At 48.8% G+C, this 142011-nt stretch overlaps 2 protein-coding genes and 2 long non-coding RNA genes across 8 annotated transcripts; 2 read left to right on the forward strand and 2 right to left on the reverse strand.

The window, feature by feature from the left end:
- The first annotated feature begins 1749 nt into the window (after nucleotides 1-1749).
- On the forward strand, nucleotides 1750-45947 carry STPG1 (sperm tail PG-rich repeat containing 1). Of its 2 annotated transcripts, XM_036089029.1 has the most exons (9): nucleotides 1750-1835; nucleotides 4296-4436; nucleotides 12055-12173; nucleotides 21653-21754; nucleotides 25991-26161; nucleotides 30510-30618; nucleotides 34547-34712; nucleotides 42441-42631; nucleotides 44839-45947. In XM_036089029.1, exons 2-9 carry the CDS (start codon nucleotides 4364-4366, stop codon nucleotides 44913-44915), a joined length of 1008 nt encoding a protein of 335 aa, XP_035944922.1. In that variant the 5' UTR covers nucleotides 1750-1835; nucleotides 4296-4363; the 3' UTR covers nucleotides 44916-45947. The 2 variants fall into 2 exon arrangements, with proteins under 2 accessions (XP_035944922.1, XP_035944925.1); XM_036089032.1 differs by lacking the exon at nucleotides 25991-26161.
- A 4095-nt stretch (nucleotides 45948-50042) lies between these two features.
- Nucleotides 50043-83422, reverse strand: GRHL3 (grainyhead like transcription factor 3). Of its 3 annotated transcripts, none has more exons than XM_036088998.2 (16): nucleotides 83293-83422; nucleotides 71464-71650; nucleotides 68384-68445; nucleotides 66650-66995; nucleotides 66320-66393; nucleotides 65703-65856; nucleotides 65382-65493; nucleotides 63872-63966; nucleotides 61570-61728; nucleotides 60914-60992; nucleotides 60658-60791; nucleotides 58961-58995; nucleotides 57733-57821; nucleotides 56559-56644; nucleotides 55025-55079; nucleotides 50043-50993 (listed from the first exon to the last, which is right to left on the reverse strand). In XM_036088998.2, coding segments are annotated over exons 1-16 (1686 nt in total). In that variant the 5' UTR covers nucleotides 83310-83422; the 3' UTR covers nucleotides 50043-50991. The 3 variants fall into 3 exon arrangements, with proteins under 3 accessions (XP_035944891.1, XP_035944889.1, XP_077929758.1); XM_036088996.2 differs by having other exon boundaries at nucleotides 55015-55079; XM_078073632.1 differs by lacking the exons at nucleotides 68384-68445; nucleotides 71464-71650; nucleotides 83293-83422 and adding an exon at nucleotides 68171-68359 and having other exon boundaries at nucleotides 55015-55079.
- LOC118533621 (uncharacterized) lies at nucleotides 80910-96862 on the forward strand. 2 transcript variants are annotated; one of them, XR_013448341.1, is made up of 5 exons: nucleotides 80910-81142; nucleotides 83324-83472; nucleotides 84525-84594; nucleotides 85208-85357; nucleotides 94845-96862. It is a non-coding gene; the product is annotated as an uncharacterized LOC118533621 (long non-coding RNA). The 2 variants fall into 2 exon arrangements; XR_004916309.2 differs by lacking the exon at nucleotides 85208-85357.
- Nucleotides 96863-118299: 21437 nt separating this feature from the next.
- On the reverse strand, nucleotides 118300-130680 carry LOC144381781 (uncharacterized). Its single transcript, XR_013447600.1, has 3 exons — nucleotides 130519-130680; nucleotides 123229-123396; nucleotides 118300-118490 (listed from the first exon to the last, which is right to left on the reverse strand). It is a non-coding gene; the product is annotated as an uncharacterized LOC144381781 (long non-coding RNA).
- Between the last annotated feature and the right edge of the window lie 11331 nt (nucleotides 130681-142011).

The following is a 142011-nucleotide window of genomic DNA, read 5'->3' on the forward strand; positions in this document are numbered from 1 at the left end:
TTATAGTCAGGTGAGTTAAATCCTTACAGAATGTAGCTCCCAAAGGAAAGAGTTGTATTATGACTACATCAGTGTGCATTATGGCTAGAATATATCTACCCCTAGTATTCATTCATTACACAGATATTATTGAGCAACTACTATGTGCCAGGAAACAGACTGCGGATTTAGTGAGGATTCTATTCTATTGGGGAGACCATATACAAAGAAGTACATATAAAATGTGATTTTGGGTAGTAAAAAGTGCATTGAGAAACATAAGGCAGGGTCAGGGGTAGAGAGAGAGGGGTGGTGCTCCTTAAGAGAGAGTGGCTAAGGAAGACATCCCTAAGACAGTTTGAGGAGAGACCCAGATGAATTTGATGACAGGGCCAAAAGATGATACCCAGCATGGGGAAGGAAAGAATTCCCATTCTACAAGGAGGTATTGCAGATGCTGAAAAGGTCCCATGTCTTTAGGTGGTGGGATATGACAGCTGCCTTCAAATACTTGAAGAATAGTCATATACAACCGTGGCTTTCAAACTTTTTGATGTGACCCATGGTAAGAAATGCATTTTATATTGTGGCCCAGCACATACACACATGACAAAAATTTCACAAAAGACTGTAGGCTGTGACCTGCATTTTGAAAATCACCATTGTGGAAGAGGAGTGAGATTTACTCCAGGCTGATTCCAAGGGGTGGAATTAGGATGAGTGAAAGGGGAAAAAAATGAATCAGCTTTGGTACAGGCAGGAACTTTCTAGTAATTGGAACTACCCACCAGTGAATTGCCTCAGGAATTTTCAAACTGAGTTCTGGGGAAGCCCAGCATTCTGTGAAAATTCGACAGCCTCAGATATTTGCTTTATATTTTGAAAACACTATGCAATAGCCTAGTTTTTTTTTTTAAGATTTTATTTATTTATTTGACAGAGAGAGATACAGTGAGAGAGGGAACACAGGCAGAGGTAGTGGGAGAGGGAGAAGCAGGCTTCCTGCTGAGCAGGGAGCCCGATGTGGGGCTCGATCCCAGGACCCTGAGATCATGACCTGAGCCGAAGGCAGACGCTTAACGACTGAGCCACCCAGGCGCCCCTGCAATAGCCTAGTTTTAAAAAACCAACCATATCCACTCAGGGCTGCCAAATGTCAAAATTGAGCATGTTAACGTTTAGTGTATGCTGCCTTAGAGGGTATGATAGTGGTTAAGAGTGAGCAGAAGTCAGGCTTCCTGGGTTCAAAGCCTGATTCCACCTCCTACTTCTGCTGTGACCTTGAGCAAGTCACCTAACTCTTCCCTCTAAACTTCAGTTTTCTTATCTATAAAATGAGGATAATACCTCACTGGATTGTTATAAGGACACCATGAAGTATTCTATACAAGGTATTTAAGACTGTAAGTGTTCAATAAATGATAGCTATTATTTTAAGCTGTTACTACATTATTCCTGTGCACGTGTTAAAACCTAATATTCATAAAAGCCTACCATGGACCAGGCAGCAGCATCTACTTCATTATATGGATCATTGTATTTAATCCATAAGCACCTTGAGAAGAAAGTACTGTTGTTATCATTCTCAGTTGATGGAGGGGGCAGTGGGCTCAAAAGATGAAATAACTCATCTAGAATCAGAACTAGGAAGTGGCAGAGCATAACCTTGAACCCAGGGATACTCTTGATTACCGTACAGGTGCTCACCTGGGAGTTGCTTGGACATATGCCATTGATAAGGAAGGTGGTATATCTTCATTACTCTTTTTCGACACAAGGAACTTCGCCAGTAGGGCACATCTGGGCAGTGCTCCGTTCACACCTGGGCTGCACCTGCTCTCATCCTGGCTTCACAGGTGTGCATACCAACACTGGAAAGCATTATCAGTGGTGTTGTCTTTAGGTGGTAGGGTTGTGGATTGTTTCAGAAAGTCTTTTTAATTTCTTATCTTTTCTAAAAATTGAAGGGGCGCCTGGGTGGCTCAGTTGGTTAAGTGACTGCCTTCGACTCAGATCATGATCCTGGAGTCCCGGGATCGAGTCCCACATCAGGCTCCCTGCTCAGCGGGGAGTCAGCTTCTCCCTCTGACTCTCCCCCTCTCATGTGCTCGCTCTCTTTCTCATTCTCTCTCTCTCAAATAAATAAACAAAATCTTTAAAAAAAATTGATAAGGTGCCCATATCACCATTGTAATAGGAAGCTTACATTTTTTCTAATCACTTGTAGTTCTAACATATTAGTGCATTTTAATTTATTATTTATTTATTTATTTTTAAGATTTTATTTATTTTTTAACAGAGAGAGAGACAGCAAGAGAGGGAACACAAGCAGGGAGAGTGGGAGAGGGAGAAGCAGGCTTCCCCCTGAGCAAGGAGCCCGATGTGGGACTCGATCCCAGAACCCTGGGATCATGACCTGAGCCGAAGGCCGACGCTCAACGACTGAGCCACCCAGGCGCCCTCATTTATTTATTTTTTAATTAAACTTTTTGTTTGAGTGTAGTTGATAAACAATGTTACATTAGTTTCAGGCATATAACACAGTGATTCGCCAAGTTTGAACATTAAGCTGTGCTCACCTCATTAGTGCGTTTTTAAAATAAGAGCTTTATTGTAGCTAGGGAAGTAGATGGTAGAAGTACTAAGTACTTAGTAGAAGTACTAAGACAACGACACAGCACTGTAGGGTGGTAAGGGAATGGTGGTTGCTTTTATAGATCCTAAAAGACATTTTTATACTAGAGCGGCCATGTTGCTGTGAGCATTATTGATTTCTGGTGCTTTGAATCTCTTAGCCTCTTGGAGTGTGTTGCCAATAACTCTCGTAAATATTAAAATTTCAGTATAGAGTGTTATACAGAGAAGCTTGAGCATTGCCACTGTGAGAGAGTCAAGTGAGGAACAAACACTGAAGGTGAAAAGGATTGGTAGAGCACGCCATCATTCATTCAGTCCTTCCTTTGTCAATAAATGGCGTGAGTGCCTGAGGAAAAAAAGATGGGTGAAATAGAACTCATCTGTCCATGAAAGATTTTTTTTTTTTTAAAGATTTTGTTTATTTATTTGAGAGAGAGATGAGATAGAGAGAGAGAGCATGAGAAGGGGGAGGGTCAGAGGGAGAAGCAGACTCCCTGCTGAGCAGGGAGCCCGATGCGGGACTCGATCCAGGGACTCCAGGATCATGACCTGAGCCGAAGGCAGTGGCTTAACCAACTGAGCCACCCAGGCGTCCCTGTCCATGAAAGATTAACTGCTATGGAAACTGAATCCTGCTCCTGCTGTTAACAACTAAAACCCAGACTCTCATGAAGCAACTGGTTTTAGACATAAGATAGCTTGGTTTGGCGTTTCCTCAGAAAGGAAAAACAAGGCGAGCCCTGCAGTTACCCGAGCTTCCTGCTGGGGGCAGTTTCCAGGCCACCGTTCAGGGAGAGGGGACCCAAACAAAGCCCAGCTTTCTGGGTTGGGGAGATAGAAATCAGAGTTCAGGGAGCCCAGAGAGGTTGGCAGGCGAGAATTCTACCACTGAACCACCCATGTGCCCAGAGAGGTTGGAATCTATGGGGGAGAACGCCACAGAGGAGGGACCTGCACAGATAAAGTTCAGGAATAGGAAGAAGGTTCTCCTCAAGTATTTGACTGACTGGTGATGACCATGACAGTGAGATACTACCATTCAACCACTAGAATGCCTAAAATGAATAAAACTTATCAAACAAGTGTTGGTCAGGATGTATAGCAATTGGAACAACCTACCGCTACACATATCGATGTGGAAGAATCTTAAAAGCTTTGTGTGAAAAAAAGACAGTCACAGAACGGTACATACTGTATGATTACATATATATGACGTTCTAGAAAAGGCAACTGTTGGGACAGAAAGCAAAGCAGTGGTTGCTAGATGCCACGGTTGGGAGGGTATTGAAGGTGAAGAAACAGAGGAAACCCTTTGGGATGATGGGTGTATTTGTGTGTGAATTGTGACGGTATTTGACACAATTGTAAACATTCGCCAAAACTTAAAATTGTACACTTAGAACCAATGAATTATATTGTATGTCAATTATCTTGATAAGGATACATTTCTAAAAATCAAGCCTTCGGTAGCTCTGTAAGCAACATCAACAATGAACCCTTACAGGATTCCTATTACAGGCAGCGCAATATGCTTGGAAGTTAGGGTTGTAGCACTAGGTAAATCTCCGCCTCTACCCAGACGATTGCTCAGTCTGTTCTGCAGATGGAACAGACCCCAATCAACATAGTTAACGAGAATGTGAAATGATCCCTACAAATGCTGTATTTTGCTGTTCCAGGTACTTAGAAGAACATGTAATAGAGTTTTTCATCAAACAAATGGAACATATCACAGAACTTTGCTAAGATGGACAACTCGACACACAAAGACCAACACCCTGACAAAAAATATTCCAGCCATGCCAACAAATTACAGAAAGGTCTTGTGAATTTATTAACAGATATCTTTGAGGGGAGGAGAGAACTCTTTTTTTTTTTTTTTAAAGATTTTATTTATTTATTTGAAAAGAGAGACACAGCGAGAGAGGGAACACAAGCAGGGGGAGTGGGAGAGGGAGAAGCAGGCTTCCTTTGGAGCAGGGAGCCCGATGCGGGGCTCGATCCCAGGACCCTGGGATCATGACCTGAGCCGAAGGCAGACGCTTAACGACTGAGCCACCCAGGCGCCCCGAGAACTCTTTTTTTTTTTTTTTTTAAGATTTTACTTATTTATTTGAGAGAGAGAAAGAACATGAGTGGGGGGGAGGGGCAGAGAGAGAGGGAGAAGCAGGCTCCCCGCTGAGCAGGAAGCAGGACTTGGGGCTCCATCCCAGGACCCTGAGATCATGACCTGAGCCGAAGGCAGACGCTTTAACTGATTGAGCCACCCAGGCGTCCTGAGAACTCTTGACATATGTCCTTTTTGGCACATAAGAACACATTTTAGAGGAATATTGTAAATTCTGCATCATACCCACAAGGCCATCCTTAAGACATACCAGATAGATTGCTTTGGTGGCTCCTCACTGCTTCTTGGGTGATGACTGGGAAGAAACTGTGAAAAGAAAGGATGAGGAGGGAAGTAGGAGGAAGTCTATTCCCCACACTTGTTATTTCTAGGTATCTGGTAAAAATCTCAGTCCTCACACTTAGATGTGTAAAGAGATCTTACTTTCTCGATTCCTAAAATTAATGCAAGCCCCCCACGCTGCTGGGTTGGTGGCAAGTTGAACTCCACCCATTATGGGTACAAATCCTATGTCCTCCTTGTTTCAAGTTTTGGATCTTTCTCAGTAGAAAAAGGTGGTGTGATGGCTGCGTGGGGGAGGGGAAGGAGCACTAGGGTCATTGCTCATCCATCCACACGGGGGAGAGCTCCACTGTCCCAGCCCACAGGCTCCCTTTGGTTTTGTTGGTATGTGCTAATTCTGGACCACACCTGGGGTTTCGGAATCCTTGCTGGGGCTGGAAACCTCATTCCAAGATCCTTACTCCACCACTTTTTCTTTCTTTTGGGGTATTTCCCCCTCTCTGGTGCACTTCTAGAGTCCCTGCTACTCTCCAACCCAGAGCCAGACCTTTCTTTCTTCCTCCCATCCTTCGATTTTGTGCTCTTTTTCTTTAATACTTTTAAAAATTGAAGCATTCAGAAAAAGTACACAAATCATACTTATACAGCTTAATCAATATTCACAATGAAAATACAACCGATAGAATCACTCTCTCAGACCAAGAAAATAGAATCGCAGCAGTATCCCAAAAGCCCTGTCTTGTCACTACCCCTTCTCGGTGAAAGTAAATACTACAGCTATCCTGACTTCTAATATCATTAATTACTTTAGCCTGTTGAACTTTTTTAAAAAAAGATTTATTTATTTATTTTAGAGAGACAGAGACAGAGCGCACCTACACGGTGGGGAGGGAGGGGCAGAGGGAGAGAGAATCCCAAGCCCATTCCCCATTGAGCTTAGAGCCCGTGGGGGTGGGGGTGAGCTTGATCTCATGACCCTGAGATCATGATCTGAGCCTAAATCAAAAGCCAGATGCTTAACCCACTGAGCCACGCAGGAGCCCCTACTCTGTTTTTGAACTTTAGATAAATTGGAATCATACAATATGAAGTTTTTTCTCTCAGCCTTTTTTCATTCACGTTTGAGAGATTTAACTTCATGTTTCATATATCAGTTAATAGTTCGTTTTTGTTGCTATTAAGTTTTTCTCTGTTTGAATACAGCGCCATTTATTTATCCATTCTACTACTGAAGGACATTTGGGTTGTTTCCAGTTTGGGGCCACTATGAATAAAAGTTCTTCTAACTAGGCTCGTACATGTTTTGGGGACATACATGTAATGTATGTATGTCATCAATACCTCAGAGTAGAATCGATGGGTCCTAGGATGTGTTTATGATCAGCTTGGTGGATACCGCCATTTTTCCAAAGTACTTTTGCCAATTTTACTTCTTTACAAGCAACGTATGAGAATTCCAGTTGTCCCACATCATCACTGGTATCTTTTGCACATAATGGTTTTAATTTGCATTGCTCTTTGATCAGTGAGATTGAGCAATTTTTCATATGTTGGTTGACCTTTAGAATATTCTCTTTGGAGGAGTGATTGTTCAAGTTTTTTGCCCTTAATTTTATTGGATTTTTCTTATTTTTTTTTTAAAGATTTTATTTATTTGACAGAGAGAGAGACAGCGAGAGAGGGAACACAAGCAGGGGGAGTGGGAGAGGGAGAAGCAGGCTTCCTGCTGAGCAGGGAGCCCGATGAGGGGCTTGATCCCAGGACCCCGGGACCATGACCTGAGCCGAAGGCAGACGCTTAATGACTGAGCCACCCAGGCGCCCCAAGAGTTCTTTAAACCATTCTAGAAATGAGTCAATTTGTCAGCTACAGGGAGAGTAAATACTTTCTTTCAGTCTGTGACTTTCCTTTCCATTCTTAATGGTGTGCTAAGCAACAGAAGGTATTAATTTTAATATAGCCCAATTTATCCATCCTTTCCTTTTTAGTGTATGTCTGTCCTATTTGAGAAATCTTTGCCTAGCCCCAAATAATTTCTTCTAGAAACTGCATTATTTTACCTTTCATGTCTAGACCTACAATCTGGTTGGAATTGTTTCTGTGTATGGAACAAGGTGGATGTGCAAATTTGGTGTTTTCAGGATCTGTATCCAAGTGACCCAGCACCATTTATTGAAAGGCCATTCTTTTTCTACTACTCTGCAGATCTGCCTTTGTCATAAATCAAGTGTCCATGTATATGCAAGGCTACTTCTGGATTCTTTATTCAGCTCAAATACTTCACTTTTTTTTTTTTCAAATACTACACTGTCTTAATTACTATAACTTTATTTTTTTTAATATTTTATTTATTTATTTGAGAGAGAGAACGAGAGAGAGAGAGCATGAGAGGGGGGAGGGTCAGAGGGAGAAGCAGACTCCCTGCTGAGCAGGGACACCGATGTGGGACTTGATCCCGGGACTCCAGGATCATGACCTGAGCCGAAGGCAGTTGCTTAACCAACTGAGGCACCCAGGCGCCCCTAATTACTGTAACTTTATAACAAGCCTTGAATCTAGTAGCATAAATCTTTCAGCTTTGTACCTTATCTTGATGATTCTTGGCCCCATTGCATTTCCATATAAATTTTAGAATCAACTCATTAATGTCCTAAAGATAAAAATCCTTACTGTCATTTTGGCTTGGATTGCATTGATTCTAGCAATCAATTTAGGGATAATTTACATCTCTACAATATTGAGTTCTCCCATCCATGTGCATTTCTTTTATTTAAATCTTAATTTTTCTCAAAAATGTTTTACAGATCTCTATGTAAAGATCATGTGTATCTTCTTTATGTCTGTCTGGGCATTTGATTTTTATGCTGTTATAAATGGTAATATTTTAATTTCCTTTTCTAATTGTATCCTAATATAGAAATAAAACAAATTGACTTTTGTATATTGACCTTGATTCTAGTGACCTTACTAAATTCAGTGATTACCCCTCATAGGTTGTTGATAGATTCTCCTCAAATTTTTCCATGTATAATCTTGTCATCTGTAGATAATGACAGCTTTATTTCTTCCTTTCTGATCCATACATTTTTATTTATTTTTCTTGACTCTTGTACTGGTTGGAGTCCTTTGGGACAGTATTGAGAAGAAGAGCGACAACAGTCTCCTGGTTTATCTATCTCAGGAGAAAGCTTTTAATGTTTCACTATTCAGTATTGTGTTTGCTATAGGCTTTTTAGCATAGATAGCTTTTAGGATAGATTAAGGAAATTTGCTTCTATTCCTAGTTGGCTAGGTTTTTTTTTTTTATCCTAAAAAGACATTAGATTTTATGAAATGCTTTCTGTATCTACTCAACAGATACTTCACCAAAAAAAGATATGCAGATGGGAAATAGCATATGAAGAGATGCTCAGCATCATTAGTCATTAGGAAATTACAAATGGAAACCACAATGGGATACTACTACACAGCCCACGGGATGGCTGAAATGAAGAAGCCTGCCATTGTTGATGAGGATGAGAAGGAATAGTAACTCTCATACACTAATAGTGGAGACGTATGAAGGCACAACTTCGGGAAAGAGTTTAGTAGTTTCTTTAAAAGTTAAACATTTGAGGGCACCTGGGTGGCTCAGTCGGTTAAGCGTCTGCCTTTGGCTCAGGTCCCAAGTCCTGCGTCGGGCTTCCTACTCACTGGGGAGCCTGCTTCTCCCTCTGCTGCTCCCCTTGCTTGTGCACGCTCTCTCTCTCTCAAATAAATAAAATCTTAAAAAAAAACAAAAAAGTTAAACATTTGATCCAGCCATCCCACTCCTGAGTATTTACCCCAAGAGAAATGCAAATGTATGTCCACTCAGAAGACTTGTATTGGAATGTAAATAACAGCTTTTATTTGTAATATCCCCAAACTGGCAACAACTCAAATTTCCATCAGCAGTGGATTAATGATTGTCACATTTCTATACAATGAAATACTACTCAGCAATAAAATCAATGAAGCATTGGTACTTCAACAACATGGATGAACCTCAAAATAATTATGCTGAATGAAAGAAACCAGACAAAAAAGAATACATGCTACATGATTCCATTCTGCATCTACTGAGATGATCATATGGTTTCTCTTTTTCAGTTGATCAATATAGTGAATGACATTGACTTTCAAACGTTAACCTATCTTTGCATTACTGAGATAAACTCCACTTGGTCATGATGTATTATTTTTTTATATATTGTTAGATTTAATTTACTAAAATTTTTCTAAGAATTTCTGCATGTGTGTTTATGAGGGTTATTGATCTGTAGTGGTTCCTCCCACGTCCACCGTGATTCTGTCTCATTTTGGTATTAGGGTGATGCTGGCCTCCTGGAATGGACTGGGAAATGTCTTATCCTCTTCAGTCTTCTGGGATAGATTATAAAAAATTGATAGGTAGAGTGTTCTATAAATGTCAGTTAGGTCAAGTTAGGTAACAGTATTGTTCAAGTCATATATCTTTTTTTAAATTTTAAGTAATCTCTACACCCAACTCGGGGCTCAAACTCACAGCCCCAAGGTCAAGAGTTGCATGCTCTGCTGACTGAGCTAGCCAGGCGCCCTCAAGTCTTTTGTATCTTTACTGATCTTCTATCTACTTATTTAAATTATTGAGGGAGGAACTTTTAAATCTGACTATAATTGTGGAGTATTCTATTTCTTCTTGTAGTACTGTCAGTTTTTACTTCATGTATTTTGTATTTCTTGTTATTGGGTGTATCAGCTTTTAGGCTTGTTATATTCTCTTGAAGAATTGACCCCTATCTGATTATGAAATGACCCTCTTTATTGCAGGTAATATTTTTTACTCTGAAATCTGCTTTGCCTGATATTAATATCTAGCTTTCTTCTGATTAGTGTTAACATAGTGTATCTTTTCCCATTCTTTTATTTTTAACCTATTTCTGGGATTTTATTTAAAGTATATACATATATATATATTTTAAGATTTTATTTATTTTATTTTTTTAAGATTTTATTTATTAATTTGACAGAGACAGAGATAGTGAGAGCAGGAACACAAGCAGGGGGGAGTGGGAGAGGGAGAAGCAGGCTTCCGGCTGAGCAGGGAGCCTGATGTGGGACTTGATCCCAGGACCCTGGGATCATGACCTGAGCCAAAGGCTTAATGACTAAGCCACCCAGGCACCCAAGATTTTATTTATTTTAGAGAGAGAGAGAGCGTGCGAGCGGGGGAAGGAGCAGAGGGGGAGGGACAAGCAGACTCTGCACTGAGTGCGGAGCCTGATGCTGGGCTTGACCCCAGGACCCTGAGATCATGACCTGAGCCAAAATCAAGAGTCAGACCCTTAACCAACTGAGCCACCCAGACGCCCCTAAAGTATATTTCTTGTAGGCAGCATATAGTTAGGTCTTTCTTTCTTATCCCTTTTGACCATCTGTCTTTTGATTGGGATTTTTTTTTGAAATTTAATGTGAATATTGGTGTGTAGGTTTAAGTTTACCATCTTGCAGTTTGTTTGCTATTTGTCCCATCTGTTCCATTTTTACTTTTTCTGTCATCTTTTGCATTGAGTATTTTTTTTTGGTTTCTATTTTCTATTTTTTGTTTTTATTTCTATTTTATCCCCTTTGTTGGCGCCTGGCTTGCTTAGTCGGTGGAGCCTGCAACTCTTAATCTCGGGGTTGTGAGTTTGAGCCCCATGTTGGGTGTAGAGATTACTCTAAAAAAATAAAATCTTTAAAAAAAAAAAGAGTAACTTTTTGCGGTGTTTTCTTAGTGGCTGCTTTAGAGCAAAGAGTTGGCAAACTTCGGCCTTTGGCCGAATCTCACCTGCTGCCTGTTTTTATAAATTAAATTTTGGTTTTGATTGATTGTTTATCTTCTCATTATGAATTGCATTTTTTCATCTTTGCGTGCCTATCAATTCTTACTTGAACACCATATATTTTTCATGTTATTTGTTGGGTGCTGGATCCTTTTGTAGTCCTGCAAATTCTTGTACTTTTTTTTCTGCAGTTAAGTTACTTGGAAACAGGTGCATTTTTTCAAGTCTGGCTGTTAAGTGTTATTAGCTGGAACCCGGGCAGCAGCATTTAGTCTAGGGGTAATTTTGCTCTATTTGTGAGGTAAAACTCTCTGCATACTCTATGTTCTAGGAATTATAAAGCTTTCCATTCTGATTCGTGGGAATAGGGGCTATTCCTGTACCTGTGTTCAGGTGTTATTGTTCACTTAATTCTTTCGGTTGATTTTTTCCCCAACCTTGGGTAGTGTTGTCATGTGCGTATCCGGATCAATACTTAGGAAACTACTTGAGGGGAACCCCGTGCAGGTCTCCAGAACTCTTTCTCTGTGTTACTCTCTTCTCTGGTTCTTGGCTTTGTGAACTCGAGAACACTGGTCTTTCTGGGCTTCCCGATTCATTCATTCCTCAACTCAAGAGGACTGCCTGGGTTCCTCCTTCCTGGGCTGTGGCCTGGAAACTTCTCCAGGCCGTAAGCTGGGGGCCGTCTTACTGCTGACCCATTTGCTTCCCATTTCTCACGGATCCCCATCCTTTGTTGCTTGATGTCCAGTGCCCGGAAAACCATTGTTTCATATATTTTGTCCATGTTTAACTTCTATTTCCACAGCTAGGAGGGCAAATCCAGTCCCATTTTGGTTGGAAATGAAAGTTCAATTATCCAGAGTGGTTTTTTAAAAATCTTATTTTTCTGGTTGTCTTCCTCAAGAGGGTTGCTTTTCTGCAGGTGGCTTCCCTCCACTTGTGCTCTCTGGCTCTAACTCTCTGTCAAATAAATAAATAAAATCTTAAAAAAAAAAAAACTTTAAGGGGTGCCTGGCTGGCTCAGTTGGTGGAGCATGAGACTCTTGATCTTGGGGTTGTGAGTTCAAGCCCCGGGTTGTGTGTGGCGATTAGTTAAAAATAAAGTCTTGAAAAAATAACAAAATAAAACTTTAAAGTGCTCTTTGTTTGCTACATTTGTCAGTTCTCTGGGCTAATTTTTATTTTGTTTTTGTTGTGTAGGTTTTACTGCTGCATATCCAACACAATCCTCCATCCCTTTTAAAAGCCAGACCTCAACAATTCCGGAATCAGAGAAAAAGGGATTCAATAGTCAAGCGAAGAGATTTTATTATAAAAAGGTAATGACATCATCTTAGAGACTCTTAGTCTGGGTTTGAGCCTCGGGGGACAGGCGCACCAGTTGGGCTGGTGCAGTTGCCCCTATGACCAGTAGAGGGCAGTGTCACCCAAGGAGCCACAGCCTCCTCTCGAATCCCGTGCTCTGAATTATAAGAATGAGTTGGGGAGGTATTAGATTCAGGGAGAACAACAGTGTCTGGACTTCCGGTGCCACACTGAACCCCCAAAAAAGTTTTAAGAAGAAATGTATTTTGAAATTTCTTAGAAAAATATAAAATTCAAAAATTGCAGGTGTATGAAGTAAAAGGTAAAAATTCTTTTCTCTCCCCTCTCCTCCAGCTTCACTCCTTCTGACAGGAGAGGAAATAACGAGGTTTTCTTCAAATAACATACTAGTAAAAATAAAAGAGTCAAATAAATTTAAAATTACCTTTGTGATGAAGGCCCCCCTCTTTTTAAAAACTTCCTTTAACAGTGTATTATTACTGTTCCTGTTTTTCCTCCATCCTCACCCTCTTCCCCACATATTTCTATGTCCCTTTTCCTCTTTGATCTGGAAAATTCTGCTTGGCTCCTGGTCCTCAGGCAGCTTGGGATTTCATTGGCTAAAGGCCCAAGGGTCTAACCTTCTCCTCTTTCACCAGCAGGGGGCTGAAGCACCTCACAGACGTCCATAGAATCTTTAAAATTCTTCATTCCTTCATTCATTTAACCAAGATCTTTAGAATAACATTTTTTTGAAGGAGTCATCATCTTCAGCTACCTTTTGCTGCATTCTGATAATGTTTTTGATCTCATAACCTTGCCAAGATGGCGGAGCGGGAAGGAGATGTAGATTTTGAAGGCAAGTGAGTCAGGAAGGACTTGCTCAGCAAGCCCCTTTGCCCCTAGGCCTGTTCCTGCTTTGTAAACAAGAACGCTGAACGAGAGAATGTTTAAGTTCCTTTTACTTCTAACATTTTAGGATTCTAAGAGAGCAAATAATAAAGAATATAGTATGTGTATATGCCCACGTGCACACACGCGCACACACACACTTTTAATTACTTGACAGTTTTTCCCAAAAATGATAAATAAGGTATTTGCTCAGGAGTTTTCTCTCTTCTCCCTCTAGTTTCTGTGTGTTTTAACTGTCCCTCTGTCTGTCTGTCTGTCTCTTCTGTTTGGTGTCTCATTTGTCAAGCCAGTGATAATACATTTTCCATCTCTGGAACACTGGCAATTCCAATAAAAATAATAGCAGCCACCATTTACTGATGCCTTCTGTGTGTGCAGTCATTTTTAGACCATATCTCTAATCCTCAGAACAATGCTGAAAGGAAGGGTTTATTATCTTAATTTAATAGGAGAGGAAATGGAGGCTTAGGAAAGTTAAATGACCCACCCAAGGTCATGCAGCACAGGGCTTGGTACATAAGAGGCCCTACATAAATATTTGCTGAATCAACATGCAAAGAATTAGACCTCAAACCCAGGTCTAGCTCACTCCAAAGCCTCGTGTTCTTTCCACACACTACCACACCCCCTTTTGTGGCCTGTGAAGCCACACATTTCATTTATGAAAGTCAGCACGTATGTTTCTGAATAGACCTTAGCAAAACAGCCCAAGCTCAAGAGAGGGAAAGATGGCAAGCAATGAGCATAGGCACCATCCTACATGATCTAGTTCTGAAGACTCAAATCCAGAAACAGAATGGGCCGGTGTTTCGAGGTAGCTTTCCAGCTACTACTGCTCTTCAGAAAAGTTTCTGCTGAGGGAACCAAGGTGGCAGCCGGCAAAGCTACGGGCAGCCATCAAATATAGAAAAAAATCGTTCAGAAATTCGATTCGCACTTTCCAAATGGAGCCACGTTGGTTTGACAATGTGGAAACTTTAAGTACTTGAAAGCCTTCTGTAAATAAGTATGTAAATAATTTTGTGGCAAGAGCATGGGATCCGTAAATCAGGTTCCCTGCGTTCTGCCCCCTTAAAGAGGTCTGTGCCTTTAGACGGGTCACTTGGCTTTTCTTTTTTTTTTTTTTAAGATTTTATTTATTTATTTGACAGAGAGAGACAGAGCGAGAGAGGGAACACAAGCAGGGGGAGTGGGAGAGGGAGAAGCAGGCTTTCCGCCGAGCAGGGAGCCCGATGTGGGGCTCGATCCCAGGACCCTGGGATCATGACCTGAGCCGAAGGCTGACGCTTAACGACTGAGCCACGCAGGCGCCCCATCACTTGGCTTTTCTGAGCTTCAGTTTCCTCATCTGAAACATAAGGAAGATTTGAGCTATATAATTTGTTTAGGTTCTTGAAGCTATAAAAGGAGAAAAAAAATGTTCTCGTCCCATGCTCATTATTCTCATTTTTCTTGAGGGAAGCGGACATTGAGAAGTTAAAGATGTTGTTTAACATCACCCAATAATTTAGTGAGGGAGGCAATACAAATTAAAAACAGATTTTAAAACTCTGGTGTTTCACCACCCTTCTTAGAACATTAATCGTCCACACCCTGTGCCTGAGCTCATAATTTGGTTGTATCCTCATATTAGTTCTGTGACCCATTTAACATCTTTTTTTTTTTTTTTTTAATTTTTTTTTTAAGATTTTATTTATTTATTTGACAGAGACAGACACAGCGAGAGAGGGAACACAAGCAGGGGGAGTGGGAGAGGGAGAAGCAGGCTTCCCGTGGAGCAGGGGAGCCCGATGCGGGGCTCGATCCCAGGACCCTGGGATCATGACCTGAGCCGAAGGCAGACGCCCAACGACTGAGCCACCCAGGCGCCCCCCATTTAACATCTTTAACACAGAGAATCGGTGTCTTGGAAAATGTGCACTTACCTTATTGGTCTAACCTTGTGGGGAAACACTGCCCGGCTCACGTGCCCCATACAACCCTGAGTCCTGGGTACAAAGAATCCTTCACAGAGCTCGGCATCTTGACTGGCAGTTTGCGCTGCTAGAAATGAAGTCTGATGTGCTGGTGACTCCGTGTGCATGAAGAGACATGCCTCATCTGGGACAGAACAGAGCCCAGGAGCCCGATGGACATTTTCTTCCTCCACCGCCCTGTTTCAATTCCTCTCTGGATGGCGGTCACTGCTTTCCAAGCCATGTAACACTAATAACGTCTTCGCATCATTTTAAGAGCAAGGATGTTATAATAGTTAGGCCCTTGCCGGGGATTACCGTTCCATGATTCTAAACCTGACTTATCCCTTCCAGGCTCAAATGAATGAATGCTGGTAGCATAGGGCACTGCATTCTCTAGATGGGCACAGCTTAAAAATACATGTTAATTTTATATGTAGCTTGAGAGTAAATCCACCTTTCCAAATGGTAAGCAGGCCCATGTTTAATTTGTGATGAAATAAAATTAATACTGTTTCACTCACTAACTTGACAAGGCACTGAACCAGGGATATTTTACACGTCAAGGAGATTTAAGTGAAAGGAAGTTCAGTTTGCAGGGGCCACCATGTTCAAGGGGATAATTAGCCCAAGTGTGCACTCAGCTGCGTGTTTGACCCACAATAGGCTCTGCCTGACCTCTCTGCTCCGGAAGCCTGACTTCGCCCTGTGGGTCACCAGCACGCCTTCCTAAGGAGTCTGCAGTCCCTGTTCCTGGAAATAAACACTTGGCTGGCATTGACAGCATGCCAGGCACCCCTCGAAGACTTTTGCATTTATTAACTCATTTAATCCCCGTAATAACCCTGTGAGCTGAGTCTCATCATTATCTCCGCTTTTCACATCATGACCCAGAGACACAAAGAGGGTTGAGGGACTTGCACAGCCAGGGTCGGGCAGAGCCTGCCCGCCGCAGGCGGCAGCTCCTGGTTCCAGACACTGTTCCCCGCGTCTCCTGGGGACGGAAGCAGGGACACCCTCCTCTGTGCTCTGACAGCCACTCTCGTGCCCTCGGCCGCCTTCTGCTGGGCCTGATGGTAGTGGGTGTGCACGTCGGGACCCTCCATCCCATTCCTGGAACACGTGAGCTGCTAACAGGTCGTGCTTCATCCTCGCACCTTAGCCTGGGCTCTGGTCCGCCGTGGCCTTCTGTGTATGTTTGTTGAGTTGAGTTCTTGCCGATATGCCACTCAGGGGACTTCAAGGGGCTGCTAATAAGCTGACATCAGATTTGAGCAAGAGGAGGGCTCTGAAAAAGAGAAGCAGGTGTGCTCTCGGGGACAATACCCACAGTAACCAATGCTTCAAAAATGCGGGTTTGACTTCTCTTGTCTGTGTTTCCAGCCCAGCCCTCTGGGCCAGCTGTGGGCAAACAGCTGGTGCCCGTTTTCATCTGTCAGGTGGCCAGTGTCCCGCTGCCCTGGCTCCCCCAAACTTATCTGAGCAACGAAGAAACAATCTCTTCAAGAGACCTCATCCCGTTTTCCTGCTTGCTCCCTTCGGGCTCCCAGGGACCTTTCATTGCTGACATCCTCCCCCATCCTGAACAAAACAGTGGTGTTTTCTCATGTGGAGTATGCTCGCTGCCTCTCTCCCTTTTCAGCCGTGACCAGACGTGCGGAAACTTTGATGCCAGACAGAAATAGATGTGGGGTGAGGCAGGGAGGGAGAGAAGGCAAGAAGGGGAAGGGCGTCTTATAAGGGGCACATCTCAGAGTCAGAGACAGTTTGAACCAGAAGGGCCTCAGCGACCTGGAAGCCCCGGGCTCCGCAGAAGGGCCCTTTCTGTGACAGTGTCTCATGCTGAAGACCACTGGTGGGCCAGGTAAAGACTGCTCGAAGCTGCTGCCAACTCCAGCCCCCTTTCCCGGGCTCCCTGGTGGACAACAGGAATGTGGTCTGAACACCACAGATCTTGACGCCCCCATGCGCCTCCCTGCACGTTCACAGATGAGGGGCCTGAGGTCTGGGGAGGGGACGTGCCCTGGGGGCAGATGCCAGGTCTCCCACCGTGTAGTCCTCATCACTTTGGCCACGTCAACCTGAGTAAAAGCTTTCTGACTTCAATGAAGTCAACAGGGTCGATGGACACATTGTCCTGAGACCTTTAGACTAGAGGCATTTGTAAGAAGAAGTTGTTCCCTCAAGAGCCCTAAGTCCCTATGTGGTTTTACCGGTGGATTAACCACAGCACAAGCCTCTGCTTCCATCTCAGACATGTCCTCCTTCTGTTAGATACGTCTAAGCCCTTCAGCAGACCCCCAGTTGTCATTCATCTTGTGCACTCCTGAGAAATGCCAGCTCACCAGCCCCCAAAAGAAACCAAAGCAAGGTGGAATATCTTTGAAGAGTCAAAAGGCAGCTCTAGTGGGGTCTTTAGCCAATGATCCAAATGAGACTACATTTCCCAAGCCAAGAAACAGTTTGACAAACCATTGATTTGAGAGTATTAATTGGACAGAATTTCTGAAATCAGGACTAGAAAAGTCAGGCTATGTACCTGGCTCCAAGCCGGTGGACTCCAAGCTTCCTATAACCTATGGACATACCTGGGGGGAGGAGATACATGCCCTGCTCCCTGTTGCCTCCTCCTCATTACCTGTCTAACCTATACCAGGATCAAGTGAACGTAGACCTTTGTCCCACCCTTGGCACCTGCAGGGGCTGCCGTTTGGGATTCTAATCCTTCAAAAGGGCTCTCAAAGTGCATTTCAACCAAATGTCACCCAGCTGCATACTGGGTCGAGGGGTGGGAGCACATCAGCCAGTCCTCCCTTGGTCAGTCCCAGTCTCAAGGTCTTTAACCCCCATGGGAAGGTTTGGCTCCCTTGTGGGCAATGCCAAGAGTAGCAGCCACACACTGGCACTGTGTATCGATTCATTTAATCCTCACACGGTGGGGAAGGCCCGGGAGACAACAGTATGGCATCCACATCGTCCTCTGGGCACTGGGCAGGCAGGCTGTAGAGCTCAGTTAAATCGTTCTTTCCTCTTCTCCCTCCCCTCACCCATTTTTGCTTTGTTGGTTTATTTGGGTTTTGCCCTCTGGGGTGGTCTTGGCCAAGAAACCAAGGGTGGCTAAGTTCACCCCAGTTGCAATTACCTGGGTTCTTCTTCCTGGGATCTGCACTGAGAGGCCTAAACTCACCAAGTCACAAAAGGTTAGTCATCAGAACTGTTATCCAGAGGTGAAAGGTCTGGATTTTTATTGCCCTCCCAGCCAGCCATTCACCAGCCCGTCTAGCAGTCGCAGGAGAAGGCCTGAAGGCTCTGCAGTTGGAGGTTTCCCTCCGAGGAGCTTAGAAACCTACCTGCGTGTTGTGTGAAGGTAGTGGTGTGCTGGTAAACCAGCTCTCCCCTCCACAAAGGAAAGTTCTGATTTATAGGGTTTGTCAATTTCTGGGGTGTAAATACTCCCACCTTGCTTTCAAGCTACCACTAGCAAAATCTCTGACATTCTAACAGTCACCCTCTCAAGCTGCCATCCATGGGCCAGCTCTGACATACTGCTGCCTGGACATCTCTTCTCAGCAGGCAGCCTTCTCTCCCTCCAGGCTAAGAGGTGCCAGCCCTCTTCATATTTGGCCTGGACTCAAACCAATTTGCAACACAGCAGAATTAAAACGTGATCAAGGTCCAGTGGGGTTGCTGGATTTAGCAAATAAGAACACAGGACTTCTAGTTAATTTAGAATTTCAGATAAATGACAAACAACTATTTTAGTATAAGTATGTCCCAAATATTGCATGGGACATACTTACACTAAAATAGCTTTTCAAGGTTTATCTGAAATTCAAATTTACCTGGGCAGGCTGGGAGGGAGCAGCCTTGCACGCCTTGTATTTTATCGGGCAACTCTAGCTCCTCAGACACATGCAGGTGTCTGGAAAATGTGTGTGAGCTGATGGCCGTGTAGAGTGTGGGGGGGGACTAGAAGCCAGAGGTGCGCGTCTTCCTTGTTCACTGTTTAAACCTGGAAGAGTCATGCTGACGTGTCCTGCTTCAGCTCTTCCTTGATTTAGGGGCTCTTGCGAAGCTAAGAGGCACCCAAAGGCATTGAGTCCGATGTCTCTCATTTACAAATGAGGAAACTGAGGCCCAGCGATGTGACTTGCTCCAGGTCACTTAGCTAGTCGCAGCATTGAGACGAAAATTTCCTGATTCAAAACTCTGTGGGATTTTTTTCTTTTATCCTACACATTCTCATTTGAAAATCAGTTTGGTTTAATGGGTAAGAGTAGACTCTGTATGTTTGGTGGGGGTGGGAAAAATGGGTGAAGGGAATCAGAAGGCAGAAACTTCTAGTTATCAAATAAGTCAGGGGGATGTGACACACAGCATGGCGACCACAGTTAGTGATACTGGATTGCATTTTGGGAGTTGCTAAGAGAGTAGATCTTAAAAGTTCTCTTCAGAAGGCAAAAATGCTACAACTGTGTATGGTGACAGGTGTTAACTGGATTTACTGCGGTGATCACTTTCCAGCGTGTACAAATACCGAATCATGCAGTACACACAACACTAATATAATGTTATGTGTCAATTATATCTCAATTAAAAAAAAAAAAGAGTAGGCTTTGTACTAAGACCACCTGGGTTCAAATTCTGGCCCTGACAGTTACTAGCCATGGGACCTTGGGCTTTATCTTTTTTGGCCCTGTCTTCCCGTCTTTAAAATGGGGATTAAAGGGCGCCTGGGTGGCTCAGTCGGTTAAGTGTCTGCCTTCAGCTCAGGTCATGGTCTCAGGGTCCTGGGATTGAGCCCCACATCGGGCTCCTTGCTCAGTGGAGAGTCTCCTTCTCCCTCTGCTCCTCCCCCAGCTTGTGCTCTCTCTCTCTCAAATAAATAAATAAAATCTTTAAAAATAAATAAATAAAATAAAATGGGGATTAAGGGATGCCTGGGTGGCTCAGTGGGTTAGGCGTCTGCCTTTGGCTCAGGTCATGATCACTGGGTCCTGGGATCGAGCCCCGCATCCAGCTCCGCACTCAGCAGGAGGTCTGCTTCTCCCTCTCCCACTCGCTCCCCCTGCTTGTGCTCTCTTTCTGTCAAATAAAGTCCTTTAAAATTAATTAATTAATTAATTAATTAATTAAAATGGGGATTAAATGAGTTGCTGCATGTAAAATACTCAGAACAGTGCCTGGCACACAGTGAGCGGCCACTCCATAAATAAATGCTAGCCCCACAAATAGCCCCCTAGAAGAATCTCTTCTGGGTTTCCCTGCAGCTCCTTGAATCTGCTCCCACATGCCGATGTCTTCTGAACTTGGCCTAGGGCGCTGGTGCACCTGGTTCTGCCGCCCATCTCATGGTCTGCCCCATTCTCCCTGGTGATCAGCCCCCACTCTGTGCACCTGAGATCATCATCGCCTACAAAGTGGGAATTAGTGCCCTGGACCCACCTGCTTTGAGCAATGCTCAAAGGATCCACTGCATTTAAAATTCAGCACGGAGGAACCTGTTAATCTCACTGATGGCTCTATCCCCTATATTAAACCATAATCAGACACTGCTCAGGCCAGACTGGAAAGTCCTGGAAGGCCCTGGTGGCACCTTAGGCTTTCTTTCTGCCCTGAGGAAGGTAGTAGGGATGGTGGAGGCAGGATGAGCCTCAGGGGCAGAGGTTGGAGAGACTTGATAACACCCCCACTGCAGAGAGTTTGTGTTCATCATGTCCTTAGCACTGGATCCAGGTACTTGTGGCAGTGGGATATTGGGAAAATTCATCTCCACTGGCCTCAGTGTCTCCATCTGTAAAATGGGGACAGTAACCCCTTCCTCGTCGGAGGACTAAGTGAAGAAACCTTTGAAAAGCTCATGGCATCAAGCTGGCACCCAGTAAACTCTCAAGAGTGGAGCATCCTTGTCATTTCATGCCACTTGCTTGGCCAACTTCTGTCAACATATACCTCCCCTTGGTAACTAGCATGGGAAATGAGATGAAAGCTCAATTAACTGCAAAAGCAGAAATGAGCTTCGAAATCAAGCTGCTGTTTATTCCTATCATACCTGCATCATTTAGCATTTGAGCCTCACGAGCCTGCCTCTTTTTGTTTGAGAAGAATTAGACATGGTTTTGTTTGGCATGAAGGCTGTTTTTGTTTCATTTTGCTTTATAAACAGAAACCCTGATTTCTCTTCTGAAAGGTTGATGAGGAAGCTGAGTCAGGTGGGTGTGGTTAACGTGAAATCGGTCATCATTCCCTTACCTTGGGCTTGGCTTCCCCAATCAGCACACACTGACTTGCGTATCAGCCACACTGAGCATCCCATCTTGTGCTCATTTCTCTAATGGCATGAAAAAAACAACAGCATTCTTCTGGAATGCAGGACGACGTGGTGGAGTGAGCCAGGGCTTTGGGGGTCCCAGACCCAGGCTGGAATTCCAACCCCCAGCACTTGGTAACCGAGACAGTGAGCGGGCAGGCTAGGCAATGGTGGAGCCAGACTATCACCCATGAAGTGGTGGTGATGCCTAGCCTGGAGGATTACAGTGAGGCTGAGCATTAATGGATATAAAGTTTGCGGAAAAGCACGGTGGAAATGAATGTACCCCGATGACACCCCATTCTCTTCCTTTCAGGATAGCATCCCAGGTCCGGGGTTCTACAACGTCATTCACCAATCTCCAGTGTTCAACAGTGCCTCGTTGTCTACGAAAGGGACGTGCACTTTTCCCTCTATGGTGAGAAATCCTTCCTTGAGTAAGGCCACTAGCGGATCAGTCATTTCCTCCGTCCGTTGCATAAACATGTATTGGACAGCTGGTCCCTTCTCTCCAAAGGCCGTGGTTCTAATTAGGAGAGTAACTGCTGCCTCAGGTGTCATGCAGGTAAATTAGAGCCTGTGTCTTTAAGTAATTATCCCCCCACTGCTACACATTGGAGAAGAGAGGCTAGAGGGATATTTAGAACCTGATCACCCACATCAATTTTGTCATCATGGAGTGGACTAGGCAGATGTTTTCCTGAGATTTTTAGGCACCAGGGAAAAGCTCTTACCCTAATAGGATGTATTACACCACTTGGTCTAATTGGGTTATTCAAATTATTGAGAAATCTTCTAGGAGCAAAAATAAAGCAGACAACAGGCTGAAATGGAGTTATCTTCCTCCCCTCCCTACTTCCCTTCTTTGTAAGATGTGGGTCTTTATCTTTGTGGATGGCTCTAAGAATCAAGGAGCTATATGAAGTACCAATGTCCCTGACTAGACTTGGGCAAGGATTTTTTCTTTTGTTCTTAATTTGAGTATCTATAAATTGGCAAGAAGAAGAGATATGGCAAGGGAAAAGGGTCAAACTGGGATTAAGATTAGGAAAGTGAAAAAGAAAGCAAACCCAAACTAGCATCAACAAAACTCATATGCCCTCTGTCCCTTTAAAAATTATAATAATCTCTTGCAAAATTGTATTATAATGCCTGACACTGGAACTGATTTCAAAACAAAACAAAACACCACACAAAGGATCCATTTAAGACACGCTGAATGCAGCCACTTACTGGAATTTGACTTTGGCAGAGCTGACTTTGGAGCTAGCTCCCCGTCGGCGGAGACGTGGAAGTCACCCATGCCCCCAGTGAGCTCACAGAACAACCATGCCTCTGCCTTGTTTTCTGCCCCAAGCCCTGCAAATAAAGGGACCTGAAAGCAATCGGCAATAGAAGTGCCATCTCACGAAGTCTTGGCACAGGACACAAGACTTAAGACCTAAGCCTGACTCAGCAGAGGATTCTCGATGTGGCCTCAAGCACGTCACCCTTCTGTGTCCCAGTTACCTCATAAAAGTGGAGACTCCCTGGAGGCACTGGGCAAATCACAATGAGTGAAATGCTCTTTGAAACTGCAGAGTATTGTAAACACGTTAAATATTATGAGTGTTACCACCTGAGTCACAAACAAGATCTCCCGCACCTCCTAGGTTTTCTCTCTGAGAAATTCTTGGCCGTAGAGGGGCACTGCCCATTCCTGCTTGGTCCCAAAGAAGGGACAGAATGAGAGCGCACGATCAATTCCCTACTAGGCTTTGTGTGCAGTAACTTTCCAAACGATGAGGCTGGGCCATCTGGAGAAGAGGCTCAGGGGAAGGTCCGAGTATTACAGAATCTAATCAGGCCTGTCAGGTCCTTAAAAAATTCAGACCAAACCCAAAAGAAAACAGACATGGAGTTGTGCAGGCTTTCCCTCCCTGCTTTGATGGATGGGAATTTATAGACATTTAAGTTCCTATAACCAGCCTGCAGTGGCTGATGGAAATCTGTTAAGAGACCCCACATCTTACCTACTTCCTTTCTGCGCCAATGTGAATTTCATGCCTTCCCCGCCCCCCTTAGTGACTTTCACATTTGGCACCTCTTCCATTTCTGGATCTGTGGACTCTGAGGGTATGAAAAGTAGACCTCGTCAGAGAAAGATCTGCCCGACTGACACTGGTGTGGCCAGGAGGAGTGTGATTGTAGGTGAGGGTGAACAAAAAACTCTGTGGATCAATAAATTCTAAAAACTTCCTGATGACTGTTGGAACCCCTACACCCAGCCTTTGGAGAGGACCTGTCATCTCACTAAGTCCAAATAATTTAAAGAACTTCATTAATATATTCTAAATCTTTGCTCCAGGATTATTCATGAGGCTGACAGAAGGTTAAATTAGGCAGGTGGGAGGAGACTTTCATGGCCTTTCTCTATTTGCATGGTGACCGGAGTGGTTCTGGAAAAATTAGTAGGTGCTGGAGAGAGGTTCACAAATGCCAGCATGCAGCCAGATTGGAGCCCACAGGCCTGGCAATTAAAAGAAAGTCAAGGGGTGGGGAGGGTTGTGTGAGTCAGTGTTACTTCAGCTATATTCTGAGACAAATTCTATCACAATGCTTTATGAAACTTGGCTTCAAATGAACAATTAGAACGATTTTTTCCGCAAAAGTATGTTCATAGGTATTCTAGGCCAAAAAGATTTTATGATCTAGTTAAGTTTCAGGAAGGCTGGGTAAGTCAAGTTGGGTTTGTTTATGGTAGGACTTCTCAGGGTACTTAATATGATGGTGTGTATTATGAGTCTTCAACATGGGAACACACTATGAGGCTTCTCAAGTTTATTTGACTCTGGAGCTCTCTCCCTGCTGTCACCACGAACACTAACTTATCTTATAGAACTGGTATGCCAGGGAACACTTCGGGAAATAGTGCTTTAGAAAAACGTGCTTGCCTCATCTGTTGGGTGAGTCGGGATAGACATGCCACAAATGGGACCACCGGGGGTGGTGACCCTTCTTCTATGGAAGTGAAAAGGAAAGATCCCATTGGGCAGCGGAGAGAGAGGGTAGTGATTCTCCTTGAACTAGAACATCCCACAGTCATTCATCAGGGCTCCTCTGGTAAATGAAAACATGTATTACTTTCCTCCTTTTGACTTTTCCTCTTTAGAATGGGATATCTAATCTCTATCACACAGTGGGGGCTGACTGGTAATAATGTTGGTTCCACCCCTCAACTAGCAGACGAAGTCCAGTGTCTTCATCCGTAAAGTGGGGATAATCATAATATCCACTCCCGAGGTTTTTCAAGAGGATTAAACACAACAGCCCATGAAAAGCACTCAGTTAACTATTCCCCATAATGCAAAGGCAAAGAGCGTAGAGGGCTGGGGTGATCTTACTTCTGGGAACATCAATGAATCCTGATAATTAGGAGAAGGCTGACATGGGACTTGAACCCAGGTTAGACTCTGAACAGCTGAGACTCTGGACAAGAACGTGTTTGCTGCTGGGAGCACATCCACCCATATACCATCAGTGGTCCATAGACTAGATGTTGAGAACCATTACCACCAAGCACAGGGTGAGGAGTTGGTGGGGGTGAGGGTAATGCCTTCCCACAGTCTCACCTGCTTTCTGTGCTTGTGTAGTTATTGACCCCTATCCAGCTGAGGAAACCCAGGACAATGTTCTCAAGCTTTTAATCATAAAATAATGAGAATTTTTGTTTGTTTGTTTTATCAGACTCCAATACTTGCCATACTATCCTAGGGTAAAGCGATGTTATCACCTAGTTTCTATGGCTTTTGCCCCTTTTCATTTGGCAAACATTGATTCTGCTTGTTTGTTGTTTTTTTTTTTTTTAACTGAAAATAGTTTATTACGGCTTCCAGGAAGGAGTAGGATTGGTCCTACTGAAAGAGAAAAAAAAATTGTAGGGTTCTATGCAATCAGCAGTTAGGGGGCACCTGGGTGGCTAAGTTGGTTAAGTATCTGCCTTCGGCTCAGGTCATGATCTTGGGGTCCTGGGATTGAGCCCATGTCAGGCTCCCTGCTCAGCAGGGAACCTGCTTCTCCCTCTCCCTCTCCCCCTCCCCCTGCTCATGCTCTCTTTCTCTCTCTCTCAAATAAATAATCTAAAAAAAAAAAAGAAATCAGCAATTAGGTGGAAGGTAGGAAGCATGGGTGGACAGCAAGCCCCATCGACCCTTGTGCCTTTAAGACATTAGAAGCAAACTTATTATTTAAGCAATTCAGATTACTTAATCTTAGAAACAAGATGTGAAGTTTTACTCAGAAGGAAAGCCTTGGCTGGAGGAAGAAAGTCTAAAGCTTCCCATCATATAAATTACCCAACAGCTGATGAGTCAAGGGTAAGTGGCCTGAAACGGGATTGGGTGGCAATGCATTTATGGCAAAATTATTTTTGCCAAGTCCCAAATGTAAGATGAATAATTTGAGTTAGTTTATAGAAGTTAAAACAGGTCAGAACTTGTGTTCTCAAAGAGCAAATCCTCAAAGCCCGAGGTCAGTTTATCATTGTTACCTGCTGGAGTTTCAGCTTTCATACGATGCTTTCAGACCTCGCGCTGGGCACCATTCCTTTGACATCTGTCCTGTGGAGCCAAGAGATGATGTGAGGGCGCTGATGCCTTTGACTTTCTCCTTGCAGCGCGCCCGATTGGACACCATCATTTCTAAATACCCTGCGGCTAACGCATACACTATCCCATCACGTTTTGTCTCGAAGAAAGACTTCAGTAATTCCTGTTCGAGCATGTTCCAGTTGCCAAGCTTTGCAAAAGTCCTCAAATTTGAAACTCCTGCACCAAACCAGTACAATGTAAGAACGTTGCGTGCGCTTGTTAAATACATACTGAATGAATGCTTTCCTAAAATGAATGAAGGCGGGGGACGCTTTGGGGAAATAACATTCTAAGGCAATTGATAAACCAGTTAGCGTTTGTTGACTGCCCAGCAGGTAGAGGAGGCTGCGTGCAAGGCTTTATGGAGAATTTGCACAACCTGGACAAAAATGAGAGCAGCACAGAGGTCAGTGGGAAGCAGTGGGAAGACCCCGCCCTGGAAAATACTATAATCACTCCTACCACAGAACCTTTCTGGGACAGTATTCTCATCTGTAACAATTCTTATTTCCCACATTATCTGCAGTCGCTTTCCATTTACTTCTTAGGTTTTAATAGGGAAAATAAGCTTCCACATTTCCATATCAGAAACCGGGTTTTTCACAGTAATGCTCCGCCAATTGCAATCACTTTGTAGTCATGGAGGCAGGACGGTATGATTAATGGTTAAGAGATGAAGTCAGGTTCAAATGTCGACTCTGCCACTTTCTAACTGTGTGGCTCTGGGCATGTCCCTTCAGCTTTCAGGACTCAGGTTATTGATCTGCAAAATGGAGAAATGTGTCCACGTCATAGTGTTAACGCAAATGTTAAATTAGGTCATCTGAGCTGAGTGCTTAGCCCAGCCCCTGGAGGACAAGGACTCACCCTACAGGGTTATTATAAGAGCCAAACGAGACAGCACATGTGGAAACACTCTAAAATACGTAAGAAATGAATTGTATATAAGGTATTAATAGGATTATGACATATTGCAAGATATTTTGGTCTTAGAGTACTTCATTTTTAATTTCCTTTTTCTTTTATAATACTTATAAATAATATTTATTTTTCTGACTACAAAAACCCTGCCGATCTTCCGTGATTGATGCAATCAATTATAATGTGCTCAAAATGATGTATGTGCCTGCTAGGCTGGCACTGTCCAATAGAAATATAATGGGAGCAACATATATCATTTAAATTGGGCGCCTGGGTGGCTCCATCAGTTAAGCATCTGCCTTCTGCTCGGGTCATGATCCCAGGGTCCTGGGTTTGAGTTCTGCATCAGGCTCCCTGCTCGGCAGGGAGTCTGCTTCTCCCTCTGCCCTTCCCCCAGCTCACGCTCATTCTCTCTCTCTCTTTCGCAAAAATAAATAAATAAAATCTTCAAATCTTCCCAGTAGCCACATTTGAAAGTAAAAAGGAACAGGCGAAATCAATTTTAAGAATATACTTTATTTAACCCAGTATATTCAGGATCTAATTTCAATGTCTAATCAATATAAAAATTATTAATTATACTTTTTATTTATAATAATTATACACATAATTATAAATAAAAATAACTAATGTTTTACATTCTTTCCATCTATCTTTACAGTCCAGTGTGTATTTTATACTTTCAGCACATCTTAATTTGGATCAGCCATGTCCCCAGGGCTCGAGAGCCGGTGGCTACCAAATTAGACAGCACAACTCTAGGTAGTCTTCCCCCGGGATAATCAGAGCCTGAAAATAATAATGAGATGAAGATGAAGTACTATTGCAGGCCTATGTACTGTTCTAAGCATTATGTATTCATCTCATTTAATATTCACAAGAATCCATGAAGTGTGTTATCTCTTTTTTCAATTTACGGAAGAGAAAGCTGATGCTCAGGGAGGAAAAGGGATTTGCCCAAAGTTAGCCCGCTCAAAGGGACCGTTTGCATATCAGTGAGCGCAGATAGATGGCTGGGGTATATAGCTGGAGAGTGATCAGTCAGCCTGTCCCAGCCCTGCTGGGTCTCCCTTCATGGAATCTGTGGCTACTCTGTGCTAGACCAGTGATACAGCTTAGATTTCAGCAGGGAATGCATGACAAACTAGTAAACAGGCAAACAAAATAATTACAAACTGTGGCCAGCTTTGAGGCAGACAAATAGTTGGACCCTGAGAGACAGAATATGTGGAGAATATGGGGGGTTGGTAGCATCATGTACTTTAGACTGGGTGGTCAGAGAAGGCTCTGGGGCTGAGACCTAAGAATTGAAGGAAGAGCCAGAGTTGAGGGAACAGCATGTGCAAAGGTCCTGGGACAGCAAGCAGCTGAGCCTTGGGGAACTACAAGAAGGTAGCTGGAGTAGCATTAGCTAGGAGGAGAGAGAATAAGGGGAAGCCAGACAGATAGGCAGGGGCCAGTTCGTTCAGGCCCCTAAAGACCCTGGGAGGGATCTTTAATTTGGTTCTCTGCGGGAAGCCTTTGAGGGGGATGACATCATCTGATGTACTTTTTTAAAAAAACTCCCGCCAGCAGCCATATGGAGAATGGACCACCGTTTGGGTGAAGAGTGGACTTTGAAAAACCAGTTAGGAGGCTGTTATACTAACAGGAGAGAGGTCAAGACCTGGTCCAAGAAATTGATAATGTTCTTGGCCGTTGCACCTTTGCCATTCCTGAGAGAGGGAGTTAGTGTTTCAGGCATCTGCCTCCGCAACCCACTGTGTGCTCTCTCACCCAGCTTCGCATCTCCAGCGCCCCGCGCAGGTCCTGGTATGCGGTACACTTGCAGTAAATGCTCATGACGTTGAAGGAATTACCCCCGTCATATATCGTTGTTAATCTAGAAAAGACCGTTTCCCAAGTCAGGGCTCAGACCTTCTGCCAACGGATCAATTTTAAGTGCATGGTTTTTGTTGATTATAGTTTTAATGTGACTGTGAAAATAATTCATGCTCTTCATTAAATATATTCAAGTATTTTAGAAATCCATGAACTAGAAAAGCAGAATTCTCTTACAATTCTGCCCTCTAAAGCAAACCACCATCAAAAACAGGTGCAATTTCTTTCATGGTCTTTTCCTTCCCCATCCCTACCTCCAGTATTAGGATCATGCTGGCCACGGTACACGTGCATTTTCTACTCAGCTATATCTTGGATTTTTTTTTTCCCATGGTGACACAGTAAACCTGCTTCATTTTTTTTTTTTCCCAACCTGCCAGTGAAGCTAGCTGACTGTTTTCCTCGTCTAATGGTGAAATCTTCCGGTGACACACACTCAGAGTATACAAAAATGCTCCCTCTTTCAGTTGTTTTTCTGTCTGGATGAGGAATAAGGCTGAAATCGTGTTTTGTCTACAGGAGGCTTTTTTCAGACCTGGAGAACAATGGTTGAGTCAACTGGCAAGAAGCAGAAATGTGATAATCCTGTTAGCCACACCACAGGCGAGGTCTGTTAGGGCTTTTCTTTGCCTTTGCTTACCTCGATTCCCCCACCTCTCTATTCGAATCCTTTTTCTCCATACCATGTTATTACTTCCTCTCCGGCAACCTGGTTCCTGTCCCTCTGTCCAGTAATTAGCCTGCCCCATCTGATGTTTTTGTTTGCCCTCCCTGCATGCATTCTAGCCATTAGGACCCTGGGAAAAGCTAAATTCCTCCACCTTTGTAAACACAAAATCAAAATGCCATCTGCATTTCTTGAGAAACTTTTTTTTTTTTTTTTCACAAAGGAGTATCTCAGAAAAATCAAACCATCCTGGCCCTGGCAAATAGTTTCACTCATTCAGTAAATATTCCCAGTCACTACATTTACGATTTTTATTGCATCTTTATCTAATGAATACAGGGGACTGACGGCAAATTGGCATTTAAAATATTTATGATTCACATATAGCAGAGGAATGATCTCAGGGTTCTTTTTTTTTTCCCTCTCTCCTATTATTTTCAGAGTGCTGAACATGCTGTATATTGTGTGGATCAGTCAAAATTCTTAATTTCTGGTTGGTCCAGAAAAGTCGAGACAAGGGAGTGTTACAGATCTGATCGTAATCTTAAATTACCTGATGCCCTTGTGTGCCCCAAATCCTGCGTTCATAGGAGGGCTGTTTGAACAGTAAGGAATCAGGGTGGGGATATGTAGGACTCAGTGTCCTGAAAGGAATAAAAGTCATAGAAAAAATAAGGAAAACAATGCGCATTTGCGGTGTTACGGCCTTGAAAAAGACACTGTCCTATAGGCGATATCTCTTGACTGTTGTCACCCTCACTGCATCAGCTAGAGCAGGGCTTACCTGATCTGTTTTACAGCTGAGAAAACCCAAGTTCAGAGACACTGAACAACCTGTGCAGCAGCACGCCCCGTGTGTGGCAGACACGAGACCAGCCTGGCAGCCAGGTCTTCGGGCTCTCTTCCGGGCTCTGTCCTCTGTGCCATGGCGGGGCGGGGGGGGGTGACCAGACATCTGCTGGTGACCACAAACTCCTCAGCCACTCCAGCTGGGGTGATGGCAAAGGCACAGTCGGGGGGACCTTTTCCACTCTGTTCATTTTCTGAGGAATACCATGCTTGTGTTCTCCCCCCAGGCCTCTGTCTCTTACTGCAAGCAGAGAAACAACGTCTGTGCCCGAGCCGGGTTTATGTCCAAAACCCAGAGAGGATTTTTCACTATCACTGAAACAGGACCTGCCCCAGGTAAGCAGCCACCTTGCACCGGCCTTGACCCCAAGGGTTAACGTACCAGCTCTGCTCTGTGGGGCACCATTGCTTCATAGGGAGTCTCTTTGGAAGGAGTTTGGCTTTGGGTGGAGTGGGGATGTTGAACAGGTGCTGAACAAAAAGGAGAAAGCTCCGGGGAAGAAGGGCTGCTCTGGAAATGGCCCCAAAGCAGCCTCGTTGGCCTCCCTTTTCATGACCGGGCACATCTGCTCTGGGCTGCTAGATGGGGAAGTGGCTTCTCACCGCAGAAGTGTGCACATTCCCGTGCCCCAGGCGTCCTCACAGGCCCCCCCCCGGGGGGGGCACTCAATACACTGAGTGTCCAGACCCTTCCTTTCCTCCTGAGCCTAGAGGGGACTTCATCAACTAGTCCCCAAACACTGGAAAATGGCTCCGTTTACTGAGAGCCTACTCCGTGCTAAGTATTTTCCGTGCAGTCCTCACACATCTGTCTTCCTTGGCCTGTGCTCTCAGTCCTATGTCCGGTGAGGAGAGGGGGCTCAGAGAGGGGAAGTGACCTGCTCCGCGTCACACGGCGGACGGATGGCAGGCCTAAGCCCAGAGGGGTCTGACTGAGGAGACTATTGCCCCCATCAGCCCCCAGTGACTTCTGAGACCGCCCCAAGAGCTGGCCTGCAAGTGTTTTCCTCTCTGGGCTGGGAGAGGTGTTGCTCCGTCCTGTTCTCTCAGACCTGCTCCCCACTTCCAGCCTCAGCGAAAGGTTTCCAGAGAGGTCAGGGGAGGCCAGCACTGTCACTCTGGGAGCCCTCGTCAGAATAGACCTTCCCAGTGGGTCCTCCCCCCAGGGAGCCCTGAGGCCCGGAGCTGAGGGGAGGAACAGGGAGGGTTTGCCTGTGCAATCACACCTCTTGGAGGCGGGGTGTGGGTAAAATTGCAGCGGGGTGTGGGTAAAATTGATTTCACCAAATCCAGATTAAAGTTGAGAAGATCAGTCCAAAGCTGAATAACAAAACCAGCCCTAATTAGGAGGCTAAGTCCGGGCTAAAGCTCCCGTGGCTTACATCATCATAGGCAAAGCCCCACCTTGTTTCTTTATACAGAACAAAGCCCGCATCCCTGGAGTTTGGCCAGAGGCCCTGCCAGTGAACCCCGAGATGTGGGCACCTTCTCAGCCGGCCACATGCACCCACTCCTCCCGGGAGGGTCCTCAGGGGCCCCCAGCCCCTTGTAATGGAGCAGAGGGGGAGAGTGTGTGGGTACCAGGAAGTGTTAAAGTCCTACTGTGTGCCGGAGGCTTTACGTTTCTCATCGAATGATCTCTAGACCCTGTGGAGGGTTTGGCCAGCACGCAATCATTTTGCTCAGAAAGCGTGAGGTACTATTATTATTGATCCCCATTTTTCAGGCAAAAATGATACTTAGAAAGCAGGTAATTGGCCCAGGGTCCCATCGGTGGATTTGAGTCCGGGCCCATCCCACTTGACACCTGGTGCCTCAGACCCTCCCCACCCAAAACTTGCCTGGGGAACCTGCCCCTGCGTGATAAACAATCAGCTTGGACCTCTCGGAAATAACGGGTGGCTCCTTCTCCTCCTGCTGGGGGAAGACAGATGTGACTGGTGCCCCTGCAGGGTCCCTGTCCCAGCAGCTCCGAGGGCCCCTTCCTCAGGGGCTGAGGGCCAGGACTGGCCTACCTTCAACTCTGAGCAAAATGCTCACCTTCACACATTTGCTGGTTGGATTTTGTGAAGTTTATATTTGCTAAGCACATCACGAATGTCCTCCTCTGTATTTTTCCTTAAAAAAAAAAAAAAAGCTATTAGATTGGGGGAAACGCAGATGTTAAAGAGTCACTTGAAAAACGTGGGTTTCATGGGGCACCTGGGTGGCTCAGTTGGTTAAGTGACTGCCTTCAGCTCAGGTGATGATCCCAGGGTCCTGGGATCAAGCCCCACAATCAGGCTCCCTGTTTGGCGGGGGGCCTGCTTCTCCTTCTCCCACTCCCCCTACTTGTGTTCCCTCTCTCGCTGTGTCTCTCTCTCTCTATCGATTAAATAAATAAATAAAATCATTAAAAAAAAAAAAGAAAAACATGGGTTTCAGAATGGGAATTGCACTGTGAGATCAACACTGTGTAGTCTTCCAACCACACTCAGGAAAAGACGAGAAGGAAATAAACACTAGTGCTTACCCTTGGTTCTCTCTGGGCCGCAGGAACATGAGTGTCTTTCTCTCCTTGCTTCTGCTTTTCAGAATTTGATAATCAAGGGGTTGCTTTAACCTTTCTGTGGAAGGGGAAAAAATATATTTTGTATATATATATAAAATATACATATTTACACAGTCATGAGAGAAAAAGAAACAAAATATGAGAGAGTATACCAATATTATAAATATTGCTATACTGGACATTTGCCTTTTTTAAACTTAAGCATATATTGGGAACATCTTTTCATGTTATTAAGAAACCTCCTAAGAATATCATTTTTGAAACGGATGTATGGTATTCTATTGCATGGCGGTACTGTAAGTTAAGGACCAAATGGCCTCTTACTGGAAATGTAGGTTGTTTTAGGCAGCAAACATCCTTATAGCTCACAGCTTGGGTACAATCAAGATTATTTCCTTATATTAATTGCTTAAAGTGAGATTGCTAAGTCAAAAGTATGTAAAATATTTAAGTTTTTTTTTTTTTTTTTTATTGGTGACCAAACTGTTCTTCAGCAGAGAGGTAATTTCTCCTCCTGCTTCTATGAGGCACCTGTTTCTCCTCACCTTTGCCACCACTGGGTATGATCATTTAAATAGAATCTCGCTAATACGTTAACTTGCTAATGCGCCATATTGTTGTTTTCAGTACATTTGCAATGGAAGAGTACATTTTATTTAAAACGAAATCAATCTTACAATGTTTAGAAAACTTGAAATATTTTTCCCACCCACAATGCTACCACTTTTCTGGGCTCCCACCTATTTTTATTCAGGTGGATCCATTTGTCCCTAGATGTCATCATAGTATATAGGGACTTGTAGGCATTGTTTTCACTCACCTTTATTTTCAGAAACATGGCCATGCGGCTTTATGGTCTCCATATTTATCAGACCGGGCTGCTAGTCCCAGCACAGTGCCCCTGGTCTCGGACCTTCAGGCCACGTACCCCTTCTCACACTGCGGCTACTGCTGTTGTGTGCGTCTCTATGCTTAGAGCTTTTCCTGGATGTTGAATAATTTCCTTAATTTCTGAGTAATGGGAAGGCTGGGTCAGAGGATCTAGACATCCTCAAGACTATTGTTCAGTACTGCCTCTTTGCACTCCAAAAACACCTGCACCCATCGACAGGGCTCCTGACAATTTAGGGTTGACCCTACCTCCTCTTCCCCCAGCCCAGAACCCTCTCTTCCTCGTGAAGCTTTGTGCGCAGCCAAATTCATTTTATTCTCTCACGGTTTCTTGAAACAAGGCATGGTGGGAAAGCATGGACTTTGGAGACAGGTGGCCCTCGGTCCACATAGTAGGTGCTAAATAAATACTTGTGGATTGCATAATAGTTACTAAATGACTACTATGTGCCAGGAACTTCAGTATTACTCAACTATCCTAACCACCCTGTTGTTGGAAGAATTATTCTTACCTTATGGAGGAGGAAGCCGGGCTTAGTTCCAAATTAGATGAAATCTTTTTGGCAAATCTATTCAATATCTCCGAGTCTCCCTTTCCTCCTCTTTGGAATGGAGGTGACAATGACCCACCTAGCTGGGCTGCTGTGAGCATGTTTCCTAAAGGGTGAGTGTAATTTTCAGTTACTTCAGGCAGCCCTTCCATCAGACCATCGTGGAGTGATAGCCCCTTATAGTATTAAATGTATTCTTAGGTGTGAGGCATTGCTTTTCATTAACTTGAGAAGAGTTCCTTATTCTGTTTTAAAATGTCTTTCTTCTTAGGGCATTATAATATCAACGAATCCCTTGTGAAGCAGTCGCCAAAGGTATTAATGTCTTGTTTTAAATCAAAAACTGGACGTGGATTAAAACTGACATCAACAGGCCCGGGACCTGGTTACTACAACCCCAATGATCACACCAAGATTCTGAAAAAGACTCTTATCCCGTGAGTCCTGATTATTCTGATCTTTCTTTGGAAAGGAGGTTCTGGGGAAGGACCCAACATAAGCGGAAAAGAAAGGGGTGTCTCTGGTTGGCAGGACACAACTCCAGGTCACTCTCCGGGGGCCCTCGTTGACATAGTGGGTGCTCAATAAATACTTATTTAATGCATAATATTTATTGAGCAACTACTATGTGCCAGCAACTTAGTGTCTTACTCAACCATCGCAATGACCCTGTTGTAAGAATTATTATTCTTACTTCAGAGACTGGGAAGCTAGGCTGCAATGAGGCTGAGGATTTGCCTATGTGCACACAGCTAACTTGAAATGCCACTGGGAGTCAGGCTCAGGACTAGCTGGATCTTTCCACATCCCTCCTGATGATGTGCTTTCCTGGTGCTGACATTATTCTACTTTTATAACATAAAATCTTCACTGGGGTGGCAGGATATGGGGCTGTCATAGTTGTACTGATAGGTTGGAAGTCTAGACCGTGGAGTTGGTCGGACCTGCTGGATTTGAACTTCAGCTCTGCTGTTTTCATGCCGTGTGACCTAAGACACTGTACTAAGCCCTCTGAGCCTCCATGGTCTCATCTGTGAAGTAAAGTGGGGATAAATTCATGCCTCATAGTGTTGCTTTCAGATTTTATAGCATAGGTTTGGCATGGAGTAGGTCCAAATGGTGACGATATTAGCACAAATTTAAAAAGTGAAGCTGGGGATTTGTGTTAACATGATTAATACCCTATGCATTTAATACTACTTTCACCAAACAGATTCAAGAACTCACAGGGCTTATTTATTCCTCAGATGGTTCTAGAACTAGAACTAACTGTAAGGTCAGGCTGCCTGTCGCCATCTAAGACCTCACCCCAGTATAGTCCTCTCCAGGCAGGATTGGCCCCTGGGGGTCAGGCGGGTAGCCAGGCTCATACACACAGTGGGTCAGAAGTCCAGGCAACCGAGAGAGGCTGGCAACATCGAGCCTACTCTGACCTCCAGCGCAGGACAAGGAGACGGGATTGGGGAGAGGAGCAAGACAAGAACCTGCCGATCTGGAAAAGGGATTCAGAGCTCAGATGGAATCTACTGGGCAAGTCCCATCTGCCCTTTGGCTCTTGGGTTCTGCAGGTTGACCCCTCACAGGCTGCAGGGCTCAAAACTGGGGTAGGACGGTCTCCAGGAGCAGGCTCTCTCTGAACGTCGGGGTCCCCCGCCTCCAGGCGGGCTTAGGGCGTCACTGCACACCACCTTTCCCCTGCTTTGCCAGCAAATAGAGTGGGTAAGGGGACAGGCTTTGGAGCTAGCAGAACTGGGTGTGAGTCACAGCTCTGTCCCTTGCAGAGGCTTCTTCTCTCTGAGCCTCAGTTTCCATGTTAGTAAGTGGAGAGAAGAGTCTTATCTCATAGGGGTTCTGTGAGGGTTAGATGAGAATTTTATCATTATAGATGTTGCTATTCGGTATCCAAGGCATATGAGCAAATAGGGTACAGCTCCTCTTTGGCATAGCCACTCAGGCCCCTAGCTTGAATCTGGAAGCTCCTCGAGGAAGTAGTGAAAAGGAGAGTGGAGAACACTCAGTGTTGAGCTGCTTTCCCCAGAGAAGTGCCATTCGGCGTTTGCTAAAGTTTGGACAAGCGGTTTGAAATAATTCTCATTTTATGGCATTTGCACCTGTCAGTCAACAGGCTCTGTCGGTTTCTGGGTCTGTGCTGGAGGCTGTGGGGGTGCTCGGGTGAGCAGGGCACCATACATACCTTCAGCTGGGTTCCCCTGGGAATGACTCCAGAGCAAAGCGGAGGCACGTGCAACAAAATGCTGGATCATGTGGCCCCAAGGCTGTTGGCTACACAGATCCGGAGGGCAGTCTTTCTAGCTGGGTGCAGTGCAGGGGCGCTGGTGTGTCTGGGGGTGTCTGGGGATCGCTGGCTGTTTTGTGATGCTTTGTGAATGACAGATCTTTGGTTAACAAGTCTAGGAAGCACTGAATATGAACCCTCTGCCCCTGGGAGCACCACTGTGTGCATGGCCTAATTAAAGGCTATGAGATGTCCCGAAGTAAAGAAATTTATTAAACCCAGTGTCTGCTAAACTTGGGTTCCCCCTGATGAGAACATGGTGCCCTGGGCAGGACGTTTGTGTTAACTTCCCCCATGGTCTGGGGCTGCTCTCAGCACCTCCGTGGACCTTATTTCTTTATGTGTGAAAAGAGGGGGAGGTCTTTCCATTTCTGACACTCCAGGCCCCCGGGTTTGCTCACCATGTCATTCAGGAGCACATACTAGGGGCAGCGAACACGGAACCAGCCTGGACCCACAAAGAAGGCCCAAAATACATACATTTTTAATTGACATGGAAAGGATACAGCCGAGAAATCTGTAATTATACTCAAAAAACAAGAAGATAAAACTCAAGTGTGCTCTGGGGTAATCTAAACAAGCATCCATTGGTTTATGTTCAATGACGAAGAAATGAGTTAATATAAAGCAAAGATACAGCTAAATACCCTCTATTGAGGGAGTATCCAGATTCCAGTCTCTCAAATTGGAATTCTGTTTCCTCTCTTGTGTCCCGGAAGGGAAGAGAGGAACAGGAGTGGCAGGAGTGGGGCGGGGGGGGGGCACCTGCTGGGATCATCAGGCCCCTAAGAAAGTCTGCATTGTTTCTTCCCCATCTCTATGTAACTTCGTTTAGACTTTATCCACACCAAGTCTGAGCACTATTCGCTCTCCAGGGCTGCATGGGGCAGTGGCAGAGAACCTGAGAGTCATCACTGGGTTTCCTTGTGGCTAGTGCAAGCAGCCCAGGTTCCTTATTTGTCTTGAATTACAGTGCTTGGCTCCTTATTTTGGGGGAGGGTCCCAGCTTGCAAAAGTAACCTTTAGGCTCTGCTTTCTTGAGGATGCAGGAAGAATCGGGCGATACGAGTTGTCCCTAGAATGGCTGGTCCCATGTTACCCACCAACAAAAGTGAAGCCCAGGGAGTTGAGGGTTGGGTGATGTGCTTGGGAGGCCGGCAGGGGGCCAGGCATGGGCTTGTCTTGTCTCCGCTCTCCCCCCCTGGCCCCCAGAGCTGAGAATGAGCTACAGAGGCAATGTGGCCTAGGGGATGTGTATACGCACAGCCTCCGAGTCAGACCAGCACTGAACCGCCCTTCCCCACTCCCCAGCTCTGGAAGCCTGGGGGTGGGGAGGGGGCCCCTTAACTCCCAGGAATTCAAATTCAACTCTGCAAATTGTGAAACGAACACTTGGTAATGTGCTTGCGAGGATAACATAAGATAACCCCCAGAACTCACCAGGTCTGGCGCACGGTAAGCTTTCGATACACGCAACTTGTATTTTTATTGAGGTATGTGAGCGGGTCGTCTGTACTCACCTGCTGCTTCTTGAGTGGCCCCTGGAGGGCAGGTGCTGTGCTAAGGGCTGGCAGGATGTTCGGATGACCATGTCTGGGCTCCCTAGCTGAAGAACAGGGCACAGCTGTCTCCTTGCAGTGGCCACCTTCCGACGCAAAGCTAAGAGCATTTATCGGCTTACGGGGGGGCTTTCGAAGATAAGTGAGGTGTCCGCTTCAGGTCTTCAATACCGACACAGTGATGAGTCAGTGAATCAGGGTGAGTCAGGATAAGGGCTTTTTAGAGATCAAACTGGTCCCTCCCGGGTGCTGCCTTCCACGCACGCTCGCCAGCAGGGAGGAGAAACGCCCACTGACATCTTTCTAACCCTTGATCTTCTTCCTGGAGTTTCTAAGCCACTGGTTTTGCACAGACACGCTGTCCTGCCACAGCCAGAGCTGAAGAATCAAACCCTGTTGGCCCCGCGCCAATTTGGGTAATTATCATGACCCACCTAAAGTTCCCCTGGGATTTTCAATTAGATATGGGATGCTTCTTCCCAAGCGGCTGTAATCTGTCACCCTCTACCCTGTTAAACAGATGCTGCATTCCACCCCAGAGGCAACCGGCTGCCCTTTAATGATGAGAAAAAATTGCCCCTTTATCCCTCCCAACCCTGGGAATCCCCGAGGCAGAGTGAATCGGTGCCTGGGAGTGTCCCGAGGGTCTCGGATGCCTTCCCCGAGTGACCTGCTGAGTCCTCGGAGACATTCATTATTCTTGGGCGATTTGCAAACAGTTCACATTGGGAGCTGCAAACATACTTAATCCAGTTGTGGCCAACTCAGAGCCTTTGATAGATGTTTTCTTTCTACGGGGCAGGACCAGGTTGGCTTTTATAACTGAGCAATGAGGCTCATAAAAGCCCCGGTCACAATGCACTGAGGGCTGCCCTGGGTCTGATCCAGCATGACCTTTGTGATCTGCCCAGCCCCACCCCGCCGTGGAGGGAGCAGCCCCGAACGATGTTAAAACTGTCAGGTGGGGTTCAGATGTCTGGGCTCCCCGACTTGCTGAGACCCCTCCGCTTTTCTCTGCAGTTCAGCAAATGTCTTGGGGAATAGGGATGGGGCCTCAAAGATGAGTCAGATGCAGTCCCCTGCTTTAAAGAGCTAGGCACGTAAAGAGCGTTAGAAAACCTGTCATGTTCTGTACAGAGAAAAGAAGAAGGGCTAGAACGTATCGAGGGCCCAGCCACGCTGAGCTAAGAGCTTTCGTGGATGTCACCTAGCGTCACGCTCCCAGTTCCCCTGCAGGGCAGTACTGTTACATAGAGTACAGATGAAGGTGGTGGAGCAAGGAGTGGCATGCAGGTCCAGCTGACTCCAGGAGCCATGCTGCTCTGTGGAGCCCCAGGAAGGGCAATGGGGCAGGGGGAGGGCAGGGGCCACAGAAATTTCCCTGAAGGATGTGAGACGTGAAGACTGATCAGAGTTGGCAGGGAAAGGAGGTGATCCTGGTAGAAGGAAGAGCACAGGCAAAGGCAAGGTGTGGTCGAACAGTGCTGTGTTGGGGGTTTCCGGAAGGTCAAATGGGAGCAAGGGGCATGGGAGGTTAGGCTGGATGGAGAGGCCATAAATAGGAGCTATTCATTTAGCTTCTCATCGGGGTTTGTGAGGGTGGATGGTCAGAAACAGGTGGACATCCTAGAAGTCATGGGTGCATTGAGGGCTGAAGGCAGTCTAGGAGGCTCCGTAGTGTCTGCCTCCTTGTCCCAATTCCTGCCACATGCAGCTGCAGCTCATGCCTCGTCCATGCTCTTGCCCCTGCTGTTTCCTCTGTGGGAAATGCCCTTTTCTACCTGAAGAATTCCTGCTTACCTTGCTGGGCAAATGTTAGCTCTTCTAGGGTAGAGTTCTGGATTCACGTAATTGGAATCCCCCCACCCCCCCCACCCCACTCCCCAGTGCAGTGTTTTTACCTCTATTCTAATATTTCTTGCTTAAAAAAAATAATACAAGTAAAGCACCAATTAATCTTCATAAGAAACCTGGATGGAAAGTATTATTATCGCCCATTTCATAGATGAAGGAACGGAGCCTTAGGGAGGCTGAGACTTCTCTAAGGTCACACGGCTAGTGAGTGCGGATTCAAACCCAAGTTTGTGTGGGTGCAGAGCTTGTAGTTCCTTAATCACCAGCCACGACTGTCACTAGCAGGGGATTGTCAAGCCCTTGGGAGCATTCAGGGTCTGTGTCTTAGCACAGAACAGTCTGGACTCCCCAGAGTGCCTGGCACATGGCTGCACACGTGGCTGGTGTTCTTTAAAGATCCAGAGAGCCGAGCTGCCGGTGCTGAGCCTCTCCTGGGCACGTGGATGGGGTGGAGGGCAAGGAATCTTTCTAGGCCCTCCTGCCAAGAATCCTGATGAGACACTGGCCCAGCCTCCCGCAAACTGTCCCCAGTTAGGAGGGTAGACACCTCATGGCCTTCTCAAAGAATGGGGCCCGGGGGTGACCCAGACCCCTGGGGTGACCTCATGTCGTGGTTGGCTCATTCCGGCTCCAGCTTTTAGGACTCAAGCCTATCTCTCAGTGATGCCAGTCCCACACTCATCAAATTTCTGGGGGTGCTTTGAAGGGGTGACACAAGCCAGAACAAGGAAAAGCTTGCTTTCATTTCTAAGGGGAGAGGTGGTTGATTATACACTACAACCAGTTCTTCCATGTCAGCTGGAGGGCAAGAAAGAGGCATGGTTTCTTCTCCTTTTCCTGTGGGCACCTTTGTTCTAAATATAAGCATCCCAGCCAGCTGTCCGTTTGTCCTGAGATGTGAGCCTCAAGCAGATTGACGATGACTTTCAACAGCCTGGCAGTGGGAGTGGCCAGCTTGCCCCAGGGTGACTCTGTGCGAGGGGCCCCCTAGCCTCTTTCTGAGGCTCCATTGCTGCCCTGAGACCAAGCAGCGGGCTTGCAGGGTCATCCTAGTAACAACAGCTGCTTTTATTGAGCATTTACTGTGGGCTGGTGCAAAGCCAAGTGCCTTCTTTTCTCCACTCACCAAGTACCATACAGAGAGAGGGTGTTGTTGCTCCTTGCTGCAGGGAGAGAGAGGTCGAGGGACTCGTCTGAGGTCTCACAGCCAGTAAGTGGGATGACTGGAATTCAGATGCCGGTCTGCATGACTCGAAATCTCAAAGGTTCCCCTCGGCCGTGATGCCTTCCCCAAACTGCTAGGCCCTTGAGACTTGAGTTCTGGAGCTGGTATTACCACTCATTGGCTCGGTGACTTTGGGGGACTCGCTTCCTCTCTCTGGGCGCCAATTTCTTTAGCACAATGAGGAGGTTGGATAAGACATCCCTAGGCCCCCTCTAGCTCTCTGAGTTTAAAAATGCCCTCACTTCCAAAGGTGTTGGCCAAAGGGCAGCAGGGCACCAATGGCCAGGAATCCCGGTCCCCTCCTCTGTTTGGGTGGGTTGGCTGCCAGCTGGGGTGGGTCTCCTGTGGCTATTCGGTGCTGTAAGAACTTTCCCTTTCCTTTTGGTGAAAGACCTTAGACGAAGCCTCAGACGTGAGGTGGGAGTGGGCAGCCTTCAATTGCACGGCCGGGAGAGGAGTGGGATTCCCAGAACAATCCCAGAATTCCCTGGGCAACCAGGGGACCTCTTTGAACCATGGCCTGGTCATAGCTGGAAGGGACCTTAGAGGATATCATATCCAATCTCCTCATTCTGCAGATGGGGAGACTGAGGCCCAGAGTGAATTAGCGACAGAGCTCGGGCTCCAGCAGGGGTTCCATTGACCTTTCATGTAGTCTCTCAATGCCGGACGTAAGAGACTCCTTTTCCTGAAGGGCAGGGAGATAAACCCGGAAAGGAACAATTTCAGTGTAAATGGTAAGTGTGAGGCAGAGGGCTCTTGATTTCCAACCAAGTATTTTCCCACTCGCACATCCTGCCTTGCCAGGAAGACATTTAGTAGGATTCTGAAATGTCAATGCTGGCTAGGTCTCTTGATCTGGAGTGGCAGATCCCTAGAATTCAGGAGGCCTCGTGCCATTTCCTGACCAGTTCAGCAACGACATCTGTAAAGCGCCTACTGTGCTCTCGCTCTGTGCTGGGCCCCCCCGATGACTGCTGGAGGCGCGTCATCTCTTTGCAGCCTGACAACAAGCCTATGAGTTTAGTCCTGTGAATCCACCATCGTGCAGAAGGGGAAAGTGAGGTTCCGGGCCCCCTCCCCCGCACCGGCTCACAAGCAGCGGAGCCAGGCTCTGCCCAGGTCTCCTGGTGCCTGAGCAGTCCTCATGCAGACAACTCGGTACCGGCCAGGTCTCGGCTTGGTTGACAGACTGCTTGAGTGCTATCTTCACATATTGTCTTTTTTGAAGGAAAAACCCCATCCTGACCTTCTCGGCACAGCCTTTGCCCCTGCCCCCGAAGCCGCCCCTCCCAGGTCCTGGGCAGTACGAGATCGTGGACTACGCGGGGCCCCCCAGGCACTTCATCTCCTCTGCGTCCTTTGTGTCCAGCACCAGCCGGTGGACAGCGGCCCCGTCCCAGCCAGGCCTGCCGGGCCCAGGTCAGAGGAATGTTTTAAATGACTATAAAAACCAGATCTGGGATTGTTTGTCATTCCTGGGCCATCAGATGTCACTGATTTATAGGCTGTTTGCCAAACAGGTTACAGAGGTTAGGGTCGATCTGGGAGACTTTTAAGCTTGCACCTTTGGAGTATGAAAGGGGTTTTTTGTTTTTAGGTGGAAGGGCTCTTAGAGTTAATCCAGGCCAGGGATTTGTAACCAATGACCATGGATGTCCAAGAGGCTCAGAGATGGGCTCCAGAGGGGTCTGTGACCCTGAATTTGCCTGCAGACTTGGAGCACGAAGACACTAATTTTTGGAGAAAGGGGCCATAGCTTTTGTTAGATTGTCCAACAATTGCACGTTCTTAGAAATGTCTAGATCACTCTGGCCGAATCACTTGACAGCTGGGAAGGGCCCGGAGAGCAAGTTGTACGCTGAGCCACAGTGAGAGAGCTGCAGGCCAGAGCAGCAGGCTGTCTCCCCTCAGTGCCCTCCGTGCCCTCCGTGCCCTGTTGTCACGAGACACGCCAGGGACTCTTCCCTGGAGCAGCTCCTGGGAACGGTCTAGTTCTGCCTTTTTCCAGATGGCTGACACGGGGGGGGCCTGTCACCTTTGGGACCTACCTGGAAGCTAACAGCATGAGGGACCTACGCCAGCAGCTGGTCTCTGAACTCCTTGACCTCTCTGTAGCTCTCTTCGAGCCCCTTAGCTATGCCACCCCCTTATGTCGGCCAGAGCCGGTGGCATTGGGGACCGACAGGTGTGCTGGCAGGCAGATGGTGTGGGAGGAGGAAGGCAGAGCCGAGGGGGCTGCAGGTCTGCGTAATTCAGTCTTTCAGTGAACACTGGTGACGCTCCCACCCTGGGAAGACAGAGGTGACTTAGCTTGGTGCTTACCCCCAGAGGCGTCAGTCTGGTAGGGGAGACACCTTCCTCTCCACACATGCAGGTGAGTAAAATGTAAGGTGGACAGGACAGGGAAAGCCATCCGCAGAGCTTTGGAAATGTAGAAATGATAATCCAGTCAAGAAGACTGCAGAGGTTGGACCTGGGGGTCACTGGTCAGCCCAGGCAGAGCTCAGCTTGGCTGGGCAAAGGTACTAACACTCCATACACACGGTAGTCTCCAGGAGGCCCGGGACCCAGTCAGGATCCTTGTCTGAGCCTGTGTGACCCAGGCCTCTAGAAGCTTGTCCTGAGGGTCTTCTCCCTTCTGCACGTAGTGTGGGACACCTGGCGCCCACTTCCTGTTGCCATGATCTCCTGCGCCAAGGTGGGCTTCCCTGAGGGGTGGCCTGGGAGGAAGCCCCATGCAAACATCTGCCTTCTTGGCTTCCAGCGGGTCCAGATCAGTCTGGACTGCTTGGTGCTCTCATCGGCCTGGACCCTCATTAGCCAAATCATCATCAGTCTGAGAGTTTCCATTCACCCCCAGGTGGTCCTAGCACCTGGTCTCCTAGAGAGAATGTGCCTGCAGTTGTCATGGCTTTCGCTTTTCTGGAAATTTCTTTTTTTTTCCCTTTCTTTTTTTAAGTAGGCTCCATACCCAGTGTGGAGCTTGAACTCATGACCCGGAGATCAAGAGTCACAGGCTCGGGGCGCCTGGGTGGCTCAGTCGTTAAGCGTCTGCCTTCGGCTCAGGTCATGATCCCAGGGTCCTGGAATCGAGTTCCGCATAAGGCTCCTTGCTCAGCAGGAAGCCTGTTTCTCCCTCTCCCACTCCCCCTGCTTGTGTTCCCTCTCTCGCTGTCTCTCTGTCAAAAAAGAAATAAAATCTTTAAAAAAAAAAAAAAAAAGTCACAGGCTCTATCAACTGAGCCAGCCAGGCACCCCTTCCCTTCTGAAAATTTCTGAACTAAATGAAAACAAAACCCCACCAAGGTGACACCTTGCTTCTTTCGCAGTATTGCTTTACTCCATAGTTTTTTCAAATCTGATAGAAAACTCTTTTGTAAATTTTCTTCTGTTAAAGAAGTTACAGGGAGTTAAAGAAGGCTGAAAGCCAGAGTTCAAGTCCTGCCTCAGCCAGGCCAGTCCCCTCCCCTCTCTGCCTCCCCATGTGTAAGATACAGAGGCCGGGACAGGACTACCCCTGGTCGTGCCAGCTCTGATGTAGAATGACAGGGGCTTGAGTAACTGGCCTTTGCTCTCTTAATATTGTCTCTCTCTCTCTCTCTCTCTCCCTCTCTCTTGCCTCACAGCCACGTATAGGCCAGAATTCCCTGGAAAGCAGTCCTTTCTCTACAACGAGGACAACAAATGGATCCCAGTGCTGTAGGGACCTCACACAAGCTCAGGGAGAACCCTGGCCACCAGCTGCCCCACCCAGGTTCCCCAGGACGTTCATTCAGAGAATGCCCATTTCATGAGTGACAGATGACTCCCCGGGGGGCAGCTCTGCCCCCGTCCCCTCCGCCCCCGGCTGGTGTAGAGCTGGGCTCCTGCGTTTGTCCTTGTCTTGAGCTGCCCCCTGGAGATTGGACTCCAGTGGTTTCCTGAGCAGAAATGAGGAGTGGACAGAGCCTCCCTTGGTTACCTGGCCGTGCACCTGTCCATGCTGGCTTTCGCAGGCCTCCCCATGGATGTAGGGGGCTGCTGAAGCTCAGACTCCAGGGAGAAAGTGGCCAACAGCAGATTCCACATCTAGAAGCCTGATGCTGAGCCACGGCTCTGGGGTCCAGAGTGCACCTGCTGGGTGGACCACACAGGACCGCAGCACAGGCACACTCCCATCCTTCGGCCTTGACTTGCAGACTTCCCCTGGAGTCTCAGGAGCTGGGAAGGCCCAGAGGTGCACGTGACAGACATGAAGGGGTTGCCCGGGCCCTTGCCTCCAGCTCAGCCTTCGTATCTCATGTTTGGGAAGAGCATGGCAGCCAGTCACCGTGGTCACTTGTGTTCATTACCCGCCTTCAGGAGAGGCCACCACATCCACTTAGTGGCTCAGTATTGGGCAGCCCATGTGGGCAGGAGCCTGCCGGAGCCAGGGCCCTGGAAACTGCGATTCTGAGGGGCAGGGAGGCCACGCACCACTTGGCGCCTGCAGGTTCTTTCTTTCCCTGGGACTTCCTGTCCCCGGGCCTGGCCTCCATCTCCTCCCAGACCTCCTGCTCAAGTGCGACACAGTCTTTAGTGGATATTTTCTGGCCTGCCAAATCGGTTTCCTCCTGGCAAGAGGAAGAGATTCCCAAAGAACCAAGGGGAACTGGAACTGAGCACCCATCCCCTCCTTCCCCAAATACCGTTGTTCCCGTCTGCAAGTGCAGGGCTCTGGTGCAGCCCCCTTCCCGTGCCCCACATAGTCAAGACCTCTCACTCCCCGGGCCCTGCCTCTGATTTTTCTCTGTGACCAGAGAACGGCCTTCCTGTCAGAATGGCTGCTGACTGGCCCTCCCTTTGGGGAGGGGTGGGTGAGGAAGAGGGAGGGAGAAGGATAGAATACCATAGCCAATTAAACTGAATTCTTGCATCTCACAAGAGCTGGCCTTTTTGTGAACCCCAGATTCCCGCCAATGCCCGCTGTCTTGGGGTGCGTGGGAGGTGGCCTGGAGCACCCAGCAAAGCACCGTGCAAGGCTGGACCTCGGGGCAGGATGCTTTGTGTTCCCCTCCCGTCGGGTCCGTAGCTTCTCCTTGAAGGAAAAGAGTCAGATTCAAATTCCGGGGCTCAAGGTCAACACTTCCAGGGGCTGGGCAGGTAGTGCGTGGAGGAAAGTAGGTAAGGCCGGGATGGGGAGTGGGAGCTGAGGCCGCTCGTCCGAAGGGGCATCCAACACGGCTCCAGCTTAACTGTGGCCACATCCGCAGAGTTTCAACGGAATCTGGGAAGTCTTTAAAATGTGAAATCTCCTGATTGGAGATGTTGACAACCATCTTTCAACTTGAAATTTTTTGTTGGGGCTAAAGGAAACTTCTGCAGGCCATCCGTTGTCCCCTGGGGTGGTAGAAGTTCTGGAAGGACCCTTGCAAAGTTGGCAATTGATGCTGTACCTTTCTTTGACCCCAGACTTTTGACAATGGGGCCAGACCCCAACGCCTTGATTTTTAGGTCCCTCTGACCCTGGGGGACCTTCAGCAGGCGATTGGGCTGGACGCCGCCGGCCCTGGGGTCTCTGTGGGCAGAGGCTGGGAAATGTATAGGAAAATGAGCTGGACACATTATCATCATGCTGGGAACTCTCCTGCCCTTGGGCAGCCAGGCTGAGCACCAGCAGGTAAAGGCCATCTCTCCAGAGGAGCCCCCTCCACGTGGGGTCAGGAAAGAGGGGACTCTGGGAAAAAGAATGGCAGGGCTGCCCTTGGCCAGTCTGAATCTGGGTTCTATCAAAGACATGAGTGGAGCTGAGGCCCTGAGCTCGGAGGGTCTGTCTTGACCATGTCTAGCCTCTCTTAACGTGTCATGAGCTGTCTACAGCGCTGTCCAGCCCAGCGGTTCTCAGACCCTGGCCATACGTTAGGATCACCTTGGGAGCTGTTACAGAGACAGGCTGCCCAGGCCCCAACCCTTAGAGTTCTGATTTAATTAATCTGAGGGAGGGTCTGGGCCTTGGTATCTGTATTAAAGTTCCCAGCATGATGATAATGTGTCCAGTTAGGGTTAGGATACAATGATAGTTTATTAAAGTATTTTCCGAATTTTAATGTGCATGCAAATCACTTGGATAGCTTGTTATAAAAGGCAGATTCTGTAGATCTGGGATGGGGCCTGAGAGTCTGCATTTCATTTTCTTTTTTTTTTTTTTGAGATATAATTGACATAGAACATTGTACTAGTTTTTGGTGTAAGCATTTCTAGCGAGCTCTCAGGCGATGCTGATGCTGCTGGTCCATGGACCACACTTAGGGTAGCGAAGGTCTAATAAATACACTTAATTGCTCAACTCCATTTGGCTTCCATTTGCTCACTCGTCTGCTGTTCTCCTATTTATCCTCCTCCCTCCCTCCTCTTTCTTTCCCTCCCTCCCTTCCTTCTCTTCATTCCCTCACTCACTCATACCTCACGCCTGCTTTCCTCCTTCATCCCTTTCCCCCCTCACCGGCTACTTGTCTTCCAGGGGAAAGCCACCAGGCAGGGGATGCACTCTCCACCAGCTGACGGCCACCTTTCTAAAGTCACTCCTGTTTGGAAAGGAATTACTTTAACTCCTTTCCCCCTTTGACTCTTTGGAGTAAAAGACGGTCCTAAAATGGCAGCTGTCAGGCTCAGGAGGCACGCTTGGTCCCTGACTTCTCAGAGGGCAGGCCTCTCTGTGAGGCTCAAATGGCTTTTGTAGGCATTGACAGCCCTGGTCTCATCATGTGGTGGCTTTGCTGAGGAGAACCGAGCCCTCGTGGCTTTACTGCGGCTGCTGGATGGCGGGTGTGGGGCTGCCCGGCTCTCTTCCTGAGCCCTGCGGCAGGCTTTGCGCGGATACTGATTCCTTGTGTGTATTAATCCAGCCAGACCCTGGCAGATGACAAAGGCTTCAAGGCCTGTATAATTATGGCCTCTCTGCAGCAGTGGTTCTTGACCTTGACTGCACACTGTAATCACCAGGGTGCTTTAAAAAGTTTTGAGGTCTGGGTCCACCCCCAGAAATTCTGATTTAAATGCTCCAGGGCGGGGGCACCTGGCTGGCTCAGTCGGTAGAGCATGTGACACTTGATCTTGCGATCGTGAGTTCGAGCCCCACGTTGGGTGTAGAGTTTACTTAAAAACAAAATTTTATTTTTTTAATATTTTATTTATTTATTTCACAGAGAGAGAGAGACAGCGAGAGAGGGAACACAAGCAGGGGGAGCGGGAGAGGGAGAAGCAGGCTTCCTACGGAGCAGGGAGCCCGATGCGGGGCTCGATCCCAGGACCCTGGGATCATGACCTGAGCCGAAGGCAGACGCTTAACGACTGAGCCACCCAGGTGCCCCAAAACAAATAAAATTTTAAAAAATAGATAAAGAAATGCTCCAGGCCGTGGGGTCTGGGCAGTGGGCAAAGGGATAAAAGCTGCCCAGGTGATTCCAAGGGGGAAACCAAGCTGGAGAAGCACCATCTGCCGGCTTCCCAGCTGCTTCTGGCAGGAAGCTCAAGAAGGAAGGAAGTGAGCAGATGCCGAGCACCTCCGGTGCGCCTGGCCATGTGCCGACCCCCTGCACACACCCTGCCATCCCCCCCTCACGCGTTGTCCTGCGCTGACAGCTTGGGTGACGTCATAGCTGTCGTGAGGCCTGGAATGGACACAGCCATTTGGCTGCCTACAGGGTCCCTCGAGCCGGTGCCATGCAAGCCATACGGGTGTCTGAGGTCACAGGAGACATAAGTAATACTGATCCTGGCTTCAAATGTTGATATTTTGTTCATTGTGGATTTGTTTTTGCCTTTATTTAAAAAAACAAAAAACCAAAAAACATTGCATTGATTTCACTTGATTACTGAGCTCTTTGACTCCTCCTAATTTTTGTGCCTGAGATTCGGGCCTCGCTGGCCTGACCCTGGCCCTGGCCCTGGCCCTGACTCCAGGCAGGGCCGTGGGAATTAAGACCACTGGCTCCGACTGTCAGAGCTGAGAGGCCCTTGGAGGCATCTGTGGTTTACAAACGGTTTAAAAGTTTTGTTCAGACAAAAGTTTACGGGAAACCCTGATGTGTAAAAGGGGAAAAGCTGATCCACCATGAGTGAAGTCGGGAGGATCCTCAGGGGCTGCAGCTGTCCCCTCCCCCACATCGAGGTGGCCTCTGAGACCCACCAATCAGCTCTGGTGCTCTAAAGATGATAGTTACAAAGACCCACGTAGAACCCTCATTCATAGCTAAAGAAACTGAGGCCTAGAGGTGGTGGTGTGCTAGGAAGCTGGCAAAGGAAGGAAGAAAGGAAAGAAGGACAGATGCTCTGATTTGTCATTTGTTCCCTAGAGGAAATAAAGGCCTTGATTTGTAGCAGTTGTCAATTTCTGGGGCATAAATACTCCCCCATGTACCAACATGATGTCATGACCGCAGAGCTGGGAAGAGATAGGAGCACCCATTTCTGTAAGCTGCTGAGTCAGCTGCAGGGAAAATGACTTGGCCCGGAGTGTGGGGGCAGAGGTGGCACAAGAACTCAGGCCACGTGGCTCCCAGCCGTGGGCTCTGCCTACTGGCCCCAGCTGTGCGGTCCGTGGCAAGGCCATCCTGGACCTTCCCGGGACTTCTCCATCTCTAGTCAATGGTCCCAAGGTCATAACATTCAGCCTGTGTGACCGCGCCAGACAGAGATCTCGACATCAGGATCCTGCTGCCTTCCAGGGGGCACCTCTGCTTCTCCAGTGCCCAGGATGCGCCACCAGCCTTCGAGTCCAGGGTAAACCACCCGCAGGACGGAAGGGGGCGGGCCTAATCTACTTTCACCCTCTCTTCCTGGGAAGACTTTCACAAAAGGAATATGTGTAGTATTTGAAGTAATACATAGGGAGAATTTTATTACTAAATACCATGTGAGTATACAAAATGCATAATTGAATAACAGCTAAAAAAAAATAGTCCAAGAATGTGAAATACACATTTTTTGAAATGATAAAAATGTATCCATGAAAAATATAAAATGTTGCATGTATATACAATATATAATTCTATATATATAACATAAATGACAATTGTAAATAAGAAATGTGTACATCAGCGAACAGGCATGGAAGTTGTTTCTTTTACAGCAGCTATTTTGTTCCAATCAGCTCGATTATTTACATCTTGTATTGAGGAAATCCGTGAGAAAGAGAGTGTTTCCACCCTGGTAACATTTAAAAATTGTTTACACTGAAAATCAAAAGAGTTTTCCAGCTAATTGACCAAAGGGTCTGAAGTGGATAGAAGAATCAAGAATGAAAGCCGGACAAGAGTCAGGAAGCTGTGGGGGAAAGAGGGTCCGCTTCCACCACCTGAATAGCCAACCAGGAGATGGACTGAGAGAACACGGTCTTCTGAGGAGGAGACAGCTGTGGGGACGTTAGCCAAGCTGGCGCTGTCTCTGGCTGGGCCGGCACTGGCAGGAAATCCAGCGTAGATTCAAGCACGAGTTGAGGTTCAGGTCAGGACACCTCGTAGGTCCCTTCCTGACCTTGGCATCTGTGGGTTTGCAATGTGAGGGCCTCTTCCCTCAGGGAGGGCATTCAAGTAACAGCACTGAGGCATGAGGAGAGGTTGTGTGTGGCGTGGGGCCACTTCCCAGACGGTTCCTTGCCTGGAGCCTACTCCTACCCCAAGGGGTCCGAGGGGGGTGGATGCTTGGGCCTTACAGCTCCTTGAGGATGATCTGAATCTTGCCATCAAGCTCCCCCATGTCCAGTAGGAAGGCGACGTGATTGCTGTAGTGCTGAATGATGTTGTTGTCCATGTTGACCAAGATTCTGGAAGAGAAGAGGAGATGTGTCTAGAATGTGGCAGGCCCCTTGTTTTCAGGGCCTCTGGTGGTAAGGATGATAGTACTCCCTATTGGGTGCCCCCAACATTCCAGGCACCTCATGAACTTTCTCCAGACTGTCATAACAACAAAGGTGGGTACTCATTGTCCCACGTGGCAGTGGAAGGCACATTCCCCAAGTGGCCGAGCCACACCTCCAACCACGGCCCCGACCGCACCAGACTGACTGGGGAAGACGCAGTGCTCCTTCGTCCCCAGGCCAGATGGGACGCGGACACAAAGTGAGAGTTCAAGCGCAAGAGGCGTGGTGGGTGGACCAGCGTGGTTTGGGTTCAATAGGAGGCTGCGATGTGTCACTCAGGTGTGCCTGCCTGAGCCAGAGGCAGGTGCCACATAAGGCCCCTCTCAGTTCCACCCCCATGAAGCTGAAACCTCATGGGTGGCGCAAGAGACTCGAGGGGGAGGAGAGCCCTCTCTCCCCATGCTCTTCAGGCAGGGACCTGGGCCAACCCAAGAGGGACAGGGCCTCCGTGCTGTGGCCCCCCGCAGAGCGTCAAAGCCACAGTGTATGCCCAGGGTCCCCCGCTAGCAGCTGCCTTCCTGATGAAGAGCCTCCGGGCCCGACCACATCAGCCTCCCCTTTGTAATGGAGGCGGGGGTCTTCATCCATCCACCCCACTAGCGTTGACTGAGGCCTCTTCATGGGCAGGGTCTTGTTCCAAACAAAAACAAGGGCCACACAGAGATCCTAGACCCTGCCCTCCAGGAGTTTAGAATCTAGTAGGGCCTGAGAAAAGGAATCCTTAGAACCCTTTTACTCCAGTTGGTAGATGGGGAAGCTGAGGTTCAAAGAAGCAGAGTCATTTGCCTAGGGTCACACAGTTAAAACATGGCAGAGCTGGGACTTGCATCCAGACTTTTGTCTCTTTCCACTGTACCATTTTTTAGAAAGAAAAACAACACTACAAATATAAGTCAGGAAGCAGCATATATGAGAACGGCAAAATCCAGGCCTGGGGGAGAGTTCAGATGGGGGCGAGGTTATTTCAAGTGGGGCAGGAGTGGGGGGCTATGGGTCTCAGGATAGTGCTCCTGGCAGGGAGCTGTCTGCTTTTCCAGGGACCCCCCCCACAGGAGGTGGTAGCCCCGTCCCTGCCATCCCCCAGGTCCGGAGGATGGAGACCTTGCCAAAGCAGTGAGCCTAAGCCTCTGGCCTACATCCCACATCTGTGCAGTAGCATCCAGATGCGGCTGCTTTCTGGAAGGAGGGCTGGGCTCAGGCTCCCAGGCCGGGTGCTGACTGCCGGTGTCTAATTACAGGCTCCCACTTCCTCAGATCCCGTCAGCCATTCTTTCATCTCACAGAGGGATCTCCATCTGGGGGCTGCAGGCTGGGCCAGAGGGGTGAGCGCTTGGTCAGTGGCCAGGTTTGTGTTGGTTTCTGAGAGTGGTATTTCCGGGGTGCTTCTCGGTGCCGGGCACCGAGTGCCTTGCCTGCAGGAACTTGAAGGCTGCCTGCCACCCACGCCCTAGCAGGGCTCCCAGCGGGCCCAGAGGGCACACCTCCACACCAGGCACCCCACACAAGCCCCCAGACCCTCCCCCTCAGAGGTCAGTGACAGCTGGGCCCTAGAGGCAGGGCTTGCTGGGAACCGCTGCCCCAGAATGTGGGCCTCTTGTCGCTAGCCAGCTTCTAGCTGTCTTCGTCCCGGGCTGCCCGAAACCCTTGGCCAGCTGCCAGCAAAACAATGTATTTGTTCATCTTTCAAGCACTCAGTGGTGCTTGTATAGCTGATTGTTATCTACCTTTGTCCACAGGACTTTCGGGAGGGTTCTGTGAAAATAAGCGAGGCCACTGATTAGAATTTTCTGTTCCTCAGAGGAAGAGAGTGTGACATGAGGGACATGTGGCAGAGGAGCTTGGCCTCTCCTCTCCCAAAAGGTTTTTTTGCGGACTCTTCTCATTTACGCATCTCAGATGACCTAGGCCTGAGGTCTCGGTGGTTGGGGGTGTGGGGCGCCTCTGAAGGGCCGCTAAGTGATGCCCTGGGCTATGGGGCTAGGCACATAAAGGGCCGGGCCACAGCCCCTATTTGCACACTGCTTAGCGGTCAGAGGAACAAGCGGGAGGCAAGATAAAATAGTGGTGCGTGCACAAGCTTCAGACAGGCTAGGATTCCTTCTGCTGGTTACTAACTGTGACCCCGGGCCTACCTGAACGTCAGTTTCCTCATCTGTAGAAATACAGAAAATCATACCAAACTCAAAGGGTCAATGAGATGATGCCTGGGAGTTACTTAGCCCAGCGCCTGGCACATAGAAAGTGCTCCACACATGGAAGCTTTTAAATTAGGATTTAAATAGCTGGCTAACGTTAAAGGGAAAGATCTGCAGTTCTGCCAGTGGGGCCGGGGCACCCTCGTATGCATACACCCGCCCCCAAATCACACACACACACACACACACACACACTTCCTAGCCCCTCGGCCCAGCCTGCCAGGGGACCCATCAGGGAGGCCGGCGGCAGGTGGGGCCGCAGTGCGGGTGGGGGGGGACGGGCGCTGGCACCAAAGGGGCAGTGGGGCTGGGCTTGTCTGGGCAAAGCAGAGCCTGCCCTCTGCGAGGAGGTGGATTCCGCCCCAGAGAGTGTGTGAGCCCCAGTTTGAAACCGAAACTTGGAAGGAAAAAAACACACAAAAACCCTAGACACTCATACAACCAAAACCAAACGGGTCCTTTCCCAGGGGCTGCGGGACGGCACACCTCCCCGCCGCCCCCCACCCCCCGCCCCCTGCCCTTCTGTGAGAGGCTGGGTGGGAACCAAAGAGGAGGGAGGGTGGGAGGCCAGCCCCTGGGCCTGCCTGGATGGGGCCTCAGCCTGGGTACAAAACCTGCCTGGCTTTGCAAAGCCTTCTGAAAAGGAAAGCCCGCAGAGTGGCCGTGGGGCAATGCCCAAGCACCTTCCAGGGGCCACCAGTAAGTGTAGCTGGAGTTACACTGTCCAGAGCAGGAGGACAGGGTCTGAGCTGTGGGCAGGGGGCCGGGAGTGGGTCCTCTGGGCAAGGAATGATGCCGACAATTCCTCACTGCCCGGAGGCCCCACGCTGGGCTGGTGCAGGGACTTGGTTAGCAAGGGCTGTGAGGGTCCAGCTCACTGGCTCTGACCAGGGGGACTAAAACCTGGGGTGGGGGTGGGGGAGAAGCAGTCACCACATGGCCCTCCATCTCCCCCCGCTGCCTGGGCGGGTAGTAAAGGATGCTGTGGTGTTTAGCACTAACCCCCAGGAACCCAGAGTAGGTGCCACACTGCCTGGCCCTCTGGAAGGTAAAGCTTCACTCCCTCCTGCCTCATCCAGACCTGAAGGTGGAGGCCTGTGGAGCATCCGGGGCGGGTTCCCTCAAAACCACGCCCAATCTCCACACCCTTTCCAGACTCCTGGCCAGCCGCTCCCTCCTTGGGCCCCTGACTCGACCGGTAGCAACACTGCTGGGCCCTTCTGCCTCCGTGTCTTTCCTCTGCAGCTCCCGGCCCTGAATACCGCTTAGCACCTCTGAGCCTCAGTTTCCCTATCTGTGAAGGGTGGGTCATGGTGTCTACCTCATAGTGTGGCTGTGAGAGTTAAGTGGGGTATGCGTAGCCCCACATCTGACACATGGTAGGCGGACGAGGGAATGGTAGTCAGGATCACCAGCATTATAATCAAATGACTTGGCTATCCCGTGGCCTCGGGGTGTGGACCCGGGTCGTCTGATCTCTGGGCCTGCACTGGCCCTCTACCTGTGGTCTCTACAAAGACCCTTCCATCTGTCTGCCCTTCCTTTCCTTCCTGGTGCTGGTCAATGTCTGGTCTCTACAGGTGTCTTGCCTGACTGGGGGCTTTCGGCCCAACTCCAAGGCCTTGTCCTCGCCACAAAGCCAGCCCACTGGGAGCAGCCTGAGCCAACATTTTAGATAGAAAGGGGCAGCAAGGGGGGGAATGGGAGGGAGAGCTGTACTGAGCACTTACCCCCGCTTACATTTCTTGTAGACTTTGTAAATGTTCTCTTCAGGGAAGCCATACTTCTCAGAGATCTGGAAGAGAACAGTAGGGGATTTGTTGTCTGCTGCCCAAACTGGATCTATTCCAGCCTTTTATACTATGACTTTATTTCCTGATTTTAAAATATACATCCCTACTGCGGAAAAATACAAAGAAGAAAATTACAACTGTCCGTAATCCTGTTTCCCAGAGATAAACATCTGGGTACACTCTTTCCCATCTTTTGGCCATGGGTGCAGATTTTTTGTATTCCACATGGAGCTTTATAGAACTTCTTTTACTTCACATCGCATGTTATAAGCCTTCCTGCATCACAACAAACTCTTGACAGACGGCACGTTTAGTAGCTGTAATATATCCCAAGGAGCATCCACCAGGTCCCCCAACCCCTGCCTAAAGCCAGACCCACATCATGCCAGTGCCGGGGGCCCCCCACTCAGCAGCTACCAACTCTGGGCAAGCTAGTGGCGGAAATGGTCATGCCTGCCTACCTCATAGGGCTGCTAGAAGAAGGGACTAAACTGGCCCAAAGATTCTGAGTCTAAGTGACATTAATGGCCTTTTGTGAGGCCAGCTTCTGGGGCTGGTTCCAGCCAAGCAGGACGGATGATCCATGAAGGGACCAGTAGGGCACAGCAGAGTGGAGAGAGCTTGGGCTGGACTGCAGCTCTGTCACTTCTAGCCACTTTGGCAAGTCACCTGACCTCTGGGAGGCTGTTTCCTCATGGAAATGAACAGGTAATAATAGTACCCACTTTTTGGTGGTATTACAAGAATATGGTGAGCTAGCAAACGTCGCATGCCTGACAAAATGCCTGGCACGTAGTGGGTCTTCAGTAAAAGGTAGTTGGTGTTACTACGGGTTCATTTTCCCCTCCCCAGCCCGCCATCTTGGAACCCTCTGGCTGTCCTCTGTGGTTCAACCTTCAAGCCCAGCTGGAGACTTGTGTTTGCTCAGTTTTTAGCTGAGCCACAAAGCTGCTGTGGGTTTCGTTCAAAGCTGTTCCACCCGCTCTCTGGCAGTTTGGGGGGTTGGGGACAGTCTCCTTGCCCAGACGCCACCTTTCGCCGCCCCCCCGCCAGCGCCCCCCAGCCAACCACAAGCTGGAGGAATGAGGCCCCCTGGAAAAGAAAAAAAGACCGTCTCTGGGGCCTGGCCTTTTTGGGTTTCATTCCCATTAAAACAGAAACAGGTTTGCAAAGCCAACAAAAAGCTCTGGCCTGTCAGACAGCAGCCATCAGATTAAGGAGGATTTATGGTGTGTGTGACTCCCAGGGTGGAGCCAGGGTTCTGGCTGGGAGATAACATCACAGAGGCACGCCCCCACCAGCCAGGCCTGTAGGCCCCCCCCAGCGGGGTGGGACAGGTGGACCATCAGAAAGCCAGAGTTCCAGCATATTCCTCCTCAGAGCCTTCCTGTGGGAAATCAGTACTGTGGAGTGAAGAGTGGGGGACAGGAACACAGAGTGGGGTCTGGCCAGGGCTGTGGGGGTGTCACAGAGCCTCTTACCGCATTCCTCAGCCCCTTCAGGTCTGGGGTCTTCAACATGAGGGCATCAAACACCTCCTCGGTCTCCCTCCGCACATACAACAGAACTGAGAGGCAAAGGGGTGGGGTTTAGTGGTAAGGGGAGGACAGATCAGCCCGGGAATACCTCAGGGGATGGGAGAATCTTTAAAAATATTATTATTATTTTTTAAAGATTTTATTTATTTATTTGAGAGAGAGACGGCACAGAGGGAAAGGGAGAGGGAGAAGCGGGTTCCCTGCCGAGCAGAGAGCCCCTTGCGGGGCTCAATCCCAGGACCCTGAGATCATGACCTGAGCAGAAGGTAGATGCCTAACCTACTGAGCCACCCAGGCGCCCCCCAAAATATTACTTTTAACATAAGATTGATTTCTGCAGAAAGGGCAAATCCTTGCTGAGGGTCTGTACCCAGATGGGGAAATACCACCCAGCTCTGCAGGTCCCACTCAGACTGTGCTGATTTGGGCAAGTTCCAATCCCCGCTCTACCACCTGCCAGCTAGGTGACCTTGAAGACATTTTTCCATCACTGAGCCTCACTTTATCCACATGGGAAATAGAGGTGGCCCCGCCCTCTATTTCACAGAGTCGTTGGGGAATTAATGACATGACATTTTAAATACCAAGTGCAGTACAAGGCTCAATTGAAGGTTGCCGGAAGCTTTTGATCTTAGCTGCTGGTTGGTTTCTCCTTGATAATCAGCTACAGCCCCCAGAGGTTTGGGCATGTCCCCCTCTCCCAGGAAGTCACAGATTCAGGCTGTCAAAGCCAGAAAGCCAGGTATGGAAACCCAACTCTGCTCCCAACCCCCAGTAGAGAAGGCAGGGAGCTTGCCCAACATAATGAGCCTGTTGCCTTTTCCAACTGCCGCAGGATGCCCATGTCCAACAAGGCCAGAGGAAGCAGAAGCCCTCCAGCTCCATGGACCTCTCTCCAAGCACTCTGGGTGCTCCCCTGGTGCCTACCCCACCCTCAAGGTTTGGCCCAACTCCAGCTCAGAGGAGTAAGGCGGCCCCTTGTGCCCTCTCTGCTGGGACGGATGCTGCCCTGGCTGCCTGGGCCATGGTGGGTGTTTGAGGCTTTGGGGCAGGCCTCATGGGGAGCTGGGGGCTCTATGGTGGGCTCAGAGAACAGATGGGCCGGGAGTCAAGGTACCTCTCTGAAGATCGTCTTCCTTGGCCTTTTTGGAGGGCAGAGGCTCAAACTCCTCCGTGAAGGGTGAGCAGGTGCGTTTCAGAGGCAGCCTGGCGGGGGGCGGGGAGGAGGCGACAGGGAGGGGCTCGTGAGGAACCCAGGGGGATCCCAGAGTTGGAAGGGGCCCCAGAGCTCAGAAGATCCCATGAGGGCAGGCCCAAAGCAGTGGGATGGCAGTTAAAGCAACAGGTTCCGGAGTTGGGACTGCCTAGGTTCAAATCCCACTCACTAGCTGGGTGACTTGGGGGGAGTCTCGTAGTCCCTCAGGGTCCCCATCTATCCAATGGGGTGACAAAACAATGACAACAAGACTTCATAAAGTTGTGAGGCTGCAGGAGATCACGCAAACTGCTTCTAGAACCGCGTGTGGTGCACAGCAGGGCCTCCGTGAATGCTGACTGTTGTTTTACCATCGATAGGATTCTTTTTTGAAAGAATCCACTTGGCCAGGAGGCAGGGAGAGGGGGCAGGGCTGTGGGATTTGGAGTAAGGCAGACTTAGGGTCCATGCCGATGCTATGCAAGCACTGTGTGAGCTTGGCCAAGTCACTGCACTTCTCTGAGCCTCTGCTTCCTCATCAGTCAAGTAGAGCAATAACCCCTGCTTGCCCGACCTGCTGGGGCTGTGGTGAGGGGATAAGTGACCTGATTTGGTATGGAAGCCCCGCATGAAAAGTACCCCTTCTTCGGGGTGGGGAGGACACTGAGGTCAACAACAAATGAGCTTTCCCTTTTACACGCCACCCTTTCGTCCCGGCCTCAGGCCCATGAGGCCGTGCTCCCACTCGGGCAGATCTCTAGGCCAAGAGGGAAGGACGTCAGGAGGGGCCAAGGCACCGGGCCCCTCCCTCGCCTCCTGGAGTCTGGGGGGGAGGGGTGGACCCCCTGGTCGGTCCTGCGGCACAGCGTCCCCTCCCTGCTGTCCAAATCTGCACTACCATCTCAGAGGCTTCTTCTTTCCCTTTTTACAAGCATGTGTCTCGCCAGAGATTTGCCAACTTTTCACATAAAACAAACCCATAAAAACGTGGGCAGTTTCAGTGAGAAAGGAGCCTGAATCTAGCTTGGGGGCTGGGGGCAGAGTCTCCCGGTTGCCTCCTCAGTGCCCGGGCCCTGGCTTGGGGGGCAGCACAAGCAGTAGGGGGCCAGGCAAGGTGGGTGAGGAGGCCCCTAGCTGCTTCTCTCCGTACCTGTTGGAGCTGCTCTGACCCGCCGAGGGCACAGCCTGCAATGAAGAGGAAAGACATTTTCCATCACACGAGGAAGATGAGAGGGGCCCTCCACTGCTGGAGGCTTTCTGGGGGGAGGGGGCCCAATCTCTGGGTGGGGGGGGAGGAGGGGAGATGGAGTTGCAATGCCTTTCCAGCCCATTCCGCTCAGATTAAGTCCTCTTAAATGAGCTGAGATCTTGAGTCGAAAGGTAGGATCCAGCCCAGGTAGAACGAGTCAAGGGCTCCGTGGACCCAGGAGGTGCTGAAGAAATATGGCGGACTCCACGAGCCCCACCTGAGCCCCAGCTTGCCCAGAAGGGCCAGGACTGCACACTGCCGTGCAGCTGGGAACTGGGAAGTGGGAGCAGAAGCACAAAGGGAAAGGGGGGTGAGGGGAAAGGGCACTCTCTGGAACGCCCCTAAGCGCCTGGCACTGTGCTGTCTGGCCCAGGCATCACCAGTCCCATGACGGGAAGCACCCAGGCCTGCCCAAGAGGGTGGAGAGCCTCCCGAGGTAACACACCCGTAGGAGGCAGAGTCAGGATTCAGACCTCCCCGCCCCCCTAACCCAGGCTCACAGGGGCAAAGCCTGGGGGCCTCCCTCTTCCCCGCAGAGCAGCCGTCAACCTGGCCACAGGGCCCTTAATCCCATGAGAGCAGTCATCTCCCGACTTGGGGCCTCTGGCTGGGGAGAGACACCGGGGTCATGCAGCCACCGGACTACGGGGCCACAGAAGCGCTTCCGGGGCCTGGGGGGCAGTGAAGGGAGGACGGTGGACACAGGAAGGGCTTTAGGTGTCACCAGTGGCCACATCAGTGCTGACTGCTCTTTTGGTTCCACAACCTCTTACTGTTTGAGGTCAGTGCACTGAACACAGCTTGGACAGCAAGAGCTATTTCTGCAAACGTTCCCACCTACACGGGGGGGGGGGGGGGGGGGACCTCGATGGAAGGAAATAGTCAAATTTTTTAATATGGAAGCAAACTACTAGACAGGCTCTGCAATCCTGATTCCCCCACTGACCTGCCGTGCGGCCTTCTCTGGAAAATGGAGGGACAACAGTATCTACCTCAAAGGAGGGCTCCCCGGCCTGAGAGGTGGTGTAGCTGGGGTTCGCGGGCTCGGCTTCTGAAGCCAAGGTGCCTGGGTCCAAACCCTGGCTCTGCCCATGCCGTGGGGTTTGGTCTCTGTGCCTCAACGTCCACCCCACGAATCCGGGGAGAATGACAGTACCCATCTGGTAGGGCGGTAGGGAGGGGGAGAGGAGGTGGCGCGTGGGAAGCATGGAGAGCAGTGCCTGGTGCATAGTGAGCGCTCACAAGCGTTGCCATGACCACCATGATCCAGCTTGGATTCGGCCGCCATCTAATTTGGGGCTCAGAAATCAGAAACTTCCATGCGCGCCCCAAGCATGAACGTTTTGACGGTTATAAGGTCCGTTTCTTCATTGACCTTCTTCTCTTCAGTAGAAAAGGTCATTAATGTTGTATGAACATGCGTATGTTTTTTAATCCCATGGGATTCAATAAAAGCATTTTCATTTTGATGTAAAAATTATCGGACCTAAACACGTCTAAACTGGCCTGTAGTGGCCCAGTGGCAGGGTGCTCGCCACAGGTCTGCGCCGATCAGGTCCCACCCAGGGGCCGGGACCCTCTCTGGCCGAGACCCTCACCCCTCCAGGACGCTGCAGGCCGGAGAAATGCACGTTGGGGATGAACAGCACCGGCGGGGTCTCCAGGTCAGCCTCGGGCCGCAGGTACGTGGTCTCGTTGCCCCTGAAGCCGGACAGCAGGCAGCCCTTGATGCCTGATGGGAAAAGGACGGCACTGCATCTGGGACCTCTCCGTTCACACCCCCAGCCTCTGCCCTCCAGTCTCCTTCTCCCCTTCGCCCCAGGCCAGCCCAGCCCCTGGCCCATCCCCACTGACCACTGCTGCTGGAGTCGGGGCACTTGACCTTCCTCCGGAACTGCTTCCGCTCATCATCCCGCATTTTCCTTTCTGCTCCCTGCGGGGGAAGAGGGGGAAGGGGGTCACCAAGGGCCTTGGGAGGGGCTGGCTGCCTTGCATCTTAACTATGGGCCAGCCTTCCGGGGCTGCCAGCCTTCTAGGGCTGCTTTCTTCCCAGAGTGAGACCAGGAAATGGGAAAGTAGCAGCGCCCAGCCCGCTGGGCCCAGCCCCGCCCAGCCCTGTCTGAGGTCAGTCCAGGCCATGAGAGACAGACAGACAGACGTGGAGAGAGAAGAACAGACAGAGAAACAGAGAAGAGGGAAGTGGAGTCAGAGATGGACAAGAAGAAGAAAGAGAAACATGAGGGAGACAAGACACAGAAAGAGACATGGAGAGATCTTCAGAGAGATCTAGAAAGAGATCTTCAGAAAGAGACAGAGAGGGGAGACAGAAGTGCAGAGAGAGGGAGAAAAATAGACTTAGAGGCCAAGACAGACAATGACAAGCACACGGAGGAGGGAGACGTGCGGAGAGCAAGAAGCAGAGGGAGACAGACCTGCCCCGCATGGCTGGGGAGGACGCACGGGTGGGGGCTGGCCCTTCTCCCTCCCAGCCCACCCCCCACCCCAGCTACCTTGTCACAAAAGATCTTGATCTGGCAGACGGCTCGGTGCACCAGGCGCTCAGTGCCTGAGCCGCAGTCGTAGGTATCGATCTGCAGGTTCAGGGGGACTCCCTTCACCCCCTTCTGCGAGGAGAAGTCTGTGCTGAGGCAGTTGACACCGATGAACACCTGGGGACAGACAGGGAAGCTGGAGAAACAGCCTGCCCTGGGCGCCAGCCCTGCTGTCCCACAAGCACCCTGATCACTGAGCCTACTGTGCCCCTGGGGAGTGGCACCCCTGGCAGGCACCCATCACCACCTCTTTTATGGACAGCCAACCTGGTGCTCGGGGTGGCGCGCGGCCATCCCCAGGTGACACTGGGTGTGGCGAGGGCCCAGGCTGGAGCCCAGGCTCTTCAGCAGCGGGTGAGGCAGCTCCCACCAGACTGCCAAGGGCAGCCCAAAGGATCAAGGCCCTGGGAGGGAGGTTAGGGGTCCTTCGTGGGCTTTCGTTAAAGTCCAGAGCCTCATTTTTCTGCCAGCCAGAGTGAGGAGTATGGAAGGGCCATAGCCCGTTCCCCCCAGCCCCGGAAGACCACCTTCCCGCTGGCCCCGGGCCACAGGGGTGAGACCCTGCCCCTCTGCACCCTTGACCACCAGCTCCAGCCATCATTGGACCTGTCACCCCCATTTTACAGCCAAGGAAGCAGAGGCTCTGAGCAGAGGGGTGACCTGCTGATGTTTCCACATTCCAGCAGAATGAGCCCAGGCGTGCGGCCACCCGGACTTCGGTTGGGGAAGCTGGGCTCTGCCACTCACTGGCCACGTGGCTTGAGACAAGTGCTCTAACCTCGCAGAGCCTCAGTTTCCTTATCTGCAAAATGGGGTTAATTAAACCTACCTCATGTGGCTGTGAGGGCGCGTGGAGCACCTACTGGGCTGGGCATGTAGTGACCTGTTGTGAGTGTGACTGCTGGTCTCAACCCAAAGCCTAGGCCCAGCCGATGGCAGTCTGGGCTGAGTCTCAGCTGGGACTCCCTGGCAGGCTCACCTGGTGATTGTCTACCTGATTGACTCCTCCATGGGGTGCCAGGGCCACACCCCACTCCAGACTGGCCACTGTTCTTTGGGACATTTCCCTCGGAAATGATCCTGACCTGCACAGGTAGGGGTGCGGTGCCTGAGCAGCCCCCCTTCCCTCCTTGGCTGTGGGGGCCAGGCCCCCGGGCGCATGCCAGACATACCTCCCCCTCAGCCAACTCGGCCCAAATGCAGCTCCCACCCAGCTGCATGAGAAAGACCCACGCCCGGGGGCTTAAGGGGCTGTGAGAAAATCCAAGCCGAAACCCACCTCTCCCTTCCTATGAAACTCTTTCCCCCGCCTCCCTGCACCAGAGGCCCCAGCTCCTCCTCCAGCCCCTGGCATCTGTTTGAATAATAATAATCCCTCACTTTTGTGCCTCCCTTTGAGTTTTCAGAGCCCCTTCAGCTCTATTTTCTCCAGGCAGCCTGGACCGCCCCATAAGGCAAGCTCCCCAGCCTGTCCAGGCCAGAAATGCCCTTGCCATGCGCTGGACCCAACCCTGGTCTGAGAGGGTAGGCCTGGCGCAAGGAGGCAAAGGACAGGCCTAAGGTCACCCAGCCCCCGGCTCTCAGACCAGTGCCCTTTCCACAACGCCAGCTCTCCCAACAGAAAACCAAGGCACAGAGAGGCCCAGAAGCACACAGCAAGCTGGCCTTGGGCACTGAGTGGCTGGGATGAAAAAATCACCAGAGGCTCCACTTTCAGGCCTCTCCCAAGGGTCTGGCCCTGTGCCCGGCTCTGAGACATGCATGATCCCAGGGGATCTTCACTACAACCCCAGGAGGCAGACTACCGTTCCCTTCTACTGGACGCAGGAAGTGATGTAACCGGGGTTGCGGCCTCCCTTGCGGACTCCAAAGCTTCCTCCTGCAACCCTGACTGGCCTGCAAGTTGGCAAACCTGGTGCATCGGTGGCTGGCTGTGTGACCTCGGTTTTCCCATCTGGTGAATGGGTGGATGGGATTGATAACAACAGCCCCCACTGCTGAGCCAGGCTGGGCTCTACCCTTTACTTAGCACACGTGATCCTCATGTGAACCCCTCAGTCGGTGCTCTCACTGCACCCCAATTTTGCAGCCACGGTCACAGGGCTGGGACGTAGGCCTAGCCTTTCTGGAAGGCTGTGTTTCTCCTCCTCTCTCTATCCTGCCTCCTCCACGGGCACGCTCATCAAAGCAGCTGCCACAATCCTAGATCCCCACCTGGGGACTTCCGAGGGACCCAGCCCCGTCACAGCCATGCACTGACCTTGGCCTCCTCGTTGACATTCCACACGAAGGACAGGGCGTTGTAGGCCACCTCCTCGATGTGCTGCACGGTGTTGAAGTTTTCTTTGCAGTCAGCTGGAACCACAGGAGACCAGAAGGGGAGAGTCAGGAGGAAAGGGATCTGGGGACATGCTGGGGGGGGGGCAGTTAGGAGCCGGGCTACCCTCTCCCCCAAGAACCAGGCTTCAATGTGGTGGGGGAAACTGATGGTTGTGCCCTGGGTTACAGATGGGAAAACTGAGGTCCAGCCTGGGAAGCAGATGTGCCCAAACCCCGCAGAGAATCCCTAACTTGGCCGGCTAGGCCAGGGCCCTCATCACTTTTGGGTGGAGGTTCGAGTTTGCAGTGGGATTGGGACTTGGGGGGGTCTCCCAGACACGGTAGTAGTAGAAGGAGTAAGAGCAGTGCCGGTGGTGGTAAGGGCACCAGGAAGCGTAGCAGCAGCTCCGGGACTCGTCACGCCGAGCCATCGCACGGACGGTGAGCGAACCGGGGGACGGCCACCACTTACTGAACACGTCAGTATGGCGAGCCCTCAGTTAATCCTCACAGTGATGCTATGAACACTCAGTTTACAGATGGAAAGAAAATGAAGCTCAGAGATGTCTGGTCACTTGGCCAGGGTGCCACAGCTTAAAAAAAAAAGGCACAGCAAGGACTGGAGCTCAGCTTTGGCCCCTGGACACAGGCTCCTACCCACTTGCTATATGGCCTCTCAGACATGTCATGGGATTATCCCTAGTGATATCGTGTTCTCCAGGGCATGTGACTCCAAGGCAGAAGAAACAGCACTGGAGGCAGGCAGGGTAGCTGGCCTTATTCCATTTGATAGTTGAAGAAACTGAGGTCCAGAAAAGGGAGGTGACACAGGTCACACAGTCAAGAAAAGAGTGATGGAGTCAGAACCTGGAGGCCCGAGGATGGGTGGTGCCTCCCACACATCCCGGGGCCCAGGACAGGGATAAAGTGGCACCCCGTGTCCCTTCCCCAGGCCCTCTCCCTGCTTACAGAGCCCCAGAGTCCCAGCTCCCAAAGCAGAACTGCCCTGCACTGTCCTTCCAACCTTCCAAATCACACTGCAGTCTGCTCTGTTCTCTTAGGCATTTGTGTCTCAATGGGCTAAGCCCCCTACGGGGACACGCAGGCCAGTATCCCAGGGGTCTATTTATCTGACACTGCTGGGGTCTCTAGGGCACTGTTTACCCCAAAGCAACACAGAAAAGAGGCCCCTTCTTCCAGCCCACAGATGCAAATCCCTGCAAACCCCACAGTGCAGGACCTGGAGACAGGGGCCAGGCAGGAGGCTGGGGTGAGAACTAAGTCCCGCCGAGATCACAGGGGGCTGGGGAAAGGGGCAGGGCAAGAAAGACCCAATTGGGGTGTGTGTGTGTGTGTGTGTGTGTATGTGTGAGAGAGAGAGAGAGAGAGAGAGAGAGACAGGGACAGGGAGAGACCGAGAGCCAGGAACGGGGTTCTGGGGGGGCTCTTACCCACGTCGATGACGCGCTGCTTGGCAGTGGGTTGCCGTGAATGCCAATGCTTCCAGAAACGCAGCTGTTCCACGGGCACCTTCTCGTTGTCAAAGACAATCATCACCACGCTCTGCAAGCACAGCGGCCGCTGTGACCCCCAGCCTCAGGAGAGGCCCAGGCAGTCCCCATCCCTTCCCAGAGCCCTGGTCCAGCGCCCCTGCCCTTTTGCCTCCATGTCCCCCCCTCCGTGGCAGTGGCACCGGCTCCCTAGGGTCCCTGTCAGGCCGGGCTGGCCTAACCATCCTAGCCCCTTCCCGAGCTGCTCCAGGGACAACCTACCTTGACTTTGTTGGAGGACAAGGCAAGGCCTTTGCCGCCTGCCGGGGTCCGCAGGGTGATGGGGTAGAACTGGCCCTTGTTGAGGTAGGCCATCGGCGACTCCCCCGACTTGATGTGGATGGCTTTGGGGGAGCCCAGGGTGTACTCAAAGTCACTGCAGGGAGGAGAGGGGGAGGACAGCGAGGCTGAGCTCGCAGGCAGGAGTATCCCAGAGGGCAGTGCGACAGGAGGCTGAGGATGTGCTGGGGATTTACTGTGGGACTTTGAGAAATCATTCTACCCCTGGACCTCAGTTTCCTCATTTTTGGAGTTTCTATTTATGGTTTCATTGAGCCACAATCCTGATGAATAACAAATAATGGAAACCAGAGAGACCCCTGAGGGGTGACAAAGCCCCAGGGGAGATGAAGGGCAACAGAACCTCAGTTTTTGAACAGGGCTCTGAGCTCCCTGCCACAGCCCAAGAAAGAAATGTAGAAATCTGTCTCTCTCCTTCATGTGCTTTCACTCCCCTCTTTTCATTCACTGACGATGCCTGCTCTGGGGACAGTGTGAGGCTCTGTCTATAGCCTCTGCCTACCGTCCAAGTGGCCAAGGTTCCAGAAGGGCTGAGTTACCTCTTGGGGTTGGGATAGTCCTCTGGACACGGGGGTTCTGGAGATGTTTTCAGGATATCCGGGAAGAGCAGCGACTGCAGAGAAACACAATTCAAAGAGAATAAATGGCCACATTCAGGCTGCTGGGGCCTCATCCCAGAGCTGTCCCGTACAGCTGTGCAGGTTATGCAGTGCACAACTGGGACAACAGTACATGGCAGACCTGCCTCTGCTCTAGGACTTTTTATCCCAAGGATTCCAAACCTCTGACCTCCTCACTGTCTTCTCTCCTTCTGCACATGCATGCACATATCCAGGGATGCTGTGAGGGGTATGGGGGTGGGCCCTCACCTCCTGTGGGTCATCTTTGAAGGTGCTGTCAGGCTGCCAGCGCTGTGTGGGTGGCACCCCATGAATGCTCTCAAACAAGGAGTTGAGGGAGCTGTTATCATACATATCACTGGTGGGCAGCAGGTAACTGTCCACAGAGCCAGCTTCCAGCTTGCTGGGGCCAGGGGGGAGGGGAGCTGCCTTGCCCTGAGTGGGCACGGCCCCCTCCAAGCTCATCAGGTTATTCTTCTTGAGCACATCTGGGTACTCTGGGGTTTCAGACACATTCTCTGTCAGGAATTTCATGAGATGCGTGGGACTTTCAAGGGGAGCGAGGTCCATCTCATATTCCATGCCATGGTAGTACCTGGGGACAGAGGAGGGCTGAGTGAGTGCACCTCTTCTCTCTGAGGGGCGAGGGGACCCTCAGTTGGACTGGAGGGTGACCATCACGCTGACCCACTGACCCTCTTTAATCCCACGTAATGTTAGATCTTCCCGACGTGCATGAAGCAAGACAGAGTAACAGGCCAGTTTGTCACAGGGATGAGCAGGGAGGAGGGTGTCAAGAATGGAACCAAGTACAGGCTCAGGGTTGAGGGGAAAAACATCTGCTTTATCTTTTATAGTACTTGGTCATTTTAAAAACTGAAAGTTCATTTATTTCTTACCCAGAGTCAAATGTCCCCACCTTAAAACAACTGCACTGAGTCATCTACACAGTGTGGGGGGGGGGGGCAGGGGGAGAGGGGGAGTGGGTATTACTGTTAACACAGTACAGTTAATATATGTTGAGAAAAAGGTCTGGAAGGGTATACTCCAAACTGTTAAGCGGGGCAGGGGAGTAGGATTACAGGAAACTTTTACTTTCTACTTTATATATTTTATAGAGTTTGAATATTTTATAACAAACGGGTATTACTTTTGTCATCAGAAAAGCTAACAACATGTTTAAAAATTAGTTTTCAGTAAAGTCCCATGCACAACCCTACTGTTCCTAGCACGGAGGGGCCCTGAGCCAGCAGCATGAGCCATAATGCCTGCCTTAGCAGCTTGGATTTTCTGGAAGGCAGAGAGAAGCCCAGAAGGTTTCCCAGCAGAGGCCCTACATGGTAGGTGGGGAGGCGTGGGGGAGGAGGGGGGGGGAAGAGTAGAGAAAGGGCAGGGTCCCTCTAGTACCCATCTGGCCGTGAGCATGGCCTGGGCTGCCTTCTAGGAGGGGAACATCAGCGCCCCGAGGCTATAATGCCAGGCAGAGGCCCAAGAGAGCCAGAGGAAAGAAGTACCTGAACCCAGGTGTCCCCTTCCCCAGGCCAGGTCTCCCTCCCCGTGAGACTGCAGGGAGGAGGGTTTTGGAGCTAGGACAGAAAAGCTGCCTTCCGGGCTTTTCCTGGACCATGGCTTTGAAGTTTGTTTTCAGTAAACTCCAGCCCACATGGCCTGCAGGCTCTCTAGTGGAACAGGGTCTCATTATGACTTGGTGAGCCCTAGTCTCTTGCCTTCAGACTCTTCCCACCTTAAAAAAAAAATATTTTAAAATACCTTTTACAGTTGCATTGGTATAAAGATAGGTGTAATCCAGGTTGGATTATGTTCATTATTTTCTTCTGATTTTAAAATAAATTCTCACTTCCATGGGCCCCTAAGAGTCCTGTGGGCCCTGGGCACTGAGCCTTCTGTGCCCGATTGTTAAGAGCCCAGAGGTGGAGGGGAGCATGAGGAAAGGGGCCGAGATGGTGGTTGAGCAAACTTCACCTCTTTCCTTGGTCGTTCCGGCCCCCAGTGCTGGAGGACAGGATCCGCTTCTCCTTGGGGCCCTGAGTGGAGAGGAAAGAGGGATTTATGCATTTATGGCAAGATCAACCCCCTCGGGCGGCCTTGGCCAGACAGAGGAACTACCTTGGTCACTGGGGGAAAACCTGCCAGTCCTTGGAGTTGGCTGGCCATTAGTTAGTCTGAGTCCCAAGTTAGAGAGTGAGAAGAAGTACCCCAAGATTAGCTGTTAGGCATCCTGGAATTCGAAGTCAGGCAGATCTGGCTTAAGTTCTAACTTTACCACTTAAAAGTGTTGTGTGACTCTGAATAAATGACTTCACCTTTCTGAGACTCAGTTTCTTCATATGGCAAGTGGGGGATTATAATACCTACTTCAAGAGTATTTGAAGATTTACTAGTAAAAATAATGCTTGCTAGTTTTTGTGGGTTTTTTTTAAGATTTATTTATTAGAGAGAGAGAGAAGGGGGGTGGGGGTGGGAAGAGGCAGGAGACGGAGAGAGAAAATCTCTAGCAGACTTCCCGCTGAGTAAGGAACCCGACATGGGGCTGGATCCCACAACCCTGAGATCATGACCTGAGCTAAAATCAAGAGTCGGATGTTCAACCGACTGAGCCACCCAGGTGCCCCTTGCTGGTTTTTAAGATTTTATTTGTAAGTAATCTCTACACCCAACATGGGGCTCCAACACACAAACCCAAGATCAAGAGTTGCATTTTCTCTCAACTGAGCCAGCGAGGCGCCCCTTGCTTGCTGTTTTTTAGTCTAGTACTTCTTGTGCACTAGGCCCTCTACTAGGTACCTTCTATGTGATCTCTAATTTAAGCCCTGTACCACTCTGTAATAGCTACTAATATCATCTCCATTATATGGATGAGGAAACTGAGGCCTGGAGAGGCTCTGTTGTCTCAGTGGTTAGGAGCGTGGACTCTGGATCCAGATTTCTTGGGTTCAATTCCCAGATATGCCACATACTGGCTGTGTGCCCTGGGGGGCAAGTCCCTTAACCTCTCTGTACCTCGTTGTCCACATCTGTACAAGGATAATAATAGTAACACCCACTCCTGAGATTGTTGTGAGTGCTTAGACCTAGCACATGGAGAACACTATCTAAATGTGACTTTTCATAATTATAATGTTGTTGTATCTTAGAGCATCCAGGTCATTTCGACCTCTGGCTAATAAAGCCAGAACCAGGTCTCCAACCCAGCCTAGGGACTCCAATGCCTGGGCTCTTACTCACACCCCATGGGAGAGCATGCGGGAAGGTGCCAGGCACAGAGCCTGGCATTCAGTAAGAAACCATACGCTGTTACTTTTAGAAGTATATTGCCCAAAACCACACTGCCAGTTTGTGGCCAGATCAGGTCTCAAACTCCCAACTCCATCCCCCCTGCACATCATGAGACCCTGTCCTTACTATCCATGGGGCTGTTCTGAACCCAGAGTGCTCTGAAATGGGGAGGTGGGGGTGGGGCAGGTGTTTTCACTAAAACCACGACAGGTATCACCTCCAGAACCTGTGCCCACCATTCTGGCCCTGGGAATGGCCCTTTGCCTGGGAAGATGGTACTGGATTTTACATTATGGTCCCCAACCTCAAACTGTAAATCCCAGCCTGGGGGTTAAATCCAGGCCTAGGATTCTGGCTCTCACCACATCTCCAGCCTGAGGGAGTCAATACAGATTTCTTTCCCAAGGCCTGGTCCAAACACTATCAGCACGCTATGGGTCTGCTGGGGAGGAAGTAAGGTAGGGTAACCACACCCCTCCATGGTGAGAACCAAAGCCAGAAAGAAAATTTGGGGCCTTCTTGTATCTGAGACCACACTTCCTATCCTTGGCCTGTGAGTTTACACAGAGAGTGTGCTTTCCCCCCTGGGGTAAGGTAGATAAAATATTTCTCAGGTCAGGAAATTTGAGGGCTTATTTACACAGTGGCTTTAAATCTTCAAGTTCAAAGCCAGTTATCTCAATAATTGGCTGTTTATGTTTCCCATTCTCAAATCTGGGAAAGTCTCTTGGAGCAATCACCCAGCCTAGGGAGAACGAGAAAGTTTGCTATCATGTGATAATTCAGACGGATGGGTAGCGGCTGCCTGGAGTACTGGCTTGAGAAAGATTCTTCAGCTTCCTGTACCCCCGGTGAGAAGGCAGGCTGGAATCCATGAGCAATGTCTGGCACAGGCACGGGAAGGGGGGCCACTGTGTGTTAGGTATCTGTGATGGCCAACTGGTCAGATGGGAGAGGGCCTCATTCCTGTTCTCAGATGCTGACAGTCTCCCAGAGTCAAGGCCAAGGCCCTGGAAACCATTAGAGAACCATAAGGACCGTTTGTCAGGAGGTGTTACATTACACAGAATGGGAGCAAGGGCAGGAAGGATAGTCAGACACTCTGGACAGGGACAGGTGATATGGCAAGTGAAAGTGGCCTTGGGAAGAAAAGGAAAGGATTCAAGAGCAGAAGGCATGTTCTAGGTGGTGGGGTTGGGATAGGCGGGTGGGGAGGACAGGGCAACTGGGATGACCTAAGGGACAGGGGCAGAAAGAAGAGGCTGGGGGTACTATTGTGAGGGGGTGTGTGTGGCCAAGACATCGATCCATTCCATCAATATGCACCGGGTGCGATGTGTGTGGCAAGCAGTTATGGGGTGCTGAGGACTGAGTAATGATCACCACGCGGTTCCCGTCCTGCAAGAGCTCAGTCATGGGGGAATGAAGAAATAGAGGCATGGCCAGCAAGTTTCTAAAGACTTGCTGGCCAAGTCTCTAAAGAGTCGAGGATAACGATGGTAGTTGCTGAGGGTACCTGGAGGCACAGAACGGGAAACCCAAGAAAGCCTTCCCCTTTCTCAGTGAAGGAATGAGACCCAGAGCTGAGAGGAGGGTTTAGCCAGGGGAAAGGGAAGGGGGCCAGGCAGAGGGAACAGCATGTGTGAAGACCCAGAGGAGAGAAAAAGCACGGTGTGGGGCCGGGGGTGGGCTGTGGGGCCGTGAGGCCTGAGAGCGAAGGCGTGCGTTCAGTCAGAGGGGTACAGGCCCAGCGGGGGCAAACGTACCATGTAGTAATCGTAGAGGAAGCTCAGGGCTGCAACACTGTCATCGTCCCCATTGACCCTCATCATGGCCTTCGTGGCGGCCGTCAACGGGTTTTCCAGGTAGGTCTTCCAGGCCTCATCCTCACTCGTGTAGGGGAACTTCTGGAAGTTGACCGGGTCATTCTTTAGCAGTCGCACAGACCTGAAACTGGAAGGCAAGTAGGGAAGGTCAGAGTTAGGCTGTCCCAGAGGAAGGTCCATGAATGCTCAGCCTCAGGACAATGCCCAGGAATTCAAAGAGTTACCAGTCTTGAAAACTTGAAACTGCTTCTTCTGTCCCACTTTGGGCAGCTTGGGGCAGTAGAACGTACCTGAACTCAGGAGCTAGATGCTTTCGGTCTATACCAAATGTTGCCATGTAGAAGCTGTCGACCTGGGGCCTCAGTCCCCTCATCTATGACACCAAGACCCTAACCCCAACCTTGCAGAGCTTCGCAGAGGATTCAATTAAAATGCTTCCATGTAGATACTTATTCAAGGGGATTTAGCATAAGAAGGATAGGAAATCATGACAAGCTGCAAAGAACAAAATTTCCAGATAACCCAGAGTGAGAAGTTCCCCTCCAGACCATGAAAGACTCAGAAGGCTGGCCATGGTTGCCAGTTAGGGAGTGTGGTGAGGAAGCATGTGGGCAGAACCCAGTCTTGGGACGTGGCGTTTCAGACCAACATGGACTGCAGAGGGCCCAGGCAGCTGCCCAAATGCCAGGAACTTGGGCAGGGGAGGGGAAGGGGATGCTGCAGGGCACATGGACAAGGCATAATCGGGCCCTGTGCAGAGAACTCAGACACATACAAAGCAGGTGGCCCAAGAGACAAGCCACACGGGCTCAAAGGAAAGAGATCACAAGAGGCTTTTCGGAGGAAGCAGACACCTCAGTTGGGGGCCCTCAGCACTGAGGATTATATCATGCAGAAATGTGAAGGGGGGGGTCACCGGGATAGGGACGTGATGCAGAATAATGATGATGTCATTATTAAAAGTAATATCTAGTCTTTATTGAGCATCGGCCATGTTTTAGGTGCTGAGCTAAGCACTTTCCATGAATTCTCTCACTGAATTCTCACAACAACCAAGTAAGGCGGGTACTATTCTTGTCCCTATTTTATAGACAAGGAAACTGAAGCTCGGAGAAGTTAAGGGAATCGCTCAAGCTCCTGGAGCTCCAGCAGGATGATGCTGTGATACAGCATAGTGTTCTCAAACTTGAGCTGCATCACAAGGACCTGGAAGGCTTGTTTTTAAAAACACTGATTTCTGGGCTCCACCCCTGGCGTTTCTGATTCAGTAAGTCTGATTCAGTAAGTACTGCTGATGCTGGTAGTCTGGGGACCACCCTTTGAGAATCACTGGTGTAAAACATTCTCTTGGTGGTGAGCAGAGGCATAGAGGTGGGAAAGTTCCAGTGTGTTCACTTTAGAGCAAAGAGTGTGTGAAGGAAAGTGGTAGCTGAGTAGATGGGAGGGGCTGGACCGGGACAAGAGAACCCCAGGGATGAAGTGGGCACTTCATGGTCTGATGGCCCCCTTCCTAAGAGAGCCTCATAGACTCTCTCACGTTAGGGACACAGAATATGTATGAGCGTTTTCCATCCCTAAGCTCCGCTCCGTATAAGAACACTACGAGGTAAGGATCATTGGCTTCGTTTTGCAGATGAGGGAGCTGAGACTTGGAGAGGGTAAGAAAATGCCCCAGATCACCCAGCTAGTCCATGACACAACCAGGATTTAAACCCAGGCTTGTCTAGTACCAAAGCCGTGTGCTTTCCACTGAGCCGCCCTGTTTTACCATAATGCAAGAAGGGGTGGCATTTCAGACACTGTGGCAGGCTCGTGGGTGGGTGAGGAAGTGCCCCCCTGCTGGCCTGCGCTCGGGCCCACATTCCCAGACTGAACTGGAACAGCAAGCAGCCCGCACCCAGGCAGACAGTGGGCGGCAGCTCTGCCGGGGCTTCACCCGGGGCCCAGTGCCACCCCCCGCCATCTCCCTGGGTCCCAGGGTGCGGGATGTCGGCTCTGGGAGCTGTCACACAGGAAAGAGAAATGACAGAAACCTTCCTGCTCTAGGGGTGCAGAAAGGGAGGCACACCCCGAGTTTCTGCTGCAATAAATCAAGGGCATTAAGACGGAGAAGTGAGAAAGAGGCCCCTCCCTGCTGCCTCCTGGGCCTGGGGTTAGAAGAATTTGCAGAGCAGGCCCAGGGTAGTTGGCCCCAGCCCCTCCCAGCCCCAGGCTAAAGGAACTCCCCGACCGAGGGGTCATGGGAGAAGCAGGGAAAGGGCCGGTGGACACCCTCCCCCCATGTCAGTTGGGATCCCCAGTGCTGAGCACTGTTCCTCTTTTGTAAAATGAGTCTCATAAAAGCACCCACCATGTAGGATTATGAGGATTGAGGGCATCGCCACACGAAAAATGATTAGAACTGACCTTGCCATGTAACAAATGCTTAATACAGGAGAGCCATTTTTGGGCTCTGGACCCAGCTTGGAGCCAGACATCGAGGGGCTACGAAGTGGTTTCAGACATGGTCACCCCACAAGTCAATGGCAGATCTGGGCCCTACTGCCCCAATCCACTGACTCTGGTGGAATGACCATTATCAGCTTTGAGGAGTTATTAGTTTTCTCTTACCCTATTTAAAAATTAAAGTTTCGAAGACAATGATAAGGTTGCATCAGGAAGAAAAGGTCAGTGTTTGCTGTTCATCTGGGAGGCTTTTCTGGCCTACAAGCGTCTCCAGTCCATCCTGCTGGGATCCCTGAGCCTGAGTCCTTGCTGCATAGTGGCTGTTGGACCTTCCGTGTTTACCATAGGCAGACACCGTGCCAACAGCTTTTCTGCACTCTCTCTTCAACTCTGGGCCCCTGCCCTGAGAGGTAGGTCTTGCAGAAATTGAGACTCAAACAGGTAATAGTACCTGCTCAAGGTCACTCAGCTGGTAGGTGGTAGAAGCTCAACCTGAACCTGGACCTGTTGGACTCAAAGATGTTTTTTACCCCATGCTAGTCTCCTTTCAGGATGCCTTTCTTATCCTGGAAATTCCCCTCCTCTGGACTACATTGAACCAATGGTCCACTGACAGAGAGACAGGGATTTTCCACCCACGCAAGGCAGAAGGGACTGAGTAAGAAAGCGAGAGGACTGGAAGTTTCTGGCCAGGAGCTGGGAACCCTAGTGTCCTGGTCCCCACGCCTGCTCATGCTACCGATCCACTTCATGTTCCAAGGCTAAGCATTTGGCTTCCAGAAAGTCTTGACTACAGGTAAGATTAGCATTGACTTGTGTGCCAAAGCCTGAAATCCAAGAACTTCTGGTACCCTGTTCTCTTAACACTGGAATTGAGGATTGAGGGCCCAGTGGGTGAGAGATGTGAAGAGTTCCAAGGACTGAGCCCTTCTTATGGGTGACAGAGCAAGAACAAGGTGGGAGGGGCAAGTGACCCCCACCGTGGGCAGTCACCTTCCCCAGGGACTCCACAAATTTTCTGTTGATGCCCCTGCCCAAGGCAGAACTCCTCAGCTACCAGAAGGAGGAGGGAGAATGGGGGAGGAGGGGATGGCAAGAGGATGTAGCTATTTCCTCATCTGCTAAATGGGTCTATTGAGCGTCTTCTGTGTGCCCAGTGAGGAACTCTTCTAGGCCCTGAGGAATCAGCCAAGAACAAGACACAGATAAGGCTCTGCTCCCATGGAACTTACAGCTTAATTGGGGAAGACACACCATAAACAAGGAGATAAATGAGTTAATTTTAGTCAGTGATAAGTGCTCTGAAGAAAATTAAAACACAGTCAGGTGATGGAGTCACCAGGGCTGGCTACTTTAGAGCGGGGCTGATCTCCTGGGCTGTTAGGAGAATTAAGCGTATTAACGTAGGAAATGAGCTTAGCCTCGAGCCTGCCAGAGAATAATCACTCAGTAAATAATAGCCATCATCATCACCATCATCATGACCACCATCATCTCAGAAGCCCCAAATGATAGTCAAGGGGAGACTCTGCCCGAGGTTCTTATATTAACATCCTCCCTAAGCCTCCCTAACGAGGTTCCATGTCAAAAACAAAAAAGAGACAGTATAATAACCCCTTGCCTTGACTTTCACATTCATTATCTCACGGGGCCTCCCAACATACATCATGTGCTATTATCTCTACTTTACAGACAAGGAAACAGACAACAGGGATGTTCGGGGACCTGTTCCAGGCGACTGGCCAAGTGAGTTACAAAGCCAGGCCTCCTGGGATCTAACTCCACAACTAGTCACTTTTCCACAGACCACTAGTTTCCAAAAAGGGAAGTAGAAGAGAAGAAAAACCCAATACATAGGGGTGGCATTCATCCCTCATTTTAACAACTATTTGTCAAGGAACTACTATGTGCCAGGCCTTGTCCTCGGCCAACAAGTAAAGAAGGTCATCCCCCCTGTCAGGCTGCCTGCATTTTAGTGGCAGCAAGACAGTCATGACCACAAAAACAAACAAACGGCTAATGTCAGAGAGGCGAAGAAAGCTATGAAGGAAAGGAAGCAGAAGCCTGACCTGCCTGAACTTTGGGCAGTGACTAGGTGTGGTCAAGAAGAGGGCTTGGGGGGTGGGGGAGAAGGGAGCAAGGAGATAGGCGGGGAGGACCTTGGATCTTCCTGAGGAGAGGAGCCACAGGATCCAAGGCATAAGCCTGGCACAGCTCCCAGAGCTTGCCCACCTACTGCGTGCCAGGGTTTTTGCACACGTTGCCTTGTTTCAAGGAAGGCCAGCCCCCTAAGGAGGAAACGCAAGTCAGAGATTTGATAATCCCTCACATTTGCATGGCGTGTTGTATTTTTCAACATGCTTCTCATACATTTGTCATCACCTCTGATCCTGCAACGCCCCTGTAAAGTAGGGAGGGAACGCATGACTCTCCCCCAGGTGATAGCAGGAAAAATTGAGCCACAGAGAGCGCCACTGACTTGCCTAAGGCCACCAGCTAGTATGTCATGACATCAAGCTTAGAACAGAGGTCTCTGGTTTCTAGTATCAAGAACCTTCTCAAGGCTGCCTCCTCAGAGCCTCCCTGGCCCAGCTTCTCCTCCCTTTGGGAGAGAGTTGAATAGAAGATCAAGAGAGAGGAGATCGGGCATCTAGCTGATGAGCTTCCCTTCCTGAGCTCCCTGTCTCTAGCCCGTGGGGATGTGCAAACCGCTCATGCAGGGGCTCAAGTGTGGATCGGGCCTTGCCCTAGCAGCTCACTCTGGGTCCACAGCATGGGAGGGGTGTGCTACCAGCTGATCCACACCCGGCCAGACTCTTGGCCTCCTGACTCTACCATGCATCACTCTGGGCACCAGGATGGAGGAAGCCCAGGGTGGTGAAGTGGGTTTCATCCCAAGTCCTGTTGGACTCTCGATGCCCACAGCTTTCTGGCTGAGCGCCACTTGAAACTCCCAATGAGACTAAGTAAATGTGTCTCAGCCACCAGTTGAGGACTTTTAGGGTGCAAAGGGACTTTCAAACTCTAGTTTCTCAGAGAAGGTGTGACTTTGCCAAATGACACAGCATAGAGCAGGACTGAGATTTGAGTCTTTTGGCTTCCTATCTGGTACTAAGTTGAATCACTGCCCCATCTCAAAGGCACCTCAATAATTCAGAGATGTAAAAGGAAGGACTCTTACTCAATGCTGCTGAAGGGAGAAGGAAACTCACCAAGGGGAGCTTGGGGGGCTCAAGCCCCGCCAAAGGACGCGCCTGACACAGGACAGATCTAGTGAGCTGGGTCCCACTTCCATTCAGCCTGAGGGGGAAGAGTTCCAGGGGCCACCTGAGCTGGGTGTTGACACCCAGATACACCCAATAACTTGCCAAGCCCTGTCATGAGCCACCCAGCCTCCTCAGCAGTGATCAATCACACTCAGTAATTACCCACAAGGAGGCCCTGCCACAGTTGCTCACGGAAGAATCATTTTTCAGTCAGCACCATGCAAGGTGTTCCCTAGACAGGACAGGAGCGCTCCGGGGTTCTCGTGCTTGCCAGTGGCCCATCTGGTTTCTGGATGCCCAGGTTGTGAAATATGCCTTGTCACAGGCTGGGGGCTCTTTGGGGTCCTGGATGGAAACATGGTGGAGTCCATTCTAGGGCATGGCTCTGTAGTGCCTCCACTGTGAATGAGGTAGTGGGAGCTCATGTCTCCCGGGTGGGCCCCAGAGCTTCACAGACCTGGTTCCAGTTTCAGCTCTGCTAGTTATGAGCTGTGGGACTTTATGCAACTTGACCTCTCTGTGCCCCGGCTTTCTTCCCTGTGAAAGGGGGAAAGACGGGAGTATGAACCTCACAGAATTCATAGGATAGCTGCTATTCACTTGAGGGTTTACCAAGCACCAGGTGCTGGCCCAACAATTTCTAGTCATTGTTTTACTTCATCTTTACAGCTTTGTGAGGTATTACTGTTGGAAAATGCAATGAGATAATGCAGGTAATCAGCAGAGTGCCAGCGCATAATAACATGAACTATTATTATTATTACTAAAACTCACTTTGTGGGGTAGCCCCCAGCACACTGCATGACAACTCACAGCCTCACCTTCTCCCACCTGTAAATGGGACATCTTTTCCTAGCAATAGCAGGAAACCTGAAGCTTGGAGATTCCCAGATAAGAGAGGCAAGCATCATCTGGCTTCGGGTGGGCAGGGTGAAGGTGGTCAGGCCCCGGCCAACGCTTCTAGTTGCATGGAAATTAATTACGTGCCATTTTCTAATTATACCAGAAACTCACTTTCTCCTCTTTGAAAAATTCTGCCCTCTACGGGAATTCATCTTTCATCCTATGCTCTTCTTTTGGTTTCCTGTCCAGTTTTCCAGGGGTTTCTTTTTCCTCTTTCAACTGAGATGTGAAAGAAATTGAAATCCACCTGTAAACCCGGGGTGCCACATCCTTTCATTCATTCATTCACTGATTCATTCAACAAACGTTCACTGAGGGTTACTCTATAATAGGCCCTGTGCTGGGTATTAGGACACAAACGTAAATACCACGCTGTCCCTGCCCTCAAGAGTTTCCAATTCTTGCCGCCCAGGTGCTCCACCCACCAGGGAAATAACACCAAATATTGGTGAGATAATTTCCCTTTAGGACATTTACTAGGTCAGTTGCTCTGACTTTTTAGAAGATGAAAGGATTGGAGGGAGGCAGCCAGCCAGGATTATTTCGCTCCGTTTTGCAAATGCTGAGCTCCTGAGAGGTGAAGGAAGACAGAGGAAGAAGGAAAAGGACTGTTATTTAAAAGCATCAGGCCCGGGGCCCCTGGGTGGCTCAGCGGGTTAAGCATCTGCCTTCGGCTCAGGTCATGATCTCAGGGTCCTGGGATGATCTCAGAGTCCTGGGATAGAGGCCCACGTCAGGCTCCTTGCTCAGTGGGGACTCTGCTTCTCCCTCTCCCTCTGTCCTTCCCCACCCCAACCCCGTTCTCTCTCTCGCTGTCTCACATAAATAAAATCTTTAAAAATAAATAAAAGCATCAGGCCCTGTGCCTTTTCATTCTCATACTTGCCCTGTGAGGGGTATGTAGGTGTGTGTGGGGGGGTGTTAGCACCAATTTACACACAGCAACTGACACCTAGAGAGGTTAAGGAGCTCATCCAAAAGTCACCTGGTCCACATGTGGCAGAGCTAGACTCAAACATAGTGTGACCCCCGCAGCAAAACTCTCAGCCTGCTGATCCAGCGACTACGTGGCAGGTCAGAAGAGGATCTGGGAACCTCCTGCCTCCCAATCCTCTGCCAGGTCTTCTAGGCCAATGGTTCTTAAACTTGAACATGCATCAGAATCGCCTGGAGGGCCTGTTAAAACATATATTGCTGAGCCCCACCCCCAGAATTTCTGATTCAGTAGGTCTAGGGTGAGGCTGAGAATTTGCATTTCTAACAAGTTCCCAGGTGGTGAAGATGATGATGTTGGTCCAGGAACCACATTTCGAGAACACCATTTGTAGGTGAACCAATAATTCTCTCTTTGAAAAATAATGACTCCCTCTCCTCACCCTCCCCATTTCAAAAGTAACATAGGTATGTAAAACACAATATATAAAATGCAAAACGGAGAGAAAATTGGAAGCAGAGCTAGATTCACCTGCTTTCCTCCACTAAGAAATAACCACTGTTAGAAGTTTGGCATGTCTCCTCCTTTTTCAGTATCTGTACAGATAGGAGGCAGGGTGACATATTAGTGTGGAGCATCATTTTAGCCCCTCGGTTAAGACCTAGTTAAGATCCCAGGTCTTCCTTGAGATCTTGAGCAAGCCTGGGGCAAGTCTCAGACCCCTCCTTGGCAAAACTGAATTTATACTCCCATCCTCATTGAATCGTCCGGAAGGTTAAAGGAGATCATGTATTTATCAAGCACTGGACACTGAGTCTGCTGTGGAGTCAGCCCTCAATCAGTGCTTGGCTATTTTTTTTTTTTTTTCAACCAAAGGGAAAGCTTCCAGCATATGCTATTTGTGTTTCAGCCCTGTGGCCCTTCCCCCCGCTGGCCTTCTTCTGTGTGGACCCCCGTGAAGCCCTCTGTGGCTCCAGGCACCTGACCAGGCCTCACCGTGCCCGAGCAGCAGGAACCTCAGGAGTGTCCTTGCACCCCAAGCCTCCGCCGTTAGGGTTGTCTCAGCTCTAGTCCGCCTGTTTTACAGGCGGAGCTTAATGAGGGCTTTTAACTTTTCATTCACCAGCAGCGTAACTCCGACTTTTAATAACACACCTTGTGCACGACAAAAATTTGCTCCTGGCAATCATGGTTTCGACCACAAAACCGCAGCGGGGAGGCGTTCCTGGTTAACTCTTTCAGCGCTCCAGGCAGTCTGGAGCCTGGCGCTCCTGGAGATCACATGGAGCGGAGACAGAGGCCTGTGGTCACCCACTGGGACGTTCTTTGTCCCCCTCCCACCCTCAGTCCTGTCTCTCCAAGACTTTGCGGAGGGAGATTCCAGGCGGCGGGTGGGCTCCCAGTCTGCAGACTGAGCAAGACCGTAGAGAGGAATCCTGGTGCGCCTCGCTCACTTCTCTCTCTTCCACTCGATAGACCTACTGTGTGCTGATCACTTCATCTCCTGGCTCCTCATTTCCTCCCCGGAAGAGCGAGCCAGTGCAGGTGCACCTGGCACACAGGGGGCCCCGGAGCACCACTCTCCTTGTAACTCCAGAGTGGCCGGGAAGACCCACAGCAACCGGCCTGAGCCCCTGGCGTGCCAGCGTGTTGCCCCCTGTCCCCTCCCCCGCACGCCGGGCCCTGGCGGGCAGTGCGCAGGCGCGGGCTGTTTTCCCGCGAGAGAGCCACAGGCGGTGAGCGACTTCCGGAGCCTCCCCAGGATCCCTTGCGGGCGGCTCTAGCCTGGGGGCAGCCGGCGGCGCGGGCTGGCGGCACCCGAGGCGGCTGCGTTGGCCCGGAGGCTGGTAGACGCACCCGGCAAGCGCTGGGCCCGACCACATGAAAGGCGGGAGCGCTCCACCCGCCAGCTGCCTCGAGCTGGGCTCTGACGCCGCCGCCATGCACCCCAGGACCCGGCCTTCGAAGGGCCGCCTTCCTCCCCAGGCCTAGGGATGGGGCTCGCGGTTAAGGAGCTCCGGCCCCGGGGCCGGGTGGCCCACATGCGGGAGCGCATTGTTTCCCCTGCCAGGTAGGTGTGTATAGCCCCTGTTGGACAGAGGAGGAAACCGAGGGTCAGGGAGGAGAAACAAATTCACCAGGACCCTGCGGTTGCTGAGTGGCAGAATTTAGCCCCATGCAAGCTCGGCCTTTCCCACCACACCAAAGGCCTAACAAGAGCTTGTCATTCTGTCGGAGCTCAAGATGGACGCTAGGACCAGCCCTCTGCCCTCGGCAGGCACTGTTGGGGGGAATTCGGCAGCCAAGCCAGGGGCCACAGCAGCAGCAACCGCAACAGCTCAAAACTTGCAAGCCAAGCACTTGATTCCCCCCAACCCCCACTTCTCAGTAAGGGTAGCTGAGCCCCCAGGCACTGAGGCTCTGTCATTGTAATCTCAAATGGTCGCTTCAGAGCCTGTCTGCAATTACTCTGCAGGCACAGTTCCCCTCACCCCACCCCAAACGGAGAAGCCTCAACTGTCAGCGGATCTGACTTCAAAACCCAAATCATTAAGGAGGAGAAAATCAGGAAACTTTCTGTTGGAGTAACCCAGCTTCAGGACGCCCACCCCCTGAGGGGCACCAATGAATAGATTCTGTCTGTAGCCTCTGCAGTATTACCGGCAGATCCAAGCGGGATGAAGACACAGCCTGAGATTTTTGTCTCTTTTCAGAGTGTGGAAAAATAGCAAGAGGTTCAGAAATACTCACTGGTTATTTCTGTATGAAGTAACAAGGGTATTATTAGCTTGCTCCTTACCAGGCTTTAAACTAAGGGGTCCAGATCCCCCAACAACTCCATGAGGTGGGTACCACTATGGCCCACAACTGACAAGTGAGGAAACTGAGACTCAGATAGGTGAAGTGACTTGCCCAAGGTCACACAGCTCATTAGTGGCAGAGCCGGGACTTGAACCCACATGGTGCCTCCAGTGCCCCTGCTCTTATTCCAGTTGTCAACACATTGTCAACCCCAGGGAATTTGTTCAAGAGAAATCTGATGCCCAGTGATTGTACTACGAACATAGTTGGCTAACCTAGGAGAACTCAAGAGCTAGCCGGTATCATGGAACGCTGTCTGTAGTTAAGACCCACCAACTGCCCCCTCCGGTCTCACGTTCTTAAAACAATCTATTGAGGGGTAGCTAGAAAAAAAGATTGTTCAGTCCTTGTCTCTGCTCACTCACCTCTGAGCATGTCAAGAGGAGGAGAGTATATGTTTTAGAAGCTTGGATTCTGCCGGCTCCCTGAGCCCAAGCTAAAGCAGCCCCGAATCCCAGCCTCATCCCACCTTCTCTGAGATCTGGACCCGAAGTAGGGGGCCCGTGGTGAAGGTCAACATCAGCCAGTGGGGAGTCTAAATCCCAGATACGGGCAGGAAGTCACCTGCATCTTGCCAGGCAATAGAGATGACCTCACTGAAAACCACATCTCAGCTTCTTCAGCCTTAGAACTGCCTCTGAATAAAATCAACCGCATTTTATTAATGCATCTTCAGACCTTGGCTCTGTGCCTAGCATTTTACAGCTTTTATCACACTTAACTCTCTCAGGATTCCTACAAAGCATTCTTGTACCCATTTTCTGGATGAGGAAAATGAAGCTCCGGTAAGTTGAATGACTTGTCCAAGATCACATGCCCCATAAGGAGCAGAGTCTGGATTTGAACTTAGTTAGGTCAGGCTGACTTCAGAGGGCATATGTTTAAACACCACTCTGTAACCTTCCCACTTGGGACCCAACAAACAAGTCCCTTTAGAGAAACCCAACTCTGTGCCTAAGACAGCTCTTAGAACTACCTCAAAGAAGTTCCTTTTGGCAAGAAGATAGAAAAGCCTAGATGGGATTGGGGCTGTCTCCGATTTCCAAGTCCCTTCACGGTATCAGAAAGTGGTGCCGAAAGCCTTCAGAGTTTCAGTCCCGTGTTTCCCCACCTGGCTCGAAACTGCTCAGCAGACAGAGAGAAAAAAAAAAAAAAACCTATTTTCCCAGGGAAACATTCAACTCTAGCTTGAGATAGGGCTTGCCTCAACACGCCAAAGTGAAATCGTCAGCCCATTCATTTACCCTTACAAATTGCTCTGTGAATCCTGGCGCCGGCCTCCCTGCGCTTCCCCCTTCTGGAAACCCCATCGAGCCTCCATGCTCGGAGAGCGCCAGGCATCCACCAGTGTTTACTCACTCAAGTTCATTCGACATCTTCTTGCTCCCAGGCTCCCAGGCTCCAAGACCAAGACGCGCACCAGCACCGAGGCTCTGCTGACCCACCGCTTGTCTCTAATTCTTGCCTGACACAGACATTCCCTGCCCAGGGAAGTGTTTGATTTATGTTGAGGTTTGAGTGTCGGGATTTTGCTGACAGGTAGGTTCCCGGCAGCGCTGGTGCTGATTGGCTGTGGGTACAGGTGCCGGCGAGAGCAGGTATGCCTCAACAGGTGCAGCTGTTAACTCTTGGCCTGCCGCGTTGGGGGCGGAGCTAAGGGGGCCGGCTGGGTGGAGCTGGCCAATTCCTTCCTAGGTGAGAGGGTGGGAGGTGGAGATGAGGAGGGAGGGAGGGCAGCAAAAAGTGTTGGAGAGAAGATAGCTAGAGGAAAAGTACAGAGACAGATACTTGGCTAAAGGAAATCTTGATTCCTGTTTCTAGTTAGTATCCCGGATACTCAGGAACATCCCCCCCCACCCCGCCCCAATTCCGTTGCGCCTTCTTCTGCCCACCATCAAATACTTCACAGCCACTGGGGAATTCTCAAAGGAGAGTGCAGATTCACCCCTCCCCCTGGCAGGGGGAGAGTTGTCTCTGTGTAAGCCTCCGTCCTTTTTTTCAGAGCTTTCCCCTTAGGATAATAATAGCTTCTTTCTGAATAATGTTTTACAGTTACTCAAGTGAGTTCTTTGAGTCTCACAGTAACCCGCTGTGGTAGATATTGCACCCCTTCCTACACTTTACAGATGAGGAGACGGAGGCTGGAGAGGTAAATTGACTTGCCCAAGGGCAAAGCTAGTGAGTGTCAGAGCCCAGATCTGAATCTTCAGTCATCTCCAAGTCTGGCTGTCCCTTCAGTCATCTCCACTGACTGGCTCTCAGTGGCCTCAATTCAGCAGACACTTATGGAGCACCTGTTGGGTCCCAGGCCTTACTGTGGGTTCTGAGGAGACAGGCCAAGTCAGGGGTCACTGTTCTGGAGGAGTCTACAATCTGGTGTGTGTGTGCATGTTGGTGGCAGAGGGGCGGCCGGGGATAGGGAGGGAGGCAACCTTTTATTTGGTGTGATGCCGATCTGAGTGAGATACGAGCAGACCAGTGCCTCTGGCCAACACAGAAGGGACGGGAGGATTGAGGTTGGCCGCCTCTGATGCCTTCGCTAGCTGGTCGTTTCACCTTCTAGTAAGTGCTCTCTTCGTCATTGGAAACAGGAGAATCAGATGCCTGGCAGACTAAGAAATTGTGGAATAATTGCTGTGAGCTGCCCCTGTAAAGAACAAGGTTGGTAAACCCAAAAGATCCACAAACACAAGTAGGAGAATGCTAGAGCTATTTTTAGAGCTTCCACCAGGATTAATTTGAAATTAAATCTAAGCCAGAGATCTTGGTATCTGTTTTTTTTCCCCTCTCTCTTTCTGTTCTCTGCCCACCCCCTCTTCCCTTTTAACAAATTATCTCTTTGCTCTGTCTTCCTGGGAGCCTCAGCTTGGCCCACTCCTTTCTCTCTCAGGGAAGGGCGGGGTTTCAGCTACTCCTGCCAATATGATGGAGGTTTTCAGGGTAAAGTCAGAATCCACAGGAGAGCTCTCTCGTGGGGAGGTCAGGCCTATGGAAAAGGGGTACCAGGTTTGAGAACTGTCAGAGGTTGGCTTCTCACCGGAGGCTGTGTGTGTGGCAGCCAAGGGGGCCCTGACAAGTAACAGTAAATAGTAATAGTAACTGCTAATAAAGCCACCAGCTCAGAGCAGGCCTTCGCAGCTGCCCTTGTTAAAGTAAACACTCAGTCACTGTATCACACCACTTTACTGGGTTCTCTGCAAAGCTCTTACAACTTTCTGATATTTTTCTAATTGTTTGTCTGTCTCCCCTTCTTTCGGAATGTGAACTCCGTAAGAGTGAAGACCTTGTCTGTCTCGCTCACTGGTGAATCTGCAGTGCGTGCTAGCGTCGGGCAGGCAGCCGGTGCTCAGTACCCCGGGTATCGGGCATCGCGCCACGCCTTCACACGCCTCGTCTCACGTCCTGCTTCCAGCGACCCTGTGAGGTGGGCACTTTGGTGATCCTTGTTTTAGAGCTGAGGAGACTGAGGTACAAAGTGATTAAGTGCGTCACTCAAGCCGCAGAGCTTAGAAGTGGTAGAGCCGGAGCTGGGATTTGATCCAAGAGCAGAGCCTGGTGTCCAACCACTTCACAGGTGTTACTGGTGGCAGGAGAGCCACTGGGTGCCGGCAGCAACTGCAAGGCTCACTGCAGCCCAAAGGACGGCACACTTGTCTGCCCGCCTCCTGAGAGGCTGGGAGTTTCTGTCAGCTGTGTTGCAACTCACAGGGAAAGGGCTGTGGAGGTGACTCATGTTGGCTGGGCTCAGATGGAGGCTGGGATTCCAGGCGGCGTGTCTGTGCTCGCTGGACTTTTTTAAATGTGTCCTCTCTCTACTTCTGGGTTTTGCCTCTTTACTCACCCGCACCCATCTGCAGAGATCAGCAGAGGCCCAAATCATGGAGCAGTGGGGCCCCAGGTCTGCAAACACGGGAGGGCACCCTGGATGGGACGGAGGGACTAGTGGTCTAGGATAGGTAGACAGGGACACCAAGAGACTATTTACAAGGTTGCCAGACCCCTCAGCAGGAGCTCTGCCTCCCAGATGTGAGGTACGGGTTGTTCCAGCCCTTCATTAAACGAATGAGAGATGCCGGGTTTGAGAGAGACACTACCCCAGCTTTGCACCCACCCCTTTCATCCTCCTGTGTAGCATGGGCATGGCCCAGGCCTAGGCTGGGCTGCCATCTCTTCCCTTCTTTGGATCGGCCCAATTCTTGTTTTTTTTTCGGCTGAGGAGGGTGAAAACAGAGACCAGCTGATCACATGTGACATAATAATTATATATTCATGAGAGCAACAGTAAATAATGGTAGCTGTTATTTTGCCCTTTGTATGTGGGAAGCACCGCGCTGAGAGTTGTCTATGTTAGCTGGTAGTATTGCTCTGAGTCTGACAGATCCGGGTTCACATCCAGGCCCAACCATGTCATGATGAATAAATGACTTAGACTTTCTGAGCCTCCCATTTCCTCAGCTGTAGAGTGAGGGTCACGTGAAGATGAGAGGAGACGGTTCATGTGAGGTGCACTGGGCAGTGCCGGGCACGTAGCGCTCCATCGTTGTTAGGAAGGACCTTTTTTTCTCCTTTAATATTCGTGTAAACTCCATGAGGAAGCTGTTCCCTCATGTTACAGATGAAGAAACTGACTCAGGGGTTAAATGACATCTCAGAAGTGGAAAACTAGTAAGTAAAAGAGTTGAGATCTGAACCCACATCTTCCTGCCTCCATTCTTGTAGAGTAGATGAAGTCAGGGATCGTGCTAGGCTCAAGTTCTGCCTGACTGCTTCCTAGCTGTATGACTGGGTAAATCTCTCTCAGGGTCTCAGTTTCCCTCCCTCTGAGACGAGATTAATGAGTCACTGTAAGGAGGGAGTTGCATATCAAATCATCTAGGTTTCCTTTTCTAGATTACTTCTGGAAAAGAAATGTTCCTCTTCTCAACACATGATCTGCCCCCTCTGGAAGCTGTCATGATCCTTCATCCCTCCTCCTCCTTTCCAGGATTATCTTCAAAAGAGTGTTAAACTCTTGGCATGTTAGGGAGGCATGAAGGTTAGGACTACCGACTTAAGTATGTGCTAAGAGCAAGGGCTGTTTTGTTTGTCTGCGAAGGTCGGGTACCGCACGATCACACTGCCATTGCACAGTACAGGACTTGCGCTACTGGACACGGTGCTAACGGTCCTTTTTTTTTTTTCTAACACATTAAGACTTCATGGTTATCCAGAACTTAATGAAAACCTCTTGACCTACATAAAAATATTGAAAGGGCAAATTCCCAAATGTAACTTCTCTGTAGGTGCAAAAATGACAGAATTTAAATTTTTTCCCTATTCCCTCTCCCCTACCAAGTTTCTGTACTGATCTTGCGTTGCTTTGTAATTCAAAATGCTATGCAAAACCCCAGTTTTGTTTTGTTTTTAATATTTTTATTTTTTACCTTTTTAAAGTAATCTCTACAGCCAATGTGGGGCTTGAACTCATGACCCCAAGATCAAGGGTCACACACCCTACTGACTGAGCCCACCAGGCACCCCTACAAAAACCCCAGTTTTAATACCCATTAACTAGGTGGTCCCGTGTCCCCATTCTTCCCGGAGCAAAAGCGGAGATAGAGCTAATAAAGATTCAGAGTCCTTGCTCAGAGCTTCCCTGTGAAGTGCATGAATGGAGAATGGGGGCTACCCAACTCGCAGGCTCCTAGCAGGGAGCTCAGGAATCAGCTCTAATCTTGCCTTCATTCAAATTACTATCATTTATCGAGCACTCATCCCATGATACTTGCTTCAGATGCTTTATCCCATTACTGCCTGTCAAATGGGGTCACCTAATCCACCCCAGACAGACTTGGCTCCTGGAGTATTGACAAATTACTAAAGGATATCAACTCTGCAGTCAACTGCCTGAGACCTTGAACAAGCAGGTTTCTTCCTTGTTACCTGAGTTTCCTCCTCACTGAAGTGATTGCTGTGAGGATTGAAGGAGATAAGATCCTTAGTGTGTGCCGTTGTCACCTTCCGGGCCAGACGCAGGTCCAGGTGCTTTCTGTGCATATCCTGTCATTCTCCTGAGCTCCCCATTTTCCAGAAGAGGAACAGGCTCCAAGAGGTGAGGTAATTCAGCTAAGGTCACCTGTCTGTCTCCTTAGTGACAGAATCAGACCAATGTCCGCCTGACCTTAAAGCCTCGGAAACCGTTCTTTCAGCCTCCTGAATGCCTTTTTGGGACAAAGCCTTGGATGGAGGGGTGGGTGGAAGGAAGAAGGGCAGGAGGGAAGAAAGGAAGGAAAGTAGATAGGTTGGCTTGATAGGATTTGTAAGGTAGGAAGGATTTATAAGCTTCTGGACTGCAGAAACCATACTGGGAAAACTAAATCTTACAGGGCACCTATCCCAGGCTCAACATGAGTGTTCAATAAATACTTGTTGAATAAATGAAAAGTGGATGAACATGTATAATTTACACAAGATAATTGACATTCTGGCCAAATCAGCTGTTGCCTTCTTCCCCCACTCCCCAGAGAAGACTTCCAAAGTTTGAATTGCTGTGCTCCCTCTCATTAGCATATACCTTTGGACCAGTGACTCCCTTCTGGAAGTTTCAGTTTCCCCATCATCCCTCAATGGGGTTGACTTGAAGATTAAGATCTCAGGGGAAAGCCAATGGCAAGTAAACCATAGGTACCTAATAAAAGATAGCCAGGGTTATAGGTGAGCACCCAGCTTAGAAGGGGGTCTGCCTCAGCCACCACCTACTTACAGCCTCAGCACACAGCTTAGTTCCCAGCACTCAGCACTCAACCTCTGTTAACACCCTGTTTTTGTGTGTGTGTATGTTTTTGTTTTATGATTTTATGTATTTATTTGAAAGAGAGAGCACAAGCAGAGGGCGGGGCAGAGGGAGAAGCAGACATCCCGCTGAGCAGGGAGGCCAAGGAAGCGGGGCTCAATTGATCCTGGGACGCAGGGCTGAATCCCGGGACCCTGGAATCACAACCGAACCAAAGGCAGCCACTCAACCAACTGAACCACCCAAGAAACCCTGTTAATAGCCTGTTTGATGAGTGAAGCTCTTTTCAATTGAGAACATGTTTTCCTATGCTTTACCTCCTCTGGTGCGCCACAGTGGATGGTGGTAGTCAGGGGGTGATGTATTTTTGGCCCCATTTGAACTCGATGCTCAGAGAAAGCATCCCTACTTAAGCAAAGGAGTTTGGATTGGAACCTCAGATTTTGGATAAAGCATTACCCTAGATACCATTACAAATCCTAATGGGTCCCAAAAGTGCTATCCTGGGCATGCACCTAAAAGCTCCGTAAACATTCCATCATAATATTCTTCTCTATCCCATCACTGGACTTAAGTAGAGGGATAGGACACTCACCCTACACAGAGAACATAGCTCAAATTTAAAAGCATGGAAGGAGGGGTGCCTGGGTGGCTCAGTCGTTCAGCGTCTGCCTTCGGCTCAGGTCATGATACCAGGGTCCTGGGATTGAGCCCCACGTTGGGCTCCCTGCTCCACAGGGAGTCTGCTTCTCCCTCTCCCACTCCCCCTGCTTGTGTTCCTTCTCTTGCTGTGTCTCCATCAAATAAATAAAATCTTTTAAAAAATAAAAATAAAAAAACATGGAACTGGAAGTTGTGCTTATAGAGGGTCAGGGTGGGCAGCATCCAGACCCTTTTGTGTAGTGTACTTGAGATTTTTATCACAATTCTGCCATTAACACCACCTGTATTCCTTCCTAGAAGTGCTCTGGACAGGAAGAATCATTATGGGGTCTAAAGTTGTCCCCAAAGTATCCCTTAAAAAAACCAAGAGAAAGTCTCTGAATACCTGGAAAACAAGTTATTTTTTTGTTTTGTTTTGTTTTTCACTTATCAAGTTGATAAGGATGAAAGAAAAGAAAATGCCAAACCCCAGTGTTGGCAAGGATGAGGGAAACAGGCTCCCTCCTTGCTGGAAGGAGTATGAATCAGTCCAAATGTGGGCTTTAGATTTTAGCTCATCTTTGATCTAGCAATTTCATTCATAGGAATTTAGTCTAAGCAAGCAATCTCTGTGTGCAAAGAGTTATCTGCAAGGATATGCATCAGAGCGTTGTTTATAATCCTGAAAAATTAGAATTAATTTACTCTTCAACAGAAGCTCAGTGAAATAAATAAGATACCCAAATGTAGTTGCATACTGAGCCACAGTTTGCAAGGTGCTGCAGAAAGCCCCTTAGTGCTTGGAAGTTATTTACTGACTTTATAGCACAGTTGTTAGCATTTATGAGTCCTTACTGTATGCAGGGCCCTGGGCTCAGTGTTTAATCTCATTTAATCCTCACACCAACCCTAGGAGGTAACTACTGTTAAAATCCTTTTACAAATGAGAAAAGGGAGGCCCATTCATGAAGCAACTTACCCAGGGTCATTCCAGGGAGCCTCTGAGTCTTGAAGCTGGGTTTGAGTTCCTACTTTTGAGTCTCAAACTCTACTTTTAGTAAATTAGCCCATTCCTTTTTTTTTTTTTTTATGTAGGCTCCACACCCAACATGGAGCCCAACACGGGGCTTGAACTCACGACCCCGACATTGAGACCTGAGCTGAGATCAAGAGTCGGATGCTAAACTGACAGAGCTACCCAGGTGCTCCTAATCCATTCTTGTTTTTAAAATCCGTTTATATGAATAGAGAACAGGAAGGACACACACCAGAGAGTATCATGGATAATGGGATCAGGGGTCATTTATATTTTATTCTTTTGGCTTATCTGTGGGCATTATTTCTTCTGTTAATAAAACAAAGAAAGAAACTACAGTTATTAAAAAGTAACAAATCAGAGAAGGCTTGTCCCTGAGCTGGGAAGGAAGAAGCAGACAGAGTACTGTCTGGAGATTTTCTGTGTTGCCAGGAACTGGTCAGAGCAGAAGGCAGCCAGGGAAAGCAGCCCCCATCCCAAGAGAGGGCCCACTGGAAAGAACAGAACCCAGCTGGCCCAGCCCTGGAGGCCCACTCTTTCCAGGGACCTGGACCCACCCCCATTGCAGGCCATCACCAGCCTGCATCTTAAAAGGGCCATTAAATAAGATACTGCCCATTTCTGGGGCGCCTGGGTGGCTCAGTCGTTAAGCATCTGCCTTTGGCTCAGTTCGTGATCCCAGGGTCCTGGGATCGAGCCCCGCATCGGACTCCCTGCTCCGCGGGAAGCCTGCTTCTCCCTCTGCCTCTCCCACTCCCCCTGCTTGTGTCCCTCTCTCGCTGTGTCTCTCTCTGTCAAATAAATAAAATCTTAACAACAAAAAAAAAGATACTGCCTATTTCCAAATAAAAAGAGCTTCACTGAGGAATGCCTGTTAATCCCCACCACCCCCGTGGCTAAAAATGTATTTCCCCCTCTCATCTATCTGCAGGGGTCAAACTGGGAGCTTGGAGGGTTCAGATGAGGGTTTCCTTAAGGAACTACAAGGAAAATGTCCAAGGCCTGGCTTGGACACAGAGCCCTGGTGTGTCCGTGCTGAACAGGAGTAACTGGGGTCAGCGATGCATTCCTAGGTTAGAGTGGGGTGGGGCGGGGTGAGGTGGGGCCTGCTCCAGACTCAGAGAGGTTCAGGTAGGCACGATTAACCAACCCATAAGGTCCGTTGTTGTTGCTATTTCTTTACAGTTTTCCTTCAAGGCCTGCCCCTGATGTTTGCTGAGATCTGATCTCACTGGAGAAGGGGGTGGGGAGGGATCTGCCAGGGTCTCCTGGGCCCTGAACCTTCTTAGAAAGGCAGAGGCCATGTAGTCACAGGTTAAGTGCTCAACCTTGGACCCCAGACATTCAGGTTTGGATTTTTGTGAATCCATGACTGATCTGCCTGGAAGATTTTTTTTTTGAAGATTTTTTTAAAATTTTATTTGAGAGAGAGGAAGAGCAAGGAGGAGAGGCAGAGGGAGAAGCAGACTCTCTGCTGAGCAGGGAGCCCAAGGCGGGGTTTGATGCCAGGACCCTGGGATCATGACCTGAGCCGAAGGCAGATGCTTAACAAACTGAGCCACCCAGACGCCCCTGCCTGCAAGATTTTTAAGGCCCTCAGTTTGGTGGCAGGTGGTCAGGCAGTGGGGAGTAGGAAGGGGAGGAGCTTCTGTGGCCTACTGTGTGAATATGAATCATTAAAAATTATCCCAGGAGCTCTTAGTTTTTGAGCACTTAAGTATATGCCAAGACTGTGATAACACTTTCCCTGCCCTGTTCCACTCAATCCTGACAACTGCACAAAGATTTAGATACAGTCACCACTGCTAGCTCATAGATGTGGAACCAGAGGCATGAAGAGGCCAGGGAACTTGACGGGGTCCTACAGCCCTAGAATGACCATGCTGGGATTCGAACCCGGGACGTTTGTCTCTAAAGCTCAAGCCCTGCACCTCCAGTCTCCCCCTCCAGGTGACGTAGAATCTGTACGCAGAGCACCAGCCCCAAACACACGCATGTGCACACACGTGCGCGTGCAGTAGGGCACCTCTAGCTGAGATCCTGGATTCTGGAGCCGAACTACTTGAGTTCATATCTTGGCTCTACCATTTCCTACTTGGGTGACCTTGGGCAAGTACTTTGATCTCTCTGAGTCTCAGTTTCTTCATCTTGAAAGTAGGCATAACTCCTACCTTGGAGGGATTTAAATGATTTCACACATGCATTTCGCACCGCTCTCGTGCACTAAGCCCTGGTAATGTCAGCTGTTGTTGCTGTCATTATGGGTGGCTCATCTTGCCTCCCAGGGAAACAGTGAGTTCCTTGTCTTGCCTCTTCTTCTGCTCTGGCCACCACGGCACTCAGCCCAGGGCAGATGCGCCTGGTGATGGACGTTAGTCACCAGGCTCCTTCTCCTCAGAGGGGATGTGAGCATGAGTGTTCTCTCTGCCCAGACTCTGTTGAAATCTGAGTCATGCCTTGACAGCTGTCCCTGAAGAGATGCTGCAGCCTCAGCCCTCTCCCCTTTCACAATGAGCTCTGTCATTCACACCTTCCCCAGTCATGAGCAGACACCCCCAGGATTACCCGTTGATGGGCCCTGAGGACACCTCCAGGAGGAAGAGACTCGGTAGGCAGATGACAGGGACCTGACTCTAGCCAGTGGCTTTGACTGTTTGGCCATATTTCAAAACTATCAGTGGCCTCGGAATTGATCACCCAGTATAGGGCCAGCGTATTTCATTTGGTTGCACTTGGATAACTGACAACTTACGCTCGGCCCCATCTGGACAGGACAAGTTTGGGAGGCTTTTGTTTCACTCTCATCCACTCTCCAGGCTCCCGGAAACCTGTGAGGCGGTTTGGGGAAAGTTAAGGTCCTCAACTTAAAGACTTATTGTGCCTTAGATAGTTTAGTGTTAATGATTATAAGCTCCAGGTCTCTAGCCAGGCCTAGGTTTGAAACTTGACTCTTTTTGTTAGCTGTGACCCTGAGCTTCATAACCTGTTTCTCTGAGTCTCTTTCTTCATCTATAAAATGGCAACAGTAGTAGTATTGACTCCATAGGATGGTTGTGGGGATTAAATGCATGTGAAGCACTTACCACAGTGCCTGGCACATGGCTGTCACCCATTCTTTTGTTAAGCAGTGAGGGAGAGAGCACTGGACCAAGAGTCAAGAGGTCAAGTGTTGAATTCCAGTTCTGCCGCTCATTGGCCGTGTTGACCTTAGGCAAGTTAACTCCCTTCGCTGAACCAGTTTCTTCAACTGTGAAATGAAAAGTTTGGGTTTGAAGGTCATTCAAGTTCTTTTTAGCTAAGATTTGTGATCTGTGACTTTGAAGGTGCCCCCCAAAAGAAAACAGAGTGGAAGAAAGAATTAGTACCAGATGTCTTTATCTGCCAGGATCACATTTCACAAGCCCCGGCAACTTGGCACCATCTTCAGAAGTCCCCCGTCCCCCACCCCCCCATCCAGCAGCGACTACGCTGAAGCTTATCAACCCCAAGAACTGTTTGCAAGACCCCAAGAGGCTTTCTGGAGCCACCATGAGACCCCAGGGTAGACACGGGGCTAGAAAGCGAAGTCTGCATCACAATGAAGGGCCAGCCTCAAACATCACACCCCAGAATGTTACCCTCGGTGCCTCAGGCAGCAGTTATCTTCACTTCCTCAGAATGGATTAGTTTATGGCAAGGGAACGATGTTTCCCCTGCAGCCCGCGGTGTAGTGATCTGTTATAAAACCGGCCCCGCCAGGGAAATGGAAGGCTTTTTTTTTTCCTTTTCTTTCTCTTTCCTTTTTTCTTTCTTTCTTTCTTTCTTTCTTTCTTTCTTTCTTTCTTTCTTTCTTTCTTTCTTTCTTTCTTTCTTTCTTTCTTTCTTTCTTTCTTTCTTCCTTCCTTCCTTCCTTCCTTCCTTCCTTCCTTCCTTCCTTCCTTCCTTCCTTTCTTCTTTCTTTCTTTCTTTCTTTCTCGTTCTTTCTTTCTTTCTTCTTTCTTTTGGTGTAGTGACCTCTGACACAGCCCCCGCCCCCACCCCCTCTCCTGCAGTCTGAGTCACCCCCAGCAGGGGGACAAATCTGGGGATAGAGGAGGCGTCTGGCATCCCCGGGAATGAGAGGCCTTCCCCACAGGAGTGTCGGTTAGTGCAGAGTCCCACTGAGTTATTCTTATGCCCTGTTTGACCCCAGGGGGGTGCGATTGGTGGGATTTACAGAAAATAAAAAGCAATTGGTTTCAACTAGTTCTACCAGTTTTCCCCCCTACAGTAAAACATCACTTAACCATTTTAACGTAACAAATTTCCTTTTACAGAGACAATGGGCTTTGGAGGAATTTATTGGTGGTAACAAACAGAGGCACTTTCTAGGAAGCCCTTAGTGCCCAACACGTGCCAAATATTTTATACCCATTATCTTATTATTTTAAAAAATTACTAGTTTCACCATGAGGAAAAAATAGGACGATTTTCATTTTTCAGGTGGGCACGCTGGGGCCCAGAGAAGTAAAGTGATTTGCTCAAGGTGACCGGTGGAGCTGGGACTTGCACCTGGGCTGGAATCACCCCAGAACATCTGGCAGCCACAGCTTCGTGTGCAAACTTGCTGGAAGCCTTGTTGGTGAAGCTCTGCCCCGATGGTAATGAGACCCAGATCTGCTCATCTTTTGTGACATCTCAGACTCTTTTCTGGAAGGCCCACCTGGTCATCTGGTCCCAACAGCTGGGACAGCTGTGGCGCAGCGAGCGCAGGTGACTTGTCTGAGCTGGTCCAGGAAAGGGCAGAGCTCAGCCTCTCCTCTGTGGGAAACAGGCAGTTCTAGCAGTAGAGACGGTGTTGGGGGACTCGGTTTCCTAGTCACTGTCATGTCCAATGGCCAGTAACCGTGAACTCTTTCCTCCTTTTCCTTCCACCCAGCAAATGCAGCATCCAGATGCAGCCAGTTGTGAGGAGAATATTTCCATAGAAATTCTGCAATATGGATATCCTCTCTAGGCCCCAGTCCAGCATGAGCCAGCTCCTCTTCTGGCTGGGAAGTTTCTTTCCGCTCAAGCCCACTCCCTTCCCCCTTTTTCTCCTACCTTCCTCAGGAAGTAGCTCCCTCTTCTTCACAGCGCCTGGCTCTACCCTGCTCTGGCTCAACCTTCCCGGGCAGTTTGCTCCATTACCTCTGCTGGACCCCAATCGCTTATGAATTCTCTAAAGTCACGTCAGGGAATCCCACAGATGCCTCCTGGACAACACAGGAATGCCCAAGTTGTTCCAGGCAGAAAAAGTTCTGGGATCAAACCGCTTGGGCAAAGCCGCACACCAGACCCTCTTCTTAAAAATGAACAGTCATGGGCGCCTGGGTGGCTCAGTTGGTTAAGCGGCTGCCTTCGGCTCAGGTCATGATCGCAGAGTCCTGGGATCGAGTCCCACGTCGGGCTCCCGGCTCAGTGGGGAGCCTGCTTCCCCCTCTGACCTTCTCCCCCCTCATGCTGTTTCTCTCTCTCTCTCTCTCTCTCAAATAAATAAATAAATAAAAATCTTTAAAAAAAAAATGAACACTCACAGTCAAGTCTCTGAAAAGTCCAGCAGTCAGGAGACTTTTTTGTTGTTGTTGTTGTTGTTTGGGTTTTTTTGCTTTTTCAACCCAGGGTTTCCCAAACCGAGGTGTCCACATAATCATCTTCCCTGTCCCTGCTTCATACCTGTGATGACAGGAGAACCAGTGATCCACAGTGGAACACACTTTGGGAAATTCTACCCGCAGCCTTCCATCCAAGTTTGCAGTTAATCTTGCTTTCATTGATTTAAGCCTTTCCTGTTTCTTGGGGCTAATCTCACAAAATAATCTAAGGTGATTCCTGCCCAGTAGGGTCTTCAAGAAACATATACTTGATGGGGATGAAGATTTTCTTAAGACTTGATGATGATGCCCAGGACAGATCAAAGATTTTCTAGAATGTGGGAGGAGAGGGAGTAGAATTTGAAACAACAGCAGACAGTGTTTACCAAATTTTTGTTTCATAGTCAGAGGACCAAAGCCAGGAATGGAGAGTAATCAAACCAGACCTTGGTCACAGATAAATTGTTTTTGAGTGAATGAATGAACAGACTTTCTGACTGGTCAAAAGGTTGGGAGACTGTGAATGAATGCTGCATGCATGCATGAATGAATGAATGAATGAAGATCGAAAAACTGGTTGCCAGATTAGAACCTGTCACCCATGTTCAATGGAAGAAGCCAGACATGAAAGGACACTGTGAATGATTCCATTTATACGAAGGTCAAGAACAGATAAGCTAGTCTACTATGGCAAAAACAGAGCTGTGGTTGCCTTTGTGGAGTAGGCATTGACTGGAGCGGGCACAAAAGGGCTTTTGGGGGAATAGAAATAGTCTCTATCTTGATTCCGGTGGTGGTTACATGACTGTATACTTTTGTCAAAATTCACCAAACTGTACATTTAAGATCTGTGCACTTACCTGTATTGTACATTTAATCTAAGAATAAAAATCATACCACTTAGGTCTTCCTGGCAATAATTCACTCCCTTGTCCATTATTTTCTCAAAGCACTTTGTCTACACAGGCAGTACATCACTTTTTTTTTTTTTAGATTTTATTTATTAGAGAGAGGGAGAGAGAGCACAAGCAGGGGGGAGGGGCAGAGGGAGATGGAGAAGCAGACCCCCCGCTGAGCAGGGAGCCTGATGCGGGACTCGATCCCAGGAGCCTGGGATCATGACCCGAGGCGAAGGCAGATGCCTAACGACTGAGCCACCCAGGCACCCCTATTTGTTTATTTATTGAGAGAGAGAGAGAAAGAGCACAGGTGTAGGTGAGTGGGGGAGGGGCAGAGGGAGAGGGAGAGAATCTCAAGCAGACTCTGCGCTGAGCACAGTGCCTGACAGAGAGCTGAATCTCACAACTCTGAGATCCCAACCTGAGCTGAAATCAAGAGTGGGGTGTTTAACCTACCGAGCCATCCATGGAGCCCCAGCACATCACTGTCATGTAGACCGCCCTCCAGGAGAAGTCTTCATGAGCGTGTCTATTTCCTTCCCCCACTGCATGTGAGCTTCCCTCTGGAGCCCGCACAGAGCAAGCAATGAACTGACATTGGTGAGATTGAGTTGAGGCCAGATTCGTAAAAATAAAGGAAAACAACAGTAGATCTCATGTATTAAGCACCTGCTGTGCATCAGGCTGTATGCTAAATTCCTCACACACTTCATTATATATACATGTGCTTATACATATATATGTATACACACACACACACACATATATAAAACCCCCACAAGATAAACAGAGTAGCCATTAAGTCTGAAAACAGGCAAATAAGAATAACAAATGCGAATGGTTTAGCTATATTACATTATAACACAGGCAAAAGCATCGTATATTTCCAACTTTCTGGTCAGTGTATGACTGTGTGCGGATGTGTCTGTGTATATTATTATCAGTCTCCGTTTTACATGGAGATAGTGAGACCCAAGGTCACAGAAACGTGTAGGACTGACAATTGCAGACAAACCCAGGGTGCCTCAAGGGCGTTGAGCTGGACTATTTCCAAAGTGGCATCACACAAATCCAGAAGAAATGTGAGATCTTCCTGGCCAAGGGACTTGAAAACAGTTTCCTTGAAATTGAAAATGTGTGTGTGCGTGTGTGTTCTGAGAGGTGTAAAGGCTCTTACGGGCTCCCATGGGTCCCGGAAGGGGCTGCTTAGCGAGAGGAGGACTTGGGTATCGAGTCCTAACTGCATGCACCATTTATCAGCCGCATGACATTACCTTGGGCAAATTATTCAATACCACTCAGCCTGGGTTCTCCCACCTTCGAGATGGGTGTAATACCAGTTTTGAGGGAGGATTCAATGAGATAAAGCACGTAAACCTCTCAGCATGTTTAAGTTCTCAGTAAATGTTTGTTGAGTTTATTACTATCATTTTGCTGTTTTCAGTAGGATTTCAATTCCCTGCTCTCCCCCGCCTCCCACCACCCTCAAACAATTCTTTGGCCTGCTTCCAGCCTCTCCCTTTCCTCAGAGGGTGGAAGCCCAGGATGGGACACTCTACGAGCAGTTGTGACAGATAGTTTGAATCAGGAACAGTTACGACTGCAGCCAGTCAGCTCAGGGAGTAGAAAGAGTCAGCTAACTCCCTGGCGGGTGGTGACTAGGGGATCCCTAGCTGATTTGGGAAAAACATGAAACCTTTTTTTTTTTTTTAAGAATCCTTGCCACCTGCTTTGGGCTTCTCCTTGCCTAGTTCATTCTGAAATGAGGAATGGGGCCACAGTGACCCGAGTGCCCACCTTTGAATTGCATGCAAGGTCCCAGCCTCAGAGGTCCGGGGCTGGTGGGAAGACTGGACCCCTTTGGCTGGAACCTTGCCCTTTGGGATCCTGTGAGAGGGGCTGGCTGGGGATGAGGTTCCCCTCATTGTAGTTCTGAAGACTAGACCTTAGGGTTTCCTGGCTCTTAGCCTGAAACACCCCCTGGCAGGTGGAGAGCGTGGCAGGGAAAAAACCCTCTTGACAGTTCAAGTGTTCGGTCTTCTTGATTTGTAGAGTCAATAGGCCAGTGTTATTTGAAATAAAGTAACAAGCCATGGTTAGAGAGAGAGAGAGAGAGAGAAAAGCAATGAAAATGCAGATAAGTATAATGAAGAATAAAATAATAATACATTTAATAAATAACTAATTTTTCATCCCAAGAGAACCACCGTGTTCTTCCCTACCTTTTTCTCTGCTTACAGGAAGGCCTTGGCCCCGGGATTAAATGCACAGGCTGTCTGAGCTGCACTCTAATCCTAGCTGTACACGTGAGGGCTAGTCTCCTAAACTGTCTGAACCTCATTTCCTCAACTGTAAAATGAAATTAAAAACAGCATCTATGATATTAAAAAGTTTATTTAATAATTTTTTACAGAAATGATCTCTGTTATAGGGCTGAAATAATGCCATGCTCTTATCATAGCAAATACATATTCTTTTTTTTTAAAGATTTTATTTATTTGACAGAGAGAGACACAGCGAGAGAGGGAACACAAGCAGGGGGGTTGGGAGAGGGAGAAGCAGGCTTCCCGCTGAGCAGGGAGCCCGATGCAGGGCTCGATCCCAGGACCCTGGGACCATGACCTGAGCCACCCAGGTGCCCTGCAAATACATATTCTTACCAGAAAAATGACATCACTCCATAGATACTCTTTGTTACCTGCCTTTTTTCTCCCATTAGGCAACAATGTGAATCTCTTTCCAGCATTAACTATTCTATGAAGACCTTTGTATGGAAGACCTGGTCTCATTTACCAGTCACCCAAGGATGGACATTCCTGTTACATCCAGTATTTCATTATTATAATCAATGCTGCATTAATATAACTACAGCTAAATCTTTGCACCCAGCCACAATTATTTCCTTGGGACCAATCTCAGGAAATAGAATTGCAGCATTTTAGGGTAGGCACAATTTTAGGACTTTTGATACCTGTTACCAAACTGCCCTCCAGAAAGGCTGTACCAAGTTCCTTTCCCACCAGCAGGGAAGGAGAGTGACTGTTCTCTGCACCATCACCAACACTGGCTTTTATCATTTTTGTCCATCTTTAAGCAATTATTCTTGAGCAAGGGATTTTCTTTTATCTGTCTGATTGAACTGGGAACTCCCGGAGGGCAGGGTAGGGAGGTAGCTCCTTCATCTCTGTGTAGTCCTGTGCCTAGTACATGTTCTACCCACAGTAAACACTCAAGAAATATTTGAACTGAGTCTCAGAAGCCAAGAGTGATTTTTGAAGTGCCCTGGGCAGACAATTCTTATTAAATGCAAGACCTAGCAACGAAGGATTCTACCTAGATGAAATTCAGGGACTATACACAGAGGAAGACAAAGGCATTTCCAGAAGCACTGCCCTGATATTCAGATGTTAATCAGCCAAGTGATAAGTTCTGAGATCAGCCTGGGTTGGGGCCACTGATCTGCCAGCAGATTTGCATGTGTAACTCGAGATCCACTCCAGTTTCAAATACTTAGGGGAGCTCTGAGCCGGGATACTTGGGTTTCGCACTGTCACCATTTTGGCGGTGGCCCAAGACATGTCACTTTATCCTTTTGGGCTTGGTGTCCCTATCTGTTCAGTGGGGAGCTCAATAGTGTTTCCACTGAAGTATATCAACAAGCATGGGCTTCTGCCTCCCTCTGCCTTCTAGTATCTACTGAGGATTTATTATGCCTCCTATCTGTGCTGGGGGCGGGTTAACGTGATGCAGCAGGAACTTTGGACAGCCTGGGTTTGAAACCCTTGCTCTGAAACAGTCAGTGTATGCACTTGGCGATGGACTAATAAGACCTGCCTTGGAGGGTATCGTGGGGAGATTAAGCACCCTCATCTGTGCAAAGCACTTAGGACAGTACTTGGTACCTCGTAAGCACTAAGTGTCAGCAACCATTATCTGATTTAAACCTCACAGTAACGCCTCACAGCGTATTTGCTATTGACTCCATTTTAAAGATGGAGAAACCCAGAGCAGAGAAGTTACACAAATGGTAAGGAGGAAGCCGGGACTCATCTCACGTCTGTTGGACTCAGGACTTTTCCATTTACAATATGAAACATTCGTACTTAATATAATATTAAATTTATATTAAGTATTTTAAAATATATTAACTATTAAATAATATTAAAGTTATATTAAATATTCAAGCTGGAAAATAGTCCAGATCATCTAGTCCAATCCCCTCACCTGACAAGGCCCGGAGTGGAAGGGACTTGCCCAGGGCCACCACCCCACAGGGTAATGACAGCGCAGGGCCAGGCTCCAGGCTCCCGAAGGCCGCTCAGGAGCCAGGTGCCAGGGGCAAGGAGGCCTCTCCTGTTGCTCTCCTTGTTCCTTGGCTGGTGAGCGGAGCCCGGGAGCTTGTGGGGACCTGAGCAGCTCTGCAGCCCAGCCCAGGCCAGGCGCCAGGAGAAGCCATTGTTGCCATCGGCCACTGCAATTACTCCTTTTGCCCGTAATTCTAGGTTCGGGTCCCCTGCCAGGGGGGAATTAATCTACCAACTCCTGCCTGGACTTGCCCTCTCTGCCGCTGCCCTTGGTGCCAAGGCAGGGGGACCCAAAGCGGCTGCTCTGGCTGCCCAGCCAGCCCCGCTCCTCCCTTCGGGTCCACCACTGCTCCCGGTGAGCTGAGGATGAGAAGCTGCCCTCCTCCTCAGCAGCTCGCGCCTCTCCTGCCTTGTTTGCAGCCTAATTTCTTTTGAAGGATATATTTTATTTTATTATTTATTTATTTATTTATTTTTTTTTTAAGATTTTATTTATTTATTTGTTAGAGAGAGAGAGTGTGGGCGAGAGAGAGTGAGCGAGAGTACAAGCAGGGGGAGCTGCAGGCAGAGGGAGAAGCAGGCTCCCCGCTGAGCAAGGAGCCCGATGCGGGACTCGATCCCAGAGCACTGGGATCATGACCTGAGCTGAAGGCAGCTGCCCAACCGACTGAGCCACCCAGGCGTCCCGGATATATTTTATTTAACTCAACAGATAAAAAATATGATTTCAACATACAGTCAACTTAATAAAGTATTACCGAGGTATTTATATTCTTTTTTTGTACAAGTCTTCGAAATCTGGAATATATTTTACACTTACCACACATCTCAATGTGGATGCTACATTTTTTTTTTTAGATTTTATTTATTTATTTATTTGACAGAGAGAGAGAGCACAAGCAGGGGGAGTGGCAGGCAGAGGGAGAGGGAGAAGCAGGCTCCCTGCTGAGGACGTGGGGCTCGATCCCAGGACCCTGAGATCATGACCAGAGCCAAAGGCAGACGCTTAACCCACTGAGCCACCCAGGCACCCCTGGATGCTACATTTTCATGGGCTAGTAGCCCAAAAGTGGAAACAACCCAAATATACATGAACTGATGAATAAACAAAAGGTGGTATATTCATTCAAAGGAATATTACATATTCAGCCATAAAAAGGAATAAGTGCAACATGGATGAAACCTTAAAAAAAATATGCTCAGTGAAAGAAGCCAGACACAAAAGAGCATATACTAAATGATTCCATCTATGTAAACTGTCCAGAATAGGCAAATTTATAGAGGCGGAAAGTAGATTATGGTTGCCAGAGGCTGGGGGCAAGGGGAATGTGGAGTGATTACTAATAGGTATGAGTTTTCTTTTTGGGGTGACGAAATGTTCTGGAATTAGTGGTGATGATTGCATAACCTTGTGAAGATACTGACAGCCACTGCATTGTATGCTTTAAAATGGCAAATTTAGGGGCGCCTGGGTGGCTCAGTCGGTTAAGCGTCTGCCTTCTGCTCAGGTCATGATCCCAGGGTCCTGGGATCCAGCCCCGCATCGGGCTCCCTGCTCAGCAGGAAGCCTGCTTCTCCCTCTCCCACTCCCCCTGCTTGTGTTCCCTCTCTCCTGTCTCTCTCTCTGTCAAATAAATAAATAAAATCTTTAAAAAAAAATAAAATAAAATGGGAAATTTAGTGGTATTGAATTACATCTCAATAAAAAAGTTAATGATAAAAATATATTAAAAATATAATGTAGTCCTACCAAAACAATGAAGTGGTCCTTAATAGGAAAATATTTTATACTGATTCAGTTTCCAAATCTAAATAGAAATTAATTAAAATTAAATAAAATTTAAATTCAGGTCCTGAGTGGCACTAGCCTGCAGTCAAGTCTCGGTAGCCGCGCGTGACCAGTGGCTACCATATTGGACAGGACAGCTCTGTGGTATTGCTGCTTCGGGTGATGGAAAGAGGTTCTGACTGACCATCCTCGGCCACTCCTAGGTGAATCCTGAAGGGATGGGAGGCAGCTTGGTACTAGGACAGGGTGGTGGATGAATGAAGCATTAAGAGAATAGAGACCCTTTTCTTCCCACCATGAGCAAAATCATATCAATTTTATTCTTCCTTTCCAACAACTTTTTTTTTTTTTTTTTAGATTTTATTTATTTATTTGAGAGAGAAAGAGAGAGCACAAGTGGGCAGAGGCAGAGGTAGAAGCAGACTCCCCGCCAAGCAGGCAGCTCGACCTGGGGCTCCATCCCAGGACCCCGGGATCACGACCAGAGCCAAAGGCAGATGCTTAACTGACTGAGCCACCCAGGCACCCTCCCCCCCAACAATTCTATCTCACAGGTGAGGAAATCCATAGTATGTCAAAACCAGGAGAAATCCTCAAGATAGCCAATTTTTTAAAAAATTTACACAAAGTACAGTTCATTCTGTGGTGTATAGTTCTGTGGGCTTCAACGAATACATAATATCTCGTGTCCTCCGCTATAATCAAGCTACAGAACTTCTCTTTCACTCCCCAAGTTCCCGTGTACAAGGCCCGTCTCTGTACTGCATGTCAGCTGTCATACCTAATCCCCTCAAAACTCCTATGCAGTGGTCATTCGGTGCAATGTGAACCCAGAGCGACCAGCTCCAAAGTCCGCATCCTTAACCACTGCTTTATGCGATTCATTTACTGAGTGCCCAGTGTGGACCTGGTATTCATTCGAGTCCCCCATTTCATCCAGCACTCCACCTCACATAAGCCTTGCTGAGGGCCTGGGTACATAATCTCCTGGGAAGTGGGCCCCCTCTGAAGCTGGAAGCCTCCTATCTGCAATAGCAGCTTTGGGTCGGCAGGCCCAGGGGAGCCCCGGGCCACTCAGCCATGCCTGGCAGAAGGGAGGCTCAGGCGGACATCCAAGGAGCCTTGTCCAGCAATCAGCAGACTCCCCCGGGCGGGGGGAGGGGGGTCTCGGGTGTTTCTCCCCATTCCTGGGAAACTATCACCTGGGTGTTCACAATCAGTTTTCAGGCTTCATCAGCCAAAAATGTTTTACTCTCAAATGGCCTGTTGTCATCTTCCTGATCTTCCAGATCATTTTTATAAACCCCTCTCTTTCTTTCCTCAGTAGGGGGATGTCAAGACTTTCCAAGCCTAACTGCAGGTGGGGAGGGAATCAGGCTGTTTTTGAGGAAGCTGAAGAGAGTACCAGAAGCCTCTCTCTGAGGCCTTGCTCACCCTAGCTCCTGCTGAGAACACTGCCCCCCCACCCCCCGAGGCTCTGGTCGCCCCAACCCAGGTTGAACCAGCAAATTTCTATAAACACCCCCTGCCCCCCACCTCGGAGAACCATACAGTAGTTCTAAACCCCGGCCTTCAGGGTAAAGCAGAGGCTAGGAGAAACCCAACTTTTGAGGTCTGTGGAAAGACAGCTGCGTACTTTGTGACAGTTCTCACTATGGGAAGAAGCCAGGATTAGGGGGAAAACGTGATACAGGGGCAAACAATCGATGAGCGATAATTTCTCATTAGCTTCAATTCCTGGGCTGAACTAGGAAGGGAATATAAAAGCAGAAATTAGCTATGACATCTAGATTTTTTGTCTGAGTTGGAGAGTTCGTTTGAGCCAAGATTGCGTTCGATTTACCAGGGCTATCCTGGGGGTTACTTTTCTTTTTTTTCTTTTTTTTGGGGGGGTTACTTTTTTCTTGAATGCTCAGGTGTAATGGATGTTTGTTGAAGGAGTTTATCAAAATCTCGAAAGGCAATAAATAACAAAAATTTTAAAATCACGTTACCCCACCATTCAATGCTAACATTTTCAACCTTCCACACGATTTTCCTGTCCGTAAGCGGACTCTTTCCCACAAAATTGGGAATGCACACAAGGCGCTATGTTTTATAAACTTGTTTTTCCAAAAGAACCAGATCAATGGTTTTTCTTTGTTGTTGTTTTCTTAAAGGACCGTCTCAAGAGTTCTTAGGCACACCAGGGAAATTGTTAATATAACCAGAAAGGCTCCCCTCCACCAGCCTCCTGGGAGATGAACATTATTAAGCACAGCAACTTGAGGGTGGCTTATTAAGGAGATAAATTCCATTTCTTCTTGTTAAGTGTGGCTGTTAAACACTCCTGGGCCCAGGATGAAAGGAAAGAGATGTGGCTGAATCAGCACTTTACGTTCACCATGCCGGCCACCTGTTTTATTAAGCGTGCCCGTGTGTCAAACTCCGCAGAATGAAAAGAAAGGTGTTTTTGTTGACTGGGACTGTATCTCCTCGCTCTGGTCCCTCCCTTGCCCACCTCAGCCTGAGAGAGCTTGAGGCTGTGGCTGAAAGCACCTCCCAGATCTAGCTCAGAAACCCGGAAGCTCAAAAAAGCAGTGACTATGACTCTGCTGTCTCTGGAGACCAGTTTCTAGCCCTCTGAATTTTATTTTACTTTTTTTATTTTATTTTATTTTATTTTATTTTATTTTATTTTATTTTATTTGAGAGAGAGAGAGCACGAGCAGGATGGAGGGGCAGAGGGAGAGGGAGAAGTAGGCTCCCTGCTGAGCAGGGACCCCAATGCAGGGCTCGATCCCAGGACCCTGAGATCATGACCTGAGCCAAAGGCAGACGCTTAACCGACTGAGCCACCTGAGCACCCTAGCCCTCTGAATTTTAGAAGAATGTATATACAAAATCTCCTCAGTTCCACGCTAGCTGTATGTGTTGGGTTTGCCCTCCAGTAACGGGAAATGGTGAGCCTCTGGTCCTTGGGGATTAAGAGCCACCTCAGCCTGAGCTGAAGTAGCTCCCACCTGCCCAGTGGAATGAGCCAGCCATTTCTGTTCCTCAACCTGTCCCTTGTCCTTCCCAGTGAAGAAACTGAGTCGCCTGGGACAATGTCAAACTTTGCAAGGCCGTAAATGACCTATAAAAATCCTAAGACAGAATACTCAGGAAGGAGGAAACACTGATGAAGGAAATCCTGAATGTCCTAAGCCTGCTCATTAATATGAGGGACATAATAACAGGCAAAATGGAGAAGCTCATAAATTAGGATGAAGCCTCAGCCTCGTTGCAGGTGGGATCTGGCAGATGGGAACCCGAGGTTCGTTTCTGGGGTTAATGGAATTGTGCCTGGTCCTTGGGATTGCCTCATGGTTCCTTCCTGCCTCCCCGGGAGAGGTGAGTAAGTCTGAGAGAAGGGATCAGAGCACAGTCACTGCAAATCAGAGTGATACTTGCTCTGGGCCACAGACGGAAGTGGGTCACCGCAGATGATTAGAACTGCAAGCTTTGTCTTAGAGAGGTGCTCCCAGATCAGTAAATGAGATTCCCCACCCTTTCCCCCTCCCTATTGCACATCTTCCCCTCCCAGTCATTTATCACCGGAAACCAGGGACAGGAAACAGGAAACAAGGACAGGACTACCTAGGGCTTCTAAAACCCCTTTCCCTCCCAGAGCTCCAGGCTCTGCACTGTGGTCCCTATGAGCCTCCTGGCAAAAGATCAGCGCATTCAGCTGGAGAGAAACTCATGGAACAGAGAGGTTCATCGATCGGAATCCACTCACACAGCAAACCGGGATCTATTTCATTCTGTGGCTTATAGAGATCCCACAACCTGATGGCTTAATATAAGCAAAATGGAAACCCCGTGACTCAGGCCACACTTTCATGAGTCAGAATCTGGAGAAAATTGGAAATGTCACATTTGGCATGTCCAATACCAAGAGCTTTCCTCACTCCCTGATGACTATATCTAGGTAGACAGTGATTTAGGGACACTTGTATGGTATCTGACCCTTACTGGACCCTTCTCTATCCCAGGCATTAACAGATACTTCTGTATCTTTATATTTTCTCACATAGTCCTCACAACAAACCTGGGGGGAGGGGGGCAGTGGGAAATCCAGGCTCAGGGAGGTGGTGTGACTGCCCAGGATCACACAACATCAGAGCCTAGAATCAAACCCAGGGCTATTGGGTTCTAGAGCCCAGTCTCCCAATTGTTCAGTGACAACCAGATTTTGGTGCTGTTTGGGATACAAGCTGGGGTGGAGGTTAAGATCATAGGACATGGGCCAGAAAGACCTGGGAGCGGGTCCTGCCCACTTACTTTGGGGTGAGTCACTTTGCCTCCTTGAGACTCAGTTTGTTCCTCTGTAAAATGGGGGAAATAACAGCCTTTGTGAGGATTAAATGAGATACTTCAAATAAAGTGCTCAGCTCACTGGGCTGGGAGAGCCGGCTTCTGGCAGCACGCAGGTGGGAGGGGCTGGGGAGGGCCCAGGCAGAGCTCTTAGAGGAGCTGTGGAAAGCGGTGCTCATCATATCCACAATTGCGATGAAACCTGTAATTATAACCCCTCCTGCCAGCCCTGGCCCTGGGGCAGTGATAGGATCTTTGCAGCTCTCCAGGGTCAGGTCTGATCACCACTGGATGGGCAGACACAGGGTGCCGCGGGAGACGGGTGGGGAACAGGTGGGAGGGGGCGCTTTTCTCTGAGTCAGGCGGCGGGCCACACCCAGAACCGCACCGTGGGGCACCCACCCAGACAGAGAAGCTGCCGCGGCCCCTTTCACGGGAGATTGCAGAGTGAGAGCCAAAGCCCTGGAGTTTCTGCCCATCTTCTGTTTTTTGTTTTTGGTTTTATTTTTCCCCCAAAGCTTATATGCCATATGCTGAATGTGAGCTGAATTCATATTAAATATCAGCTCCTGTCAAATGAATTTTGATCATCTCCCAGGCTCTGGGCTAGGCGTATTTTAAGTATGAATTAATTTAATCCTCACAACAGACCCATGGAGGGCAGTATCCATTGCTCCCACGTATACAGCACATACGATGTTCCAGGCGCTGTTCTAAGCATTTCATGTTAATTAATTTATCTATGAATAATCCTATGAAATGAGCACTATTAGCCCCTTTGTACAGATGGGGAAACTGAGGCTCACACAGGTTAAGTAACCTAACCTGCTCAAGGTCACATGGCTAGAAAGTGAGGGAGCCAGGCCTCAAAGTAGAGCATTCTGGACCTGGCCACATACTCACTGCTACCCTATGAGCTACTATTATTATCTCCATTTGGCAGATGAGCAAACTGAGGCTCAGCGTGCTAGTCAATGTCAGAACCAGGATCTGGTGCCAACTCTTGCTCAACTCTTTATACCTGACTGGCCTACATCCTGACTGCAGTTGGTCTTCTTTCAGTGGACATGAATGATGTGCAGGGGTAAGGGGACTGGGGGGTAGACAGCCCCGCCCCTAGGAATAATCACAAACCCGAGGCCCATTGAGGTGCTATCATTCTCATTTTATGGGTGAGAAAAATGAAGTCCAGAGAGGTGGGGTCCCTGCCCAGCCAGACAGCAATGGAGCTCAGATTGAACCCCTGCCTCCTGCCCCGAACCCCAAGTGCACCCCTCCTTGCAGTCAAGGTGTCTGAAATTCTACTCTAAGGAATTCATTTTTTGGGTCATGAAGGTTTGGTTTGCAAATCATTTATTTTTTATTTTATTTTATTTTATTTTATTTATTTATTTTTAAAGATTTTATTTATTTATTTGACAGAGAGAGAGGCAGCGAGAGAGGGAACACAAGCAGGGGGAGTGGGAGAGGGAGAAGCAGGCTTCCCGCGGAGCAGGGAGCCTGATGCGGGGCTCGATCCCAGGACCCCGGGATCATGACCCGAGCCGAAGGCAGACGCTTAACGACTGAGCCACCCAGGCGCCCTGGTTTTCAAATCATTTAAAAGGTATTTGTTGAGCAGTGACCTTGTTCCCCACATTGTGCTGAGTCAGGGGCTTTCAGATGTTGCTAGAGACTCAAGAGCTCCAAGGGAGGGTCCCAGGCAGGTCCCTAGGCGACCACACAGGCAGGGGTAGCTGCCCACCCCCTGCTTCAAGAACTGTTTTCCTCGTATCTGTTTTATCGCAAGATGCTTATAGATTTTCTTTTGGAGAAAGAGGTCCATCCCTCAAAATGCTTGAATATTACCATGTTTGATCCTGAGGACACAGAGATGGTATGACATGTCCCCGGCCTCCAAAAGCCATCAGGGGACAGACACACAGACAAATCCACTGTAGTAGAGCAGCAAGCTTAGTAACCCCCCGGGGAGGTGTGAAGTGTGTAGGCAACTCAAAAGAAGTGGTTAGCTCTGGGGCAAAAGAGGGTGCTGAGTGGTCAGGGAAGGCTTCCCCGAAGAGGGCACATTGAACCAAGCTTGCAAGGATTGGATTCTCTGAGCAACTGTGGTGAGGAAAAGCGTTCCAGATGGAACAGCATGGCAAAGGCACAGAGGTGCGATGAAAAATGATGTATATTGAGAGAGCCCTACGGAGCCCTGGAATTTAAGATCTGGGGACACCATCATACTATTATCCACCTGATGGAGCAGATAACTCACGAGACATGGACTCATGGAACAGATAACTTTTAAACTGTCACTGACTTTTACTGTCAAGATATTATCATATCTGCAGGGTCAGAAATATTTTTGTTTACTATGCCAAGTACTGGTTAGACTGCGGGGACAAAGACATGAACTTCATAAAGCCCCTTGCTGCATCCTGCCCTCCAGCATCCCAACATCTGCAGTGAGAAGGGGTGTGAACCTGCAGCCCAGGCTGCTGGTCAGTGAGAATTTCCCTGGGTACGTTGTGGGGGTGGTGGGTAGGGGTTGGGGCTGATCAAGGTTAGCTATTGAAGCCCAGAGGCTGGAAAGGTGTGATGTATTCCAACAGGGACAGCCAGGGAGGGTTTCATGAGCAAGGTGGCATCAAAGTTTGACTTAGGACGTGGGGAAGATTGCAGTAGACAGGGATGGGAGAACACATTCTGGGCCAAGCAGGGAAGAGCAGCAGGGAAGGCCTGGAGACAGGAATGCACAGGGTGTGACTAGGGAACGGGGAGCATCGGGGCTGGGCTGGGCTGGGGCGCAGAGTCGGTGCAAGAAAGGAAGGGGAAGGAGATAAGACCAGAAAGGTATGTTGGGACAGGCTGCAGAGAAATGAGAAAGAGGCAAGGAAGGGAGTCCGGACCTAGTGATCTGGACAGTGGAATCTGGGCATGGTCCTGAACAAGGCACAACCCCACCCTAGTGTTATCATCACCCTATGGGATGTGGGATGTCTACCACCTGGAAGTGCCTCTGAGGGACAAGGGCCATCACAGCCCAGAGGGACAGTGTCTCATAGTGACTAGGAGGGCAGCTTCTAGAACCAGCTGTGTGGATTCAAGTTCAGCCGCCTGCTAACCCGCCCTGTGACCTTGGGCAGTTTACTTTGCTTCTTTTGAGCCTCGGTTTGCTCATCTGTAAGATGGAGCCAGTAATATTTAATCTCCTAGGATTGGTGTGGGGCTTAAATTAGTTAATACACTCAAAAGCCACAGCACAGAACCAATCACATGGCAATTGCACCTGTTATGCTAATGCCTGTTCATATCCCCCTGCTCATTTCATTGCTTGCCCTTTCCAGCCATGGTCAGAGGAGGAGAGCTACGCATCTCCATCTCATTCGTGTGTTGGTTCACTTGACTGGTTGGTTGGTTGGTTGTCAGGCATTCTGCTTCCTCCTTCCCTGTCCCTTTTCAGAAATACATAACGAGCGCTACCACTGTTCATTGACTCCTTCTTTTCCCCATTACTGGGTTTATTCTCTTCAATATTAAAAGTTTCTTAAAATTTAAGTTCCCATTATTCTCCCAGGCTATATATTCATAGTTTTATTAGAGTGAAAAAGGTATTTGGGGCCATTTCGGATTTTAGATACACTCAATTAAGCTGAAAATATCAGTAGCATTGGATACCACTTATGAAGACAATTGCTACATCCTATCTACTCTCCACATGTTCATGGCTTTCTACTTGTGTTGGGGGAGGTTTGTGGTAGGTAGGAAGCTCCACTCACCCCGGTCCCTATTTTTTCAACTCAGCTTTTCCAGGGCACCAATCTGTGCTGGGCTCTGTACTGAGCCCAAGAGCATTAATGAGTATGCAGCCCTGCCCAGGGTGAGTGGTTATTCTGACCCCAAGCCTGAGTATCCTGAGCGTTAACCATCACCCAGTGGGATCTGTGCTGAGCAGTCTCATGGGAATCCCAAGGAGAGAACAGAGCCCCAGGGCCACCCCAGAGGTGATAGGAGCAGAGAGGAGATGGCATCACTTCAAAGGGGAAATTTCCTGATTTTTCCTGGTGTCATGAAGTCATTTTATTGACTATAATTTTCAACATTCAGAATGTTGTCTGGTTTTGTAGGTACAGCCGGAGAGGGGAAGGATGGGCCAAAGAGTATGTCAGAAGGATGCCGGCCTGGTGCTCTGATGCAGATGAACTTCTCCAAACCTCTGGCCCAACCCCCCACCCCCCACCCCCACCCCCCAGTGCACAGATGCAGGGTCATAGGATGACGGTGATTATAGCAACAGCGGCCGGTTTTTTGAGTACCTACTATATTGTCAGGCACTGTGCCAGGTAGGGAGAGAAAACCGAGCTCAGACATTGACAGAGTCAAGATCACACAGCCCCCCGGTGGCCTGGCACGGGTACCAGGGAGCTTGCAGAATGCCACACTGAGCCTTAAAATTGAAAGATGAGAATTATCCTGGGAATAAGGAGAAGATGGAAGTACATGCATTCAATCCTCATTATTCACAGATTCTGTATTTGTGAATTTGCCGACTTGCTAAAATTTACTCTCAATCCCCAAAGCAATACTTTGAGTCACCTTTATGGTCATTTTTGGACATGCATAGTGTGGGGGGAAATAGGAGTTGCTCAACACGCACTTTCCCAGCTGAGGACTAAGAAGGTGACACTCTGCCTCCTTGTTTCAGTTTTTATGCTATAAATAAGAGTCTTTCTCGAGGTCAGCTGAGTGCCACACTTTTCACATTTCTGTGCTTTTCCTTGGTCATTTCGCTGCTGAAGATGGCTCCCAAGTGTAGTGCCGAAGCGCTGTCCAGGGTTCCTAAAAGCAACAAGGCTCCGATGCGCTTTACAGACAAAATATGTGTGTCAGAGAAGCTCCATTTCGTCTTGAGTTACAGTGCTGTTGGCTGTGAGGTCAGCGTGAATAAATCAACAATTTATATTAAATAAGGTGCATTTACACAGAAACACATAAAGCAAGGTTACTGTTTGATCAGAGGCTGGCAGGAACGTGCGCCTCTGTGTCCCCTAGGAGCAGCAGCTCAGCATTCGCTGATGCTGTGTCTGGGGTGACTTTACGAAATGGGAGTACTTCTCCCCCCGCCCCAAGGAGATATGTACATACATAAATACATATATATACATATATTCTCCTTCTTTAAAAATGTTTTAACAATTCAGAAGAAAATTAAACAAAACATTGAAAGTCCTCTTTTATTTCCCCATCCAGACCCCTAGCCAATCGCTCTTTCCCCATTAATAGTTTTTTGATGGTTTGTTTTCAGACTCTTAAAAAAAAATTTAAAAGATATATCTATGATTTTTCTGACCAAAGTGCAATGATTTCTAAATCTTTTACATCAGACTCTTATATATGTTTACGATCATATCCAAGGACATATGCACTTATTTGGGGTTGTTTTTCAGTGAACCCTAATGGGATGCTACTGTCTATGGAATTGTGCAGTTCCCTTCTCTCACGTGACAGTAGGCAGTGCTGCACTTTCTTTTCTTTCTTTCTTTTTTCTTTCCTTCTTTTATTTTTAATTTTTATTCATTTATTTTAGAGAGAGAGAGAGAGCGCGCGCACCAGTGGGGGGGAGGGGCAGAGGGAGAGGGGGAGAGAGACAATCTCCAGCAGACTCCCTGCTGAGCAAGGAGCTCAATCCCACGACCTGAGCTGCAAGCAAGTGCCCCAGTGTGGCACTTGGGGTGTGGTACCTACAGACCTGCATCACTCTTTTTAAATATCTGTGTGGTGTCTTCTCTCATCTCCACCTTAGAGGGTCACTGAGGTTGTTTCCATTTCTTGTTATTACAAACATTTCTGTTCATGACAATGGGTCCATTGGGCCCTTTTGCAGATGGGGCTTCCACTCCTTCCCAGAGGTCCTCCACGGGGGGGCAGGGGGGGCAGGGAGGGGGGAGACCGGGCAAAGGCTGGTGCCGAGATGGGGCAGGACCAGAAACAGCGCTCTGGTTACTTGTGAGAGGAACAGGAGGGCAGGGCGGTGGAGCTGGGAGGGCTAGGAGCCTCGCTCCGCTCCGCTCTGTGGGCTCTGTGGCGGTGCGTGTGGTCCCATTCCTCAGGCCCTTGTGCAAACACCTGGCTTTGTCACTGGCTGAATAGGAAAGTCAGCCCCAAATTAGCACTAATGTGAGGGCGTTTAACCCTTTGTGAGGCCCTTTGAGAAAGCACAAAAGAACTTTTGCAGGGGCTGGGCTGTCCAGCCCAAACAGGTCTGACTTGGAGACGCATGCCCAGCAGGAATGCCAGGCCCCAGGGAGACCCGGCAGCTGCCCTCTTCAGGTAACCCAGAGGGTGGGATTTTGAGCACAGCCCCCCTTAGTCCTGCCGGTCTGCGCTCCCAGGGGCATGTCAGGCTGGGGCCACCGTGCAAGGGGACAGGGTTTCAGGGCAGGTTAGCCCTTGGATATCAGAGGCCTTCTGAGCCTCAGTTCCCTCATCCATAAAATGGGGATGACAATAGTAAGAACGTCAAGAGTCTGTTAAGGTTACAGGAGAGGGTGCCAGGTCACCTTCTCGGGGAGGCCTTTCCTGATCACGCTGCCTAGAACCTCGGTGTCCCCCGGCCCAGCCCCCCATTTCCTTCCTATTTTATTTTCCTCCATAGCACCTGTCAGTTTCTCGCCTGCTCTAAGTTACTTACCTATCACCCGTCTTCTCCAGCCCTAAGCTGCACAAGGGCAGAGCTTCTTCCCTCTTGTTCGCGGCTACATCCCAGGGGCCCGACGCAGTGCCTGGCGCCCAGCGGGTCTGACAAAGGGTGGCTTTGGTGGTGGCGGATGCTGGTGGCTTTACTCTTACACTCAGGGTAACTCCCCAGGGTACACAGACAAGCCCTGCCTGTGGCTCTGGGCCATGCTTCTCAGCATTACCTCCCTCCTCAGCTCGTAAACCGAGACAGACAACTCTTCGGGCCCCTGAGAAGCGGCAGCGGAGGGCTGGGCCTTGCCCCCCCCGTTTTCTCGGAGTGGCTCGTGTGCACACTGGTGTGTGTGCATTCGTTAGCACGCGTGTCTGGCTGGCCTCCCTTCCGCGCGGGAGGCCGACGGGGCCACACTGTACATCGGAGGCTTCCCTTCCTCTCAAACTGGAGCCAGCTTGTCACTGCCATGAGGGAAGCGGCCCGCCGTGTCTCCCCGGGCATGTCACAGCCTGTGTGCGCTCGGGGTCCCGGGCAGCGTGGGGGAGGCCCTGGGTTTGCCCGTCCCAGCGGCCTGTGCTTCAAAACAGGCCTGCCTGGGCCTGCTCACCCCTAATCTGACCACAGAATCGGGGAACTGACTGAACCCCAGGTTCAAGGGGAGCTCCACCACGGGCCCCGAGCTGCAAGGCACCCTAGCCCGAACTTCCAGGCTTCTGCCACAGTCTCCTTGGCCTTGGCCCAGCTTTTATCCCGCAGGGTGCCAAGTCGAAGGGCCTCCCACATAGGTGAGGGAGGCTTTAGACCCGCCGGCCATCCCCTGATTTTGAAAGGGACGTTGATGTTCCCTGAGGGCCGGCTATGGGTCAGGCCTGTGCGAGGAGCTGGGGATGGAGGGTTGAGCCACGCAGACCCAGCCTTCCTCTGCGGAGCTCCTGGTCTGGGCTGGGGAGGCAGGCATTAAACAGCAAGAGTTCCTTCAATCACAGCTGGGATGAAGCTGAGGCGGGAATGACAAAAGGCTGTGGGTACTCCTCCCGGGCGTGGGCTAGGCTGGGGGCGGAGGGATAACATTGAAGCTCCGGCCCGGAAGGATTGTTGATGTCATTCAGGTGGAGGCGCCGGGGCTGGGGTGGGTTGAGGTGAATTGTGTCTCCAGAAGAGCGAACAGCATGTGCAAAGGCCCAGAAGCAAGCCTGCCCACAGTGTTCTTTCACGCACACTGGCAACCCCCCAAGAGGAAACGTCTTGTCTTGCAGATGAGGAAACTGAGTCTTGAGGAGGTTCTGTAACTTGCTAGGGCTCTGCAGCTGTGCCCTGAGCCCGTGGTGGTTTCCTGGGGACTTGACCTGAGTCACCCATCCCTCCAAAAGACCAGTCCCATTGACCTGTGGAAAATGTTCCAAAATGCTCAGGATTTCTGGGGAGGAACCCCATCAGGGAGGAGAGTGGGAGTGGGAAAGAGGCAAGCCCGCTTCCGAGGTTATCAGGAAGACAGTTCCGGGATCCGAGCCTCCGTTCCCAGCCTGGTTCCTCCTTGGGCGCTGTCCCATCTGATCCACTTCTCTCGAGATGAATCATAGCAAAGTAGGCCAGATGTGTGTAGGTAAGTAAATAAACCAAACATGTGGCCCAATTCCCCGTTCCTGCAGGAAGCAGCTCTGCCGAGTTTTCAGGTAAAGCCGAGTGTGTCTTGTGATTGTAGTGAATCACACAGTTGATTTTCCCTGTGCTACTGAATGAGATCAGCTCAAAGAGGAGATAACAGCAGGGGGAGTAAACAGAAGGTGTTCTCTGCAACTCCTGGCGACGGCCTCAGTGAGGCAAGGGTCGCTCACTGTGGCTCGCTCCATGTTTGTTTAAAAGTTCTGTGAGATGCTCTCTTGTCCCATGGTGAACAGCCACAGCTTGACATCCTGGGCTGGAGTAGCTGATGTCATTTCTGAGAAAGCTCTGAATGGCATTCTCCGTGCTCCCTGACGGGCACGGGATGACCATGATTGGGGCCTCCGACTGGTAAGTGAGGCCGAGGCCCCACCTGTCCCCACGTAGCCACACCCACCTGGGTGAGCATTGAGTAAGCGGGCGTGAGGCACCCATCTGTGTAGGGAATTGTGCAATCCCCCATTTGCCCAGGAGAACCTGCTACCTGCTGCAAACCTCGGGGTAGGGGGGAACCCAGGCTTGTCTGGGGTCCAACGGCCTTTGGGAAGCAGTTCATCAGGAATGTCTGCTCCTAAGGGCAAAGGTGACCCCCACCCAGCTTCAGGAATGGGCTCTCACCCATTCTCCTGTATCCATTCAGGGATTGAGAAAGGTGGTGGTGGGGGGGGTGTTTCTGGAAGCATTTGAAAAATCACTCCAGAAACAGCTGCCTGAGACCTTCCAAAATGGGGCCCATGGCAAGGCGAGGTAACTTGCCCACATGCAGTCACATGGGGCAGGGTCAGGACTGCACCCGGGTTTGGGCAGGCTCCAGAGCCCCCTCCTACCCCGGATCAGTGGTGTATACGTATGGAAAAAAGGTCTGGAAGCATGTACATCAAAGTGACTGTTTTTTACTAGTGGTATTAAAGGGGGAGTGGGGGGGGGCTCTTACTTGCTATGTTTTCACATTCATGTATTGACTTACTTTTTTTTCTTCACAATATTTTTTATTGTCTCATACTTTCATGTTTGGGAATAAGTGAAAAGATGTTTTTAACATCGTGCTCCAGTCTGGCAGTGTTGTTGACCAACAGCTTTAAGCCATCCTGAGGAAATACCGCATGTAGTCAAGGAGGTACAGGGCTGTGTCCAGGGTTGTCGCTCTTGAACCCACTGTTCTATCACCTTACGCACGGATGACATGTTCCAGATGTGGTACGACCGTTGTTGGGACGTTACACAGCCTTTCAGAGTAGAACATTCAAAGAATACGCAAGGACGTGGGAAGACATTAATGATGTAGGGTTAGTTATAGGAAAAGGATAGGAAATTGCAGATAGAGTATGATGCCAACTGTGTTTTTAAAAAAATTCTATATAGGAAGTACTAGAAAAAAAATACACCAAGTATTAATACCAGTTATCTTTGAGTGGCAGGGTAATGGTGACTTCAAACTTCTTTCTACTTTTATTTACTTTTTTAAAAAAGATTTTATTTATTTATTTTTTTTGAGAGAGAGAGAGAGAGAGAGAGAGAGAAGGAGCATGAGCAGGGGGGAGAGGTAGAGAGAGAGGAGGAGAAGCAGGCTCCCTGCAGAGCAAGGAGCCGATGCAGGACTTGATCCCAGGACCCTGGGTTCACTACCTGAGCCAGAGGCAGACGCTTAACCAACTGAGCCACCCAGGTGCCCTTATGTACCTTCTTTCTTCAATCAGCACATACTGAACTGTTCTGATCAGACATAGCAATAATAAAACAACTAACGTCTCCTAGTGTTTACTGTGTGCCAGGCACTGTGCTGAGCATATTATGTGTATTATCTCATTCATCTTCACAACAAACCTATGAGTAGGGTAGAGAGAACGAGTTACAAATGTTAAGTGATTTGCCCATCAACACCACAGTTGGTGTGTGGTGAGGTCGAGTCTGAGTCCAGGCGGTCTGACAGCAGAGGCCAGTCCCAACCACTATAAATGCTGTTTTTCTTTGAAATAAAGATGGTGCTCCTAGGGTTGGCTCTTATTCATTGTGCTCATTAGATAAGAAGACCTGAAGCAGGCCTGCCATGTACAGTTGGGCAGGTTGTGGTCTGCACAAGAGAGCATGTACTCTGCTTGCTAGGCTGTGAGGCTGGGCAAGGAGCTATATCCACCTGAAGGAAGTGGTGCCTTTTCATGGAAATGCAAACTAAAACTGCACTGGGTTACTACTACACACTTGCTAGGAACGGTAAAGAGACTGGCAACAGCAAATGTTGATAAGGCTGTGAAACAACTGGATCTCTCATTCATTGTTGGTGGTAATATAAATTGATAAAACCCACTCTGGCAAAGAATCAGTCAGTTTTCTATAAAAAAAAAACATATACCTACCCTGTGACCCAATACTTAAGACTTACACGCCTTAATATTTACTCAAGGGTAATAAAAACATATTTTCACAAAGAGGCTTGTATAGGAGTGTTCATAGCACCTTTTCCAGGAGAAACAGCCCCGGTGTCCATCACTAGGAGAATGGATAAATAAACTGTGGTATATTCTTACGATAGAACACTACCCGATAAAAAGAACAAATTACTGATATGATAACAACACGGATAAATCTCAAAAACATTACACTGAGTGAAAGAAGCCTTACACAAAGGGTATATATTGTATGATTCCGTTTATATGAAGTTCTAGAACAGGCAAAACTAATATATCATAGAAAAATACCAGAACGGGGGACGCCTGGGTGGCTCAGTTGGTTAAGCGGCTGCCTTCAGCCCAGGTCATGATCCCAGGGTCCTGGGATCGAGTCCCACATCAGGCTCCTTGCTCAACAGGGAACCTGCTTCTCCCTCTCTCTCCGTCTGCTTGTGCTCTCTCTGTCAAATAAAAAAAAAAAAAAAAAAAATCTAAAAAAAAAAAAGAAAAATACCAGAACGGGGCACCTGGGTGGTTCAGGCAGTTGAGCATCTGCCTTTGGCTCGGGTCATGATCCCGGAGTTCTGGGATCTAGTACCACATCTGGCTCTGCTCCTCCCCCTGCTTGTGCTCTCTCTCTCTCTCTCAAATAAATAAATAAATCTTTAAATAAAAAAAAAGAAAAGAGAAAAAAAAGGAAAATATCAGAACAGTAATTGCCTAGGGGCGTGGGGAGAGGGAGTACTAACTGGGAAGGGGCATGAGGGAAGTTTTTGGGGTGATGGGAATGTTCTATATCTAGACAGGGTTTGGGGTGACACATGTGTATGCATTTATCAAAACTTAATAACTGTGCACTTAAGATTTGTACATTTCATCATATCTATATTTTACACCCAAAGGACAAAAATCGTGAACAAATATTAAACTCTTTAATAACACACATGCTGAAGTATTTAGGGGAAGTGCACTGATGTTAGCAATTTACTTTGAGATGCACAATAAAATAGACATAGTCATGAATGGATAGAGAGATGGCTTTAGATGAAAGAAAAGCAAGTGTAAATGTTCATAGTAGGATCTGGGTGGTAGATTTGTGGGAGTTCACTGTAAAATTCTTTCAGCATTGCTGTATGTTTGAAAATGTTCCAAATAAAATGTTGAAAAACACACTTGCTACACACAAGCACGATATTGCATGAAAGAAGCCAGATACGAGAGAATACGTGATGTGTGATTTCATTCAAAACGAAACAGATGCGATCCACTGATGGGATTAGAAGTCAGGATAGCGGTCAGGGCAGAGGGCATGAGGGTGTTCGCTGGAAAGGTTCTGCTTCCTCATTTAGGTGCTGATTGGAGTGTTCAGTTTCTGAAAATTCATGATTGGTTCACTTTTCTGTAATGTCTGTTACTCTCTTCTGAATATATATATATTATACTCGAACAAAATGAATTTTAAAAAAGACTTGCAATGGGGGGGGGCGCCTGTGTGGCTCAGTCGGTTAAGCATTGGACTCTTGGTTTCAGCTCACGTCATGATCTCAGGGTCCTGGGATCGAGCCTCATGTCAGGCTCTGCGTTCAGGGGAGAGTCTGCTTCTCCCTCTCCTGCTCCTCCCCCAGCTCGCGCTGTCTCTCTCTCTCTCCCAAATAATAAATAAAATCTTAAAAAAAAAAAAAAAGACTTTAATCAACATATGGTAATAATTCCCCCATTTATCCTGCTTCCTCTGACCTTAATTCCTCCCCTCTTCTCTAGGACCCCTCTCTCCCCATCCTCAATCAGTACAGCCACCATCCCTGACTCTGAAACTCATTCTCCCGGGGTCTACGCCGCATGGAGGAGCATATAAAACGGAAAGGAAAACTCCTGGTTTGCGGGACAGACAAATCTGCGTCCAAATTCTGATTCTGCCACTTACTAGCTGTGTGCTCTGGGACAGATAACCTTCACAGGTCTCCGTCTTCTCATCAGTTAAGAGGCATAATAATATACCCACCTCAAAGAGAGTGAGGTTGGGATCGAGGGGGGCAACGCATGCACCTTGCGTGGCCTGGCGCCCATCACAGAGTAAGTGCTCACTCAATGTTCAGGGAAATGAAATGGTGGCTTGGGCGCTGTTCCCCTTCCCCTTCCGTCCACGCCACCGGGGGCTCACGCTGGGCAGCAGGAAGGGCCTGGGGCTTGGCTGGGTACCTTTGGGTCCCTCAGCTTCTACTTCTCTAAGCCAGTTTCCCGATCTACACAGCGGAGCTAATAATCCCGGCCCGGCCGAGCTGCCGAGGGGAATGGACAGCCGTGAGGCCGTGAGGCTCGTTAGCTCGGAGACCTCGGGGGATGGAGGCTTCCCGACCCCGCTGTGGCTCTGGCTCGTCTCGCCCCAGGCTTTGGGGCCAGCGCGCTGGCATCGTGAGGACGAGATGTCCAGAGCTGTGAGGCCCCGGGGTCCCTCTGGGCAGCAGCTGGCTCAGCACGGCCGTGGCTGCAGCTGTGAAGGTGGAGGCTGCCCTTCGGTGAGTCACGTGCCGCCCTGTCACCGCACAAAGGAAGCTCTGTTCGGGCACGGGGTGGTGTGTGCTCAGGGCGCCGTCAAAACCAAAGGCTTCCTCTGGGCCGCAGGCCAGGCCCTGCCCTGAAGGGGGGCCCCAGCTTTCTGATGCTGTCTGCCAAGCCCGGGATCATGAAGATGCGCTCGCTCCTGAGCTTCAAGCCAGATGCTCGTCTTCCTGCCCAGTCAGCATTCAGCCAGGGCCTGGTTCGCTTTCCTGGGGACCGTCGGTCATTCTACTGTGCAGTGTGGGCAGCCGGGGACCCTCAGACAGAGAATCAGCCCAGCTCCTGCCCCAGAGGGACGGGTGCTGAAGACCAAGTAGGTACTGGGTAAAGTTGCATTGGGGAGGAGAGCACTAAGGGCTTCATTGCAAGGCAGTGTGCCAAGGCATTACGCACCTCTCGCATTTGGTACTATTATTATCCCATTTCTCAGATGAGGAGATTAAGGTTTAGAAAGGTGAAGTAACTTGCTCTGGAATCCAGATGGGGTGACCTGGAGAGCCTCTACTCTTACCTACCCTTATGTTAGCACCACAGTGATCATGACCATGATCCCTAACGTTTACTAAGTACTGAGGACGTATCAGGTACCATGCTGAACACTGTGCATACATTATTGTCTTCAGTTGCTCGAACAACCCGAAGGAGGAGGTATTATGATTATTCCCTGTTTTATGGAAGAGGAAGCCAAATAAATAAATGACGGCTGGACTGAGCCTTGGAGAAGAACTGGACTTTAGCACATGCCTTCTCAATAGAGCCGGGCATTCGGACTGGCATGTTTACGCTGATGATCTCATTCATCTCCACATCCCCAGTAAAAGATAGGCATGAATTCTTGCATTTTCTAGATGGGGAAACTGAGGTTCAGAGCACTTATGTAACCATTACACAGCTAAAAGTGCTCGAGTCAGGGTTTAAACCCTAGGCAGTCTGTCCCCAAACCCACACTCCTATGTCCCACTAACATTGCTTTCTTGTTAAAGGAAAAGTTTTTAACATTGTTTTTTTTTTCAGAATAGAAATTGTTTTATAGATTATTTCTGATTTTAAAATAAGTGCATCTTGACTGTCAACAAAAAACTCAACATTTTGGTGTATCCCATGCGACGCCTGGTTGGATCAGTCGGACGAGCATGCGACTCTTGATCTCGGGGTCGTGAGTTTGAGCCCCATGTTGGGTGTAGAGAACACTTAAAAGTAAATAAACTTGAAAAAAACATTTTGATGTATCCTGTGTAAATGTGTATGTATACATTTGAGAGCGTATAATGAATATGTGCATGCATGTGTGTGTGCGCATTTGGAAACAAGAGTTTAAAAAGGGAGAATCATGACCTACTAGTTTGAAACCACCCTTTTGCCTTAGTCTACCGCAGACATTTTAATATGCTAACAGAACAGTAATAATAACTTCATTCTTTCAGCAAAATATTTATGATATCCATAAATATTTTCTAGGCACTGAAAATATAGAAATGAGCAAAAGAGAAAAGGTCTCCCCCTCACTGGAGTTATCAGGCCATAAATCACAAAAATAAAATGTTCATTTCTGACAATGCTATAAAAAAAACAATACAATATGTTGGGGGCAACATTTGAAAGGGGGGTCATAAAAGCCTTCTTTGAGGAAATAAGATTTGAACTGAGGCCTGAGTGATGGGAATGGGCCAGCCTTGGACTGGATCCAGGTAGAGGGAACAGCAAGTGCAAAGGCCCTGGGGTGCCTAGAAAATTAATAATGAGTATGTGCATGCCATGTGGTTTTTTTGGGGGGTTTCTTTGTTTTTTTTGTTTCCATGCATGATTTTTTTTTTTTTTTTAAATTTGAGAGCGTGCACCAGAGAGCTTGAGCAAGAGGAGGGGAGGAGGGGAGGGAGAGGAAGAAGCAGACTCCCCGCTGAGCAAGGAGCCAGATGCAGGGACTGGATACTGGGACTCCGGGATCATGACATGAGCCAAAGGCAGAAGTTTAACCAACTGAGCCACCCAGGCTCCCCTCATGGGTGGTTTTAATAGCTGCCGGGAGCTTTACTTGATACATTTCCTGGCACCAAACCCAGTCTTTCTTTTTTATCTTTATTTTCACCGCTTCGGGGTGTGCTGTGGAGGTGGGTTTAAAACCAGGGGTTTTCAAATCCTTTCTAGATGTAGCCAGAGTGCAGTGCTACCTCATCAGCAGTTCGTTATCTTTAGCGATAATTGGTCACGTGAATTATCGAGCGCTTACTATGGGCCAGGTCCTTGTGAAGTGCTCTGAGTGCATCATCTCCTTTATCCCGCCCCGGTGAGGTGAGCGTGGGCTGGAGATATTCACACCGCCCTCGTTCCCTCCCTTCTTCCCAGGATACCCATCGTGGGGAGGCAGAGATGCTATCGGCTCAGTGTGGTGATTATGCATCTCGGGCCTTTGCTCCTATTTTGAGAATGAGGCAGTGGCTTTTGATCCACGCCCTGGTCCAAAGCCAGCCTCGGGGCCTCTCCCTCTCTGGGGGTTTGGCAGCTCTGGTAACAGAATCTGATCCGTGGCCTCTCTCCTTATTATGGATAAGAATTGGGGTGGGGCAGTGGGTGCCCGTGGAGAGAAAGAGGGAGGAAAGCCTGAAGCATGAATCAGGCTCTAGTCCCATGCTTAATAGGTACCTGGGAAGTCTGCCTCACCATGGTGACATCCAAGAGGCTGGCATGACTCTTGAGGCTGGAATCTGTTGTATCCACCATGATGACACTTTGAGAGGCTTGGTGGTCACATGGGGTGTATTTTCTTCCCCACTGGTCTTCCACAGTCTTCTACTCCGAGCCTGGCTGTCCCTGGGGAAGGGGGCAGAGAACTATTAAAGAGGAATGTTTGGGGAGCAAACCCTTCATCTGGGGACTCTTGTGTTTATCCACTCGTTGGTTCATCTGCCTGTCCGTCTGTCGGTCCATCTATTCGCTCATCCGTCCATTCACCTGCTCATCCATCTAGCAAGTGTCATTTCCAAGGCACACTTGAGGAATATCAGAGCTACGCGGAGGAGTAAGACACAGACCCTTCTGTCAGGAACTTACAGTCTCATAAGGGAAACAGAAATAAACTGACAACAGCCATACACTTTGAGAGTAGTTTCTAGGGGACCTACTAAGCTGTGCTGAACTGTGGTTGAATTACTCAGAGTCAGTGTGGCCTCTGAAGGCACACGGTCTGGGCTCAGATCCAGCTCTGCCCATTATTACTGCATGAGCTTGGCTAAGTCACTTCACTTCTCGGAGCCTCAATCCCCTCCTCTATAAAATGGGGATAATGGTAATACCTACTTCATCCATTAAAAAATGATTTATTTATTTTTATTTTAGGAAGAGAGAGTGCATGAGTGGGGGGAGGGGCAGAGAGAGAGAATCTCAAGCAGATTCTGCGCTGAGCATGGAGCCCATGAACCCTGAGATCATGACCTGAGCTGAAACCAAGAGTCGGACCCTCAACCGACTGCACCACCCAAGCGCCCCCAGTTGTTGTGAGGATTAAGGAACTCTGTGTGCATAGCGTAATGCTATGTAGTAGGCATGTAGTAGGTGTGCAATTATTGGTTATTTCATTTCCCGTCAGATGGAGTTCTGTCATAAAGGGACTTAGCGTGTAGTGGGGGAGAACGACCATGTGTTTAGCTCTTAGTTTGCCAGATGTTGTGAAATGCTTGTTTATTTCCACATGTCGTCTGTACAAGACTGGGAGAAAGGTTTGATCATCCCCCATTTCGGAGATTTGAACCCTTGTTTCCCGTACTTCAGAGACGACACTCAGACTGTGTCTATACACAGCTGCCCATGGTAGAAGGTAATGAGTACTCTTATTAAGGTCCAAGCATATTATTCCAGAAACATAGAATTTCTCTGGATTTCTTGATGAGAGTGGGGTTTGAGCCCCAATCTAGAACACCATCACATAGGAATTGCGAGTGGTAATTGCGGGCATCCCAGCCAAAGAGCACAGTTCGGGCCGAAGTGCGAGCAGGAAAAGGAACAGCGTATTTGGAGAGTAATCTTGGAATGATACCATTTATAAAACTTGAAGATCATTTGAGTCCAAACCCATCTTGTCACAGGTGCCCGTGAGGAGGGCCTGAGAGGAGCAGGGTCAGGCCCCGGGCCACACGTAGTGAGCAGCAACGCTGGGGTCAGCCCAGCAGTGTTGGGACACAGAGTCTGAGACAGATGAGGCTGGGGTCAGATCACAAAAGAATTTAATTCTGAGGAGTTTGGAGTCCATCCTGTAAGAAGTGGAGAGCTGTAGGGGCGCATGGGTGGCTGACTCAGCTGAGCGTCTGACTCTTGATTTCAGCTCAGGTTGTGATCTCAGGGTGGTGAGATCGAGCCCTGAGTCAGGCTCCATGCTGGGCATGGAGCTGGCTTAAGATTCTCTCTCTCCCTTGCCCTCTGCCCCTTCCTCTCCACCCCCCAACCTGCACATGCACTCTTTCTCTCTCTCTCCCTGTCTAAAAAAAAAAAAAAAGTGGAGAGCTGTTGAAGGTACTTGAACAGGAACAAATCTTGGCCTAACTATGGCAGAGCTGGAGGGGCTGCAGACTCAAGGGGAAAGAATCCTGAATGGGGTCTAGGGGACCACTGGCCTCTGGGAATCTGAGCTGCTTCAGCTGATCTGGAGCTCTTGACCATGGGCACTATCTGCCTGACCATCAAACAAATAGGTATGTCTGAGGATCAACAATTCTAACAAGGTGGTTGGATTTTCTAAATTTAGCCTCCCCCTATTAAATGCCCTCATAGAACTCTGTATTTTTTCCTTTAGGACACTTACCACAACTGCACCTTGAGAGTTAACTGTGAATGTCTGCCTCAGTGGTTAGATGTCAGGAACTGTCACCTGTTTGTTCAACACCAAACATCTGACATTTAGCAAGGGACTGGCAAAGAAGGGCTTAATCAACATGTTTTGGAATGAATGAATGAACCAATCAACCAATCACTAAGTTCAGCTCTATCATTTTCCAGATAAGAAAGCCAAACCCAGAGTGCAGCAGTTCATTCACTCAATCTGACACATATTTCTTGACTACTTACTAAGTACCAAGTGTTCTAGTGAATATAGTGAATGAGACAGACGAGGTCCCTGTCCTCGTGGAGATGAAGGAGGAAACAGACAAGAAGGAAGTTCTGTTAGACAGGGTCCCTGGCTTCAGAACAAGGTTTCTCTTGGAAACAGGTAGGATTGGCCAGGAATGACTCTATTTCCTTACCCACACTTTATCCCTCTGCCCCCTCCGTACATGTTGAAGGTATTGATTTAAATGGATATGCAATATCAACTCTCAGGCATTTTCTGAGATCATCTGGGCATGACAGATTTGAAACCATCAATGGGGTTTGTGGAACACACATCTGGCTCACGGTACGAAGGGCCAACCAAGAGAGGAAAGCCTGGAGCCCGCACCGTCTCAAAGGTTAAACTCTGCTTGGAGAGGCAAAGAGAACTGCAGACATTGTCATTGTTGTTTTAATTTGCATTTCCTTGATTATTAATGAAGTGAAGTATCTTTACATACATCTCTTGCCCACCTGGGTTTCCTCCTCTGTAAAGTGCTTGCTCATAACTCTCATTTTTTCTGTGGCCCCCTCCTCCTTTTGCATAGAAAGAAACTAACATTGTAAAAAATCAAATGACTTGCCTAAGGTTGGATAACCACTTTTCCATAAAATTACAGAAACCATGTTATATATTACATGGTGTCTAGCTCAAGACAGGCACTGAAGACTTGCTTATTGAACTGAATTTATTTATTTATTTTTAAAAGATTTATTTATTTGAGAGAGAGAGCATGAGCAGGGGGGAGGGGCAGAGGGAGAGGGAGAAGCAGGGCCCCCACTGAGCAAGGAGCCTAACGCAGGGCTCCATCCCAGGACCCCAAGATCATGACCCGAGCCGAAGGCAGACGCTTAACCGACTGAGCCACCCAGAAGCCTCTTGACCTGAATTTAAATTAATATAGAATGACCTCAAGTAAAAGGCAACATCAGGTGGTGAAAGGAGCCTGGGCTCTGGAGTCAGGGGGCCCTGGTGGGCTCTAACTAGGGCTCTGCCTGGTGTCTACTGTGTGACCTCGGGCAAGCACTGAGCCTCTCTGAGCCTCGATTTCCTTCTGGATGGGGATCTATATCTATACCCAGATCTATATATAGATATAGATCCCCAGGTGCATCGGGGCACCTACTACAGGGCTCACTCAGGAATCATTCATTTTCCCTTCTAGTTCCTTCTTGGAGGGATGCAAAACAGCCAAGTGCATAGCGGTGGAGAAGGCCGAATCAAGTGGGCATGGACGGTATGGTAGGCTGAATAATTGCCCTCCAAAATGTCCACTTCTAACCCCCAGAACGTGTGACTGTATCGCCTGAGATGGTAAAAGGGATTTGCAGATGCGATGAAGTTAAGGGTCTCAAGATGGGAAGATGATTTGGGTGGGCCCCGTGTGTTCACAAGGGTTCATACAGGACAGGCCGGAAGGTCGGAGATGCACGAGGGAGACGTGAGGACAGAGCAGAGGTTGCAGTGGAGGACAAGGCCACGAGTCAGGAAAGCAGCAGCCTCTAGAAGCAGAAAAACGGAAGGAAACAGATGCTCTCCTCGAGCCAGGGAGGGAGCTCGGCCCTGCTGACGTCTTGATTCAGACCCAGTGAAACCCATCTTGGGCTTCTGACCACCAGAACTATAAGAGAATTCATTTGTGTTTGTCTTAAGATGCTAAGTTTGGGGTAATTTGTCACAGTGGCAACAGGAAACTAATTCAGATGGCATCTTAGAAAAATCAAGTTTCTGAAGGACGGGAGAGATACGAATTGATGGTGAAGAAGTAATAATATCTCCTTTTTTTTTTTTTAGTGTTTATTTTGTACCAAGCGGTGTTTACATCCCTTGGTTCAAATGATCTCATTTAATCCTCACACCACAGATAAGAACCACTATCCCATTTGCCAGCTGAGAAAACAGAGACCCAACCAGTGCAAGTAACTCAGTAAGCCAATGGAGAAGCTGGGATTCGAGTTCAAGCCCGCCTGTCACCAAACCACCATGCTTCCCCCCCCAAGTGGGAGCACGGGTCCGCTGTGGCAGAGGCCACAGGGGAGTTTCAGAGCTGGCGGGCCTCCGCCAAGTCCATTCAACGTGCATTTATTTGCACATCTTCAGTGTGCCTCCCACGCTGGTGCGGGGGAGACCCACGCTCCCTGGGGAGGCCAGATGCAGTGAGGCAGGAGAGACCCACCCTGAATGATGCTAAAAACATAAACATAACCACCTTGCGAAATACCCGGTTATGCCAAATGCGGTGGAAAGGGAGAGATAGATTGGAGCTAGCAGGGTAAGCTTTTGAAAGTCGAGTCTTAACGGGGCCTTGAAGAATGTGTAGGAGGGGGGAGAGTCCAGGCCAGGGCAGCACAGGGCTGGGGAAGGGGATGGGGTCCACACGATTCCAGGCTGGGATGTGAGTTTCAGGATGTATCAAAAGCGCAGTCCCGGGAGATCTTACACAATTTCCTAAGACAAACCCAGAAGACTCCAAAAGCCAAAGGGATGAAGGAGAGAAATGGCTAGGCATAGGAATGGACAATTCACAAACACACGGAAGGATGTTTCTTCTTATTAGCCATCAAAGGAATGAAAATTAAAACAAGATACAAATATTTGCCTACCAAATCAGCCCCGATTTGAGATGATAATGCTCAGTATTGCCGAGGGTGTGGTGAAACAGGCACGCTCATTCATTGCTAGTAGGAGTGGAAATTAATACAGCCCTTCTGGAAAACAATTTAGCAATGTCTATCAAAAGCCCTGGTATGTTTACATCCTTTGATCCTGCGCCTTCTCTTCAGGGAGGCTAGCCCAGGGAATCTAAATAAGGAAAATCTTTATATGTGAGAAACTCAACTCCATCTTTGTCTGTTTAGTAAGTAACAACCTAAATGTCCAAAAGGGGAAGGTTAAATTATGGTATCTCTACCTAGCAAATATTATTTAGCCACTAAAACTAATAGTAATAAAGAATTTAGATTTAGTTTAATAGTTTGCATTGTTAAGTGAATACGGCAGGATACCTAACTGCATGCACAGCAAAATAGCCACATAAAAACAAAGTATTTTTTTATTGTGGCAAACAAAACAAAAAAACAAGACCACATAACATAAATTTACCCTCTTAATAATTTTTAAGTGTACAGCACAGTATTATTAACGGTCTGCCCATTGTTGTACAACAGATCTCTAGACTTTTCCATCTTGCACAGCTGAAACTCCATACCCAGCAAAGACGATACAGTCAATGGGACTATAATAGTGCTGTATGGTGACAGGTGGGAATTATACTTGTGAGCACAGCATAATGTGTAGACTTGTCAAGTCACTATGTTGTACCCCTGAAACCAATGTAACATGGTGTATCGACTATACTTCAATAAAAAGATAATAAAATTTAAAAAGATGTTTTAAAAAGGACTTAAATAAAATATGCCAAAATTTGTGCTTGTCTTTGGGTGGTGGGTCTAAATATGGTTTTAAAAATTCTTTGCACATTTCCCTTTTTCCAAATTTTTAGACATGCATTAATTACCTTTCTAATAACAAAATAAGATGCATTTCTTTTTAAGGGCAACAGAAAAAGAAGGTGGGCCCAGGAAGCCTGGGAGGTAGCACATTGTCAAATTCGTCATATCCGATAGAGCTGATAACCTGCGGCAAAGGCGACCCTAGGCTCAAGAAAGGACTTCTGCCAGACATTTTGGCCTCCCAGAAAGCCAGCTGCCTTCCAGGTAGGGCCCGAGGGCAGGGACACGGAGGCTGCTGTGTCCTCCAAGCGTCTCCCACTCCGGGTACTGATTAGAGATAGAGCCAGTTGGCACTCACCGCCCAAGACAACTGTGATTCATTCGTCCCTGTTGCAGAGAATGTTAAATAGCTGTCTGCTCTTGGCTCTCTAAACCCACCCAGCCAGACAGCCCTTGGGGACTGAAAGAAGCCGAACCCCACCCACCACGTGCAGAGCCAGACAGAGGGACTGACATGGATTTAAGAAGAACCGTGGTGTGCGTGAACCAGGAAGTAGAAGCAGGGGACAGAAATACATCCACCCAGCACTGCTTCCTGGGTCCTCTCCTGTATTGGAAGCTCCTTCAGGCCCAGAACTTTTAGTCCAGCACGTCCACCCTCCAGCCCTGATTACAGGGTTGTCTACCTTGTAGAGACTTCATAAATAGTCATTCATTGGATGAACCAAGAGCATCCTATCATTTAGGCAAACAGCTTATTTGAGGCGTGGTGCATTCATCTTGGGAAATCACCAAGAGGATGGAAAGTTACAGCACTAGGCAGAGGACTGGCAAGGAGGAGATCTTAGATGGGGGACTGGGAAGGATATAAGGCTCATCACAGAATCCCCTTATATCCTTCCATCTGGCCGCACCCCCATACTGCTGACTGAGTGCAACTACTCCCCGGCGGGGGGCCCACTCCTATCCCCGAGAAGCATGATGAGGACACAGGGAAGTGAAGGACAGCCCGAGTCCTTCTGCAGTCCTATTCGGGTTGGCTGGAATATCTTATACTGTCCCCCGAGTGTGAGTCCCAGCTCTGCCACTTAAGAGCCAAGTCAGGTATCCAATAGGCAACAGACTACAGAATAATTATGTAGGGAATATGTCATGTTTTAAAAAAATTCAGTTTTTGAGCTCTTCCAAATCTGACATAAGTCATCTCATTCCCACAACAACCTATGATGAAGGGGCTACTCTTCTCCGCATTTATAGACAAAAAAGCCCAGATTCAGAGAGGTTTAGTTCATTTCCTGCAGTCATAGGTTAGTAAGTGGTGGAGCTGGGATCTGAACCAAGTCTGATGACTTTACCACCTAGTTCTGTCAGCAGGCCAAGCTGCCTTCCGTCCACACCTACCTGAAAGGCACGGCTGAGAGGCTCAAGAATGGGCTCCTGTACGGGAAGGTGTGCTGGGAACTCCAACGCATAGTATGAGGTGGGCTGGCGGCGAAGATGGTCTCAGGACGAGGGGAGGGGAAGGGACTGGAAAATTTCATGACCACCTACCACACCTGCATCTGTCCCATAACCTCCTCTACTCCTGTGAGGGTGGTTAGCCCTCAGGCGGCCCATCCCTCTGGAGGTGGGCAGGAAGGAATTTTCCCTGCTCTGGAACCAAGAGTGGTTTCACAATGAGGGCTGTGTCTCATGGGTTCTCTGTGTCACCCAATCTGTCTATCCATCCGCTGACAAGGTCACGCGCTCAGCACAGTGCCAAGCCCCTGTCGCCACTGGGGGCCCGGGTCAAGCTAGTGGATGTGGGTCTTGGCCCCGTGAAGGCTGCCTGACTGCAGGGCCCTAAGGAAAGAGAGTCTCAGTAGAGAAAGGCCTCTTTCAGATACTACTGGGCATAAGTAAGCACAGGCGACAGGTCACATGCCACATTAGCTGCTGATTGACTTCACCACACAGCTCACTACACATTCAACATGGTTACTGAACACCTTCTCAGCGGGGCTGGATGGTGCCGGGGTCAGCCTCCATGGGCTCCACAATCAGACAGATCTGGGTTGGAAGCTGGTGCTGCTTCTTCCTCATTGGGTAACATTCACTGAATCACTTCACCCTTCTGAGTCACAGTTGTCACATCTGTCAGCTGTAAAATGGGGCTAATGTGACCCGCTCACAGGATCTCTGTGAGAAGCAGAGAGGTGATCACTCATGGGCTTCCGCACAGTGCCTGGCATTTAGTACTTAGTAACTGTACCTGCGTGTGGTCAGGGCCAGTTCTGCTGGGAGTGGGGAGAGGTAAATAGGATGAGTATCAAAAAGCTTTGCCTTTGAGGATTACACATTCAGCAGCAGAGGCAGAAAAGTACAGAGCTATACTATAATGATGACTGCATATAACATACAGTTATTTCATTTAATCCTTGTCCAAGATCAAGCAACAAAAAAATCTGCAGAGGCAGGATTTGAACCCAGGTCTGGCTTACTAAATGAGAGAATGTGTGTGTGTCCGTGTGTGTGTGTGTGTGTGTGTGAGAGAGAGAGACAGAGAGACAGAGAGACAGAGAGACAGAGAGACAGAGACAGGCGGGGGTTGGGGGAGATTGAGAGAGAGAAAGAGAACAGGAGAGATTGATTTATTTGGAGGAAAAGGATTAGATCCTGAGTCAGGAGACCTAGGAATGAATCTCTCTTTTGGATCAATTTCCCTAATGGATATGTATTAGGAAACAAACAAACAAAAAGCATTTGAAAACTAATATGTCGATGTGTTGTGCACATGTCAGGTTGATAATTCTTACATACAGAGGAGGAAACTGAAACCAGACATGGTCTTATAGATAGAAAATTACAGACCCAAGATCTGAAACTTGGTCTGATTGTTGTGGGTCCAATTTTATTTTTTAAATAAGAATTGTCTATATACAAGTAGTACAACATGATGTTTTTATATACACAGTGAAATCATTACCACAGTCAAGCTAATTAGCGTATCCAACTCCTCACATAATATTTTTGGTGAGTGTGGTGAGAGCACCTGAGATCTATTCTCAGCAAATTTCCAGTATACAATACAGTATTATTAATCATAATCACCTTGCTGTACATTAAATCTCTAGAACTTACTTGTTTTACCTAACTGCAACTCTCCAATTTCCCTCATCTCCCCCCCCACACAACTACTGTTCCACTCTCTGCTTCTATGAATTCAACTTCTTTAGATTCCACATATAAGTGAGATCATGCAGTATTTTTCTTTATGTGTTTGGCTTATTTCACTTAGCATAAAGTTCTTCATGTTCATCCATGTTGTCTTAAATGGCAGATCTCCTTCTTTTTTAAGGTTGATTAATATTCATATATGTATATATAACAATCACTTTGTCCCTTTGTCTGTCAACCCACACTTAGGTTATTTCTATATCTTGGCTATTGTAAATCATGCTGCAATGAACATGGGAGTGCAGATAACCCTTCACGGTACCAATTTCATCTCCTTTGGGTATATAACCAGAAGAGGCATCGATGTATCATATGGTAGTTCCACTTCTAACTTTTTAAAAGATTTTATTTATTTATTTGAGAGACAGCAAGCATGAGGGGAGGGGCAAAAGGGGAGGAAGATGGATAAGCAGACTCCCCCGCTGAGCACAGAGCCGGAAGCAGGGTTCAAGCCCATGACGCTGAGATCATGACCTGAGCCAAAACGAAGAGTCCAATGTTCAACTGACTGAGCCACCTAAGTCCACCTCCACTTCTAATTTTTTTCAAAGATTTATTTATTTATTTATTTTTAGAGAGAGAGAGAGAAAGAGAGCATGAGCAGGAGGAAGGGCAGTGGGAGAGAATCTTTCAAGTATACTCACCACTGAGCGAGGAGGCCAACATGGGGCTAGATCCCACAACCCATGAGATCATGACCTGAGCTGAAACCAAGAGTCAGACACTGAACCAACTGAGCCATCCACGCGTCCCATCCACTTTTAATTTTTTGAGGAACCTCCATACTGTTTTTCATAATGGCTGTAGCTATTTACCTTCCCACCAAAACAGTGTACAAACTTTCCCTTTTCTCTACATACTCACAAAACTTATTTTTGTCCTTTTGGTAACAGCCATCCTAACCAAAACTCATTGTAGTTCTGATTAGCCTTTCTCCAATGATTAGTGATGTTGAGCACCTTTTTTGTTTACCTTTTGGCCTTTTGTATGACTTCTTTGTATAAAGTGTACCTAGGTCCATTTGAAATCTGGGTTTGTTTTGTATGTATGAGTTCTTTATGTATTTTTTTATATTAGCCACTTATCAGCGATACGGTTTGCAAATATTTTCTCCCAAGTCGCCTTTTCGTTTTGTTGATTGTTTCCTTTGATGTGCAGAAGCTCTTTAGTTTGAGGCAGTCCCGCTGGTTTATTGCTGCCCAGCTGCCTGTGCCAGTCTGACCTCAGTCTGTGCTCTCCCCCATGGGTGACGCCACGCAGCCAGCCTTGAAGGATGGGAAATTCGCCATATGTCTGCCAATGACGCAGTAGGTTGACCAATCATTCATTGTTCATCACTCCTTTTGAGGAATTGATGGATTTATACAACAGTAGTGGTGTCTCCTGGGTGACCTAATCATGACACTAGGCAGCGAAGCAGAGTCAAGAGAAAATGCTTTCACCAAGCCAGCACATATTTATGACCTACTGTGTACTCAGCGCTAGGCTAACTCCTCAGCACATAGCAGCATGCTCTTCCTACACTTCCAGGTTTGTGAGGAGCCAAGGCAGGCACCCACCAAATATCCAACAACACAAGACTCTAAACTTTTACTTTGAACTCTAATTATTAAGATCTTGGAATCAGGGGAGCCTAGCTGGCTCAGTCCGAGAAGCATGCAACTCTTGGTCTCAGGGTCTGAGTTCAAGGCCCATATTGGGTGTAGAGATTACTAAAACATCAATAAATAAACAACAACAAAAAAGACCTTGGCATCATACAGAGCTGGGTTCAAAACTGGGCTCTGAAACTCAATGTCTGATGTGATTCTGAGGCAGCCACTTTACCGCTCCGAGCCTGTGATATTGAGGTAGGAGGAAGCTAAGTGATGAGGGCTGATATCGACTACTCCCACATTGTGCAAGACAGGGTGGGTTTCAGGACCACTCAGGGGAAGCACTACAGCCTCGTGGTTAAGAACTGGCTATGCAGCATATCAAAGACAGAATGCTAACAGTTCCATCCTAGCTGCATGCAAGTCACTCAACTTCTCAGAGCACTGCTTCTTATAGGAAGAGAAGGCGGTGACAGGAAGCTTCCTGAAGCAGGTGGGGCTTGTGTAAGACCACAGGAAAGGAAGCCAGGCCGGGGAAGAGGAGTAGCAAATCTCCACGGATGAGGCCGCACACGGGCACACCTGAGATCGTCGACCAGACTAACAAAGAGAATCTGGGGGATGCTAGCAGCCTTCCCACGGCCTGGTAGGGTCCTCCCATGGCACCACCCCCTCCTCCAGGGACACGGACGGAGGCCCAGAGCGACCACGCTTCCTGACCCCCGAGGGTGAATTTCCGGTCCCAGGGTGCACCGCGTGGCCTACGCCCCGTGGGAGCTCTGATTGGTTTACCGTCCAGCACTGAGCTCTCCTATTGGGCAGAACCTCGCACCATCAGCCTCTCCGCTCCACCTTGACTCAATCCGCTGAGGTGGGGCGGCAGGGTGGCACAGCGAATGGGTCTGTCCCCAGACACAGGCACCAGGGAGCCACTGCCGACAACTTTCTGCACTGTGAGAGTTCACAGGTTGAGCTGGCACATATCCCTGACTTAACGTGCCACCTCTCAGGGTCGTTTGATCCACAGATGGATTCGAGTCCGTCCTTCATGTCCATATTTATGAGGCATTGGCCAGGGTGGTATTGTCCATGGCCCTGGAACAGCATTTGTGTACCCACCCCAGGACCAAGATGGGGAAATTACTTCCTTTGCTCATGAATTAGAAGCCTAGATAGTACTTTATTGATGGATGTTATGGCTTAAGCACCAGGAAGAACATCAATATGATGCAGATGAAGCCCATGTCTACAAAGAGTGTCTGCTTCCTTGGAGAGAGATAGAGACATTTGCAGAAATATAATACAAAGTGGAAAGGATCTATGCCTCAAAAGAGGTGAAGACAGGGTGCTCTGGGAAGGCTTCATGGAGTAGCACTGGAACTCTGAGCAAGAGGGAAGGAGCAGATGGCTCCTTAGGATAATGCCACTCTGGCCATCAGTGAGTGTCGGGGACAAGCGCGCGCTCTCTCTCTCCCTCTCTCAGCAGGAGGCAGGGGAATACAATGTTTAGAATCACAGGTCTTAGAGTCAGTCCACTTGGTCTCAAATTCCCATTTTTTCGTTTCCTAACTCTGTGACCTTCCCCCACCTACCTCCCGGGGTAATAAGGTTTGAATGAGGATGGTTATTACTAATTGTCAAATGGATAATCCCATGCTCAAATCCAAACAGCACAAACTAAAGAAGCCACAACGTCAGGACTGGAACCGTGGACCTTTGACTTTCCCAGACACCATCCCCTTCCCCAATGGCTTACAATGTTTGCATGATAAGGAGAGATGATGAAGCAGACAGACTGGATTTTCTCAACCTCATACCTACCTGCTCACTGGTGGTCCTGGGTGATGCAGAAAAGGCTCAGGGGAGTCCCTGAAGCCAGTTTCCCTTCTTGCTCTGACATCTGCTGTGTTTATGGTGTTGTTGCTGAATGTGCCCTGACCTTCTTGCAGGCCGTGATCTGGAGCTGAGCTTTCACCGGATGAGGTGCACCCCTTCACTGGTTGAGGAAAAGAGAGGCTGACCGCTGCCCTCTATGGCCTCTCATTAAGAGGGAGTCAGCACTGAGGGACATGCAATTGTTTCCAATCCTTTAATTCTCCATGTTTCTTAACTCCTTCTTCCCCACATCTTCCCCCAGGCATCTTAAGAACAGGGGAGGCCTCTAGTGTGACTCTAGACCTTTCCCAGTTGGCACTCCCCTTCTGGTTGTTAGTTGTTGGTTGTCACCATATTCTCATCAGTAAGAGATTTATTTTATGTATTTATTTAAAGTAGCCTCCACACTCAGAATAAGACCTGAGCTGAGATCAAGAGTCATACGTTGAATGCACTGAGCCACCCAGGTGCCCCAATAAGGGATATATTTTACAGCCCCAGCAAGGAAGGGGTTGTTGGGCCTTGCTCCGCATATTGTGATTGCCTTTGTCTTAATACGAACCCCAAAGTAATCATCTTTGCCATTGTCCTGTGTGCCCCTCAGGGACCAGCTCTGTTTCTGATTCATCCCTGTGTTCCCAGAATTGAGTTCAAGGCCAGGTACAGACTAGGTGCCCTGTGAATATTTGAGCAGGGTGTAGACAGATGACACAGCTCGTTCATTTGGGCCTAGACACTCGGGAGCCCACTTCCCAACAGGAAACTGTCCCAATAAGATTTCAACCTCTGACCAGATCTAGGTTGTTGGCTGAAATTTCCCCATTTGATAATTCATCTTTTGGGGTTTATCATTGCTTTCCCTGGTCCCCTGGAGTTTGAATTCTCTTTTAAAATCAGCCGGTCAGTGATTCTTCACCTGGGATCTGAAAGGGTTTCAAGAGGTTCACAAATGCCCCAAACTGTATGCAGAATGTTCACAGGTGAGAAGGTACCTTTTTCTGGTGGCGACCACTAATTTTCATCAGATTTCAAGAGGGCCTGGGAGGGGAAGAGGTGAAGAGGTACAGTCAGGAGGAGGGCCGCACCTGGAGACTCTCCGAAGTCCCAGATCATGTGTTCCTGTAACTTTTATTTCACCGGTCTTGTCATTGATAGAGTGGGGAGAGCAGGACTTGCCTCTTGCCTCATAGGGTCTTTGTCAGGATTCAGTGTGTTTTTGAGGTCAGGTAAATTGGATTGGGTCTCCTATGTACACCCCTCCCACACACTTAAATTTTAAAGAATTTCCATTGTTCTTAAAGACTGACCGTGGTCCCCTTTCTCCTCACAAGCCTGGCTTCTTCCCACTAAAGGATCTTTGCACTTCCTGTTCCCTCTTCCTGGAGTGCTTTCTCAGATAAGCCTCCTTGCCTGGATAATTCCTGCTTATCCTTCAGATCTCTGCTCAATATCTGTTCTTCAAGGATGGCATCCCTTACCTCCTTGATCTAGAACCAGATCAAAACCTTGCTTCACATGCTCTTAGAGTGAACTGCATCCTGCTGCTGTGGTAATTTTGTGATTTTATATCGCTTCCTGTGATTCCTGAATGGATGTCTGGCACCACCACTGGACTGTGGGCTCCAGGAAAGCAGGGACCACATGTGTTTTCCCTTCCATTTTATTCCAGCACTTGGTGCAATGTGTGCACACTAGGCACTGAATAATGTGTGTTAGGAACAACAAAACTGTCTTGCTTTTGCATACTGGAGTAACCCCAGCTGAAAGAGTTTCTCCAAAGCCTTTTTATTGGTTCTCTAGAGTTCCCCAGGAGGGCTTGTTCATGTGGATGGTGTGCAATGGTCATTCTGGGCGTGGACTCTGGAACCACACTGCCTGAGTTCAAATTCTGGCTCTAGCATTCACTAACCATATGGCCCTGAGCAGGTTATTTATTCTCTCTGTGCCTTGGTTTTCCTCATCTATAAAATGGGGGTGGAATATAGCATCTACTTCAGAGGGTGTTTGTGAAGATTTGCTGAATTCACATATAGAAACCCTGACATGTCAAGGGTTCTTGAAGGGGGAGTCGATGGTGGCCAGCATCCAACAGACTCCCCAGTCTCTCTTTAGTTCCCTTAGGCTGGGCATCAGGAGACGTGCCAGGGCTGAGGAAAAGGCAGCCCTGCCCCGGTACCCACCCAGACCCATCTCGGCCAGACTTGCAGTGAGTGTGCTTGACCATCGTGCTCAACAATAAGACACCAATTAGTCTGATCCAGTGGTGTGTTCAAGCCAGCTCATACCAGCTCTCAAGAGCCAGTGTGGGCATCTCTTCCTCACTCTGCATTCTGTGATGTCAGATTGCCACCTTGAAACCAAGCATAGAGGGAGTCTTTACAACATAGAATTCGGAAAATGCTACAAATCAGAGCTTTTTTGGTTCTCCTTGGACAGCTGGTTGTTAAACATTTAACGTCACACCACTACCCCAGTCTATATCCTGTGCCCACACCAGAAAGATCATCGTGGTGCTACCAAAGGGCCATGGGGTACTTATTACTCTAGTTGTCTTTAGCAAACCAGAGAGCTGAACTGCGGGCATTGGCCAGCCACACAGAGACAAGGCCTTGTGACCAACCCAGTCACCCTGAGCTACAGCACTAGTGAGCTGGTGCTTTGAGATCCTCAGATGACAAATCAGGTAATGTGATCACAGCTGTCTTCTGGATCAACCAGAGGGTCTGAAAAGAGCAGTGTGGCATAACAGACACAGCCCTGGACTAGCACCTCTAGGCTTGATTCCCTGGCACCTTGGGCAAGTCAGTTCTCCTGTCTGGGCCTCAGTTTCCCAAGGAAGGAAAGGAAGAGGCATTGAGCAAGGTCCCTAAGGGCTCTCTCTTAGAACCATTCTCTTTCAAAGTGCAGAGTCAGCCCTGGATCTCTCCATGTGGCCTTAGACAAGCCCCTTCCTCTTTCTGAGGCCTCAGTTTCTGCATCTGTAAGTGGGGAGAATTGTTCTGAGGTATAAGTGAATTGTGGAAATCATGCCCCCTGCCCTCAAGGGGTCCCAGTCCTATTGGAGACATAAAACATATATCCACTCAGATCCATGAGAAATGAGTTTCCCAAAGTGGGATTCAAGAAATGGTTTTAGTCAACATGCAGAGTTGTATTTTCTATTTAATAATTGCATACATATGCATTTATTTTACAGTATTTCAGGAAAAAAAATCATAAATAGCAATCCACACCCAAGAGTTCATGGATACTATTGCTAAGAATAACAACACATTTTTATTTATTTTTTTAAAGATTTTATTTATTTATTTGACAGAGAGACAGTGAGAGAAGGAACACAAGCAAGGGGAGTGGGAGAGGGAGAAGGAGGCCTCCTGCCAAGTGGGGAGCCCAAGGCGGGGCTAGATCCCATGACCTGAGTCGAGGGCAGACACTTAACAACTGAGCCACCCAGGCGCCCCAACAACACAGTTTTAAAGTGAATTGTTTAACATCCAAGTTAAAGAAAAATGTCCAGTACATTAAAGTACAGATCATAGGGGAAATTTCACAAGTGAAGCTCCGTGAATACTGAAATCAAAAGTACTCTTCCCAAAATGGAGGAAGCAGGCTTCCTTTGATTCTGATGCTCTAGGACAACAGGTGGAAGTTGCCACAAGGTAAACTCAGCCTTCACATATGGAAGACCTCAGCAGCAATCCAAGGGGGAGAACTCCAGGATGGGGGCCTCCAGGAGAGGTTGGCAGGCTGTTTGGCAGGGTTGTTCTAGAAGCCAGCAGATCAGTTAGGGTGCTTTGGGCTGGAAGCAACAGAAACCATGCCTCCAAGTGGCTTCAACCAGGAGGGATTTTTATGGGCCTCATAACTGAACGTCGGGCTGGTTCTGTAGCAGCCCCACAATGTCTTCAGGGTCCTGTTTGTCTCTCTGCTCTGGGGCATACAAAGCTGACCCCACCTAAGGCTCCTCTTGTACCTATTGAAGGATGGCTGCCTTCTGGATGTCGTGCTTCCTCTGGCCACAGCTAAAGGAAGAGAGAGGTCTTCTTACCTGCCATCAAACAAAAGTCTTTCCTTTAAGTCTGTCTGGGACAACTTGGATCACCTCCCCATCCCTGAACCAATAACTGTTGCCAGAGGAATGCTCTTCCCTGCTTGGCTTAAGCCTGGGTCTCTGAACCAGTCACTGGACATGGGATCACCAGGAATGTCCTGAATTAAACTGGGCTGAGGTAAACTTCCTTGACTATATTATTGCTGCTCTGGGGGAAGAATGGAACTGTTGGAGAGATATCACCAGTGCTCTTCGTCACCATCATCACTATCATCATCATTGTGGGATGACCACCAAGGTCATTTCCTTTTCTTTCTGAACTGGACTACATTTCCCAGACTCCCTTGCAGTCAGGTATGGCCATGTGACAGTTCTAGCAAATAGAATATGGGCGAAAGTGATGTGTACCACTTAGCTGTCTGGAATAGGAGATGTTTCTAAGGCAAAGTTGGCAAACTTTTTTGGTAAAGGGCCAGATAACAAGTATTTGAGGCTTTACAGGACATATACAATCTCTGTTGCATACTCTTCTTTCTCCTTCCCCTTTGCCCCTCTTCTCCTCTTCCTCCTCCCCCCACCTCCTCCTCTTCTACACAATGCTTTGGAAATGGAAATCCATTTCTAGGTTTAAGGCTATATAAAAACAGACAGCTAGCTGGATTTGGTCGGATCACAACCCACAGCTGTGGGTGCTGAAGCCTGTGTTTACCTATAGTGTTGTCTTGCCTCCCGGGAATGGGGAAGAGGGAAGGGAGTGAGAAAGAGTGGACAACAGCCTCTGAGATCCCTCCTAAGCCTGAAGCTGTAGTTTCATGATGGCCTGAACCAACCCCTTCAAATGCCTTCTCCATCATTCTCAGAAAACAGGCAACAGGGGATCCCCACACCACACCCTCTGGTCTTCACATTGTAAGTGTTCTGTGAATCTCAAGAATTCTGTGAGAAGCCATTTGTGAGTGAGAGTGTATCTGAGCGTGTAATTTTTCTTCACCTTTTGGAGATCCTTTGGAGGGTCCAAGGGGTCAGGCTAAGGTTTTATCCTTCTTTGTGGAACCTGGGGCAGGCGGGCAGCCTCCTGGCCTCTTGTCTTGGTTGCTCTTCCTCTTTGGCCCCTTCTCACTTCTGCTCAGCCTCACCTCGGCCCAGTGCAGGGGCTCCTTTGCCCTTCTATTCGCAGGTCTTTGGGAGCTGCCACTGGACTGTCCCAGCCTTCCCGCTCCCCAGGGGGACGACCACCGAGACTCCTTGAGGGTTGGTCCACATGTTAGCTCTCTTAATCTCACAGCTCTGTATGCCAGGCATTGTTAATAGCATGATTCCCACTTTAGAGAGAAGGAAACTGAAGTTCATAAAGGACAGCTGACTTGTCCAAGGTGAGGTTCATGCCAGGCTGTTCAGCTCCAGTTTAGGTTCTGAACCAACCTGCCATCCTACCTCTGCAGGATCCCTTGGATAAGAGCAGGGCCAGAGGAGGAATATGTGAGGGAAAAGGAAGCTTTAGAGTTTGACAGTCGGGAATCAGAGCCCACCGCTCCCCCTTCCTCAATGAGCCTGTATCGCTTAAGCTCTCTGGGCCTTGGTTTCCTGATCTGTAGAGCGGCGACCATAATGAACTTCTCATGGGCTGTTGTGAGCATTAAATGAGATGCACAAGCAAATGCCCACACACAGCATGGTGGCCTTTCCTACAGATGATGCGTTCACCTAGTCAGGACTTGCACAAGATGGCGTCGCAGATCTAGGCCTTTTGCTGGCAAACAGTCTTGGGGACAAGAGCTAGCATGGTGTTATGGAAAGTGCTCCAGACAAAGAGTTAGGGGCCCTGAGTTTAAGCTTCAGTTCTGTCACCTATTTGCTGTAGGCAGATACTCCTTGTCCCTAAGCTAGAGTGTCCCTCCCTATAAAATGGGGATAAGGGGACTCGTCTGGACTAGATAATCCAAGATCTTTCCCAGCTCTGACATTCTGGGATTCCTTGAGGTGGGACAGACTCATTGATTCATTCAAAAAACATTCCAAGTGCCCACAGTGGACACAGCACTCTAGGTCTTCCTTTTTGGGTACAACTTGTCTTCAGGAAGGGGGGAGGAAATTTGCTGGGAAATGGTTATTTTTTGCCATTAAAATCTATGTGCAAGTGTATATCCATAAGCAAAA

Source organism: Halichoerus grypus, chromosome 5 (genome assembly GCF_964656455.1).
Source record: "Halichoerus grypus chromosome 5, mHalGry1.hap1.1, whole genome shotgun sequence".
Taxonomy (NCBI): Eukaryota; Metazoa; Chordata; class Mammalia; order Carnivora; family Phocidae; genus Halichoerus; species Halichoerus grypus.

Coding starts and splice junctions, on each gene's coding strand:
- STPG1 (XM_036089029.1), top strand. CDS start 4,364: ATGGACAACTCGACACACAAAGACCAACACCCTGACAAAAAATATTCC. Junction 26,162..30,509: donor CTGCACCAAACCAGTACAAT/GTAAGAACGTTG, acceptor TTCTCCCCCCAG/GCCTCTGTCTCTTACTGCAA. Junction 30,619..34,546: donor TGAAACAGGACCTGCCCCAG/GTAAGCAGCCAC, acceptor CTTTCTTCTTAG/GGCATTATAATATCAACGAA.
- GRHL3 (XM_036088996.2), bottom strand. Junction 65,857..66,319: donor GACTATCCCAACCCCAAGAG/GTAACTCAGCCC, acceptor TCCTCCCTGCAG/TGACTTTGAGTACACCCTGG. Junction 61,729..63,871: donor ATGTCAACGAGGAGGCCAAG/GTCAGTGCATGG, acceptor GTCTGTCCCCAG/GTGTTCATCGGTGTCAACTG.